The sequence below is a fragment of the Alternaria conjuncta genome (assembly GCF_024043145.1).
Source record: "Alternaria conjuncta strain BMP 0040 chromosome Unknown scaffold_8, whole genome shotgun sequence".
NCBI lineage: Eukaryota > Fungi > Ascomycota > Dothideomycetes > Pleosporales > Pleosporaceae > Alternaria > Alternaria conjuncta.
Genome location: NW_026250097.1, coordinates 1,772,024 through 1,896,824, shown reverse-complemented (window position 1 = coordinate 1,896,824; position 124,801 = coordinate 1,772,024). Strand labels below are relative to the sequence as shown.

Here is a 124,801-nt window from a genome sequence, read left to right as displayed (position 1 = left end):
TCATACCTCCACCCCTCTCTAAACAACACCACCCCCTCCCCCTCATTCCCCCTCCCACTCGGCCACCCCTCCCTCTCCCACCTCTCACTCGGCACCTCACACCCGTCCCTCAACCCCTGTACCACCCTCTCCCACCTCGCAACCGTAGCCGCATAAACCGCCGTACCCCTACTCTGCATATCGCCAACAATCTCCCTATACTTCGCTTTATCAGCTACCAACCGCCTCGCCCACCCCTTATCCGCTTCCACGGCCCCGTAAAACGCACAACTGGAAGTATAGGGACGGAGAAGGGGACATGTGTGGCCACAGCGACCGCGCGTGGAAAGGGGGCTGCAGGTGAGGCAGTAGGCGCCGAGGGTAAGGTAGAGGTTGTGCATGTGTGTGCGGGTTATGAGGGATGCTTTTATGATGGAGAGGGAGTGGTGGAGAGCGGAGATGCGGAGGAGCATTTGGGGGGTTGCGCGGGGTTGGCGCTTAGGCTTTGGTGGGGAGGAAGAGGGGAGGAGGAGAGAGAGCCATGATGCGTGGGTTCCGGTTGGTAGGGCGACTGGGGCGCGTGGCATGGCTGTGGCTATGGGTGGTGAGCTATTTCCGCTCTTTTCTTGAAGCAAGCGTTTATGAGTTGATCGTGATGTATTAATATGAAGTCTAGATAGTGGTATGTGTTACAACTGGGAGTATGATGATGCAGAGTGAAGGTATGGGTCAGAGACACAATACATTGTGTTTACACTACAATGGCTTACTTCGAGAAGAGAACAGTCTTACCCAGCTGTTGCAATAGTAATGTGGAAATGTGAGGTGAAGATGTACATTGTAGCAAGCGATTGCGTTGTGAAGTTGCGTTTGAATTCAGGCACGTGTCGATGTACAGCGTAGTGCTAACCTTGAAGTCATCAGTTCGGCTGTGGGCGAGATGGTGTTTGCAATAGCCAGATGATTGAGCTTTGGGTTTCGATCTTCTTCCACACAACTACAACAGAGCGGTGGGAACCCTCTTCTCTCCCAGTATCTGATCAAAGGTCGTCGGAACGTGGCGTTGCCCTCTTTCCAATACCTGATTTCGCGCTCTTCCCTCTCGCTCTTCTCTGGCCGCTTCATAACTTCGCTGTGCCTGAGCAGGTACCTGCGGTTGAGACGAATCGTTCGGCTCCCATACGTGCTGATCTGTCTTCAGGAACGGTGATGTGTGACGTCCCAGCTCTGGACCAGCAACAGGGCTGAGCGGAACATCTTCGAAATCAGGTGAGTTAGAGAGCTTGCTGAGGTTGAACGAGAGCTCATTGGATGTTTCATCGAAGCTAAAGCGGCGTAAGATGGGTGGCGTGCTCCCAATGATTCGGATAGCTGGAACCTTGGGAAAAGTCTTCGCGCGGACATGGGTGCTCTGCATCGTGCTGTCGTGTCTCTCAGTCTCGGTCCTTCTCTCTTTCGTGCTGTTGCGCTTCACAGCAGCTTTGCGACTCAGCCTCACGGGGTTACTGCGAGGGCCGAGTACAGAGTCATGCTCCTCAACGCTGTCGAGTGGCGCGTCGTTCATGCTGGTGTCTGTAGTTCTTTCGATGCTGAAACCCTCATGTGTTCTCTCCAGCCGTGCAGGGGCACTTCGGTGCTTTTCAGCTTCCGTATGTGAAGACCCTTTTTGTTGGCTGCTCGAACTTGACGGCAGACAAATGATGCGCTGCTCATACCTATTATCGTTCACGAACCGATCATACCGCACTTCAATATCGCGGTCACTATTCCACCTTAGAAAATCTTCAAACGGCATCACGCTCTTCTGAAGTGGTATTTCTCTCCATGCCATGTCGATTTGATGTGGGTATTAGTCGACGGTAGTAGCGGGAATATATCGGATTGCTCATTACGGTGGCCCTGCTCTTCAAATCCTCACGTTGTTTGCGTACGAGAGGCATCGTGAAGATATGGTGTTTTCCAGAAGTTTGCGCAACATTGCGAACAGTGTGTGATTTACGAGATTCGTCACGCATCTTCGAGAGTCGTGTAGAGGAGTTATGCGAGGTCCTCAGTGTCCGTGATGGATATTCCGTAAAGTTCGAGGTGAGAGCAAAGGTATCGCGTCTTTCAAGCGTCTTTCTCCTCTCGCAACCTCCTAACCTCCGCTTCCACCCCCTCCACACTCATCGGCACCTTCCCTCCCTCCCACCTCTCCCTCTCACTCCTCACCCACCCCTCTAAACTCAACAACCCCACGCACAAAAACCCCAAAACCTCTCTATCCGTATCAAACACCTCCCACCACTCACACTCCGGCATCTTAATCCCCGTCTCGCGCGCCGCAAGATAAATCCCCGCCGTCGCCAACTCATGCGGCTGGTGCGTTAGGTAAAGGCACTGCGGACTCAAGAGCGCGGTATTGAGATGCGCGATTGCGCGTTTTGCGAGTTCGGAGGCGCGCGGGTGGCTGAAGATGTCGAGGGCTTGCATGTATGTAATGCATAGTGTGTAGGGCAGTTGGACGTGCGTGTTGAAGCCGAGGGTACGCAGGATGCGTTGTTCGGTTGTAAACAGCGTTGCGCGACGGCGCTCGTATGTCCCCTCGCTCACATAATATCTTGTCGCATCTTCCCCCGTTTTCTGAAGCTGTTCAAGATCGAAGTACGTCGCCGGCAGCGAATCAAGATACGCGTACACGTTTACAAGACTGCGCGCTGACTTGGGATATGCGGAGAGCTTCGTGGTAAGATACAGCGACGCGGCCGAAACTTGTTCAGCGCCGAATTCAGCGAGACTGCCGCCTTCGGGGCCGAGCCAGAAGCGCATGAAGACCACGATGGCTTGCGCGATTACTTCTTGTGGGAGGCGAAGGAGTATGCCGGCGGCTTGGGTGAGGCGCGCGCCCGCGAAGCGGATGGAGTCTTCGAGCGTGGGTGGGATGCCATCGAGTTGGGAGCCGGAGGTTTCGAGCTGGGCAACGGTTGCCAATGGATTCGCGAGGGGTGAGGGCTGCATGTTGGAAGAGTTGGAGCGGTGTGGGAGCGAGCGCGACGGCGTTGGGGTGGTGTGGGAGCTCTTGCGCGGAAAGAAGTTGGGGATGATGCTGTGGAGCTGGTGGATTGAAGATGGGTGAGCCTCGGTACACTAACCGTCATCTTTCTTAGTCAACGACATCAAATCCACACACGGCAGAGACATGTTACGAAGTTCCATTTTGCAATCTTGATCGATCGAAGCTCCCGGAGAAGCACAGCTTCCCGCGATATATTCATCGTAGTCTAGCAAACTTCCATCAAGAAATCGTCTCCTTAGCTCAATTGGGAGAGCGCCAGACTGAAGTCATCAGTCACTAAATCTGGAGGTATCGTGTTCGATCCACGAAGGGGACAATCACCGTGCTTGAGCCTGCTCAAGAACATTCGAACCATTGTTTTTGCCAATCTTTTGCACTTCCAACGGGCTTCACCGCTCAGCAGACGATCAGGGTACAGGGTTGAAGGGAGGCTGGGAAAGTAGGTCCGTTACCCCTCTCTGCCCACTGCCTCATTTTTTTTGTACATATCAAGCGAGAGGACAAGCGAATGTGACAGCCATTGCGCTGGTGCCACGTACGACGCATACGCCTCACGATGACGAGGTGGATCTGAGGATCTCCTTTGGCTTACTTGCTCGGGGAGGTGGTTACGGTTAGGATGGGGAGTTGAGGGGCGATGGCGTAGGCACTCCAATCCAGGAAGAAGATGGATACTCGCTATATTTTCTAACCTGCACGTTTGACCCTAGTGTAGGCGGCAGAACTGCTCAGTCACTTCTTAGTGTGAGACGTAGATTTAGGTAGTCTCATGGTTGTCTTGGCTTCGCACACATAGTTGGGCTGATATTCAAACACGATGTCTAAATTATCAAACATGTTTGGGAAGTATTTGATAGAAGTGTTTCAAATCACTGCGTTGCAGTGGGCCTGTTAACGCTCAACCATACAGCATTTGGAATTAGACTGGTGTAAACACTGTCAAACAATCTATAGCAATAGGATGACGTGAATATCAACATCATTACTGTACTCTACGATAAACACTTTTTGACCTTTCCCAAACTCCCGCCAAACTACATCACATTACATCACCAATAGCAAGACAATCTCAAAACACTTTTGAAATTGAACAGAAAGAATACAATAGCATTAACACAATAAAATAACTGATTAAACGAGGGCGTAAAGGGTGGGTATCTTGCCGGCTAAATGCTATCCAAAAACCGCTAATCAACACGACTAATACACACAAAAGAAAAAGAACCTTCCGCGGTTTTTCGCCCGCGAAAGATAAGAAGGAGGGAGAAGGGTAACTCTAAACATTCCCAAAGCTCAAAATGACCAACCCAACAACCGAGAGAGAAAGAAGAAACAATCCGATGTATAAATCCCAAGAACGCAAAGCCCAGAAATGATGCTGAGTGAAGAAGAGGAAGCGTGACGACTAGAAGGAGATGTAAAACCCAGATAATAGCAAAAACGCCGGTCGTTATGTGTGCAATAGAATGCGATATGATCTAGTCGATACCAATCATGGTACCATCGCACCTCCAGTCATCCACTTCGACATCCCGGGCAGCTGTGTTGGTAGCTTCGGGGTCGATTTGGACGTGAGTGAGCCAGGTGCCCACACGGTTCTGGCCGACCTTGCGGCCGTCGCGAGAGAGGCCGGCCATGGTGGAGGAGGTGACGACAGGTGTGGATGCGGGTCGGACGCGAGGGGCGGCAACGGGGGCAGGGGCGGGCGCAGCACGGCGTGTGCTGCTGCTGCTGGTGAAGAAGGCGCCACGTGGGGTTGACGTGCGTGGAGTGGATGTGCGGGCTGCGGTGCGCGCAACAGATGCGGGCATGGAGCGGATGGCGTACGAGTCGTTCATGTGGTGGCCACCTGCGTTGCCGACGCCGTACATTTGCACCTCGGGCTCGGTGCGGCGGATGGAAGAGACGGTGGGCGTGGGGTTGAGGTGCAGTGAGTCGCGGAGGTGAGCAGACAGGCGGCGGGATTCGGGTCGGGGGAGGTCACGTTCGCTGCGGTTACGTGGGGTGCGGACGCTGGGGCGGCGGGCGAGGGGTGGCGAGGGCTCGTCGGGGATTTCGATGACTTCAACATCGGCGTAGCGGGCTTGTTGCGGGTAGGGGACGCGCATGTCGTTGAGCTGGTCGCCGTCGGGGATGTGTTGGTAGTTGAACCAGGGGCAGCTGCAAGTCTTCCATGGGGCGGCGCAGACCATGCAGAATTGTGCTGTGCAGCGGCTGGAAGTTTGTTAGATATTGTTGTATGTGAGTGATATTATGAACGTACCAGGTCATGTGATTGCAACCTTCCTTCAGCTCGACTACAGCCTTGCAGCTGTAGCATCGTTGCCAGCCCTTCTCCTTGGCCATCTCTACTAGGCGGTTGGTCTCCTCATCCTTGGGGCATTCGCGCTTCGTGTGGAACTTGCTGTTGCAGAGTACGCAGACCTTGGTGTTGCACGTGCTGCAGCGTGCGTACTTGCGTCCGTATGTCGGGTCCATCTTGATCTTGGAAGGCTTGATCCACTGGCCACACCCTTTCGTGGGGCAGTATAGGCGGTTGGCAGTCGTGTACTCTTGGAACTTCCGGTTCCATTGGACCTTGAACTTGTCATCGAAGAGGCGGTCGGCATACTTCAATGGGATGTGCTCTGAGGTGCAGCATCGTGGTGGCATGTGAGCAGGGTCCTTTACGGAAAGGGTGAATTGGCGCTTGAGGCACGAGTAGCACATGCGATGGCCACATGCGAGCTTGACGGTCTTGGTGATGGGTAGGTCATCGTTCATGCACACGAGACAATCGACCCTAATCGAGGTTAGCTTTGTAGGGGTAACGTGACGGGGATACTAACGTTTTCTCTTCAGCCTTGCGCGAAGGCGTTCGCGAAACTGGAGGCGCCGCCTTGGAGAAGAAGCTTGACAAGATGCCCCCGGTGCTCCGACGGGCAGCATCCTTGACCGACTGCGTCCTGGTGAGTGGCGTCGGGGGAGGCGACTTGACAGTGTTGCTGCGTCGTACTGTCGGCCTGGGCTCTCGTTCTCTGGCAGAAGTATGTGCTTTTGGCTCGCGTGTAGATGAATTCCTGGCCCTCATTAGCTGAGCTACGTGTACAAGTGGAGACGGGACTAACCTGGTCAATGGCGGAACTTCGACCCTGCGGACTGACGCAGATCCAGAACCTGAATGCGGAGTGTAGGCAGTCCTGCTAGAAGAGCCGCCTTCCTCGCTTCGCTTGCGCCCAGATGCTCGTCGCACAGGGACTTCCTCAACGTGACCCATGGACTTGGGGCGGCCAAAGACGAAGTCGTCGTGGTCATCAGGTATCACTGCTCTCTTGGGCTTCCGCGTGCTGTCCCGTCGCACTTCCTTCTCACGGCTGCTCCGTGGCTTTTCCTTGGCCGGTGTGCGTTTGCTGTCTGATACCACGCGATCGCGGTCGCGCCTCTTCTCAGCCTCGTTGCGTGAGTAGTAGGACTCTCTGCGCGCCCGAATATCCTCAATGTCAACCTCGGCCTGCCTTCTTGCCTCCTCTGCCCGTCGGCGCTCTCTCCTTTCGCGTGTGGAAGCTGTGGGTTCGTCGTCGTGGTCGCGAGATTTGTGGCGGCGCCGGTGCCTCCGCTCTCGTTCGTCGAGATATTCGCCGTCGTCACGGTGTCGTGTGGCCCGGTCATCGCGTCCTCTCGCCATGCCCAGCCAGGGCATGCGGGCGGTATTTTATCTGCCTTCTGCCAGCCGCGCAGGTCACAGGCTCATTCACGCTCTCGCAAAACTTCAGGACGCTGTGCAGGCGACGCACAAAAGCGAACGGGTGTGTGGAGAGTTGCGGTGGGCGTGACGAGCGAACAGCAAGCACCTGCAGGCAGCCCAAGCCGGATCAGACCAAAGTCGGCCAGTCGCACGGGGCAAGCCGCCAGCGGTGTGCGCGCACTGGGTGCCTGTTGATCGAAAGCGTCGGCAGGGCTTTCGCTAAGGCTCTTAGTCGGCCCAGGGGCCGTCGTCAGGCGTCGATGCCAGCTGTCTCACACGCGCAGATGATGTCGTTTTTCCGCAGCAAACCTGCCATCGGAACCAGCGGGTGCACTGCTATCATGCAGCGTTGCGCTGCCGCAAAAGTATGTTCGTAGTGGACCAACTTCTGGCGTCGCACTGCTTTTTGGGGCAACGTTCGGGCTGCGGTTGAGTCTTAGTGAGATGATCCCGCCACAGGGGTTCGAAGATTTATTGCAGAATCTAATCGCGGATATGCAACGGCGCCCAGCGTCCTCAGTCCTTCTCGAGTGTAATTTGGGTCGAAATTTCCCATCTGTGCCCGCCGCTCCCGTATCCGCCGCCCAAGCGGTTCCGCACCATGCTGCCAATGCGATCGCGCAGGCGCCCAATTTCTTCCAAATTCCGCACTCGTAGTTTGAGGTTCGCCTGGCAGAGGCCGTAGTGTACCTGCCAGAACTTTGCCTCTTCGACCGCCCTGATGGCTGGGTCCGTCTCGAGGTCGTACATAATGTCCGAAACGCCGGGCCCCGAGTAGGACATGAGCAGCATCTTCCCCAGCGTCCATCCCTGAATCCACCCCAGCGCTACCATGGAGAACGCTACTGAAAATGAAAGGGTCCGATCAAGCCACACATACATCTGAATGCTCAGCAGCGGCAGCAGAAGGAGCAGTGTCGAGCACGATAAAGTCAGAAAATGCGAAGGGTTGCTCAGCACGGAGGGTAGGTTAGCGATGGCGCTCAGCCTCATGACCTTGCCGATGCGCGCATGGTTCTTCAGCAGGATTGCCGAGACGAGTGTCGAGACAATGCCACACAAGGCAGCAAGATCAATGCTGCCAGGCGATACTCGTTCATGCGTGTCTGCATGATGCGCCTCGTGTCCTCCACTGTTCTCGAGCGCGTGCGTCAAGCCATGCGATATGAGGTCCAGTCCCATGAACAGTAGCCCAACAGACATGCCCAGTCCTGCAATAACCTCCAGACGCTCAAAGCCAAACGGGTGTCGTATGCTTGATCGCTTCCATACCTCGAAGTTGGATCCAACGTCGACGGCCACACAGAGAAACGCGCCGAGCGCATCGTAGAAGATCAGTCGCGACAACACTGTGAGAGCCAGGGATTCGTGTGCGCCCCACTGTACGAGACCAGCGACTACCAAATGGCAGAAACACCATGCCAGCCTCAGCTTCTGATCCTTGGACATGGACGAGCGATACTCTTTGAAGGTCGGGATCGGGAGCGAGGCGGGGAGCTGGAGCGGGGCGCGCGGTGCGGGTTCTAGGAAGATCTGATGCGATACACTACTGTGCTTGTACTTGTGTCCTCGTCGTCGGCCGATATCCTGCGAAAGTTAGTACAAGCGCGTCGGGCTATATAGAACAACACACATTGGCCTTTGTTTGAGGTCGACCAGGCTGGTAGGCGATAGACTGAAAGTTGAAGGGATTGGGGTTCTCGGACCCGCTCATAGAGGGCGCGTCGAGATCCATGGTTCCACTGGCAGCACTCGCGGGTGTCTGTGGAAAGGTCGCGCTCGCGGGTGTATACAGAGTCGCCGGGGACGCCCTCTGCGAAACTGAGTCACTGGGTCCGAGAGTCGCATACTGCTTCGAGGGAAACGTAGCCGACATGGGCGACAGCAGCGCATTGTTGTTAGGCCCCATATCGCCCATAGCCAGATCGCTTCGGAATCCTAGTCCTACGGGCTGGGGCGCGTTCTCGTCAGGAGGCGGCGTTGGGGTCCGTGGTGGAGCTGGCAGCGGCATTTTCGAGGCCATGACGGTGGTAAATGAGTGACGGTAATGAGTGACGGTTAGCGACAGCGCAATCCAGGCTTAACGAGATAACCAGCGCAGTTGAACCCCGGGCGGGAGGTGGAGGGGAAATTGAGGGAGGCCTTCTGTATGCGGCGGCCCATACTCGGTGAATCGACCAATCCGGCCCCGACTAGCCCGCATGCAAGGGAACGCTGCGCTTGGTACCCTAGAGCGCAACATGACGCTGACGTTGACGGTCTGGCTCCGAAACATGACACTTGATTCACCACCTCGGTCCTCCATGGCTGTTGACGCACGTGGGAACCATGCCAGACGGAAACGGTGCGCGCAATGAGGGGCGTGCTGAGGGAGCGGATGTGAAGCACGAGGCGGACGGCGCGTCTAGCCATAGACGCAGCAAGTCGGGAGGCATACTGGGCGCCTTCCTCAGGTCGTCCATGGATGCCATGGGAAAGGCACCATCGACACAACTAGGCAACGACGAGGAGCACGATCAGGATGCGGAAGGTGCGAAGAGGGCGTCCTCCATCGCGACTGCCCTGCGCCAGAGCCAAGGGAGGCAGCGAAAGGGATCCCTTAGGAAAGCCGCCATGGCCAAGATGCGTGAACGGAGCAGCTCTCTGCGCAAGGCCAAAACACCCACAATCACCACCACCACGAGCTTAGACCCCTCGGACGAAGGCTCGGCTCCAGGCCGCTTCAGCTACGAGAACGCGCCCCTCAACTCTTCGTCCGACAGTGGATGGCTACCCGCTGCCCGTCTGTCCCCGTCGTCACCCGCGCTTATTTACACCCCACCCGATGGCCCTGAACGGCCTGCTCCTTCACTACTTGCATCACCCATGACGAGCCCGGTCGCGCCTTACGCCTCGACTACCGACGAAGACGACACCATGTCCTTCTACCGCCCCTCTCCCGCCGGCAATGACTTCTCCTTCAGTGGTGCCAACCAGGGCTCTGCGACATCTCTTGCACACCGCCGTTCAACTCGGAGCAACCGACGCACTTCCATCTCGGCAGTCCTGACACCTGCCGAGGCTGACCCCGATGACGAGTGGGATTACAGCGAGACGGAGTGGTGGGGCTGGGTCGTGCTCATAGCAACGTGGATTGTTTTCGTCGTCGGCATGGGCTCTTGCCTCGGAATCTGGAGCTGGGCTTGGGACGTGGGCGAGACACCGTATGCTCCACCCGATTTGGAAGACGACGCAACCCTGCCCATTACGGGCTACTATCCCGCATTGATCGTTTGCACGGCAGTCACGAGCTGGGTGTGGGTTGTCGTGGCCTGGGTTGGCATGAAGTATTTCCGCCACGCCAAAGTAGGCGTAGACGGCTAGCAGCCTCCAGAAGCAACGCACCAAAATAATCACCCACCACCGATCGCATGAACGTACCAAGGTCCTGGGAACGCCTTCTCTATTCTAGTGCTTTCGCTTAAGCGTTCCGCCATGCGCAATATCTTCTTGGGCTGAAACACTAAGCTATAATACCTCTGTTAAGACACATCATAGCCTCGCTATACCGCACTCTACGGTAATACAATTACTTCTTCTGCTATTGTTTCTTCGATACTCGCCCTAATAACTGCAGCTACCATCTCAAATATTGGAACGGCTGACAGAACAGCTGACAGTTTTGGCAGAATAAAAGCTGACGATGCCGCTTCTTTCCCGCATTGCTTGTCGTGATTCAGCGGCTTGGACCACAATCTCCGCGCCCGGCTCCTCCTCTCCACCACAATCCTGCGACCCCGTCACTCGGTAACCAGGGCCGTACTGAACATGGTGCGAACACCTCGACGACACGGTATCACCCTGCAACCTCCGATCCTGCAGGACCTGCAGCGCGGGAGCCAGGGTCCCACATGTTGGTGCAATTTTGACAGTAGTGTAAGATGAAGGCAATTTCCCTGTCCAGGCGACTTCATAAACAAAATGGTCGCCAACATGTGGCTGATAGGAGCAGATTGTATTATGCAATTGGTCTGTGATGGCCGCACCACAACGTCGTCGGGGAGGTTCCATGCTGGAGGAGCTACTACCAAGTTTACTCATCCTCAAGGGCCTGGAGTCTGGGGATATCTCGAAGAAAGACGCCGAGCTCAGTCGCGCGCTTCACGGGGTACAGCATGAACGGCGGCCGAGAACGATACCGCCCCGGAGGCCTCGTCGCGTTTCCAACGCAGTGGTGACGCAACGCATCACCAACGGCAGGCCCTTTCGCTTCTTCGAACTACCGCAGGAGATCAGGGATGAAGTCTACTCACACCTCGTGGTGCGCAGGACATCGCGCTCTCTACCCATCCTCGACGCAACGACCATACTCAATGACCGGAAGAAACGTCTGGCCGCACTCAAATCACGAGAACGACTGAACCAACGACGACTTTCAACAGGAAAACGCCCAGTATGTCCCAGAACAGCCGAAACAGAGCCACTCCTCCACCTGGAACTCCTCCGCGCATCTCAAAGACTGGCCGGCGAAGCAACAGACTGCATGTACACCAACAATTGGTTTGCCATCTCCCTCAACAAACTCCCCGTTCCCACCTACGACATCCCACACGGCTGGGACCTGTCACGCGTCAAACGCCTACAAGTCGAACTTCAGCTGAAAGACGCAATACGAATGAACCGCTACGTCGACTGGGCCTCTTTCTTCTCCGCATTACCATCTCTACAGTTCCTCCGCATCGTTCCAACCCTCCATCCACGGTACTACGAATGGTCGCATCCTGAATTCCACGAGTGGTGCACCACGCCCTTCGTCCACAAGGCTTTCTTCAGGGAACTATTAGCTGCGATACCGGCTTATGTAGATCTTAAGATCGGCCTCACGATGGATGACACGAGCGATGACGTGCAGATGCAAGGCGAGGTCTTTCTGCATCGCAAGTATCTTTGGGACATGTACGCGGAGTTGGGTAACAGAGTTGATGGTGCGGGGAGGCGGATCGAAGTGGAGAGGATTGTATCATAGCATGATGATGACGGAGTGTGTTGCATTTACGAAAAGCGATTGTATATTATGGGTCTTTATCTATTGTTGTTTGGGAGCCTTGATTTTGCTTTTTTTGGTGTACTTCAAGCGCATGCATTGGTCAAACTTGTCTTTTGGGTACGTCATTGCATAGTCGTTGAATGGTGTGGTTTTAGTGCCAGCGAAAAGCTGGACACATAAGTCGTGGTGTTCCAATTTTCATTATACATCAAAGGCAGAAGAGCTCTTCCACATAAGCAGGATATAAAGCAGTTTCGAAAGCGAACTCCAACCATGGAGGAAGTGAGGATGAGTTTGAAGAGGAAGAGAAGAATACACCGAAAGGACGCACCGTAGCAGAGTGCGCAACGAAGATTTTATATGTGCACGACGACCGATGCGCTAGCATTCTACATGGAAAGTTCACTCCTAGGATTTGGGATTGTGCCGTGGAAAAAGCTCGAGTCTTCCACTCCATGCATACATCATTCGATCCTTTTTGATGTCTCTCATTACGGAATAGCTCATCGCTTTTGAAGTATTCGTACCGAGATGTGGGTCTCGAAAAGAGACGCGGAACAAATATTCCAATAATCTTGGTAGTTTTGGAGACCCAGGAGCCGCAGTCATTAATTAATGGCATAGCGATTTTGATAAAAAGAAGGAAAATGGTGTGGTGTTAAGAAGACAGAATGCGAGAAGACGAGGGGTATCTATATGCCTAGCAACTGAAAACCGAGCTCGCTGTCCCATGATTTGGATGATGCTGTACGGCGGACACATCGAAGGTGCACAGTCGAATTTTGGACGTCTTCCCATAGTCTTCCTTCATCAAGATTTCGTTTATCCTTCTCCAGTGTGGTCAACCTTAATGTACGTAAAGTGCAAGCTCTTTTGCTCCGCGCGATCATATCCATGACCATCGTGATTTTTGTTTTGGAGGGAGTCGAGGCATGCTAGCAATGCGCTTGTTGACATGTAGCTTTTGGACAGCGGACTCAACATACGTCCTCCCATAGGACCTTTTTGGAGAATACGAAGGAAGTATGATGATGAAGAAGAAGCGGAGGGAAGGCATGTGTTGGAGACTTTATAGCCCTTAAGTCTGTCATGCGCATGATGGCGTGGACCCCGGAAGTTGACAATGGTTCGCTGATCTGGCCAAGTATCAGCCCGAAATGACTCCTTATAATACACATTCATCTCTTTCCCTCCTCCTAACCTCAAACTTCATCATCGGATCTACAACCTTGTAAACCCCCATCTCCAATGGCTTCGAGACATACCCCTCCTTCACTCTGATATCATACTTGTCCAGCACATGCGCCATCGCCATCTTCAGCTCATTGCCTGCAAAAAACCTCCCCGGACAAATATGTCTTCCACCGCCAAAGACACTATAGTCAGGACCTGATTGCACGAATTGGCTCAACTTGTCGCCCGCTTCGCGCTTTCGAAGGAAGCGATCTGCAACGAATGAGTCAGGGTCGGGGTAGTGCGCAGGAGAAAAGAGGGAGGTGGAGTCGACCATTATGTGTGTGCCTCGCGGGAGTGTATGCCCGGTTGGGAGTTTGACGTCCTTCAAAGCGACGCGCTCCAGGGCGACTATTCGATATATTAGCTCTTCTTTCCTATCCACATAATGCTGAGAGTCTTATGAAAGTAAGAATGAAAGGACGAGAATACATACCCGCGGCCGCACTCCTCCTCTGACTCTCCTTCAAGACACTGTCCATCAACACCATTCCATTCGTCGCAGCGACCGAGATGCCGTGTTTAGCAATCTGCTGCTGTGATTCTACGCGCAACGGCGCAATAACATCTGGATGCGATGCCACATCGATCAGAACCTGCCTGAACAGCTCACTCGTAGTGAACATGGCCGCCATAGCAAGCGACAGTTGCAAATCGCCCGCCTCTGCTTCCTTGCCTCCTGGAGCAGCCTGCGTCCACGCAAGTGCGTCGTTCCAAACAGGTACATCTCTGCCCTCTGCCTTCGCTTCTTCAACCCGGCGTTGCCTATCCGCGAGGACATCTCTCATGATTTGCCTCGCGCGGGAGATGTGTCTCCGACATGCCGATGCATTGGGCGAGAAGAATCGCTGAACAATGCGTCGCGACCATGCTGGATACGCATGCAATTCGCCCACCGCAGAGAAATACGCTGAGACGTATTCCTGCACAAGCTTCAACCACTCCTCGTCCTCACACGTCTCCGGTCCAACAAACACCGACGAAGCAGCGCGCGCGATTATGACTGTTGTATCAGCATGCCAGTTCATCATGCGCCACTCCCTCTCTTCACCCCAGTGCACACGCAATGCACTATCCAAACTTTCGCTCAGAACAGGCATAATACTGTCATTCTGCCCTAGTTTCGCCTTGATGATGTCCAGCAACATATCCCCAGACGCGTGCAACACATCCTGGGCTTCGAAACCGGGATACCCTGCGTAGAAGTCTTGACACACCAACTCCCTGTGATCCAAGTCTCGATTCGATTTGACGAAGTTGGATAGGGAAGCTGGGAGGATAACTTTGTAGGCGTTGGGGAGGGCGAGGGCGAAGGGGTTAGCAGGGTGGGCGGTGAGGCCGGTGGTTATTAGGGCGGAGGCATTGGTGGCGTAGTCTTGGTTGGCTTTTCGACCGAGGAGATCATTTGCGTGGGTGTTTATTACGGGGAAGGATGGGCGGCGCCGGTGGTTCTGGATGTAGATGTAGACGCCGCTGAGGAGGGCAAATAGGGTCCAGATGCGGATGTCGTGGAGGATGTCTGCTATCATCTTTGGAAGCCGCAAGTGTTGGACTAGTCGATTTTGGAATTGACTACATGCCTGTTGGATCCTTTCGATCTTGAACGTTTGCTTTTATATTTGGTCACGACCGGATCTTGGCCGATTAGCGCGTAATGACTCATTGTGTATCATCCTGAGTGTGTAAACAATCACGCATATACAGGGGCGACTGGAGTCTGGTATCTATTACGACCAGTCATTGACGTAGTTCTGCGTGGCTTGCCGCTCCTGCGAAGTATCAGCCAAGAATGATTTTCACGGGCTCCGTGCAATTTGCCTCCCAGACGACTTTTGGTACACGCCCAGCTGCTTTCCGATACGCGATCTCGCCCTTACGTTCAATCCAAAGAACATTGTAGAAATGATATTCCCAGCCAGATGTGCTTTGCACCCCGTATTTCTTCACTTCGCTTATCAGTTCTAGGGATCGTTTAGCACTGGACTCCTTAAGTTTTGCTTGTGGAGGCTGCATCAATATCCTCAGACTATATCCCACTTACCCAGATATTCAGAAGAGCATTTTTTATCAATCTTTGATGTCATCTCCTGTTTGAACAAAGGCCCGCTATCACCTCCAATGTTCCGGAGGTATTCCGACCGTATAGTCCCGGTCGACAAAGCGATCAGCTCAAGCGCGTCGCCGGGCTCAGCCCTATCACGGTTCATATGGCGCAGTACGCCTGCTTGGTTCCCTCTTTTGTCTTCAAGGCATATGAGATGACACATGTCAGAGTCTGCTGGCTCACCAGCAAATTGACGAAGTTCGAATACCGATGGACCCATCCAGCAAGGACCAATACCAGCAGGGCTCCTTTTTTTGAGGACAGCTTTGAGACGGAGTGAAGCCGTACTTGTTTTGCATGAGAGGAATGGCCAGTCTCTTCGAAGTTGCAACGCAGAACGTGAAGCTTGGTAAGAAGATACGGACAAATGGTGCGAGCTTGGGGCCGTGTTTGTATCTACAGGTCCAGAACTTTTGCCTTCTCTCCATGATTCGTATTTGCTTTGATGAAACGATCGTTGTGTGCCAGTGAACATAGCACTTTTATCGAGAGCAGATTCTGGGCGCATGATGAGAGAATCAAATTCGTCAACGCGCCACGTGTGCTGCATATCTTCGGACAAAGCATACCACTGCACAAGTCTGTGTGTTTGCCAAGTTGATGGAGTAGGATTGGTCGTATGTTTCCCGGAAGAGTCTTCCTTCAAGTAGTCAAACCTCGAACGGAGGTTGTGGGGATCTACTGGGCATTGCCAACCGCACCATGACCATGATGGTAGACCTCTTCTTGGTGCGATACTACCTCCATCCCTGGCCACTCTACGACTCGCTATACTGTAGGGCTGCCATAATAGTGCGAGATCTAGGAATGTACAGGGAAGGCCATTGATGAAACCAGAAGTGAAGGTACGCTTCAGTGTACTTAACACTCCAGATATCGCCGGTAGCGCGTCTTGCGGGTAAGTCAGGTCGCGACTGTTATACAAGCTAATCATCTCGATGTACATGTTGAGATCTGGCTGAGACATGGTAGACATTCGCCGAGCGGTCTCATAGTACGGTCTGGTCAATGTAGTATCCGGAGCAGATTTTGGGGTGAGGTAGTCCCTATTCCAGACGCATCTCTGGCAATCCCAGAATACTTCTCCGTCAAGGAAGATAATTACTCTCTTGGAGAGCATTTGTTCTTGGAAGGTCCATCCACGAGAGGCCCACTTGGTCTTGAAAAGCTTCTCATAAAGTTGGGAAGTAGAGTCCAGGCTACGACATCTTGTGGATTTGCGGGTATTTAGGCGTCCCGCAGTGGTAGCAGCAATTATAGTTAGGTATGCGCCAGCGTATACCTCACCCATATTGTCGACCTGATCGCGTGTTTTGTCACCGTCCTGCACAATACATAGGCAATCAACCCAAAGGTATCTTTCCCCGTACTTCTGCACAAGAACAATCGCGTCTTTCACTGCATAGGGAAGACGTGCGAGTGCATCCCCTTGTAGATAGCCCCGCTCTTGAAACTGGGTCAGACTTTTCTGTGTTAGCATTAGTCTCTCCGCTGTGGATACATCGGTACTCGTATCTGGGGCGACCCACACATAGCTCAGAGCTATGTATCTTGATGCGGTACGACCGGGTACTAGACAGCCTTCCGCTGTGTCAATGACCCAATCCGGAATCTGGTGAGGCAGTCGGTGCTCGATCGGTGATGATGCGCAGTCCTTGCCATGGTCTTGGTTGCATGAGTTTTGCCAGTACGCGAGATATCGAGCATCGACCTCGAGACCGCTGTGATCCGTAGAGCGCTCCAGAAGCCTTCCATCACCGAGTAGTATGTCCACAATATGGAGATTCTCGCGCTCGACTGCCCACATGAGCGGCGTGATACCGCAATCATCTTTCGAATTCACGTTCACATCATTGGTGCCTAGTAACGCCTTCACGCTTGATTCGCTTCCGACTCGTACTGCATGGGACAGTGGAGATCGACCGGTCGACTTTTCCTTTGCCTCTACATCCACTTGCCCTGTTTCAAGTAGCAAGGTGACGAGTTCCTTGCATCCACCTCCAATAGCCCACCAAAGGGCTGTGTAGCCTTGCTCATCCCGAGAGGCAGGATTTACCTTCCCAGTTTGCAACAAACCCAGCGGTATTGTAAGATCTCGAGTCTCTGCTCGTGCAGCCCATAATAGCGGGGTACGGCCACTTGTATCTCTCGACTCTGGGTCAACCCTTTCGTTGTCAAGCAACGTTCTCACGATCGTATTGTATCCCTTGCCTGCAGCGTACGACAGAGGCGTTCGACCGTTGTCATCTCGAGAGTCGGGATCTACCCTGTTGCTTGAGAGAAGCTTTTCAACGATCGTGTTGGCTCCCATTTCCGCAGCGTACGACAGAGGCGTTCGACCTTTGTTATCTCGAGAATCTGGATCTACTCTGTCGGTCTCGAGAATCATCTTTACAATTGCTTCGGCCCGATAGTCCACTCCATGCACAGCATACGACAAAGGCGTGCGTCCTTTCGCATCACGCGAATCTGGATCCACCTTGCGGCTATCCAGGAAAGTCTTTACAACCGTTGCGGATGCATTGCTTGTGGCGAATGATAGCAAGGTTCGGCCTGGTTCCTTTTCATCTCGTTCGTCCGGTCTCAGATGGTTGCTTTCAAGCAGTTCCCGCAACACAGTGTTGTCGTCACACCGACCATGTGCTATACTCTTCAATTGTTGCTGGGCATCTCTTTTGCTGTTCACAATCCCCATCTTCACTATTGATCGCTCTTCTCTTGCATGTCTTTCGCACGGCAGTCGCGCGACCGTCCAGTGATCTCAATCCAGTCTTCTCCGTGTCGTACGGCTTATCGTGGATGTGGTGGTGGTAATCTTCAACTCCGGTCACGGGCGTCGGCGGTGAATAGGGAACAAGGCTGGTGATAGCACCAGACAAGCTTGGCAGAATCGGAGCGGACCCGCTTAACTCTTGTGTTCCTGTTGCAAGCTGTCAGCGGAAAGTGCTTACATGCGTTGACACAGCCGGCATATTGTTATTGGCTTACTCATAAAAGTGCCAAGCTATGCGCATCGCACGCGCCTCGGGCCTTGCGCCTGCCGTCAGTATGGGTTACCTAGTCTTTGACTTCGCGCGACCGTTCGCGCCTGGCACCAGCATCCTACGACTTCCACTGAGTGCCACTTGCCCTTGCTCCAGCTGGAAAAGACCGTGCCTGGAAGCGAAGGATCATTTGACTTGCAGACGCTGTTAGGTAGAGTAGAAGAATTGTCGCGATCCTGAGCTCGGGGGCTGAGTATCAGCCCCGGCGCTAGATGGTAGCGGCAGCCCTGGAGCTAACCTCGGGATACTTCCCGACGCGTCCGATAGGTGAACGCCGATCAGGTGGACCTGAACGTCGAGGGAAGCAGGAGTACTGCTGAACAACCAGACAAGATATATCATGGCAATTCTGTGATAGAACGCTGATAGAACCCACTGACCACGCAGTGAAGTAAGCTGACGCTAAGCTCCCAGTAGTAATGTCTCAACGGTCAGATCTGTGTCCTGCCCCACGTGTCTGAACAACTACAACACACCTTCGGACTCGTCACCATGCGCATACACGTGTTTGATGCCGCGAGCAAGCACGCGAGCTTCTTTGCACCGCGTAGGCGCCTGTCGACATTGCCCAACATCCCGTCGTATCTGCATCCCTCAGCTGTACGCATATCGTCGCGCCGGCCCTCGATACATGCAATCGCGTTGCGAACTGAGCGACCGGCAACTACCACAACCAGCATTCCTTCTCGCCAATACCACCCCAATTTTCCTCCAAGCGTCACCTCTAGTCCATCGCCACCAACATCTTCGTTCGCCGACCTAAGAGTAACATTTCAAGTATTTCACTGATAGCATTGCAGGTACACCACGGCTTTCGCGCTCTTCGAGGCTTTGTGGGAGGTGAGTCCACATTGCTGCCATATGCGCATACGCGACTTTGAAAACATCATAACCACTAACAGTTGCTCTAGGCCGGCATCACCGTCTGTTTCGTCAATGTGGGCTCAGACCATCCGTCCATCATCGAAGCCATCGTCAAGGGCAAGAGAGAGCGGCCAGACAAATGGCCCCGGTTCATAACCTGTCCATCGGAGATAACAGCTATATCCATGGCAGATGGCTACGCGAGAGTCTCCGGCCGGGCGCAAGCTGTCGTAGTCCATGTCGACGTGGGCACGCAAGCGCTTGGACAGGGCCTACACAATGCAAGCGTCGGGCGGGCGCCTGTGTTCATCTTCGCCGGATTGTGTCCCTATACTGAGGCTGGGGAGATGACGGGGTCGCGGACAGAGTATATGCACTGGCTGCAGGAAGCGCCTGACCAGAAAGCTATCGTTCGCCAATATTGCAGATATACTGGCGAGATCCGGACAGGGCTCAACGTCAAGCAGACCGTTGCACGTGCGCTGCAGTTTGCAAACAGCGGACCCAAAGGACCAGTCTATGTTGCAAGCGCACGAGAAACACTTGCGGAGGTAATCGAGGAGCCTTACCGGTTGGATCAGGAACAGTGGAAAGCCGTCGGTCCCAGTGCTCTGCCAGCTGATGCGGTTGAAGAGGCAAGTTCTACATCTATGCGCTTATAAGACATCTTACTTACGTGATATGTTTACTCTTTAGGTAGCACAGGCCTTGGTGGGGAGCAAGCGCCCACTGATAATCACAGGATACTCAGGAAGAGATAGGCGTTGCCCCGAACAACTGGTCGCTCTCGCAGATCTCATCCCTGGCTTGCGAGTGCATGACACTGGAGGCAGCGACCTCTGCTTCCCTTTCTCACACCCGGCTTCGCAAGGCTTCCGTCTTAGCACCGATGAATGCACACGCGATACTGACATGATCTTACTCCTCGACTGCGACGTCCCTTGGATTCCATCAGTAAATCCGCCACCGAGAGGCACGCGCATATACCAGATCGACATCGATCCTCTGAACGAGCGCATTCCAGTCTCTTTCTTCCCAGCGCATGGACGGTGGAGAGCTGAATGTCATACTGCATTGAAGCAAATTGTTTCTCACATCACGACATCTTCCTTAAGTGAGACGCTTCAACAGCCTTCACTCCTGGAACGCAAAAGGGTTCTTGCAGATAGCCATGAGAAGAAACTCGTTGAAATCGCGGCACGATGTCACTTGGGCGACGAGCAATCTCTTGACGCGAGCAACATCGGCCATCTTCTTAAGCAAACTCTTCCGGATACTACGGTATTCGTGGTTGAGGCTGTGACATGCGGGCAGCTTCTTTCTGATCAGATTCAGGCCGATACACCTGGCAGTTGGATCAATTGCGGTGCAACTGGTATTGGCTGGAGTAATGGCGCAGCACTGGGTGTCAAGATGGCCACAGACGACGCGGACGTCACTACGAATAGTGCGCACAAGCCGACGCTCATTTGCCAGATTGTTGGAGACGGTAGCTTCATGTGTGCGGCACCTTCGAGCGCGTTGTGGGTCGGTGCCAAATACAAAATACCCATCCTCACGATCGTACTCAACAATGGTGGTGGGTCTGCTATTAAACACTTGCTATACGTGCGCTGACATTCTCCACAGGCTTCAAGGCTCCGAAAAACTCAACCGCCTTGGTGTATCCTGACGGATTGAACCAAAGAGCGACTGATGAAGAGATGAATATCTCCTTCAGGCCATCTCCAAACTATGCAGCACTCGCAGAAGCAGCTGCTGGAAGCCAGAGTTCGAAAGCATCGACGCAGGATCTGGATCATTGGATGGAAGGCGTACAAGTGGATTCAGTAGCATCTTTGAGGAAAGAGCTTGGTAAAGTCTCACAGCGAGTGCTAGAGGCAAAAAAAGGCATGTTGATAGAGGCTTTGATAGCCTAGTAGGTCGGACTGGATGTTATGGGTGGATGGGTGGAACGGGCTATGACTTGTCGAAGTCCCACGCCTAGCCTTGGTTTTACTTCTGCGTGTCGGGTGGCCTTAAGTTGGTTTCCACATGCGAATGGTATGTATCGACCGGCTACCAATAAGCCTGAGCGCTTTTCGCCGCCCCTACTCGTTGACATGCTGTTTTCGAGTGCCTGATTCACGCACATTGTCCCACTGCGTCCTGGCGTACACGAGCAAGCACACAGGGATTTCAGTCAAACAGAAAGTAGTCAATGATAGCTACAATTAGGTATCGGAGGCGTAGTTGACACTGATCGCCATAGAAAGCACCTCGATACAGAACAACGTCATGGCTCTCACATTCGGCGGTGCTCTTACGGCTGCCGAAGTGGTCCTGGTATTACAACGGCGCTAGAGAGCTTCCGTTACCTGTTCGAAAAGCGAGCGCTTTTGCTAAATGAGGCCCGCATAGATTGAGCAAATGCCATTAAAAGTTCATCGCAGGTAACGATTGTACGGCATGCTTGCGCGAGAGCAGCACATGAAGACCTCCGCATATGGGTTTGGAAGACGAGAGCTAAGCTCCGGTACTGAATAGTGGATACTGAAGCTCTCATTGCTGCAGCGTCTCAAAATGACAGTATTCCGAGATGTCGCGGCTTTCGAGATCATTAAACGTGTTCGAGTATCTTTGAGTCGATTTCGACGACTATCTCCAGGGCACACAAATGTTTATGTCTCATTGTCTTTTTGGTCAAGTACCAGGTTTTCGACGTTTTGAAGAAATCACATGTCCATGTCCTCAGGTTCTTTCAGCAGCGGAAGTCCGCAACATGCGGTTCTCATTCTCACTTTTGGAAGACTGGACTCAGTCATGACGATTGAATTCAAAGGTTTTGGTGTTTTAGAAACAAGTAAAGAATGTATGAGGAAAGAAGCTGAGGGTCAGAAGGGAGGTATTTATACATGTTGCCAAGTAGCGAACCGCTCTCACATGTCCAACCCGTCGCTTCATTTCAAACTCTTGGGCAACTCAACCGACAAGTCGTTTTCGTGACATCAACTGTATCTGTAATGTTTTGGAAGGTTGCGCCAATGCACACAAATGTTTTTTACCGCAGCGCGGAAACCGAACATTTCACGGTGCCACGATCAGTTCAATCCCAGCATGCGACGCGAACGTTGGTGTTTGGAATGCGGAGTGGAGTCTGCACATATGTACCAGCCGATTGCCTGTTTTTGGAAGGAGGCACCCTTGATAGAGAGACATAGCTGTTTACAGTGAACAGAGGTCCTTCACCCATGGCATATTTGCGTATAGTCTTTGGAAAAGGTACTCTCATCGATGAGAATGAATGTCATTTTGAAGAAGAAAGCTGGGATGTAAGAACAATAGAAAGGAAGAAAGGGGAGCAGACGGATGTAGACTTTATATCACAAACCAGGCTTCTTTCAGGGGTTGGATGATGTACGCTCCGAGCTTCCCACCTAAGTTCTTGTCTTTGGTACTTTTCGCAGTGGATGACTATGGGCAAGTTGCTCCGATGTTTTTAGAGGCCAGACAATCTCTTTTCATACTAACGATGGTTGTCAACTTTGGAGACAGACGCTCATGGCGTGCTGATTAGGTCGTTTTGAAGAAATGAGGAAAGGGCTTGGTATTGAAGGAAGGAAGAGAAAGGCCGGCGAAGTAGTCTTTATATCTCAGCCTGAGCATCGTTCATTTCGACATATCCTTCGAAACCTCCATTATAAGAAGATGCACCCGAGTTCTCCGCACATGACTGCGGTCGCACTTATTTCTAAAGAAAACTCCCATCAAAACTCCGGTGATATCGTGGCGACCAGAGGATCTCCACACATAGTAGGCTCGCTTGAACTTTTGGGGAAGAGGCTTCCATGCCTTGAAGCCGATGTCATTTTGGAGAGATGGGCGAAAATTTGTGCGAGAGAAAGAGAGGAAGCAGAGGCAGACTTTATATCTCAACCTCTTCCCCAGATCCTTGCATGGAGTGACGTGTGATGGTGTTTCGGAAGATCAGCAGACGTCTCCACACATGGGTGGCTAGTGCGGGATTTTTTTGAACGCAAAAGGCTCATGAGGAAGCGGACGGGTATTTTTGGAAGCATGGGATCTCTCCACATGCCAAAGTAGTCGCAGTGTTTTGAGAAACAGAGTCTCACACGATGACGACATCATGTTTTTGGAAAATACCAGGTAGGTAATAGTGAGAGAGAGAAAGGGTAGAGGCGAAGAACGTGTTTTTATACCCTGATTGTGGACTAGACACACAGTCTTCGCTCATTACAAGATTACCAAGTGCTTTCGCGACATGCGTTGATGGATACCGACATTCAGTTCTTCCTCTCATGGCTTTGGGAGACGCCTTTTTAGAACAATACCAGCACAGTTCATTGTGAACTAGGGAAGCGATTTTCGAAGTAGCAAAAGGACAATGATGATGGCATGTCTAGGCGACGACTCCTCGTTCCCGAACATCGGAAGTGCAGATATGCGTTTTCGGGAAAGCCGATCTCTCACATGGAGCGGTCCATAGTTCTTTTTGGAAGCAGCACCAGCCGCAGACATACGAAAGTGTCGATGCGATTTTGGGCGACATAGCAACTGTGATAGTTGTAAGAAGGAAGCAGGAGAGCCGGCGGGAAGTAAGAGGCTTTTATATGCTGCAAGAATCATCTTGACCTAACTCCTAGTTTTGAACAAAGAGAAGAAGGATTCTGCAACATGTGCAGAGTTGATGCAGTATTTTGACCGAAGCATAATTCCTGCTAGATCGCTTAGGGCAAATTGTTTTTTTTAGACTCGCAGCCAATCCATAAGGTTGTTTTGTGTAGCATTTTGTAGAGGGCAGCGGAAAGGGCAGAGACAGCCATGCACATGCTTCCTGCTTGTTTTCGACATGAGCACACGCTCTGTTTCTTTCAGACCAACTCGCGACAGTGCTGCGGTATATAATTTTTGAGAAAAGCACCTCGATCACGGAGATAGCGTTTAGCCATTTTGAGAAAATAGAGGAAGGGTTGGAATGAAGGAGAGGGGAGCTCAGAAGCTTAGATAAGGCGTCTTTATACGCTGCGAAAGTCATTTCCATAGCATGACCATAACTTTTAGACCGAGGCGGAGGAAGCGCGCAGCATGATGTCCCAGCTTAGCGTTTTAAGAGGAGAGACCAGCTCAGCACATGATGACTTTCCGTCGGACTTTTCAGAGCCGCAGACTCTCCATGCCTCATTGCAATTCATGATTTGGTAAAGAGCAACCAGAGAGCCAGGGACAGACATAGTCCTTGTCGAATTTCGTTTTTGGAGTCCATAAATCTACGTGTTCCTTTAGACAGCAGATCATGGCTTGGACTTGCTAACAGTTTTTTTTAAAAAAAGAGAAGGCCTCTTCTCCATGGGCTCTATGCCTCTTGATTTTGGTAGAATAAACAGGAAGTTGTGGAATGAAGGAGACAACTCCCACAAGGAGAATAGAAGGCTTTATACATCTTCGAGAACCATGCGAGATACGTGTGTGACTTTCAGAAAGGAGCAGGAGAGCGCCGCAACATTTCGGGAATGACCGAAGGTTTTGTTTTCGTGCCTTGGTGTTGAACCAGAACGCAGCACCTCGCTCTCCATTGTCCAGTTGTAGTTCGTTTTTGGTCTTCTCGACCCTTCTCATGCCATGATATCCACATGCTTTTCGGTATAAGCGCTGTCGCAGCGCGGAACTGGACATCGCAACTAGGACGAGAAATTTGGTTTTGGTATCTTGCGAGAAGGACAGACTTTCAGTCCATCAATGGTGATATTGAAGTTTTCTGGGTCGCGCAGCCTCTCATGGCAGATCTACAATCTTGTTTTGGATAAAGGCGCAGTCGCAGAGGAGAAGTCCACATGGGTTGGTGGCAATGATAACTTGAAGATTCTTTTCGAAAGATTGTTGATTTTGAGTGGGCGGCCTCGCACATATACAAACGTGAGGGTCTTTTTGGGAGGGAGGTCTTCCCCATGAATTGGTTTGCCAGTTTCTTTTGGAATAAAGAGGAAGAAGTGTGGAATAAAGAAGTCAAATCCAGAAGACAGAGGAGGGGTTTATATACCCGTAGAGCCAGTGCCAACTCACGTGCGCAACTCTAGAGCTCCGCAGGCTCGCCCGGCGATAGTTACTCATATGACAAACGAACTGTTGCGAGACGTCAGATAAGATGAAGTAGTAAAATGTAGTAAAATGTAGTGATTGATATACAGCCCATCTCATGAGCCCAAACACTACCAAGCAATATAAAACGCCACAGTGAGGTTCGCGTCTTCAAGACACCACCACCATCACCAATGCCATGCTAAGATTTCCATCTAAATAGATATAAAGAAAAAGACATTACACGAATTTTCAAACTTCATGCTCGACACCCTAGCTTATACGAGAGTTCTACTCCCTCTTAAACTGCTGCTGAAACCCGCCCTGCTGCGGCGACCCCGGACTCCTATACGGGTTATTATTCGACGGGGCGCGTTGTGGCGCATTTGCATTCATATCCCATCGCCTCTCGCCCTCGTCTTCTTCTACTTGCGGTGCGCGCGGTCGGCTGCGTGAGCGGGGCGGCGGTACCATAGTCTGGTATGAGTACTCTTCTACCTGGCCCGTGGAGATAGAGCTAGGCGATCCGGGCGCAGTGCTGCGGGGCATGGATGGTGGTGGCAGGGGACCGCCAGGCGGAGGCGCATATGTGCTTTGCCCGCCGGAGGGTACTACGTGGAGTGGGAGAGGTGGAGGCGGGTTTTGGCGGGGTGTATCGACGGATACGCGCGAGCCGAATGGCGAGAGTGTGGTTCCGCCCTTTCGCTTTCCGGCGGAACTGGCCTTGCGGAGGAGACCGCGGACTTCGTCTAGGTCAGGCCTTTGGTCTGTGCTGGGACGGCCAATAGTGCTGGAGTCGTCGCCGCGAGCCTCCCAGGTATCGTCGCGGATGGTGTCTAGGCCAGGCTTCCTGTTGTTGAGCGCGGTGATCGCGTTGCCTTCGGTTCCGACGCCCAAGTAATCAGTGCCAGAAGTCCTACCGGTGTCTTCCTCCTTAGGGTTGAGTGGGCGCAGACGGCCGGCATCGGCGCTGGCCTTGTATTTCTCGTAGGCTGCGACAGCCTCGGCGGGTGGTACTGCGACGGACCATGTGGGCTTGTCTTGCGAACCCAAAGCAGCGTCACCTCCAGCCGGACCGTTGATCGGAACCTTGCGCAAAGCGACGACGAGCGCGCACATGAACTTGGATCGTCGAGACGCGCGGAGAGACTCGTTGGACCAGTTGCTCTTGTGGCGAATCTCCACACGGAGCTCTAGCTTGTTCATCTCAGCGATGCTGACAACCTCGATGTCGATATCAGAGTGGAACTCGCGGGCGTTAGCCGGATCGCGAACGAAGCTCATCATTTCCATCTTGAGCAGATTGATGTCCTCGAATGAGGTGCCGAAGTCGCAGAACACCGAAACTTGTTCTCGCATGGCCTTGCTTCGTGTGATGTTCTCCACCCACAGCGAGTTCAGGACAATGTTGGGTATCTGGACAGTCTTTCCGTTGGTGACGCGCTTGAAAACTGTGTAGAGCAGGGCAATGTGTTCTACAGTGAGCTGTTCGGTGGTGATGTCGACACGGTCGCCGATATCGTACGGGTGCTTGACGAAGAGGAAGATGCAGGAACCGAGGACTTCCTGGGCGGTCGTCGCGAATACGAAAGAAAGCGATAGGAGAGCGGTCGCGGATGTAGCGAGAGTGGTGCGGAAAGCCGGGGCGAGAAAAGCGACGAAGACGAAGATGCAGACAATGACAGCGATGGTCATGATAAGACCGTCGAGGGCGTTGATAGCTTGGTCGACATCGTGCATACTGGAGTTGATAGACTTGCGCTGTCTGGCGTAGTCAGTCACAGTCAAGATCATCTCTTCCAAACTGATGTCGCCATTTCCGTCGCGGTCGATTGCAGCGAAGCACTCTTCCGCCTCTTCCTGGCGACCAGGGCCCATGACCTCGACAAGATCCTCCAGGTACAGCTCGTTCTTCCCTTCGACGACCATAGACATCCAGATACGCCTAGCCAGAGCTTCGGCACTCTTGTTCCTCTCCAAAGCAGTCAAGACAACGGAGTGAGCAGAGTTGGGGTCGAAGACCTTCTTGCCGGTAATCTCAGAAGCGATGGTACCAAAGACGGATGTGATCTTATCACCAATGCGACCAGCATCGCGGCCAACTTCTTGGATGAGACGCATGGGAGTGCGACTGCCTGAGCGACCATGCTTAGCAGTACCCTTGCCCTTGCTGCCAAAACCGAGATCCAGAATTGTGTCCTGGATGATGTAATCCTCCTCTGCGAACTCGTTGCAGTAGGCGGGGAAAAGCGCTCGCGAAGTGTCGTAGAGGATACCGAGGAGGTAGATGTTGCGCTTCGACTCCTTGATCTTGTCATCAAACTGCTTGCGGTGGTAGCTGATACTGATGAGCTGGATCAGGACGCGTTCGGCGAGGATTATGATGGTGCAGACGAGGAGCGCAAGCAAGACGGACTGCATCGTGCCGATCCATCCTGGGTAGTTCTCGCCAGTTCTGCCGGCAACAGGTCTAATAAGCTACTCAATATTAGTGACTAGTCGTCTTAGGAGCTTGTTCTGACTTACTGCAGGGAATGTAGCCTGGTTAACAATCATCCAGAAAACGAAAGACAGAGGCTTCTCGAGAGCTCTCAAAAGCAGCGCATATTTCTTGACACCAGGGCTGACCACACCGATGAGAAATTCGAAGATGTTGGGGAGGAAGTGGGCCACAATCTTCATAACCCAGAAACTAAGCCAGATGATCTCGATCCAGATCCAGAACTTCTTCTGGCCTGTGCCGCCGATTGATCCTGTGATTGTGCCGGTTTGCGAGAGAATGATGGGAATGGCGAGTAGCAGCGCGACTGGGGCAACGTAGATCATGTAGCGCGTGACAATGCTCCAGTTCAGGATCTTGGTGTAGATCCTGCCCATGCGGTTGAGGGCCGTCTTCTCTTCATGAGGGCGGGGAGGCAACGGCGCTCCTGTCCTGGAGTCCACTGGCGCCAGAGCGACCTTCCTGCGTCCCCGCGAGAACATGTGTGACTTCTCCGACTTCTCATTGCCGGACGTAGGCGACGATTGCGTGGGGGTGTGGCTGACGACAGTCTGGAGGGGGATATCGCCGCGGTTCTCCATGTTTCCGTTGTCCAGAGGCTGGAAACCGTGGTTGGAGAGTCGAAAGGACCTCTGAGAGGAGGCTCGTTTGCTTGTCATGTAAAGGAAATCTAGTAGTTGTTCGTGGGTGCCGATTCGTCACTGCGAACGCGCAGGCGGGGTATTGTGGGTATTGTGAAAGGGAATGCAGATCCCGGAGTGTTTTGCCAAAACGAAGCTGGCGGAAGAGTGTGCGTCGAGCACTTCCTTTTTGAGAGCCGTTTGAACGAGTAGTACAATAGAGACGTGTAACGACAGCGATTGAACGAAGGCCTGCCGTCGGTTCTCTGTGCAAGGTAAGGAAACAATGAGATAGAGGAACGAGCGAAGAGGCTCTCGAGACACAATAGCAGAAAGGGCAGGGTGGGAGAGCGAGTGAAGAAAAGTAGCAGCGCAAGGAGTTACTTTGACGAACAACGCCGCGCGCCGGTCCCCAGACCATGCTAGCTGTATGCAGGGAGGGGGTAGCGGGAAAAGCCACATGCCACTGAAACCGCTAGCTACTCGCCACAACGAATCACCGAGGGGAAATATCGTCACCGCTGGCTGCACATAAAACTGCCTGGCCATGCTCTAATTACCGTCCTTCTGCACACATCGGACAGGCCGTTGAGCAGCGACTTGTGTATCGTCGTTGGTGAGGATGTGGTTTTGGTTGAGCCTCATGCAGCGATGAGCATGATTCACCCGATCGGCCATCCCTGCCGTTGATCGGTTCTCGTTGGTTCTGGCCAAAATACCCGGTGCAGATGCAGGTACACGCGTATCGATACGCCCAACAGAGAGGAAAATTGTGTCCAGCTCGTACAATCGCGATCGAGTTCACCATCGCCGGCCGAACATTCGGATTACACCGTCCAGAGTTCAGCCGACGAAAAAGCAACTAATCCCTTTGTTGCAGGGCGGCCAGGCCGCGGAAACCCCAAAGACGATGTCGCATGTCTACCATAGGTCCACAGCTCGCCTATTTCCGAGAATCCTGGTGGAGATACCCCAAATCGAGAAACTGTCCACGTAATCCATTCCCCCCTGTTGAGGCTTGCATCGTGCCTGCCCAGCAATGTTTCAGCCACACGTATCACACAAGTCAGGTACAATTGGCCGTTGAATGGCTGCGAACCCTGTGGCGGTGAAATGAGCCTTTCTTCTCAGGAGTCGACGATGATGATGGCATTTGTACCAGCGTGTCTGCTGCGATACTGACAGCTGTCCGGCAAACGCGAGACGGAATGGGGCTATTCTTAGCTGTTGCGGATCCGAGGCGAAGCTTCTTATGATCAACCACTAGATGTCCCCACAGCCAGGGTCCAAACAGAACCGTCGCTGATGCTAAGATGTTAGGGCTCCAGAGTTTGTGTTTACACTCACGATCGATACGACGAAGGGCACCTTCACGATGACGTCGATGTTGCGGGTGCGACATCGACGAGTTTCAGCCATCGATCAACATGGCCATGACGTTGTGCTGATCACCATAACAGCACTGAACACAACATTGCACAAACATCCCGGGTGCTCTTCAAAGATCTCCAAACTATACACGGACCCATTTATGAGTCGCATCAATGATTCAAGTGGTCCCACAACGAGAGTCTATCTAACTATTCCCACATAGTGCAATACCAGCCACAACACAAAGGCCCCAATTCCACATCGTCGCACTGACCAAATCATCGACATTCAGCACCCCAACCCCCAGCCCCATCAACGTCTCCCAAATCTCATCCCTCTTCCCAATCGGCCAGTTCGGAGTGCCCCAGTACCGACTCTTCAATCCTTTTGCTGTCGCTGCATCGACTTGCTGTTTGACCGTGTCAACCTGTTTTGACGACATGCTTGCGAACCAGAGCTTGCCTACTGCGTCGCTGAGGGCGGCGGATGCGTAATAAGAGTTTGTAGTGTTGTACTTCGCATCTGAGATAGAGAGCAGTGGTGCGTCGAAAAAGATGTACCGGTTTGTCATGGACTGAATGAGGTCGTAGGGGGCGTTTCCCGTGCCGACAATGGTAAGGGGGCCTGTGTGGAGCGTCGAGCCGTCGTGGTATGTTAACCAATCTTTGGATCGGAGAGCAGCGAGTTGCGAGAGAAGAACCGGCCATGTTGCTGCCGGGTCGGATTTGAAGTCGATGAGTAGGACGGTTGTTGCGCTTGGGTCCATGTCGAAGACGCCGGTCTTTTTGTCTGGCACTGAGGCTCTTGTTGCGTTTCGCCGTTCGAGGATGTTCAGAAGTGGGTCGATGTATAAGCTTTTCAGCGTTCGGTCGCTGGTCGTAGACTCCCAGGAATGACTGACTCGCAGTTCGCCATCTTCTGTCAACCAGATGTCTGCTTCAATACTAGTACATCCCGCCGCGAGGGCAGCATAGAGGGGAACAGAGCGCCAGTAATCATTGTGGGAGTGGCAGCTCTTGGGTACGATGTCACGGCTGAAGTCATCTCTCCAGTCGAAATGGAATGCCTTAGCTGCTTGCGGCTCTTGCCAGGTATCGACGATGTGCTGAAGGCCACTGTTCTTGGGGGAAGGGGCGAGTCGCTTCACCAGTATGGAGACAAAGGTGATATAAACACTGATGTATGTTAGTCTCACTTCGCACCTTGATCGGATCTCCTTACCCTCCAGCGATAGCACCGAAGATGGTCAAGATAACAGCAATAATCCCGAACCAAAGAACACAACGTCTTCTCCGTTGCTTTCGGTGGGCTTCGGTTTCACCAGGTCGACGCGATAACAACCCGCACCAGTTCAATCTCTTCCACCAGTGCTGCGATGCAGTACGTCGATGTACTTGCCGCTGAAGCTCTAGCTCCTCCAGACTCATCGGACTAGACATTTGACTGGCCGCATCATTTTCATCATCGCGATATGTTCGTGTAGTAGTATCTCCGCGAGCCATGTCTGTACGGAAAGGCTGTAGTTCAATTGCAATGTCTGCTGTCGACATAAGATGACTGCGCGATGGTCAGACACAACACGGAAGAAGGAGATACTTGTGAGACCGTATAACCAAGTTGATGTATAGGCTTGGCTTGGGGGTAGCACCCGTGCGATGCGCAAACAAGTACAGTGTAGAGTTGTACCAGCCAAACCAGCGCTAATCAAACAAGGTAAACCACGATAGGGTCTCACCTCATCTGGAAGTCACTAGTTTGATGATGAGAAGAATTGAGAACCTTGTTTTTTCACTCACCTCTGCTATCTGTTACTCCTTCACTTCAAACTCGTTGTCGTCCGCTCTGGCATTGCATCTTCACCCCGAACACTCACTCTCTCATATACATCTCGCCCTTCACTCCGCCCCGACTCAACACCATCCAAATACATCTGCCTGGTCGTGCGTAGACGGAAGAGCATCGCACAGCATGACACTTACGTCCAAGGCTCTCCGCAAGGCACTTACTTTCGCATCCATCTCCTCCACCAAACCACATCATCGCGACCTAGATTAGCACTTCCCTATTGCCGCTTTGGGACAACGGACCGTCAGTTTGGGACCGGGCGCTATCACCATCACTTACGCCCCGTGAGATCATTCGTAAGCCTTCACGTCTACACATCTACTCATACGATGAGATACCGCCTTGACGAAGGGCAGGAGGGTTCAAGACGCGCGGCACTCTCTACTGCAGACGCATCGGGCTCTCTATTGCAGGTGCCTCGAACTGAGGTCCGATCGGTTACACAACCGCGAATATGCTTCGTCCGGAAGCAGATGCCAGGACTACAATGAATGAAGGAAGGGGTATAGACTGCGTCGTCGTCGTCGTCGTCGTCATGGCATGAACTCAGGTTCACTCTGCTAGGTATCCTCGGCGACCAAGCGCGCGGATACGACAGACGCGGATAGTGGGAATGATGGTGTCGCTTGTGTCATTCATCTAAGCCTCCAGCACGGTTCCTTGCAGAAAGCTTCGCATGTAATATCCGTATCGTTTGCCTGTACTGTAAATAGCTGCCGCGGGGCATGTGTGATGTGATGGGTTGTTTACCGAACTCGGTGCTGGTATGCGATTCGCTATTGTCGTTGATTCTTGTTGTTCCTTCAGTATGCCTTGTTAAGGCTTGACCTCCTCTTTGTCCGTAGATTGTGTGTTACGACGGCGACGGTTCGGTAGAATGTTACCTGGCTACATCACCTCGCATGCCGATGTTGATGGCACGATGGTGCAGGTAGGACCGCACTACTTACGCGGCCGGACAACCACGCCGCCAAGGCAACAACGAAGGTGTTCCAACAGCAAAGATGACGTCCAGAAAAAGAATCGAAAGGCGGGAGAGGCGCATTTCTCCAAGTGCGATGCACGACTACCTAACGCCCTGCACGATCTTCGCATGTGAAAGTCCGCAAGTTCCGCAAATCAATCCGAGGACCCCAGCAAAGAAAAAAGATACTGCACACACGCGCGCCTACAAACGCCCGCTCCGCCCACAAACCCTCAACACCTACCACCTACACACCAACCACCAACCCACACCCAACCATCCCTCGCGACCCGGATAAACACCCGCAGCCCGCGCACAACCTTGCGCAAAGGGTCTTAGAGCCCCACGCGTATTGTTGCCAGCGAGGCTGCGGACGGCTCACATGCACCTGTCTCCTCTCAGTCTAATCCACGCGAGGACTAGTTTCTGTGGGGTTCTTGCATGTTGACAGGAGGCCCGATGGGAAGGAAGTGAGCTATCTTCAACCGAGCAGATCACGCACGGCAACACACCGACATTCACGGACGATTTTCACGACACGGTCTCCTGCTGTTGCTGCCATTGACTTGGAAGTTTGGACAGGGAGAGTGGTGGCGTGAACGCGCGACGCGTGACGATGTGGGAAGACGTGATGGACAGACCACTTTTGTCGCTTCTTCTTCCTCTTTGTTGACATTATCGTCGAGGTCTTTCCACAATTTCATTTTGTCCTAGACTAAGATTGGGGTATCTTAACCTAGTGGGTTTGGCATGTATGCACGCGGTATGCCAACTCACCACACCGACTCTTTTTCCGCCCGCCGTCAACAGATCAACAATAAACAGCAGCAGGGACCCAGCCTCGTTTATTTTTTCCTCCATCGTTCGCTACACTTAAGACAGGCTTCAATATCGCATTGTCAGAAATCACACATTTAGCTTTTCTTCGCATTTGATTCCCTTCATTTTCTTCGCTTTGTTATTTTGGCGGGAAGATTGAGCATCCGAGCTTCACGATAATAAACGATCACGAAACGAACGGCCGTCACGAATATACACAACAAAGAAATTGGGAACCCCGCATTCCACCACTTACTCCATCCCGCCACTACGGAAATCACCAACACTCCACTACGACACCTCACAAAACCACAAAACAACCCACACACACACAATGGGCAAGGATTCCTCCTTCCGCCTCTGCATAGCGTCCCTACTCATCATCCAAATCGCCTGCTGGGCCCTCACCCTCCTCGACCTCTACCACCCTGGCAAGCCCACAGCTATGCTACGCACCACCATGGATCTAGCCTCGCTCTATTTCACGAGGTTAGGAGGCCAGAGTAGTGCCGCGTTGCAGCATCTGAGCGTGAGGGATATCACAGCGTTGGTCTACTAAGATGACGGCCATGGAGGGCACACCTCTGCCCATCGCAATACCAACGACGCGAACGATGCCATTTGCGCAGAATTTCTTTCACGAATGATTCGAGAGAGACCAGGGATGCAAGAGGGCATTCACGACATAACGACTTTCACGACACGAAGATGATACTATGGCATGGCATGATACCAACGGCGTTTATTGGATTATGGGAGTACGGCGCATGGCTTCATCTTCTCCCATTCAACCCGGTTATCGCGCCCTCACGCCACCAACACAACAATACCGCAACACAACCACACAACTAAACACAGCTCTCACATTCACAGCCGGCCACCCACCGCTGCCCCATTCCAGACCCAGCCTCACAACCACATATCGCAACGACACACACAACTGCCCCAAGGACCCATCCATTAAAGTCTTGTTACCCTAGTATGTACGAATCCGTCACAGCAAAAACGACACGATGTCTGAATTTAACAAATCCACAATTCCTAGGGCTTTGGAAGGCTCTAGAAATTGTGGATTTGTTAAGCTCAGACAACGTTTCGTGCTTCACGGCTTGCATACTAGGGTAATAACTACTTTAAAGGCTAGGTTCTGACAGGCCGTTAGTTAGCCGAGGTGTGAATGAAGGAAGCATGGCGATGGGACAGCAGGAAAGATGTTGTGGGCTGGGAGGGAACGAGGGGAAACCGCACGCGCAGGTCGTGGTGCAAGGAGTTAGGTTGAGCTTTGCTTTGTTCTTTATATTTGATATAAATACCCCAATTCCATCAAACTACATGTTTCACCCCACACAGTACATGCTCAACATACTCCACTCAAGATGATCTTGTGATAAAATGCATTCTCTTTCCATGACATCTAGCTCAACAGACAGGCTTTCGCTTGCCTATCCGCATGATCCCCAGCAATTTCATCCCAGAAAAAAGTAACAGACCTTCCCACGCGCCCGATGAACCCACGGAACCAGAGATGACCGAAACACAGAATAGACACTAAGATCCTGTAGCGATTGTTCAACTCCCTTGTCCCCCGTTTGCGCCGTTTGTTTGATTGATTTGATAAACACCGATTCGAATGCATGTTGATGTGAAGATCGAGACAAAGGAAATTGGTCATGTTGCTGTGATAGAAGGGTTTCACTGCGTGGCTTGGTGGTTCAGCTCGTGCATCATGCTCACTTCGCCGAGGTGCTTCTGGTCGAAGTGTGAGGGGGAGTGGTCGTCTGAGACGAGTTGAATGGGCGGCGCGGGGCTGATTTCGTCATCGTCATTTGAGTGGGTGTCCTGCGTCTTTGGTGTCTCTTCACTCGGCCTGAGCGTCGTTGTGCTCTCAGCTAGCGGGTCAGCGGTCTGGCTCTCTGCGGCTGTTGGAGTTTCAGGCGCTTTGCCGTTCGCAGTCGTGGCTTTCTCTTCGGTATGCGTCTCGCCCACGTCCTCGATATATTGAGGCTTGTTCTCATTCTTATTGTCGTCTTCGGGGTTGATCGCCTTTGTAAGACTTTGGAAGTTGAACATTGGCTCCGTGCTATTCGAATCCTGTGGAGGAGTATCGGTGTCGCCTTGGGCTAAGCTGATGCCTGATGCGTTCGAACTAGGCACGAAAGAAGAGCCAGGTGCGAGGTTTTGGTTCTCTTGCTGTTGTAGTGAGTTTTGGAATGAGTCGGCGAACGACGACGAGGATGAGGAGGCGTTGGATTTATTGCGCTCGAGATGAGAAGGAGCCGGATTGCTGGTGTCAGATTTCTCCCGCTGAATCTGTGCGCGACTGGCTTCAAGATGCTTCTGCGGGTCGTCCTTGGTAGCCGGCGTGTTCAAAGTCGACGTCGGTTCTGACATGGGATTGAAGCCACCGGCGCCACCAGACCGATCAACTCCCTTTCCTTTCCCAGCCGCCGAAGAGCTGCCCGCTTCCGTTTCGTCGATGCCATCAATCTCGATGGGGTGGAAGCCACTGCCGATATTCCGTTGGGCTTTGGCAACTTTCTTGATTTCCTTGGCCTTCTTCTTACCTTCCTTCTTGGCTTCTTTGGCGGCGTCCTTCTCTTCCCTCTTCTTGCGATCTTCCTCGGCTGCCAGACTCAGGCGTATTGCTTCCATCATCATAAGCTCCTCGAGGTCGTCAATCCTGTTCCCTCTCCTAGAGCTTATTCGGCTGGGGTATAGGTCGCCGGAGTTTCCTGGTTGACCGGACGAGCTTTCACCTTCACGCCTGGGTGTTCCGTGTCCACTGCTACCAGCGCTGTCGGTAGTGAAGATTCGCCTTCGTCTTCCAAGGCCAAATCGGCTCTCTCCCTGTGGAAGGTTTCCCATCATGTATGCGGCATTGTGTAGCGCAGTAGCCGCGGCAGCCCTTCGCAAAGCGTGTGATTTCGCGTCTGCCAGTTTCTTGGCCCAATCGGGTCGCACCATGTCGGTTGTTATCACAGTCTTGTCCGTGACTGCCAGTGACGTCGCCCTTCTTCTACCAGGGCCGGCCGCAGTAGGCGAATTCAAGGACGAGGTGGATGACATCGCCGACGTCGCGCTACCCATGCCGTTATGACCTTGACCATTGTAGACGAGCCCTCTCCTAAAAGGCGGCGGCTCGTAGGTCACTCCGAACTCGGTTTGTGTGCAGTACGGGCAAGCAGCTGCTTCCGAGACCAGCTGGACCTCTTCCTCCGGCTCAGCAGATTGCGCACCCTCAGCGCCTGGTTCTCCGTGGTGCTCTGGTGGATGCGGATCGGGTCTCTTGATCTGGACGAAGCACTCTGAACAGATGGGCTGGTCGCAGCATCGCGTCTTGTTCAGGTGTGGCGGGTAGTACATGAAGCAGATGGGGCACTCGGAGGCATTCTTGTAGAGAAAAGCCTCGACCCGTTGGCCATTAACGTACGGGTCTTTGGGGAGGTGTAGTTCTTGCGGGGCCATGTCAGACTGTGAAGCATTGCGGGAACCGGTCGCGAGAGAGGCAAGTGTCTTGGCGCGGCCACGGAAGAATGGCGAGGACGAGGAGTTGTTCGCGATCGGAGAGCCAGGCGAAGGGAGGGAGAATGTAGGATTCGACGGGGAGAGACCACCTCCGCGCTCTGGCTCTTGGGACATGGAGCGAGCGCCCATGGGCACCGTAAGCTTGTTGAGACTGGGCTCCGAGCTGCGCGGGTTCCATGCCGTGCTGAGGTGGTTGTTCGTGGTGACTCGGGGCGGCTCTTCGGGAGGGATGTCATCTGCTGCGGGCAGCGGGCGGCCGTTGACGACCTCGACGAGCTGGTGCTCAGTCCAAGTATCTTCGTGGTCATCGAGACCCCGCCAGAAGGGAGCGAGTCGTCGCTCAATCTATCACGTGTGAGTTCAGTTCTCGTATTGGCCCTCGTATCGCTATAGAGGCATACCTGTAGCTGCCGCACCGTGGGCTTGCTAAAGTCCTCTGGTCCCGTGTATACCCCGAGCGTGACCAGGTATCCTCCGTCGACGCCTTCCTCCTTCAAACTCCTCTCGCGCTCCTGGGCCCTCAGGATGCGGTCCTTCTCCAGCTTGCGGGCCTCGCGCTCCGCCTTTGTCTCCCGGCGCGGTTCGAGGGCGGGGTCGCGTTCGGCATTGTCGCCGGTGCGTATGCCGAGGAAAGACAGGTCCGGTCTGCTGCCTCTGTCTCTCCGCGAGTTGCCATAGGGACTGTTCCCCGGCCTGTCGTGTGTGGATGCGGCGGGCCCGGCAGTCGAGGGCGAGGTGGGCTGGTGGGCACTGGAGCGGCGGGCGTGGCCTCTCCGCTCCGGCGTGGCCTCTTTGCCCTGCGAGTTGCCCATGGTGCGGGTGGAAGGATGGATGGAGGAATTGGATTATCGATGGTGAAAGCGGATCGCGCCGGGCTCGCAGCAGGGCGGGCCGTGGATGCCCAAGTGCCAGTGACGCAGTCTGTGCGGGCAGGGATCAGGTCGTTATCGCGACGGCTAGCGAGGGAGAGGTGGTGGGCGTGTCCGGTGCAAGATAGCCGGTGTCACAAGGACATCGATGCTGGGGACTGGCCGTGGGTGGCCCTTTCCGACGCGCCTCACGAGATGCGATTAGAGAGACAGAGTAGTCGCGATCGACAAAAGGGGCGCATGGGCGAGGCAGGCAAGGCAAGTGCAGTGGGGAGTGGGTGTCGACGAGCAACCCTGGAGTGATGGCGCCCTGGAGTCGACGATTCCTGGATGATGTCGTTGCTTGGCAGCTACGCAGCGGACTGTCGATCGCAAATGAATGTTGCGTATGTAGGAAGCTTAGGGCCGAATGGGCGGGGCGATGGAAAAGGCAATCAGGCGTCAGGAGCAGCCGTCGATCATGTCAGCTCAGCATGCCTTCACCATCATTCACAGAGTCGAGTAGTGACGAGGGTGCACGATGGGAGAGCAAACAGGCTGCGTGCTGGCGACATCTGGGCCTATATGCAGCCATGGCATGCAGCAGCTAGGTCCTGGAGCTTGTGCCGCTTAGCCCGCGCCGCCACGATACCAATACCAGGAACCAACCTTGGGCCTTGTCCCAGTCTGCTATTCCCGCCCGCAGTCGGCGACCACCAACATCACCACTTCGTTGTCAACAAACACTCGAAATTCGCCCTCAAACACTGTGCTGTTCGCTACCAAGCAGACGTTGGGCGACACGCGAGCACTGCACCCCGCCCAAATGCGGGGCTCCAGACATTGACACTTGGTCAATGGGGTTGCATAACATGTTGCTTACTACCTCCCGTCCTACGCCGTGTCCACTGCTAGCCTCACCACCCTCGCGCCCCTTCAAAGGCCGCTACCGCCTCATGTCAGATCGTTCCAAATTCCCACGACGACTCCCAGTGGTATTTATCTCCAGGGCCCGAGATCTGCTTGTCCAGCCGACCCCACTCCGGACTGTTCAACAATATTAGCTTGTGCCTGAAACGACGTCATCATCGACTTACTGGTTGATGCCATCAACGTAGTCTTGGGCCTCAATAGCGATGCACCCGTCGCGCGGGATGAATTTGTCTTGGCCAACAACACCCTGCGTGCTCTTGAACTCGCTCTTCCCGTCGTTCCAGTTGCACGTGTAGAGGACAACGGCATCTTGGTTCGTCGTCAACTTGGCCTCGATGCCACTGTATGCGCTCGATAGCGTGAGCACAGCTGCGCTCTTGTTCCTGGCCTCGTTGAACGCCCAGGCGCCGTTGTAGCCGTGACATCCGTTTCCGCAGTGGTTCTCGAATTCCTCGTTGCCTGACGCGAACCCAAGTTCGTGCGGTGCAGACCAGACTAATCAATATCAATATCAACTCATATTAGGTTCACAGAGAGATTACTCACAATCATCAATGGCTCCGGCGGGGATTTGCGCAATCTCTCCGGTGGGAAGAGCGTTCGCATCGGCGACGAGCGCACGCTTGGCCTCTGGCATGTACACAGTGTGGTTCCAGACCGTGCGGTTGTCGGGGCGTTTGAAGGCATCGAGCTGGAAGTAAGTATGCTGCGTCAGCATGAGCGGCGTCTTGGCCTCGGGGGATGTGGCATCCATGGAGATGTGCCACTTGTTCTTCGAGACCGAGTACGTGACGCTCGCATCCACACGGCCAATCATACCCAGCGAGGAGTTGGAAGCATCGCTGATGGAGAAGGTGATGGACGAATTGGTCACGGCGCTGACGTTCCACGTCCTGAAGGACCAGTTATTTGTACCGCTGTGGAGGGTGTTTGGGCCATCGTTCTTCTCAGTGTGGTACGTTACGTTGTCAATGGAGTATTCGCCGTTGCCAATGCGGTTGACATATCGGCCTGGGATGGCATTGTAAACGGGATGTCCCGGGTCGACGGCTGGAGATTGTTAGGTTGTATTGCGATGCATGCGTGACAGCAGCTTACGGTAGTAAGACGTGTTGTCGTAACCTAAGACGATGTCTAGCTCCTGGCCTGCCGGGTCTGTATTCTATTAGTAGATATCATCTAGCATGATAAGTGCGTTCTACCTTTGACGAAAAGGTTGGTGAGAGTAGCAGCATAGGGAATGAATTGCGCCCTGATTCCCTCGGCCTCAATCGTGTACCTCCCCTGCGCATCTGGATGTGGAGAGCCTGGGTGTGCGAGCGCACCTTGTGCTGCTGCAGCGGCAAGAGCGACTGGGAGATACCTCATGGTGAAGTAGGCTAGGAAGTACTGTAGTGGGAAAGAGCGACCGCGCCAACAAACATTCAACCTACAGCACCCACATCTTTATACATTGCAATCCAAAAGCGCCCCTCCAAACCGCATGCACCTTCATTTCTAGAAGTTCGCCCTGATATTAATCATCACTGGCGTCATGGGTGTATCCGGGGTTAAACGGGGGCTTGGCCATATAAAGCAATCTGTCTGAAGTATTACTCCGGCACCTCCTGCAGGTACTAGGTGCCTTAGCCGGGCGTCTCTATGCTCTAAGTAGACAATTGAGTGCATTGTATCTTGTTTACTAGATCAAATCTGGGGTTGGTCTTTGATGGGGTGTGGAGGGCAAGACGCGCAGGCGGTTCTGCGGCACGTTACTTGCCATGCGGGGCGACGAGCCGGATGTGATGAGGCTTGCTCCGGGGATGCCCTTCTTCCTGCTGCAGCGAGCCTTCGACGTCACCAGATTCCATCGCAGCTGGATCTCTGGCATCTTCAGGATACACTCGACTCGCTTTTCGACATTCGTTTTCTCTGAGAATTGGTGTTGTCACCTCATCCTTTCGCATGACGAAGCTTCAGTCCTGTGCCCGAGCGATTGAATTCCTCACCTACCCTCTTCAACAATCAAAAGATTATAGGCTATGTCTCAACATGTTACACCAAATCGCGGCACCTCTGGCGGGGATTGCGATGACAGGACATACGCAAAAGTAGGGTTCGTCCCTTGACATCCAATAGCGCCTGCAGCCTCCTGCCGCGTGTCTGGTTGCCTGACATACCCATGCTTGGCAGCTGATGGGCTGGAGGTAGCTGGAAGGATCGAACGTACTCACCTCAACAATCCTACCAACAAACTCTTCTTATCCCCTCATCATGGGCGCGCTTGAATTCATCTGCGATCGAAGGTTCCACCGCAGTTTCGTGCTTCCCGCCGACCCTGATGCTGACCGACCCGAACCCTATCATGTATCCTACTCCGACTTTGGCGACGCCGACAGCAACGCGGTCGTCTTATTTTGTGGAGCGATGTTTGGCCAGCGCCTGTCTTACTCCCCTTTGGATCAATTAGCAAAGAAGCATCATGTCCGAATCATCCATCCGGATCGTCCCGGTGTTGGTGGGAGTGATGCTGTGACGCCTGAAAAGCGGATTCAGACCTGGCTCGGTTGGTAAACACGTTCTTCCATTAAGGCGGCTAACTCATCCACGTAGAAATGGTTCCCCAACTCCTGACGCACTTGAATATCGAGCATGTTTCGGTTGCTAGTCACAGTGGAGGCGACATCTACCTCATGAACCTTATCCTCGCCTATCCACATTTGCTGAATCCCAACCATCCGTACATCTGTTTCTTCGCTCCATGGGTACACTACTCGCACACAAAGATGACGCATCTACAGGCTACTGGGCTTCTTCCCGCGTCTCTAATAGGGAAAATGGGCCCCGTCGCCAGATTCATTAATCAGAATGTCGTTCCGCTGGTTGGCTTGAGCGGCACCCTCGTTCAAGGGATATCTACTTCATTGTCTCGCTCAAGCCCTACTGCAGGCCCAGTCGCACTTGCAGCGTCCGAAACAAATGAGCCTAGAGAGCCAAATGATGGCCCTCGCGACACTCTCTACGATGTTGCACTTGACGATCCAAAAGTCGTGGATGATCTGCGAAACCACATTACCAAGTTCATTTTCGCAGAGTCCGTGGACGGCGTCTCAATGGACACACAGATGTTCTTGAGACGCTCTGTTCCATGGAGTAGTCCCATAGTCGAATGGGAAGATCTTGACGACGCAGTACAACTCCTGTCCAAGACCATTGGCGAAGATGATCGACTGGCAGGAAACAGACGGGTCTGGGACATCGACTGCATGCACGCGGAACAAGACCAACTGGTCGGCGATAAAGGTAGGGATTGGTTCAACGCGATATGGGTACCGAGCCAAAGCTATGATTACAAAAATGAAGTGCTCCCAGGTACCGATCACGACTTGTTGGTGGACCCTGCCTTTGGTGGGAGCGAGAAATGGTTGCAGCGGGTCAGCGAGTCCTGGCAGACTTCGCAGCCTGTCGTATCATCTCCTTAGCATCAATTATACCTTTGCATCGTTATATAGAAGTACATCAATCGATAGTCAAGCCTTTGGTTTACCAATACCTGCATGCAAAAGTGATGACTCGTGCATGCAACGGAGATAGCACCGCGCTTTGCAGTAACGCCGATCTGACGTCTTCATCCAAGCGAGTCGCAGGGCTGAACACGCGAACACCATCATAGCCCTGCATCGACCATGGCCGAAGACATGCACATAAACCCCCAACGCGCGAAGCAGCTCACCGAGAACATCGCGAGTATAACCTCGCGCATCAACGCCGCCCGCCAAGGCAGCAAAGAAGTAAACACCCTCCCTACCTCTCCAATCCCCCCAAAAGCCCGCCTGCTAACACGCGACACTCCAGGTCCGCCTCATCGCCGTCTCCAAACTCAAACCCGCAAACGACATCCTCGCGCTGCACAAACCCGCGTCCCCTTCGCAACCACCCCTCCAAACGCACTTCGGCGAAAACTACGTCCAAGAACTCCTCGAGAAGCACAAAATCCTGCCCCGCTCCATAAAATGGCACATGATCGGCGGATTGCAATCGAACAAATGCAAGCAGCTGGCTGAACAAGTGCCGAATCTGTGGTGTGTGAGTAGTGTGGACAGTGAGAAGAAGGCGAATGAGCTGGAAAAGGGGCGGACGGCGTTGGTCGAGAAGGGCGGGGAGGGAGAAGATGAAGTAGAGGACAAGTTGAGAGTAAAAGTACAGGTCAACACCTCGGGCGAAGAAACCAAATCCGGCGTCGAGCCCTCCGACACACTCGCGCTATGCCGGCACATCATAGACAAATGTCCGCATCTCCTCCTCCACGGCCTCATGACCATCGGCGCCATTGCGCGCAGTCAAGCCACGACGCCCGAAACCGAAAACGAGGATTTTGTTAAGTTGAGGGAGGTTAGGGATCAGGTGGTCAAGGAGTTGGAGTGGGAAGAGGGGCAGTTGGAGTTGAGTATGGGGATGAGTGCGGATTTTGAGGGGGCGATTAAGATGGGGAGTGATGAGGTTAGGGTGGGGAGTCAGATTTTTGGGGAGAGGCCGCAGAAGAAGGATGCTGTTGTTGTGGAGAAGGAGACGAGGGGGGAGAGCTGAGGGAGGGTGATGCGCAAGAGCAGTATGGGAAGGGAATGTGTAAAGCGCGGAAGATATCTCAATCGAGCAGTCGATTCGTGCTCTGGTGACGACGCGCAAGATGGAGGTGCATACTATGAGCTTCCGCCTTAGAAGAATCTCGAAGGAGATGTTCCATCCGACCTCTCACATGCACGTCTTCAAATTTCAAAACTCAGAACTTGCGTTATCAGGCTGCAAGACCGCTAGTACGCGTACTTTAGACAGACATCTAGTCGGGAGTCGGTGTGTGAAGCTCCAAAGACTATGCTCGTACATAGTGTTGGGGGAAGATGTGAGGGGCTGGATCTCTTGTCACGCACATGCCAGTAAGTTATTTGGATATCTATCAAGACGGGTACATGAGCAAGTGTGGGTATCATCAAACCGATGTCCAGGTCTGTTGAAGTCCTCTACCGGTAAAACATGAGGTCCTGAAAGAACAGTGGTGATCCTTGCGAGTCTGCCGCCACGCGTTCAGATTATTTTCACCTCCATCTCGATCTCCACGCTTGAGTATCGCCCAGAGAAGAAACTATCTGTGATAAGCAAGCCAATCCGCTTATATTGATGTTCGCTACTTTCCACGGCCTCCAGGATGAGCCAAAATTGGTATACATGGGATGAGCTCCCAGATTCGAAAAGCCGGAGCGCGAAGACTCCCTTGCCGACCTCGCGACGACAGATCCTGTCCCAATAGACTGTGTAGTGCTCGATTTTGTCAAAAGGTTTCCCTTCTAGCATGAGACCGTAGTCTGAAGTACGGGTTGGTGATTGTATCTCCCCGGCTACGAGTTTTCCCCGTAAGACAATGAACCCATGGGATATTTGACCCATAGGATCATCTCCTATAGGCACTGTGAGGGCGCTGAGAAGAGTAGCAGATGCCTCCAATGGATAATCAATTTTAATGGGCCAGTACACCTCCCCGTGGGTGGCAGCCCATGACCAGGACGGAGCGCGCCATTCCATAGTCCTATTTTGGGCTGGCGCGCGAGCGAGCCAGCCGAGGCTCGAGATCATAGTGCTTTCCCAATGCCCCGCTAGATATCTACCCATATCTGGGGGAACGAGCTTAGCCAGTGCTTGTATCGCGGGGAAGATGTCGTCTTGGTATGTGAGTGACTTTGACGAGTATGTGGTCACCAACTCCTCCCATCTCTGTTCGATCGCCTGGATCTGATCATTGCGACGTGCCTTTTCGATGGAACACCTTACCGCGTGTGATGATGATGTATCGTAGGAGTCGTGAATGGCTCGTCGCTCTTCGTCATCGCAGTATAAGTCTTCGATACTCTTGGGCAATGAGAACATTTGTATGTCGAACGCGCGACCTTGGTTCATATGGGAATGGCTGTGTTGAGAACTACCACATTCGCAATCGAAACACTCCCGACATTCCCACCATAGCTCCGCCGCCATGAAGTGAACAATTCTTCTAGACAAGATCCGCTCTTGAAAGACCCAACCTCGGTCTAAGAGCGGAGCCTCCCCTTTGGGCAGCGCGTTGTGACAGTAAAGTTCATATGTATTACGGTCGCTGTTCTTGAACGTCTTTGTACGCGATGTATATCGCTCATCGAGAGTCGCAAAACAACCTTGACGAGGGTTGGCTGACCACGTAGCTGCCAACGTCAAAGATGCGTTTGCATAAATGCGCGACATTCGACTTCCTTCGTGGCGCCAATCATCAATGGAGTCTTGAATTATACCTGAGTCACAATTAGTGAGTTGCGATAGACTTCCCAGCATAAAACAACAGAAAAAACTTACACAACGAGTCAATCCACAGATATCTGAACCCAATACCATGTGCGAATTGGATAGCATCTTGAAACGTCTTTGGCAATTCTTCCCAGGGAATCTTGTTAGTATATTGCTTGAGAGTTGCTGTAGTAGTCTGTATCAAAGGCTGTCGTCCCCAGCAATGGCTCAAACAGGCGTACTCTGCATCAGCAAAACCCTCAGTATATAGCCTGACTTTGGTAGGTCCTTGGATTTGTATTAACCTCGTTGGCAGTCGCGAGCGTGAGTTCAGGTTACATCGTTTGTGATTTAACAGGCATTTGAGATACCACTTCTGCACTTTTCTGAGAGCAGCTGAGGAACCCGTATGGCCAGTGACCATAGAGATTGGCTCGATGAAACGCCATGGACATGGAATATCTGATTGCTTCAGCACAACTGTAGCGTCGGTTCTGAAACGGTTTCAGCATCATACTTACTGGTTGAATGATGGGGGGCGCTCTCGATGCCTGCGAAAGGCGTACTCTTGAGGTCAATCAACACGGTGTATTTCCTTTTAGATGGCACACAGCTGTAGTAGTGCAGATAGCCCGAAACAGACAATGCAGCACTGTCAAAATGGACATGAATGTGAAGTTCATCGTCTTGATGTCGGTCCAAGTAGGGTTCGAGTGCCCAAGCGATAATCTCGCAGCCCGGGCAGCCTTTCTTTGCGACAATAGCAGCTTCTCCTGCCGGCATGTAGTGTTCTTCATATTCTCCAAGACTGTGCCTTTTGCGATATCCAGAAACCCAGACCTCATTTCCGAGGTTGAGGCACACTGAACATATTGAATCGGGAGAAACTTCCAATCCAGTTGCAAGGGACCGTGGTGAGTCGTGCGAAGGTCGACTTCTTTCCGCGTTGCCATGTGCGGTCGTAGATCGCTCTTCCGTTGCTGGTGATAACTCCTCATTTGTAACGGCGGATAGCTCTGGTGAAAGCTGTCTTCTCTTCGAAGCGTTCAGAGATGCGACAAGGCTGACAACTCTGGACCTTTCTCCAGCAGCTTCGACCATCTTCGCGGGTGGACAAGTGTAGCTGTTAAATGCCGCATACAGACATGTAGAGGAGGATAAGCAGGTGATGTGATGGGTAAAGAGAGCGAAATAGCGTAGAGAGGATAAGACAAAGAGACTTCAGTGCTGAGGAGTTGGGGTGCAGCTCAGGACCTCGGGAAGGCACAACACAGCCTCGTTACACTACATGCATGTGGGTCTACCTCGTCAGGCAGCCAGCTCGGCGCGATTCCACCAGAACGACTTAGTCATTCTACGTTCCCTTCCAATAAACCTAAAGAAAATGGTATGAGTATTGTACTAAGTTCTAATTTGTAGATTGCGACTCGCAGTGTAAAGGGCGGAGCAAAAGGGCGCAACTGTCATCGAGCCATGGTACAACATCTCGCTTAGCACCCAACGTATCAATGGTACCTAGGAAGACCATACTATGCTTGAGTTACATCCCCAAAGGGAACGATATCTAGAAACACTACATCCGTTTACTTTATACAATGCGCCTGCCGCAAGACCTGCGGTTTCTCAACTCATCAACACACAACGTCTTACCCGATCCACCTCAGTTCGCCCAACAGTTCCACGATTCACCGTAGCATCGCTCCTCACCCCTTACCCCAAGATCATCGCCACACATCAAAGATGCCAGTAACAACGATTCCGCACCCCTCCGCATCATCCTCTACCGCTCTCACATCCGCCGCCAAACCAGTCTTCTTCTGGAAGCCGCGCGACGGCCACGGCTACCTCTGCCAATGGTACTGGTCCAAATTCACCATCAACGACGAAACCTATGCAACGGCCGAGATGTGGATGATGGTGCACAAAGCACGTTGTTTTGGCGATGAAAAGATCGCGAAACAAATGCTGGAGACTACGAGCCCGAAAGAGCATAAAGATCTGGGACGAGAGGTCAAGGGGTTTGATGAGAAGGTTTGGGACGAGCGTATGTACTCCACGTTCTTCGCGGTATTTCTGGAAGAGGATGCTGACTGGGTGACAGAAAAGCTGGAGATTGTGAAGCAGGGCTCTTATCACAAGTTTACGATTAGCGAGGATGCAGAGAATTTGAGGAAGACGCTTTTGGCCACTGGCGATCGCGAGTTGGTCGAGGCCAGCCCGCATGATAGGATTTGGGGCGTGGGGTTTGCGGAGAAGGATGCGGAGAAGAATCGGTATCGGTGGGGACAGAATCTTCTGGGGAGGGCGTTGATGGATGTTAGGAAGAGGCTGAGGGAGGAGGATTGGAAATGAGATGGAGGAAGACGTTCTCACAAATACATATGATGCAGATCGACCGGTGTATTGTTCAAGTACGATGGCTCGTTAGATATTCCCTGGAACAACAATGATACCGGGGAAATCCAACACCAACTTTCCTTTATATTTCGTCGTCGCAACCATGCTCCTGGTACATGCAGTGACCATTTTTCTGAATCGTAGCTCCATCTCTTTCTTGACGTCTCTCGTCCATGATGGTCCAAACGTCACACCAGCCCTCTGATATCCGTCCTGCACGAAGTCACTCCAGTCTAGTTCCAGTCGAACCTGGCGCAGTTTACCTAGGCTTCTGGCCCTACCCAAGACATTGATCAAACGATGCAAGCACCCCAGTTTGCCTTGCCTGACTTGATCGATGATAACAGTAAGATCGGATGTTGGCACCGATGGCTCGCTCCGGTAGATAACTCTATCGGTCTGGAGAATACTTTCGGTTAGAAACTCAAGGACATCGACACCGAGTGTGAGGCACTCCAAACTCGGCATTTGGTTCAATACTATGAGTGCACAACCGAGTTCTTCGAGTAACTTGGCTTGTGTTTTCCGAAGGCCTCTATCATCGCTTGGAGCCAAGGTTTTGAGTACGTAGGGGTGGAGATGGGCATTATCGATGATGCTAAGACGGTGTTCCTGGGAATGTTGAAGCACAGACGAATCAGTGAAATGGGCCGGGTCGAAAAGGCCACGGATGGTAAAGAAAGGAATGGCAATCCTTCGTACACGGACTCTGTTCTTAGGCGCCAGGGCTCGATAGAAAGCTGCAACAATGGGGCGACAAGTGCGTTGGCTATCCGTTAATACGAATGTAAAGCTTTGGTACAAGTAGGAGAGTACTTCGTTTTCGAAGGTCCAATGCGTGCAGATAAGATTTAGGATAGTATCCCAACTCTCGATATGAAGCTCGTCTTTCTGGGGCTTGTCTTTCTGAAGCTTGTCTTCCGAATCCAGTGTCGACTTGACCAGTGTCACTCTGATAGTCCGATCTGGGGTGTCGCTGACGATGTAGTCGTAAATCATCTGACGAGTCTCGCGTGCAAGGCGCATGATGCCGGCTTCTGGCTCGACCATACTAGATATTAATCGGGTGGATTAGTAGCTTCTACATGCATGTACTTATAGCTGGGAATCCGATGAGTTTGTGATCATTACCGCCACGTTGGGTGACAGAGCAATCTTTCTGACCGACAAATGACTTGACATACACATGACACCAAATTGAGTTGACCATCTGATGAAAGCATCGTCAGACGGATACATGCTGGTTACGCCGAACATATAGATACGTTCGGGTGTGTTGAAGGCATCCAGGCCCCAAAATTGCGAGTTCGACAAGCCATGAAACGTTGGTAAGTGCCTCCCGGATGTCCTGTGTTTGGATTGGTTTGTTGGTGTATCTGTCCATTCCGCACGACATGGAACGCGCATCGGTCATGGGAGGCCTGCCACGTCATCCGATTGACATCGATGAAGCGTGCGGTAAGGGTTGTCAGATGCTATTACCATGATTTCTCCAGGTACGTGGTCCGCGCATGGCATATTAAGGCCCGAGAAGGGTACGTAAGATTAGAACGGGTGCGAGACGCCCTCCAGGGCTGCCTCGGTTGCCATCTACAGATACTGCGATGGCGCATTGTGACGAGCTATCCATGGCTTTTGCGAGTGATGTTGAAAGGAGCCCTCGGGCGTAATTGTGGAACGAGCTGAGAGACGGAAGTACTCGTGTCTCTTGGTGCGGGGATACGTCAAGTCGACTAGAGGCGAGTGTGATTAGCAGCACTATCGGTGATAGGAGGCGCAACCGTATCGGTGATAGAGCGAGGCGGGACGGACGGAAGGCGAGCGAGGCAGTACGAGACCGTATCGAGATGAGCTCCGCGAAAGGTCGCTTTTGCCGTGTTGTGATATTTACGACAGAAACACGGCCTGACGCATACATCGGCTTCTGCCTGTTAGTATCTTAACAATAAACCACACCGTATGCTTCAGGGTATAGGTTGATGTAAGCAACATTGACGAGCCGGGCTGCTTCGCAATATGCGAACGGTAGGGCAGGTTTCGTGATGCCTGCGGTTTCACGGTTTTGGCGGCCAATCCATCGCCTCGGCTCCACAAGCGCCAACAAATGCGGAGGCGGCAGGCGCGCGACCGTATCACGTGTAGGAAACACCACCTTGGCAACGTCAACGGTCAACCTCGTGTTGTCTTACGGAGAACAAGCGTCTCTTACCTGCGATACACGACCTGCGCGAACGAAGCGCGCTCAGAGGCCACCGACATGTCGACAATGATCACATTTGCTGCGAACAACGAATTTTTCCGAAAGCGCAAAAGTGCGTATAGACCGTGCGCAGCGCGCGCAACACAACAAGCAGCAGCTAACGGCGCCGACAGGAGTCCATCGCGCCTGCGAATCATGCAAGAAGAGAAGAGTAGGTCCTAGCAGTAAACCTCTGAAGGCCATCATTTGACGCTATACTAGAAAAGGTGCTCGCATACCTTTGATGATGACGAGGGAGCCACGGGCGGTGGCGGCAGCGTTCCCCAAAGTGGTGGCGGAAGCAATCCGACACCCTCAGACAGCCCTTCAGCTGCGAACGGTTATCATGATCCCAGGGGGGCGCGTGGAGACTACGGCCATGCTCAATCCACAATGCCGCCGCCGCAAAGCCCGGCCTCGGACCACACAGTCCAAACACCACCCAACTTCTTGGGCTATCTCAATCCTGAAGCCGTCCTGCGAGAGCAAGTTCACTCCGAGCGTGGAAAGACTGCCCAGTCGCCCAGTCACCCTCCCATTGGACAATGGATCGAAGAAAGAGATCAGAGACAGATATCGTCGCAAGTGGGTTCAGGCGCTTCGCGGATAGTAGAAACAGGTCCGCATTCCAACCAGGAGGCTCAGGTATCTAGGGCTCTCCTAACCTACCTAGACGCGGTCGGAGTTGATATACTCCCTTCTCGTATGAACCAAACTGCGCTTCTCGAGATCTACTTCAGCTACGTCCATCCGCTGCTCCCGCTTGTGGACAAGGAGCTGTTCTACGAGCAGTACAACTATGGCCGGGAACCTCGAATTCTGATGCAAGCAATTTGTATTGTCGCTTCGAAACACGCAACAGCCGCCAAGCACCTTTACTTAGGTAACGAGACCCAGCCACTCAATCCACGCGAGTTCTCTCAAAGGCTCTACAATGCCGTTATTGTTGGGATCGAAGCAAAGCTAGAGAAGAATCGCGTCGTGCTCATCCAAGTGCTTGCTCTCATATCGCTTCATTGCGAAGGTCCAGATGGCGCTGAGCAAGCCTCCATGCATCTTGCGCAAGCCATCCATCACGCGCATACATTCGGCCTTCAATTTGGACATCAATGGAAAAACCAAAGTTCGGAATCCCAAGGCAATCTGGAGGACGTCTTTTGGTGTCTTTGGAGTCTGGATAAGATCAACGCTTGTATGAACGGAAGACCTTTGCTGATGCACGATCGCGACAACAGTTTGAGACAGCTTCCTCAAGATCCAGAAAAGAGATCAAGCCCATTTGGAATTTGGCTTCAAATCTCCGAGATGTTGGACAAGGTCATCGACTACTATAGGCCTGGCAGAGCTGCTGAAGAGACAGGCTGGGAAGGTGATGACTTCTTAGGGTTTGAAGAAATGGTTGGAGACGGCGAAGACAAACTCGATGGCCCTATTATGAGTAAACTGCTCGAAATCCCGAATTTCTATTTTTGCTAATATCTTCAGGTCTTCTATCGCTTTTCCATCACACCATGTGCATGGCCTCCCACAAATCCCTCTCCATCAACGCGCCGGTCAAGTCAACACCCTCTTACGTCCGACAGAGTCTCTCCGCGACACGAGTGATTCATCTTCTCAATGCTGAATCCCCCGAGCTCCTCCCACCGCTTCCGATCGTACCCTACGCACTCGGTGTAGCCCTCAGCGTGGTGTATCGTCACTTCCGCTCTCGCCGCCTAAAGGTCCACGTCAACCGCGCTACCGAAGAATTGAAGCAATGCGTCCGCCTCCTCGATCGTTTACGAAACTCGTGGTGGTCTGCAGGCACGACAGCTGATCTCGGACGAGCTGTACTTAGCAATGCAGCAGGGCGCAACACCAACGCTGTCAACACACCGGTACCGGTTCCAGCCGAACCCCGACCGACCGAGCCGAAGACGGAGCCGACAGCACCGCAAAACGCCCATAACAACCAAATGCCACCACAAAACCAGTCGCAGCCCTGGTCGCAGAACATGGGTGAGACGCCTATTGACCCTCGACTCCAGCAACACCAGAATCATCATCACGCCAACTCGCCCATGAACAGTCTTCTCAACCCGATAAGCGCTCCTACACCCGGTCAACACCCCACAAGCAGCGAACGTGCAGATCGCGCGGCGCCTATGACGGGCCCACCCGCGGGTTTCGGTTTCGCTGAACAGTCACCAGACTGGTTGAATTTCGACGCAGCGTTCGAGAACTTTGAAGGCTTGCTGGGCAGTAGCGGCGCGGATTTGAGCAACGAGTTGTTCAAGCCGTTGAACTACGAGACGTTGGAGGGATTCTTAGATCCGGCTGCTTAAGTATTGTTTGTATTATACAGGTTGTATTCGAGTTACCGGGGGCTACGTAATGATGAAATGTAGCCATATTGATGAGCTTTTGCGGTGTTGTGGATGGCGCGCCTGTGTATTGTCTCCGCCGCGCTTCGATATGTGAGCATCAAAGCTTCCTTATCCCGATGATGTATCCGCCACGCTGCCTTCTGCTACAACTTTGCCTACGCCGTTTCCCCATACTGAGCCCCCAACTCAGACATTCTCCTCTTCCAAAACTCCAATCTAGCACTGTCACAAACATCCCCGCCCCCTTGACTGGCCCAAAGATCACCTGGGGGCAGCGTCTCCGTCCCAGCTTTACAAAGCTTTTCAATCTCATCCCCCGCAATCCGGAACCATGTCTCAGCAGCGGGTATGTGCAGCTCAGTCTTCTTGCCCCTGCGTGTGTTTGGCGAGTGCTCAAGGGCTGTCACCAAGGCCATGCGAGCCATGCGAATCCCATTTGCAAGAACAGGAATTGTCTGGGCCCTAGCGCTTGTGGCTAGGAGGGCGAGGAAAGTGTTGAAGTTCTTCCATGACGTCTTTGCAGTTTCAAGGTCCGCTGGTGATGGTGTATCTGAAAGGTACTGCTCAGGTCCTATGTTGACGAGTAAGCTAACGAACAAAGCAACTACCGCACACAGTGGGCATCTCTTACCTTGAAAGCGCTCTGTTATTTCCATACTCAAGTCTGGCAAGTCCTTCCACAGTCTCTTGCCTCCACACCCCATCACGAGAGGTTCTCCTGGCTCAATGGGCACCGATGCCCCGGCGTAGCCTATGTGATCGATGACGACCGCTTCATGACTCTCGTTGATAGCGTCGGGAAGACTTGCCAGTTCCACAATGTACTCCGCCAGTGCTTTCAGAGCATCTTCGTCCGCGATCTTTTCTGCGGAGGTGACATATATCCCAATGATGTCATACCAGGCTTTCGGTTCAGAGGAGACGAGAGAAGCTGTTTTGGACGCGGAGTCCTTGGCCGAGGCTTTGCGAGTCATCGCATTCTCAAATATGCGGTAGAGTTGCCATAATGTGGATTCCTTTGCAATACTCCTAGCATCCCCCTCAAGGAGGCGGCTTAACCAACACTCTTCTTGATTCTGTACACAATCGCTGGCCATGTTTGCTTCTGGCTACGATTCGATAATGTTTCGAATAGAGACAGTAAGTCGTATATTATGGGAAGGTTCTTCGACGGGACTAGGTAAAATCAGGAGAACATTGGAGGGGAGTATCGATGGTCGGGTGACGATGGCTTAACGGCAGTTGCGCCCTTTTTCGAGCTCTGCTGCGCAAGGGCTGAAGGTCACAAACGAGCAAATGATGCATGAGCAATTCCGACACCGACATCTTCATATCCCCTCCCTGGATGAAACGACACATTCAACTCAGCGCCGTTCACCACACGACATCACATATTATCATCGTCACTCCCCATCAGAATTCGATTACCACGAAACAAAAAACGCTCCAATATATATGTAATCATGCTACATGAGCCAGAAACAAGGGTATGCGCCATATCTCAATGTTTTCCTCCTTCTCCTCAAGAATGAACGCTACATATGCAGCCCAAGCCCAGCCATCAAACATACTTCTTTCGCTCTCTCTCTCTCAACAGCCCAAAGTTTCCCAGACAAAAACATTAGTATATGAACAAAAGGTTCCAGGTGTGTACACATCATGAGGAGGGTGGTGTAAGAATAGTGGTGGTGGCGTTCGTTGGAAAGGTGGGAAGGCAAAAGTCTAGTAGTTTAAGCCATTCCCTCGATACCTTGCGAGAGGCGATCTTGCATAGCCTTGACCAAGACAGGCGGAACCGACTCATCAGTCGCACGAATCGTAATCCGGTACATCTATCCTTTGTTAGCTTCCTCTTCTCTCCTATCATTCCATACCAACATACCTGCGTCTCAAAGTTCGGTTCCAGCCTCAACAAGCATCCAAACTTGCCCTCACTCGAATGCAACACCGTCGCACCCACAATGTTCTTGCCATTAGGATCCACGCCCGTCACAATACCCCACTTGAAGCCCTTGACCACCTTTTGCACGAAATCAGAGTCCATCGTTCTGTTCTTGTTGATCAGGCCGAAGATACTTTGGTGTTCGCGGGGGGCGCCGCCGATTTGCTTCCAGCGCTTGAAGAAGTCTTCTGCGCTGAGTTCGGCGCCTTCCATGTACTTGTGTAGAAGGACTGGGAGTTGGAGTGTTAGACCTTGTAAGGCTCCAGCGAGGTAGGATATACGAATAGTGGGAGGGTCGATGAAGACGTTCTTGCATTCGAACATGATGGTCTGTTGTGTTTGGCCTTCGGGCGCGATGGAGGTGTCGGGTAGACCCTTGATGTCCGTCTTCAGTGTTTCCGAAGACCGATTGTCGAGTGTCGTGGTGAAAGAACCCATGGAGAACTGTGACTTGTTCGTGAAGTAGAAAATGAGAGCGCCCAACTGCCCGCGGTATTCTGTTCGCAAACCAATCTGTATTTGCTGGTCTTCGTAGAGGACGCCTTCTGACCGAAGTAGAAGACGGGTGTAACCAACCTCCCAGTCAGGACTGAGATGAGCTGCGCTTGCGAGATTTGGTGCCTTGGAAGCCTTGCTCAGATCCATGTTGAGATCCAGACCCTCCAGGTCGCTTGATATCGCTGCGACACCGTTGGCGCCATTTGCCGCGCCTGTCTTGGCGTCCTTTGGTACAGGTTCAGTGAAACTTCTCTTGACACCGGCAGACGTGTTTTGCCTTGCAAGACCAAATTCTTTGAGGTCCGCATTTGCATCCTTGCCACCAACCACCCACGTTCGCTTGTCGCTAGTAGTGGCGTGCTTCTGGTGTAACCGCGAGAGCAGCGCTGACGTCCGTTCTGGGTAAGGAGGCATCTCGTCGCATACGGTGCGCAGTAGGTCGTCCGTTGGCATAGTGGCGAGTGTGAGGTATTCGCATGCTCTTTGCTGGAGTTCGGAGTCGAGCGAGTGGCTGTAGGCGCGGAAAGCTTGAAGAAGCTGAGGCTTGATCTCGGGGAACAAGTTCACGTACTTGACGTAACATGACAGGAGTATCGCCCGTGTCGTTGATGAGCAACCTCGCATCTTTGCGCTCAACGCCATGAACTGCTCGATTGGGCTGCATCCTTTACTGTCCGCGATCAAGTGGCCGAACTCTCCGAGCAGGTATCCTCCAATTTTTACAAGCGTCTCATGGCAGTCCGACTTGATGTACTGCAGAATCGTTTGCGCAGCATACACTTGTAGCTCTTCGTTGTTCGTCGTGATCTGGATAACTCGTTGCCAGACTTCGTCGCTAACGTGGTCTCCGGCCATCGCGATGAGCCGTAGCGATATATCCACGTACCACTGAACATCAGTGGCGTACTTCTCGGTAAGAATCGCAATCTTGAGTACCATCTCTTCCCGTATCGCGTAGTCGGCAGATTGTAGGTATCGGAGGAGTTCGTTCACGATCGCTTGCGCATTCGTCGGATCACACATGCTGTATAGTAGGTCCAGACCCTGTCTTCGTACACTGATATCCCTGTCTCTTAACGATCCAATGATGATTGCTTGGTGCTTCTTGATGGGGTCGAGGTTCTCAGATCGAGCAGCCAGATGCGTCATGGCCTCCAGTCCTAGATACCGTACGTTGGTTTCCCGAGATGCGATGAATTTGCCTAGACGTTGTGATATTTGGACCATCAAGTCTTGCTCTGTATCGAGGTGTATTACGAGGTTGATCGCTTCGAAGAGGACGGCGTTCTGCGCGTTGTTCTGCTGTACGTTCTTGGGCATTTCGAGGGCTGAGTCCATGATCTTTTGGAGGGCTTCGCGAATCAGTTTTCGGATATGTGAGTCCTCTGCTTCTGTTAGCACGAGTCGATGATAGCTGGAGTAGACACAAACCGGGAGGTGGGTAGTACTGCAGCAACTTGAGCAGCTTGACTAGTATCCACGGACATGGCACCTTGTAGTAGAAGTAGCCTTCGGCACACTCGTTGTCCACGACTATTCGCTTCAGCCTGTTCGCGGCCTTGATGTAGCTTCCCTTGTACTGCTCGGTGTTGTCCTGGACGAGTGCGGTGACCAACGAGGTCACGGAAAGCGCCACGCCCATGTCGGGGTCGTCCATGAGGGATATTATCCGTTCCGCCCATTCGTGCTGTACGATCGCAGGATGTTTCCGGTATAATCGCAGGAGTGTAAGGGCGGCCTTCTTCTTCACGAATGCCTTGGAGGCCCTGTCCGACGTCAGCTTGGCCACGAAACCCATCTCATGCCACTCACGGTGATATCAGAAGCCTGTGAACCTCGGCGCTTAGTGCCTCTCCCAGCTCCTTTCCTCCAACATTTGCAATCGCATGCAGCGCCAGACAGTTGTTGAGCTCATTGTGGTCCAGCAGGTCCTTCCTGATGCTGTTAACGACCAGGTGTAGCAGTTCGTGCTCCTCGTGTAGGAATAGGGTAACGGCGAGGTATCCGATCTGCTTTTCCGAGTACTTGGTCGCGGAGATGAGGTTGACCGCTTCGAGGTGTCCGAAATCGACGTTCCATCCGAGGATGTATATGTAGAGGAGCTGCGAGAGTCAGTAATAGGGCAGGAGTGTCGGTGAGTGGCGTGTGTACCTTGCAGACGTATTTCTTCTTCTGGTAGCCATTCAGGCCAGCATCTGGGGGGAGTTCTGTCAGAGCAGGTCATGTGGGAGGTGTGTTCAAGGAGAAGTACCTCTGAACTTTTGCCTGCGGTACTGTTAGCCTTCCGGACATGCTTAGAACTCGGCAGCGTGTACCCACCGTATGTTGGCCAATTCCTTGTTGATGCGCTTCTCTTCCAGTTCTCTCGCGCGAGCATTCCTGAGGTCTGCGATAAATGAAACCAATCCTGTCCGCGTGTGAGCTTCGGTCCGTTGTTCGTGGGCATGCCGTCATGTACCTCGCATCGTGGGCACGTTGCCCGACTGCTCCCGGCTGAAGAGGCCTCCACCAGCCCTCGCTGCCATCTTGGAAGTGACCGAGGCCGCCATGCTGGTGGTAGTAGACGACGTGGTGGGTGGGCGGTTCCCACCTGGTAAGTAGCCCGACAATGCGGCGGCGGTAGTGGTGGTGCGCTATGGAATGGTGCGGTACGGGCCTCGAGGCAGGGTTTATGCCGGCGTGCGCGCTGCGGAGCGGAGGTCGATAGTTCGCGAAAGGGGCGCCTGTCAGCGCTTTCTAGACGCTGGCTGCAGGCTTATGGCGCAATCGAGAGCAGGTCATGGAATTGGAACGAGCAAGGAAGACGCACAACACCCCGGCAAGCTATCTAGCTGTTTCTCTGCATGCACGACTGACGGGGGGAATAAGTGGATGTTCTACACATGGATGCCAAGCAAACAGGGTCTAGCGTGTAGCTCCTGCCCGTGCGAGTCAAAGTAGGAGCAAGACATCGCGATCTTGACCCTTATGGCAAGCGCAGGTCAATGCATTCAATTTTGGACAGTACTGAACAGGGCACCTTTCAGTAAAGCCGCGATAGCCTCGAAGCTTACTGTGTACACACGTCCGACCGTGCCGCCGCTCTCCCCCGAGCTCCGCAAGCTATCGATGAGATACCATCGCAACACGATTAGGAACATAGAGACCGAGAAGGCGGCGGCGGCGTCCACTGTACAACACCTGTTTCCTATGAACGCGAAAGTCTCCAGTATGACCCCGAAGACATTGTACGATGGACAGTGAGGACAAGGACAAGGACATGCGTCGAGAGAATACGCGCATCTACAGCAAGACGCGTCAACGCGCCGATCACAAACACAAGACACCACAGAATAAGTCTGAACATTCAAATCATCATTCACTAATATCAGGTATACCCTCGATCCTTCGACCGTCCCATGTAAACGCCAAAAACACCCTCTCATGCTACACACCACGAAACCCCATACGGCTCACACCCTCATACCACATCCATCTCTCTACTTGCTAGTAGTAAAGTCGGTCTCGAGGCTGCTCGATCCGTTGTTGTCAGCGCGACCGCAGTTGCACGCATCCTCTGTCCGCTTTCCGCAAGCGCATGCTGAAGAGTCGGTGGGGAGTTTGTTCTCCGTGGCGGCTTTGTCGCAGGCTGTTGATACGTCAGTATACATGAAAGAGGTACAAGGTGGTGGGCGGTAGGTGGTAGGTGGTGGATATTGGGTATACGGACTGGGGAGAGAGGGCATGAGGTGAAGGAAAGAAGGGAGCGACATACTGCATTGAAGAGCAGGCTGCTTTCCACACGAGCACTTTGCCTCTTGAGCGCACACACAGGTGCCGTTGTTACGTCCGCAGCAGACCATCTTGGATGTTGTGGTGGTTGGTTGGTAGAGTTGAGGATGCAGTTGTTGTTGTTGGTTTGCGGGATCGAAGGTAAGGTCGAGAAGTAGTGTAGGTAGTATTGGTAGATTTGAACTGTAGATACCCTCAATATGTCGACAGACAGCCCTTCTTTATACCCAACTACTCTTCCATGTACTATGTCATGGACCCTGGATTACTAGCGCGTGAATCCACGTGAGTGGCTCGTCCGGCCAATCAGGGCCCTCTTGATTACGCTGATGGTGCGGAGTGAGGCTCAGGACTCGCAGGCGCCACCGTGCTGATTATTCACTGCTTTTCGCTTCTCTTCCATTTGTTGGAGATCGTTTGAGGGTTATCTGATTGATATGTACGGTGGTTCGTAAGTGGCGTGAGGTGGTGTTAGGTGGGAGTCTCCTCGGAACATGTAGCTTAGATGTAGTGGCGACCACAACATTCGATCACATCACATCACATCAACAGCAGTACCAGTTATAGCTGTCATAAGTGGAGAGTGCATTATTAAGAAGAAGTAGAGTAGATACTAAAAACATAAGACATAACCATCATCGAAATCATTGTGGCGCCGTATTGGTCCGCTTCATGCCTTTACCCTTTAACCGTTCCCTCGCCGGCGACTCCTTGATCATCGTCTTCGGAGAAACCTCTTCAATTTCGCCAATGACCTCCCGAACTCTCACAGGAGTCCGAGGTCGCTCATCTGAATTGGTTTCACTGGCAAGCGTAGACCCCCTAGCCCTCCCCGGCGACATGCCAGGCGCATCCGTAGTAGCCCTGCGAGCCAACTCTCTGACTCTCCCAGGCGAGGCGCCTCCAGGGCTTCCCAGTGTGCTAACGTCGCCAGAAGAGCGACGCCCTTGGTGCTTAGACAGAGATTGTCTAATGCGAGAGTATTGCGTCCATTTGGTCAGTCTGGAAGTCCTTAGTACTTCCCCGACAGCTTCTTGGAGTTCTCTTACCGCATTGTTCTGCAGCGCCTGGAGCAGCACAATCGCGTTTTGGTGGTCTCGGCTAGCTGTTGAAGGGGATTGCTGCGCGAGACCTGCTTCTGTTGCGTTGGCGTGCTCTTTAATTGTTTCGAGGAGGCCGCTGTCCTCTTTGATCTCCTCAGCAATTGCTGCGGCGCCTTCGAGTGTTTGGGCTAGTAGGCCTAGGCCGAGTAGTCCTTCGGATCGGGCTTCCGGGTAGAAGCGCTGCCGTACAAGTTGGGCGATCGGTTTGGCTATCTGGGGTACTTGTAAGATCTGTATTTGCACTGCTTCAACGTCCTTTTCGGCGTTTGGTCGCCCGAGATATCGCAGCATGGCGACGATGGTGCGGCCAAGCTCGATCATTGGATTCTTCATGGTAGTGCTTGGTAATGGTGCGGACGGAGCGAGGGCTTGCTCGACAATATGGGAGAAGATTACGGTGTCGGCTGAGACGTCTGGATCGATGGCTTCTGTGTCAGGGCCGACAGTCTCGTACATGACCTTTTCGATGTTGTAGAAGTTGCCGGTGACGAGCTTGCATAGCATAGCCGCTGCCTCGCCACGGACTGAAGGATCGTCCAGTACGAGCATGCGACAACACGCTTCCATGAGTCCGGCATCTGCAAGCAAAGCCCTGTTAGCCTCTGGAAACGTAAGATGCCGCATGAAACCAGCTGCAGCATAAAGAAGGGCAGGTTTAGTGCTCTTCTTGAGGATCACAATCAATCGAACGTGAAGTTCCATGATCTTGACCATGTCTATGCAAACCTCATCAGACATGGCCAGATTTCCGACCATGACGCAAGCGCATATCGTAGATGGGTATGCGCTCTCCCAAGGTGCGCGCAACTTTGCTTCCAGCCTCTCGATAACAGGACTTCTGACATTGAAGCTTCGTGCAAACACATCTGTTGCTGAAGCGGCAGATAGCAGCCCGATGAGTTGAGCCATTAGAATAACCTGCGCCTCGTCTGATGTGGTTGTGTCCGCGTTTTTGCTTGTTGCGAGTTCCTGGAAGACGGCTTCGATGTCCTCTGGCTCCAATCGGGCCTCAAACTCCAGCATCAGGGTGACAAGGTCGTCGAGAAGTTTCGGTGTTGCTATCCTTTGCTGGAACTCTGGGTCTTGGAGGTAATGTACCAGGATGGCCACGTACTCCAGATGATGGTCTTCATCATATTGCAGTGCCACGTTCAGCAGACTCTTGAATGTCTCCAGCGAAACCTCGTCTTTGAACTGGGCGTCGCTCAGGTTGCTTGTGGTCCAGCTCAGCAGGTCCGTGGCGTAATCCAGCGCTGCTTCCGGGATTCTGTCCAGTACTAGGAAGGTGCATATTGTGGCATCCAGTCTAAGAGCAGCCGCTGCAGCTTTGCCGGGTTCTATCTGCATGAGCTGCATGTCTCGAGGATCCTGTGGCATTGCTCACCAAAATCATTACAAAGATTGAAAAGTACGGCCAAAGTGGTCAAGCGTAGTTCTGGCGAGGGAAGGCAGCCAGCGATGGCACCGAGCTCTCTCACGGCGAGCTCTCTGTTGGTATCTTGACTCCAGTCAGACTGTTTGCGTCATATGAGGGTCTCTTCAGGTTACAGTACCATTATCAGCAACCGAGTTGCCGATGACTCTCAGGTATTGCTTTGCTACGGGATCTTCATGGCGAACGGTAGACAAGCCACGAAGAGCGTAAGCAAGGATGCCGCTGTCGCGGAACGGGGCCTGCCATCTTTCTATACATTGTCAGCAGGGTTGGCTTTGAACAGAGGCATAACATACTACGACCGCCAACAGCCGTCCCAAACAGCTGCAAGGTCTTCTCTATGGCCTCATTGTCCCCACTTGCTGCAAACGCATCGAGCTTATGCACGTAACCTGTGAGGACAGCGGTCTGGCCTGCAGGGTTGGCTTGGAGTAGGCGCTCTAAAGACGCTATATAGTCGCCAAGCTCCTCATTGGATAATGGCATATCGCAAAAGTGTGAAGATGAAGAAACGCAGTCGCTCAAAGTCGTGGCAAAGCTCAAGAGTGCATAGTGGCGGTAGAGATTGCGCAAGGATGAAACGGCTACGCAGTCGTCCGGAGCCGCCGTACAGGTGATGGCTACTAGTCGGATTGGTTTCAGGAGAACTCCAGAAAAAGTGCAATCAATAGTTCAGCCACTTGTTTTTTGCAGATGCGGAAAGAAACGGGGTGAGTTCCTGCGGCAGCGTCGACCCACCGCGCGGTTGGCCTTGCCTTTGGCCGGTTCCGTTGGACCCCTGGACACAGATCCCTTGGCGGCAATTGAGCGATCTGGCACCGAACATTCACCACCACAGACGTCGAGCACCACGCCCTCACCCGCACTTCTTCCGACCACCGACCCTCGTTTAACCCGTTTACAACAACCAATTCGCCAACATGACGCGCGCCACGCAGACCATCAGCATTGGCATGCTCCTCACCTCCGTATGCAGCCCCTTACCTCTACATATACAAGATTGGATGCTAACATGTGACAGATCTACCTCTCTCTATTCCTCCAAGTCGTCCCGCTGCCTCAGAAGATCCAAGAGGAGATTGTCCCTTTCGTAAGTCTCACCTTTACTTAGAAGCCTTGGCCCACCACCTTTACCATCTCCATTGTTATTGTACTGGGCTGCCGCTAACCAAACCATAGCTCCCCTTCTGGGCTCTCATCACCTTCGGCGCATACCTTCTCTTCAAGCTCGGCTGGGGAGTCTTCACCTTCAACGACGTACCCGACGCGCACAAGGAGCTCATGCAGCAAATAGCAGAGGCGCGGAAAGATCTTCAGGCAAAGGGCGTAGATGTCGGCGAAGATTAGACGAGATGGAAGATTGGGGTGCAGCATAATTGGTGTTATTTTGGGGCATAGGATGGAATATCGCAAGATATGTAATGGATGGGTATTTGAATGGCAAGATGACTGTATGGGTATTGCCGAGTTCGAGGCTCACGCTGCCGCAGCGGCTTCCGCCTTCTTCTGCGCCTGCTTCAACTTCTTCTCCGTTCTCATAAACTCCCGAATGCCCACGGGTATATCATCGAACAACTTGTCTTTCTCCGCATCATCGAAACCAGTGTCCCAATTCGTCTCACTGCCACCGCCATCGTCGTCCATACTCGTAGCAACATGACTCGGTGATGTGTCTCCTGCCACCATGCTGCCTGTTCCCTTTCCTTCCTGCCGTTGTGCCTGCATTGCCGCTCTTGCTTGGGCGCTCTTCTCCGCCCACTCTTCCATCTCATCTCGATACATGTCCCATACACAGTTCACGCATCCAGACATGCAGCAGTTGTCTGGTTCTTCGGGTCGCGGAGGGACTAGTACGCCGGCAACATTCTGGGACGATTTCATGATCTCCTGTTTACGTTCTTCCAAGGCCGTCGTAGACCCAAAGATTATACGGGCTTTTGCAAATGTCTCTTCCTTCTGCGTCTTCGGTGGCTCTTTTGGCGGGTCGGGCGTTGTGTGGGATAGGGGTTGTACTTCTGACAGCGGTTTCTTCAGCATGTCTAGATCTTGTTAGTTCGAGTACCGCTGGCGATGTGGGTGAGGGTCCAACCTGCATAGAAGCCGGTGATAGGCCTGGCTTGTTCGCCTTCTGGTGCAACATAGCCTTTGTAGCGACGCTGTATCCGATTGCTATTTTGAAGCCCTATTCGCCCTGCCTCTGTCGAAGCACGCGACCTGCGCCATGTCTTCAAGCACGAAGCGCAGAGCTCCTGGCGCAATGCCAGTTGCCCGGAGTATGCGATGCGTTCCATTGGCCCCGAAAAATCGTGAAGAGATGAAGTAATCACACGAGCCGCTTCGTTATGACATGTCGAAGTTAGCCACTGTTGTCGGTTGCCAATTCGCAGCTGATTGAAAGTAACGATTGACGCTTCGACGTCATTTTGCGCCACCTTTCCGAACGTCGGCAAAAGCTGCAGCGAACGCCGACAGGGCAACAACACGCGCCGACGCGTCGCATTCACTGTTATCGTCGCATACCCCACCAGCCCATCTATCCCCAATCCCCGACATATTATCACCACAAAAGCGCCCCAAATACGCGCCGAAATTGAGGATCTTGCGAAAGCCTCATATGCGAACATCATGAACGAGCCACCGGCGAAACGGAGGAGGACCAGCTCGCCCACGGAACAAGCGTCCAGTCCTCTAAGGAAACCTCCGCGACGACCATCTTTCGCGTCGCCTACCAAAGCCAGCCTTGCGCGCAACTACCCGAATCTTCTCTCCGCATCTCCGAAGCGCAACCCAAACCGACCTGTAGCAGCCAGAAATGGCTCCACAGGAAGGGAAGAGACCGAAGTGGAACTACCTAGCGAGAGCGACCTGCCAGAACTCCCAGGGACACCACCACAGAACATCCGCACAACGTCAAAGCAGCCGCGCCGAACGATGATCTTCTCCTCGCCAAGCAAGCGACCTTCGCGCGTCAGAGATCCCATCAAGCAACCCCCACCGAGTTCGAGAGCGCCAGCGGTACAATCAGACGATTTCACAGGGACGGTAGAAGATGGCCCAGTGGAAGACATAACCGAAGAGATGACTCAAGAAGTGGTGCAGAAGAGGCAGCGTCCAGATCCAGAAATTGAGAGAAGGAAACAGGAAAAGGCGCGTCTACAGCGTGAAGTGGAAGAGTTGGAGTCACAGGTGTCAAGATGCATCGAAGAAGTCGTTAAGGAGCAGCGCCGCGGGCCTGAGGATCCTCTGCGGTCTCCAGAGCGCGACAGTCTCAAGTGAGTCCAAAACGCTCCAATGATAGCCAAACTGTGACTGACACAATACCAGGAAGTTCATATCAGATATCAGCAGCACCGATACAGAGCCAGAGAAGCCAGCAACCGTATCGAGTCTGCTCTGTTCATTCCTACCGTTCGCCGCCCTCTCCGTTCCTCGACCACGGCCAAAACAAGAGGAGAAGCCCGTCCCATCACATCGCCCAGTCGAACTCGCAGATCCCTTGCCATACCTCCAAATGTTCACATCCCTCAACTTCTCCACACAACTCAGCCTTCCGCGCGGCAAGATATCCCCAACATCACGGCGGGTCCATCAAAAGCATACCATCGACATAGCAGGTCCACAAAAGCTGCTCACAGCCCAGGTTTCGATTACTATCGACGCCTTAGCAAGTGAGATTATCGAAATGCAACTTCTACGAATCTCGACGTGGGCTGAACGTGAGCTGGGTACATTCATGCGGTCGAAAGCGCAGGAAAGAGATCTCGGCAATGCGTCTTGGGCTATGGACTCGTACTGGGAGATTGCGAAGAAGCGGGCGCAACACTGGCACAAGTGCGAGACTGCGTTTGCGCATTTACTCGTAGGCCAGACCGCAGAAGACACCGAGAACGCACAGCGACTGCAACCAGGCAAGCCCGCAACGACTGTCACACGCAAAGACCTGAGCAGGAACTTGGGTCGTGATACCCTGGTCTTGCAAGACAAACACGTCCTACTAAAACTCAACTGGCAAATAAGTTTCGACTGGACAGGCGAAGCGGAGTCGGACGTCAGCGTCGAGGCTGCCTTTCCGCAAGTATGGTCTGAGACAGAACATGGTGGTGTGGCGTTTAAGAAGATACCCCAAACTTTTGCTTCTCTTGTTCGTACTAGGGGCGCTTTTCAGGCTACGAAGATTATGGTAGCTCTATTGTTTTCTCAATAGATTGGGTTGTTACGGTGTAGCGTGGAGGTATTCGCTGCGTTTTACGTCGACGTACTGATTATGTGAGTGTGATGTATCCGCCAGGGCGTGTTATGGTTGACATAACTCGAAGAACAACGTCCTTTGTCTTCATCAACTGCAATCGAAATGTGGGCAGTGCGTGAGCGTTACTCTGCTGTCGCTGGCAGCAAGTCGAGTTGATGTAACTCGGTTCTTCTCATTGGGTAGAAACTCGTCACTCGCCCATGGTACCATCAGCGCCCACGTACTCGTCGCCCTTCATATGCAGACCCAGTCCCTTCTCATCCCCTTATCCTTCCCAACCTTTTTCAGCACAACACACCGCGAATACCTCCCAGCTCCACCTTCACAAAACTTCCACCACCACAAACACCCACGTATTCCTCAACCCCCCATCCCCCTCTCCACTCCACCAAAATGGCCGAGCGCAAGACCCTCCAAAAGTACTATCCTGCCGACTTTGACCCAGCAAAGCTAGTGCGCTCAAAGAAATCCTCAACTCCCACGCGCACCGTCGTAAACTTCGCCTGCCCCTTCCGCAGCATGCGCTGCCTGACCTGCGGCCACTACACCACCAAAGGCAAAGTCTTCCGCAACAGCCCCAAACACATCGCGCCTGAAACCTACCTCGGCGTAAAGATTATCACATTACACTGCAAATGTCCTGGCTGCACCGCACAAATCATCATCGAAACCGACCCCAAGAACATGGATTATAGGATTGTGAGTGGGGCCGAGAGAGGGTATGAGGCTTGGAGAGACAATGCGCGCGCTAAAGATACCGAAGAGCAGCGCTTAAATCGTCTTGAAGTTGAGGAACTTGAAGGAGGCGATGAGAAAGCGACTATGGAGATGCTGGAACGAAAGACTGAGGATGCGAGGGTTGAGGGCGCTGTTGCTGATGCGTTGGATGAGATTAGAGCGGCGAATGCACGGAGAGGGGGCGTTGATAAGGGGTGTAGCGCGGCTATCCTTGCACCGTCGAGGGAAGTTGAGGATGCGGAAGATGCGGAGATTGCGAGGGCTGTTTTTAGGGGGACGAAGAGATGTTCGCTGGATTCTGAATCACGTGGAGGGTCGCTGAACGTGGAGTTCTCAGTGTCTAGGCCGGCGAAGAAGGCCAAGAAGGATTTTGCGAAGACGTTAGGTATTAAGAGGAAGGTAGATGTTTAAGCTTGTGTGTAGTTCATGAATACCAGCGTACTACCCTACGCGCGTCTTCCATGCACATGCTTCATTCTGACATGGATTCCAAAGGACAAATGATCGCATATTAGGCAATGCCAAAAATAATGACCTGTGGAATTTACGCCGCTAATCGCTATCTGCCTCCGAAAATAGGACAGGAAGGTCAAAAACACGGGGTATTTCGGTGGGAATATCACAATGCTCTCGTATCCGACTCTCAATCGAACGCTCAATGCCTCCCCTCACAAATCGCCACCGTATGCTGCGCATGTTTGGTATCATCAACCACAAATCAATATTGAGCTGCCACGTTTTTCCAATTCTGCAGCCGAAAATTGGTGGATCGGGATGTAAAGTCTTGAGCAAATGGTGGCGAACAGATCTTGGATTGATTCTGCTTTTAACGTCATCGTCATCGAGTATTATGAACCACTGTTGCGCCATGAATATACACATGTGTGTGCGGTTATAAGCTGCAGAAGAGTTGTCCAGGCGACTCGCAAAGCCATTGCCGATATTAGCATGGGACGATTTGACTTGTGTAGTAACAATCTTGAGTAAAAGTTCTTGCGGAAGCATGGAGTAGTCCGGGAATATTCGAAGTGATGGATCTAGCATACCCATCATACCAAATACTCGATCTTGCCATTTCGAGCATACTGTTCCCCGAATCAAATCCTTGACAGACCTCCAGTCTATTTGTGCCATGGCTCGACTTCGGTCAATAGTGTATATTCGATTACACCCCTTGTGTTCCTCGTCTGTCAGATCTTCGTCTTGCTCTGTTTTACGCAGACAGTTCCAGGCTGATACCAACGTCCTCCAGCCCTCGTAGAATGTGTCCCATGAAAGGATCTTCGAGCTAACCCGTACATGAACGACCCTACCGAGTACGATTTCTTGAGTGACCCATAGTCTCGACCAATATGCTAGACGTGCGAATTGGCGCAATAAAGGTATTGATTTACGCATCTCCTGCCTGCTCACGAAGAGCTTCGATGGGATATGCCGGCGCGAGGAATAGCTTTCTTGGATGATCATGTCCATGAGATCGTCGCTTCCTTCGAATCCAGAACATAGCCAAGCCTCAACGACGAAGGCTGCGCTATATATCTCTGCCATTTGATTGACCTGGTGAACCTTTTCTTCGTTTTTTTCTTGATCAATACAGATCTGATCGATCCAGATTGGAGCCAACCCGCGATCTCGTTTTAACATGTGTGATCTCCTGAGCGCATAGTGGGAGATAGGTACCTCCAGGAACTTACGCATACGGATGCGTTGCCGAACCAAAAGCCAGTCTCGTTTCATCTTTAGGTAGTTGTACAAATTTTGGCGTATCGAAAGCCAACCTCGACATTCGGAGCTTGTAACAAAAATGTCCTGCACTGGCAATTCGGGGCCCCAAGTGTACGATAACGCGATGAAATCGAAAGTTTCTTGGAAGCACGCCTCATATATAGCCTCTCTTTCCTCTGTACCAACCCATTCGCTAGAATTACGTGCAGCTACCACCTCACGGTAACGAGTGACAGCTTCAATATGTTCACTGAAATCGATGTTCCTCATGGTGATTTGAATAGGCCTCGATGGGTCGACAGTTGGTTCGATCGTTATGAGGCGTATCTCCTTGTCTTTGAAATTCAGTGGAGTATGCGTAAAGCGCACATGCTTCGGTGGCAGCTCCATAGCTGCGGTAAGGCTGTGTGCGGATGTTCGCTAGGCTGTTGAGACGACATGAGCTTTCGTAAAAGGGCGTCTTGTAGAGTTGTGGACGGAAGCTAGGGTGCGACCCGACTTGCAATGTCTGCGACTCCCGTGCTGTAGCAAAGATTAAGCACCTGTGGTGTTTTGACAGCATCAAGGCGGAGTAAGCGCAGGAGGCTGAGCGCTTTTGGGTAGCCTGAGGCGCGAAAGTGGCTGGCCTGAACACGCTCCAGGCTACGGGCTATGCGAGCCTGCGGACCATCATAACTGGCGGGTTGATCTAACGCAGTCATGGGTAAACTGCGTTTGTGGGTAAAATGATCATTAGAGCGAATGGAATACTTGTGTTTCCTATATGACACCGATGTACCCGTGCGCAAACCATCTACTGTCATGGAGAAAGATGACGCTTGCGAAAAGAATCTCAGTGTTTACCGCGTACAGAAACTAGGCCGAATGGGGCTTAGGGGCTAACGATTGGGAAAGAACGAGCGTGTTCGCACACATCCAGCTCAGAAGAACAGCACTATCAAGGTCAGAAAACGCACGTATATAGCAAAGCATAGTTTCGTCTATTCAATGCAAATCGCATCGAGTTCCAACTGTCATTGCCATTTACCAGAACTTGGTGCAGATCTTCATATGCAGACTGTGAGCTCACCATCCTCACAAACATTCGAGGTCTGCTGGAAAAAACCCTTCTCTTTCCACATCTTTCTTATCGTCTCATTGCATACATACGCGAAACCCCTTCATTCATATACTATACCTACCGTGCGCTGTATGCGATTAATAACCCAAGTGAACCATCTCCACTATCCCCCACACACACCGGTAACACAACACCAACCCTCACCTCTCAAGCTCCCTAACACAACATAAATTCTCCGACGCAAGCACTGCGAGCAACCCCCATCGCATCCTTCGCGTCGTGCAACCAGAGACTCGACAGCAAAAGCCTGGGTTGAGCCGGGTACGTACACCGTGAGCTGCATGGGCGCTGTATGCCTGGTGCTTGTGGGGCGAAGAGAACGCATGGATGTAAGATGCAAAGTGCAAGGTGCTGATTCAGGAAGGGAACTGAGCTTCGAAGAGCTTCGAAGAGCTTGGGCTTTGGGCTTTGCGTTGATGATGTGCTTTTGTAAGGGATGGCCGTGCTGAGAGGCGTGGGTGTGGGCACGATGACGGAATGTTGAAGTAGGCCTTGTCGACGTGTTCAGACTCACGATGCGATGACGAGGCTGAGCTCGTTCTCCCGGGTCCTGGCCCGTACAGCAAGATGATAAGGGTCATACTTCGCCAACAAACCTTCAATCTATTGCTGCCCAAGACGCGATCTCTGCCCAAACCTTTCTTCTTCCTCTCCTTCCTCCGCTACAAACGCAGGAAGCCGACCGTAGAATATACTCGGATACATACCTGCGAGCTTCCACAGCCATGAGTCCGCCTCACTAGCCCACCGCAGATCCAAGTTTCCTCGCTGCATCCTCGTTTTCCTTCGTACGAGCTCGCGGGTTCGGTAGCTAGCTCCCTATGCCATGCCATGCGGCCATCCCAGCGTCGGGCATCGCCTACGTGCGTTCTATATGCGTTCTGCCTAGGAGGCGAAGTCGACGATAATAGTGTCCCGAAGTCTGGATATCGCGCTACCTGGTTCATGCATGTTCGCAGCAAGGTTTGAAGAGTCAAAGACATCGTAGCGTATGACGCGTGAAGAGAACCGTGGAAGGAAAAGAAGACAAGTCGTCGTCTAAAGCGCTGGGCACCTACCACCCAGTGGGCTATCCCGGACGCTCTTGTCGTATGCCCAATGACCTGTGCTCATGGGCTGATCATGCAGCTTCGCGTGGGATGCCGGCGATATGGCACACTAAAGGCAAACCTTGCTAATTGGGGGTGTGCAAAAGGAAACCATGGTCGATCGTGAACGTTCGCCTTTGTTAGTACAACGCCAAAATGGGAAAAGCATAGACAGAGGCTCAGCTGTCACGCCGTTGGAACTGGTACAGCGCACGGAGAGGCTGAGCAGCGAAACGCTCTGGGCGACTGTCGGAGACCGCTTAGTTGCATATGCGCCCTTCGGAACGCCTACCCGCTGTCAGTCTTACGCCTGTCCTTCTTGTGTACACGGCCGGGTGTGAGTGTGCTGTTGTAGCTTGCCGTGAGGAATGTGTGACTGTGAACAGCTTTTCTCGGGCCGGTCGTACGTGTACGGGAAGCCGCTTGTGTCTTGGGCGGAAACGCGGGAGTAGAGGCATGTCCAATTGTTCGTATGGCGGATGCAGCAAACTCAAACGCAGTGATACGCTCGTAGATGGGGATGTCTGCAGGTGGCTAGATGAGGACCATCGCTGTGTTACTTGCGTTGTCCAAGGGGGCTCGTTACAGTAAGGGGCGTTCCGAAGCATTGGACTGGGCGAACACATGTCGAGAAGCGGCGCAATGCTGTACCACTTGTGGGGATATCGTGCTAGCATTGAGCAACGATCTGATCATGTTGTGGAAGGTTTCTCGCAAGTGGCTGATGAGGCAGACTTGGGTGGCTATCGTGCAACCATGCAGCGCCATTGCATGTTCTTTGTGCGACTGACAAAGTTTGGCATCGCCCTAGGAGGAGAAGGAAATATGCGGAGATGCTCGCCGGTACGGAGACACTGGGTATCAGTGACTTGAAGATACATTTCCGGTGTCCACGAACGAACGCGCACTGGCGATGGAAGATTTTGGGTTCATGAGTTGGAGCGACGCCTTTGCTGGTCTGGCCCGATGAACACCCAAAGTACTGTCGATGTGCAGCGCCACGGACAACCGCATCGGCATGGAGGCATGCTTTTGAGATGTCTGCCTGGAAGAAGGGTCGATCACGTCGAGATGGACGTGCTCAGCTAAAGGAACGAAGAGATTCCAGGCATCAGGTTCCAACAGCACAGCACAGACTGGTACCCGCGAGGTGGATGTCAATCGACAGACCCGACAGTTTGTTGTGAGACGGAACGGTGACACCGACAAACAACAAGCCACGAAGCTTACTGCGCGCAAGGTCCGCTCCTTACTTTGAGGCCTCAGATCGGCAATCCCTACGCAGAAGTAAGTATCCGGTGTGCAGTTTACCGAACCCGTTCGTCTATCTGTCACGCCGCACCTGGCATGTCACATGCTCACAAAGCGAAAGCGAGATCGCGCCTAAGCAAAAGCCAATTCGAGGTACTTTCGGGGCGCACGAAAAAGCATGCTTCTGGGGTGCGTACGGGTGTCGGAAGAAAGAAAGAATTAGATGCAAGTACGGTATACGGTAGCAAGGAATGCCTCAGGCAAGTATTGGCGAACAGCCACGATATCCAAGAGCCGAGGGACGATGTCATCCCGTACTGAAGCGAGATTCAACGTCTGCCAGGCTGGGTTTCGTCGATATAGCCCCCATATGAGCTGATAGCAGATCTTTGATGCCGTTGAGTGACCAGGGCACTTCTCCCTATCGCCTGAGACGGTACTCAAGACCGTTTTTTGCTGCTCAATGTCGACTAGCTCTGAACCAAGTCATGGTGGCTATGGAAGCATGCAATTCACCCGACGAATGGGGAATGACACTTTCATCGCATCAATAAGTCTGGACCAGGTTTTTCGGTAAGACGTTGAGTGCCCAGGTCCTTCATCGCCACACTTGCGCATGCTGGATCAATAACGAACGGGAAGCTTGTCGCATGCACAAATCTGACAAGAGGGCCGCGGGGTGGGATGCGTATGATGCAGAAGGATGGGGTTGAGGGATTTCTTCCTGGAGTGTGGCTAGCGGCAGAAGGAAAAGACGCCCGCGGGCTGGGTGATGATTGTTGCCACACACCAGCCGCTGGCCTTGGCAGGATGTCATCCTTACACCAGACATGCTCCGTCAGCCATTCTGCACGTCACTCGACGCCATTACCCGCGCGGTGCTTATGCGAAATGAGTGCGTATTTGCTGATTGCTGGAATGGCTTCGGTAGCGACGACATTTTCCTTTTTCGATCGCCTCGTCACGCTCGTCAGATGACGAAGGATTGGCGGCCGCAAAAACAAAATCTCTGCAACGGTGCCCTTCCATGCTTGCTTGGGTGTCGCGATTGGTTCCGACAAGAGATTCCGGTGACGCCTCACTGCAAGTGTAAGCGGATGTACACTGTACGCGACGTGCTAATGTGTCTTGGGAGCATCGGTAGCCGATACGACACAAGGGCAACGGAAGCTGGAGGACGTTTGGTGGTTGACTGGAGAGAATCAGCCCTCCTTGGAGGCCAGCTGACCGGCCACGAAGCGAGACAGGGACCTCGAAATGGCGTTCGTATGGCCGAGACATGTTTACTGCTGCCTGCGTGTCATTTCGTGGTATGCCTCTTGTGGCAGTAGGATCCGATCCAGGAGGACAGATGCCGTGCAGGTCCAACAGCATGTCAATAACAACACTACACCATCTCAGCCACGAGTAGCTTAGCATAGCCTTCGCCTCGCCTACCTCCATCTAGAGTACATCGCGTGGCCTGAGGAATCCGTTTAGGCGGCCGCCTGTCTCCCAACAAAGATCTGCGCTAAGGGAATGACAGAAAGCGCAGAGATGAGTCTCGATCCTGCATTCAGGTCATCAACCGGCCACGACCTGCATCCGGTATCCGCTCTTCTACATCCATAATTCCCCTTGGAAGTGCGCCTAGCAATCTTACACATTGGCTTAGCCTTTTAGCAGTTAGGTTGTGGAGGCAGGGCGCAATCCCGGCGTGATAGTCCCCGTCGAGTCAAGACAAGCTACTGCACACTTGCACGCTCAGCACGCAGATGGCCATGCACACATCGGTCTTGGTGGAACCTGTGATTTGCTGGTGGCGGTGGGCTTACAGCGACCATCGCGATGGAGACTTTGCGGGTGCATATGGATGATGCCCAGGCCGTGGGGCCTAGGTGGAGTGGCTAAGCAGGTGGTTGGTTGCGAGATGGATTGCTCGCGCAAGTGTATGCATGTTTTGGGCTGGGTGCAGAACTGCGGCAGGGTGGCTGCAGATTGATGCGTTGTGTGAGTGGGTCAACAACGTTGGTGTGGTCGATGCGCACATTCGGTGGGAGCATCGTGGACAGAGGCATGGACTAAGGGCAGTGTCAATAGAGCGTATTCAGTCAAGTGATGAGGTGCGAAGATGTGGCTTGTTTAGTCTGCTGTACGACTCTCGTCGCAGCGACCGTATGATATGTTTTTGCATTTGTTTGAGTTTGCTCATGGCAAAAATTTGTGTCCTTCTTTTTGGGACCTGCTACCGTACATTGTTGAGCTAGTGCTCTGGTATCTCTTGATGATGGGAAATTCGAACGAACGTGATGGCAATGAATCTCTACCGATCCAATGCCCAACAAGAACAACTCCGGGAAAATGCCTATTGACCCCACTCCTACTATACGTGGCAGAAAACCGTTGAGATAGCCACGCCAGAATCAAACGCCGTGCCATCAAGGCGCCGAGTTAAACGTAGTAACCAGATAGTTCTAAAGTCCAAGACCGGAGTATCGTCCGGACTGGTCTAGTTTTGAAACGCCAAAGAAAACAAACCGCACCAACACCGAACGAGAAATCAATCGCTGTTCGTGTCATCGTGACTTTTTCGAAAATTGTATAAACACATCGTGAAGAAGCATATCGTAATAGAAAGGGTCCAAAGGTCCAGAAAAAGGGTGGCTTAGTAGACATGGACCGGAGCCATCATGGATGGCTGGAAGGACACATGCTTGACCAGGTTGGCCGCCTGGATGAATGGCTGGAACCACGTATTGGCAGGTGGCTGGGAAACGTATTGTTGTTGAGGCTGCGGTACTCGGGAAGAAAACTTGGGGACCTGAGAAGAGGAAACGTGTTGGTACGAAGATGTTGAGGATGCGGATGAGGCTGATGAACAAGCGGAGAAGACCGAGTCGTTGTCCGAGTTTGAGCTTCCAGATGAGGTGGAGTGCTGGAAGGGTGATGGTGCGTAGGCTGAGCCAGGAAGAGCAGCAAACTGGGGGACTGCGGGAGCCTGGTAGTAGGCGTTGTAGGCAGCATCCCGGCTGTAGTCTACGGGGCTGAAGGGAGGAGAAGACAGAGGCGTCGACACAGCTGACTTGGTTTGGGTGAAGGCTGAGCATCGGAGGATCATCTCACGAATCTCAGGAATTGTCGCCCTGTTGGCGGGGTTGAACTCGAACATGCGCCTGAGGATGGCGTCGAGCTCTGTGGAAACGGGAAGAATGGTCCTCAGGAACTTGGGGTCCTTCATGAACGCACGGAAGGTGCTGTCCTCGAAGGATGCTCGCTTCCATGGGTTGCGTCCACAAGTGAGGTTGACAAGCATGACTCCCAGACTCCAGACATCGTTGGGCGCTGAGGCGTAGCATGAGTAGGCCTTGGGTGCTGATGTCTGACATTCTGCAAAAAGTTAGCACGTGACTTTAGATGAGTAAGATCATTTCGAACGTACCTGGAGACATGTAGAAAGTCGAGCCGCATCCAAAGTCGGAGGTGACAGCGTCGGTAGTGGCAAGTCCAAAGTCGGCCAGTTTGCAGGTCATTCCTTGGTCAGTGACGAGAACGTTTTCTGGCTTCAAGTCCCGGTGGTAGATTCCAATAGAGTGGCAGTATTCCACGGCATCCAAAACCTGGAGGAAAGCGCGCTTGGCCATGGCATCGTTACCAACGTACTTGCCCTGCTCGGTGATGTTGGAGAACAGGTCACCTTCTGGGCAGTATTCAATGACAACGTATGTGCAGTCAGGGGCGTCCATGATCTTGACTAGAGACACAACGTTGGGATGAGCGCTGGCCTGGTGGTGGAGCTGGATTTCTCTTTGTTGGAACTTCCTCTGGCGAGGCTCGAGACCAACCTTGTTGAGTGCCTTTACGGCATATGGGACGTTGGTCTGGATGTCCACGGCTGTGTACACCACGCCGTAAGCTCCTACACCAAGAATGCCGGTCAATTGAAGTCGTCCAGCAAGAAGTTGACCTAGGCGGTCTTCCGGCGCGCAGAATCCATTTTGGGTTGGGGAAGCAGGGGGCGTCGGGTACATATTGTGAGTGGGAAGGGTAAGAAGTCCTCGTAGGTCCAATGAAGGCCTCAAGGACGATGTTAGATGATCCGGAAGATGGAGGTTGACCTGGTCCGTGTGGAAACAGCAAACAGTCCCGGATGGAAGAGTCAGAAAGAGAAGGTATTAGAGAGTAACCGGATCCGGCAAGTCAGGTGACTTGGAGGTTGCGACGGGAGAGTGAGTGCAAGCAGTCGGGTGAGGAGTGCTTGTCAAAGACTGAAGAGGCTGTTGTAGTTGACGAAGGAATGTGTTGGGAGGAGGGTAGAGCAGTGTGAGGAGGTAGTGGTGGTTGTTGTGGTGGTGGTAGAGGGTGAGGCGGGATATGATGTATGTGTATGAGGACGGCTGGGCAGCAGTGATAAAGAGAGGCTTCCTGGGAGGGCCCAGGTGGCTATTGGCTGGCCTGGAGGCCCCGGTTTTTCGTAAATATAGGGAAGGAGCGGCGCTATGACGAAGAAGGATGGGGCTACAGAGCGAGTGCAGGCCATCAGCGATGTGTGCCATGGCCTCCGGCACGCACATTCAGACGCTAACGTGTGGTTCCACTCGCGCAACCCACCCTGGCTCCATGGCTCGTCTCAACGCGCGCAGGGAGGCGAGAGTGAAAGCGGCCGGGGGCTGCAGTGGTGTGAGCCGTCTTTACCCAGTTGGACGCTAGGCCGTGTCCAACAAAGACAGTCATGCAGCTACCGAGCGGCCGGGGCGTGTCCTTGATTCACCTGAATCATGCCGCCTGCGACTCCGCTGCTCACCGGGCGGCTGTGACTTGGGGCGAATCAGACGCCTGTCAGCGCAGCGAGGGTGACACACAGGCCTGCTCTCGCCGCGACAAGTGCAGCAGCCTCGAGGCACCAGAGGGAGCCATGCAGCGCGCGATGTGCACCATGGTGCAAGCGGACCCGCGCGCTGTGTGTGTGGCGCGAAGCCTGCCCGGCCACTCGTGTCCATTCACTGCTGCCCTCGCTGCTCGCTCCACACGCGCTCGTCAGCTCGCAGAGAGGACACTTGTCCAGGGCGCAATACGGGCGCCCTGTCTGATTCGCTGCCTCCCCCAGCCTCTGCTCTCGCGCGGCCCCCTGATCGCAGCATCTTGTCACCGGCCGATTAGACGGCCCACCAAGGCTCCAAAACGCCCGCGCCTCGCCCCAAGCAGATGCAGCTATGCAGTTCCTTGCCTAGTGCTGCTTAGCCTCCTCTGCAAAGCCTGTCCAGGCTTACGACGTCTCGAAAAGCCGCGAGCGCACGGGCGGCGTTCGATAGTCTTCGACTCTTCGCTGGCTCCGAGGCCCATGACGAATGCAGCCCGCCCAAACGACGATCTCGCAACCCTGCGGCACTGCTCTGCATCTCTGACTGTCATGCCGCCAGTCGACCTTTCGTCCCGTCTGCCTGAACCCGGTGCTGTGTCTAGAGGACGGCACAGTGCCTGTCAGCAACCCGCGGTCACGTTTCGGGTTTCGTGTTGGTGGACCTGTTTTTCTTTTCCGGCGCTTCTGATCATCGTTCTTTGTCCTTCAATCTGAAGCCCGTGGCCGTGGCCGTTGCTGCGATGCGCAAGGGCGAGCTGCTTCCAGCTTTGGGGACCGCCAAAGAGCGTTGGCGATGACACATGGCACTTGATGCCCGATCGGGCCCAGTCGATCCCACGACCGCCAACCTTGTTGCGCCGGACTTCGCCCTGTTTGCGTAGCCACCTGCCATTGGCCTGCCCAATATATTGCTTCTTGACGATGACTAACCGAACCGTTCGCCATGAGCAGCGAGCTGGCCTCCCTGTCGCTCGGCTCCGTGGGCAATTTTGTCTGGACGAGCTGGGCCCGCCAGTGGCACGCTATCGTCCACCAGAATTTTCGAGACTGCTCCGCCTGGCCAATTAATGCGGAGATTATTTTGTGATTTTGTGCCAATCATCATTCGCGCCCTGCTAGACCTACGTGTTGTTGCAATCCAGTCATGGCCTTGTGACCTGGCAGTCACCGCCTAACGATGTCTCGCTGTTCCACCCGCACCGGCCATTCGCTCAGCTGTTGCTGTCGTGGCTTATTGCGCAATATGTTGGGGCGAACTTTTGTTCATCTATGGTTTGCCGGTCGTAGCAGCTCCCAACGAGTAGAAACGGTAGAACGTCTTCCAAGGCTTCCAGATCGAGGAAGCAGAGCATTCTACCGGTTCGTATCTCATCCCGTATCCATGCCCGTTGAAGGGATAACCGACTCGACTTGTCCGCATATGAGTCGTAGGAGCTGGGATGTGTGCCAGATTGCGATGCTGACCCCAGCGCAAGCGAGATAGCCGTGCAAGCACCTGCAGCTTCCAATTCTTTTTCTGCTCTCCGGCGTCATCCGTGCAGGAGCACAGAGTCAAGCCAAGTCCGCTTCCCGTAGGCTAAACTTACGAGCGGGAGTCTGTGAGTGTAAGGGACCGAAGATCATGTCCTGAGCGAAATTGTTCCTTTGCGGGTCAATATCATGGCTGAAAACTTTGTTAGTATTCGAGATGAAGGAGCCGTTCCCAAGAGCATGGCCGCGGGTGAGAGCTGAGCCGTTCGATGCGCATGGTAATTTGTCAAGACGCTAGCAATCTCTTTCATAGAGCGCATATTTTGTGTTTTGGTGAGTTGTGAGCGCGCTGCATAGTAACATGCAGTTTGCAATAGTGCAACCCGCAACAGCCTCCATCCGTCAACATGCCGTCGTTTCCAAGCATCGTGTTGTCTGCTTTGATCCGTCCGACCCGCCGTAGGCTGCTCTATGCGCGTTTTCGATCCTGCTGATTCAGAATCGTGCATGCTTTCCTTGCCGGACAGGCGTTCTCCACAAAGCTCGAGCGTTTCAGTGGAGGTGGTCGAGAGTCGCAGCCTCCAGTGCTTTCACCGCCAAATGCTGACCAGCGCGAATTTCAGGATAAGCCCGTTATCGATAGTCATCGATAAGACACCCGCCAAAACTAAAATGCCCCGCCATCTCAACCTCCTGCGCCTTTAACCCCTAGTGTCTAGTATTATTTTAGAGGTATTAGGTATTAGAATATACTAATTAATTTATTTAGTCTTTATAGTATAATCTACTAAATTCTCTATATATTTTATACTTTTATTTATTTTTTACTAGTTAGCTTTTTTTTTAAGCTTATAATTTAAGTACTTAGTAATTCTAAAAGTTATAAACTTTATTTTTTAAGCTTATAAGTAACTATAACTAAGTATTAAGTATAAAAGATATAGCTTTAGTTCTAAGTATAATAATAGTTTTTTTATAAAAAGCTTTAAGTATAGTAATTTTCTTAAGTATAAAAAATTTAATATTACTTAAGTATATTAACTATAATTTACTTAAAATATAGGTAACTTTAAGCTTAATACTAATTATAATAATTAGTTCTTTATATTAGATATATACTTATATATTTACTAAGCTAATAATTTTAGTATATATATATTAAAAGTATTACCTAAAGTATAAGCTAAAGTCTAATTCTTATATAGTAATATTTTTATACTTATTAGTACTAAAGTTATTAGAGTTAGTAAAAGTAGTAAAAAATACTATAGTAAATATAATAATAATAGTAAAAATTTTATAGTAATAGAAAAAAGTTAAGTATAGCGCGCGTAAAATTTCTACTTCTAGAAATAGGTAACTATAGTATTATAAGATTTATACTTATAGTTTAGCTACCTTTACTCTCCTATAGAATATACACTAAACATTACTACTTAAAACTCTAACAGACACCTAGTGCGCCTTCAAACTCTAACGGCGGCAGTGTGATCAAGGGAACATCCAATCGACATGTGGTGCCCACCACAAGTGTCTCGATGGCTTACAGATCCTGCGACGTGGCGTCTGCGGCTGGGGGCAACATCAGGCGACGCCAGTGACGATACTACCAGATCAACCACCCACTATTGCAGGCCCAGTCAGATCCAGACTTTGTGGCCACCTGAAAACTTTCGTGTGGCCAACGAATGACAGCACATCAGCCTTGTTTTCCTCGTGCCTACTCAGATCTTGTTTGGTCCCGCCGAAATTGCTAGGCTGTGGCAATTAAGAATGCTGGCAAAGACATGCTTTGCGGCTGTGTACATTTCGATTGGCCGAGCAAAACGCATGGCAAAATATAGTATACACCGCTCTGAGTCGGTCCGAAGCTTTCCTCGTCGATCTCCAGGCCGGCGCAGGCAGCAAACGTTTCGTGGTTACTAAGGCAGGACCAGACTCCGCAAGTCTTGCAGCGCCATGTCGTTATATCATTATGCATTGCGGGAACTTCACCCTGGCGGCGTTCTGTTCTGACATAACAAGTTTGGCTACGAAGTGGATATCTGTCTATCCTACGTTGTTCTGTAAGGTTTACGGAGGCCGTCTCTGTTAGCTGATGATCTTCTCGGGTTAGCTTGCGCGGCTTCATTCCAAGGTCGCTGATGCCTGCCCAGACGTCATCATCGGCGGTCGGTGATGCAAGACCCTGTTCATCACTTTATTCTGATACAGCACGCTGAGGTCAGATCTCTCATCGTGCTTCCGAAGAAACCGCTTTCCCAGGGTCCGATCAGCGAGTACATGCATACGCAGGTAGCAACGACGTAGGAGCCCACTTCAACGAAGATTTCGGGGTCAGGCTCGTCATTCTGGAAACGTTCTTCACATATCGACCAACATCATCACAGCTCATCAAAACATTGTTCCCGGGTGGTGCCTCAGCAACCGGAGTATATTCCACATGTCTCGCGTCTTTAGATCACCCGCCCATACACCCCCTTCACATGTCAGTCCCAACAGTATATGCAGAAATAACGACGTACTGGAAACTTCGTCAAGCGGCTTCATCCAAAGCTTTGCTTTCAAGCCACCCGCGCGCTCCACCATGGTTCATTGAAAGGAAACTGGAGTCTCCGTCTGGGGCCCGGCTCGTTGGCGAAGCGTGAACTCTAACGCGTCGCTTACACGACCCTATACTGGTCGCACGCGTGCGTTGCGAGTAATCGAGATGGATGATGAAACACTCAGCTCTAGCAGCCCTCTAGTCGGCGGTAACTATCCACCGAACCAAACTCTACACTCTGGCAACCCAGAGGAGATTGGATCGGCAGGGACGTCGGACCTTCTGCGGTTCTGTTGTGTTGTTCCATGGCTTTTCTGGACGAGTACAGCCGCTCGCGTTGAGCTTAGTCGTGGTTATGGGGTGATTCGATCTGAGCCTCTGAGGGTCCCGCAGATCACAGCGGCCGCGAGTAATCTGCGAAGTTTCTTCTGCAGTAAGGTCCGACTACAGGGCAGAACTCCGGCGTCGAGACGCCGTACAGCGTATGCATGGTGAAGTGGTCAAAGGCGTTGAGTATGTTCGACGCAAAGCCCGAGAATCCGCGCGCAGTCGGGTTTTGCACTTGGCGTACGCAGCACTTTGTCTGAGTGAGACATCTCCGGTCACGTGTATGTGAACATCGCCATCACGAACGTGATGCAGGCGCATGAGAACAATGCGGTCTCTCAGTGACATTGTTTCTGAATGCGATAAGTCATGTGAGCTACTCACACCATTTGCCACATCACGAAGCAACGACAGCCTCGTCAGCACAAATCTTACAACCTTCAATGTTTCGCCTTCCGTATCTCAGTAATCACCTGATGGGCATCTTCACACAGTACCACGGGCGTCTACTCTTGGCTCTTAGCCCTACCAGCTCCATCAAGCCCAATACCCGCGCCTGCCCGCCATTACTCACATGTTTCGCCATCCACTATGCATTGACAGCCTCATACCCAGCTCACACACAAGGACAACCCTCGCGCTTCAGGAAGCTGGGCGACTATACCATGTCATGTATACATAGCCACGGGATCCTCGTCTGCCGCCTCGCACAGATGGGTCTGCCAAATGCCGTGTCTCCACCGCCTCACCAACTCACTCGCCTGCTTCCTCGTCGCTGCTCCACCTACCCGTGGGCCAACAGCGCAAAACATAAGATGAAACAAGCCTCACCTTTTTACAAAATGTTCTCGCAGTGTCGGCAGTGCAGAAACAAGCTGCTACATCTTACAGCCGCAACGCATCTCCGTCTGCAAGCTATCAGCTGACGACATGGAGTCGGTCCTTGCATCGCGAGACCTGATAGACTGCCTTGCCTTTCGCTGCGTTGCGTGTCCAGCGGAGAAACAAACGAAGACGCACCGCGTTGTTGCTGACGAAGTAGATTGCGCCGCCAACACTCGCGTCGCATGCGCGTTACGCCCAGCAGGTGATCAACACATTGACTCATCACCACTAACTTGCATCTTTCCAATCCACCATCAATCCAGCCTTGAACCTTTATTTTTGTTCGCAGTTCCGTTCGTTCGACAGATCCAGGGAGCAAGCGGCACGGGTAGCAAACTACTGCAGGTCATCGATGCGGTTGCGTGGCGCTCGCGGGCGGGGGTTAGGCCTAAGAAAAGGTCCCAGTCGCTCTCGCCTCATCCTTTGGGTGCGACACCAGCGCTTGCGTAATGCGCTTTCGGATGACTTGGGCCACTCGATTGCGAAGACGCCATGAATAGAGGCGCGCGTATGTGGGTTGGGGTAAGTAAAGTACACCTAGGTGGGTGAGCGGGTTTCGTGGTCTGGCCGCCGCCGCCTTGCTGATGCGGATGTGTGGAGGTGGTTTGGGCATGTGGGTGGTCTGGAAGTAGGCGCTGGTGGCAGATGCGTGGGTGCGGCGAGGTGCCTGGCGACCAGTTTAGCAACCACTATCTTTCTTGTGGTTCTGAGACGGTGGTCTTAGGGGATGTTGATGGTGGGTTGACTCAACCTTGACGGAGGGGTGGTTCAAGTCGGAGTGATGTCCGTAAACGCTCGTGGCAGATGTGTGTTTACGGCGTGGCTTTTACTATTTACCGCTGCTGGATGCATGTGTTAGGTGTTGATCACATTGAACAAGCCGAAGGATTCAACCCTAGGATCTCAGAACGCCCGATCGTAAGGGGAGCCAGGCATCTACAAGGCAAACTGACGCCTTGACGCTGGTGACAGCCTCGCGGGCGCTGATGTTTCATCGCTGGAAGGTCATGATGCAGATCCACGGTATTACTACCTGATTGCGTTAATATCTTGTAAAGACAGAGTCCTCTCCTTGATGAGCCCGGGAAGCAAGGGAAACGCAAGTAGATTTGGGTGATCCACATGCCATAACAGTAAGTCGTTGTCAATCACGACAAAAGCAAATCGAACACCCATCTACATAACATTGTGAATGCTATTAGCCAAAGAGCATACATGAAGTCAATACTTTGCTAACCTCTATTCGAATACAAATGTACACTGCAGAGTGATTATTTTATTTTCCCATCTATACCATGCACACACGAAAGAGCTGGCAACATCGAAGCTACAACATGATACCATTCACGCTACTTGATATCCAGGAAAGCCCTTCGCACAAGCACACCTAAAAGACATCGCCAGAACGATCGTGCATGCTGAAACTAAACGAGTACGTGGGCAGCTCATACATCAAAGAGTGCGTCCAAGATCCCGAGCACAACATTGTTCACCACCCCCATCACGAACGTTCTAACGACCCACTAAAGCCGGTTAGAAACCCCTCCTCGAACCCGTTGTCCAGACCCCCTATAGTCACATCGGTTTGGGATGCTTCGTCGTTGGCCGCGTCCGTGTCCTCCGCTGTCTCCTCGGTTCGGGATGCTTCGTCATTGGCCGCGTCCATGCCCTCTGTAGTCTCATCGGATTGGGTTGATTCATCTCTGGCCGCGTCCACTCCCTCCGCAGTCTCCTGGGACGGGTTTTCTTCAGCACCGTCGTCAATGGAGTCCTCTTCATCTGCGCTCTCCCCAGACCTAAGACGGTCTTGGTGCTCTTCCCTGACATTCCTCAAACCCTCCCCTTCGAACACCCTGCTGCTGGTCCGCCTCAGAAGACCCCTCAGTTTGAGCGTGAGTTTTGGCCGTTGCGTCTCTTCTTCCACGAGGTCATCAATATCCTCTGTCTGGACCGCCGTGGCACTGCTGCGACTGCTGTTACCCTCACTTTTGTCTTCTTCTTGGGGGTCGGGCTTAACTGGAAGGCCGAGGTATGTGTTGACATCGCTCAGTATGCTGCCCCGGTAACGACTTTGCATGTCTCCGGTATTTTCCATATGGGTTTTGAAGTCAGGGTACGTCTCACATAGCTCTCCCCACGTGGTGCTATCTCCCGGAACGTCGTTTCTGTTGAAACCGCCGCCACGGGGTGAATCCTGTGCGCCGATATAGTGGACATCTCGCTGAGACCAATGAGAGGCTAGGGCGTCGAAAAAGAGTCTTTGGAGTAGTTCCATCCCGGCGGAAGCCTGACTGTGGCGGTCTTGTCTTGGAGGAGGCGGGGAGCCAACAGACGGTCTTCTTGCAACAGGACCGATGATCGCGATACGACGAAGGCTCTCGGCGGTGGTGTTAGCGCAGATGTACGCAATGTCACTCGCTCGAAGTAAAGATTGTTTCGCGTCGGATCTTGTCGACCGGGCGAGTGGCTCGACAAGCCCGTGCAATTCCCGCATGGCGGCTTCCCAGTATACATCCGCTTCGAGCTTAACCCCGAGTAGGCAGGCATCAGTATGTGCACGTAGGCTACGATAACCGGTAACAACTGTGTTCGGACTGTATACGCTCGACTCCATGTATGGAACGAAATCGGCAAAGGCTTTGGGTGTGATGGTTGGGAGATGGACTTCGGAAATCTTCCTGTCTGCGGCGATTATCCCGTCGAACATGCTTGAGTGTCGTATTAGACGTGCTTTGGGTATATGCCAGGTTTGTTGATTTGAATCTGGTCCGACGATGATCTTCATTGTGCCTGGAACTTCGGGAGCACTTTGGACGGATGGATCGCCGGATTGGTATGCACGGGTGGTTTCGGGCTTTAAGTTGAGTGTCTTGTGATCCGATCTGGCGGTGTTTATGTAGCGTCTATTGTACATGTTCGTACTTCTAGCGGGAAGTGCCATATTCGCTGGCTCGGCGTGTGCGCTTCTTCGTTGGCCGATCATTGGCGAGGTGGGAGGTGGGGAGCGGTGTAGTATCTGTGATGTGCCGGGTGATGAACGTTTCTATGATATGTAGGCTTTTCGAGCGCAAGTGACGGTGCGCAAACGGACGCAATATCGCGTGCGCACTCTTGGTGACTGTCGATAGTGAAAGTGACCCCAATATAAGCGTTGCGTTGCTGATAAAAGTGAACGGGTACGGATGTGTGCCAGTAAACATGTGATGGTAACGGAATGTGATTAGACGAACTTGTTATGATGATGGATGTGTGAGGGAATGATACATCGAGAAGTTGACTTATGGGGACAGCACTGGTCCTGGCGATATGGGCAACAACGACCAGGTTCCATAGTACTGCGACCGAGCGAGGGTCACTCGCGATTGCCGCAATAAGTACAATAGCCATTCGAGCGGAGCATGGAGTATGCATCGGGAAATGAAGGAACGAGAGAAATCGCAAGGTTAATATGCTCGCAAGACACGGACAACGACGGCTTAGAGTGAAGTGTTGGAAGTGAGAGCATCGCAAGGTAAGGCATCGTTGTGGCTAAGCCGTATCAGGCAACCACGACCTTGCACATCCATGACTGATCACGCAAGCGCCTTCCCATCTACCTCCACCATCACGACCCTTGATCCCACCTGTCCTCGCTCCAACCCACCCGTATCGCCCCTCCCTCCATAACGCTCACCAGCACGCCACTTCTCACCGAAAGTATAAAATACCCACGGTACCGGCGCGAAAGCAAGAGCGACGAACGCAAGCAACGAAAAGGACCACCCCACATCGAGCTTTTGATACATCTTGTGCGAGAAGAGGGGCGCGAGACCGCCGACGAGCGAGCGCATGACTGAGCAGGCGGCCATGCCAGATGCGGAGTGGAGTGGGTAGGCGTCTAGGATGTATGTGCCTGTGAAGAACTAGATGAGAGTTAGCGGTCGTATGGCAAGTGTTGAGAACCGACTCAAGACGATACATGAGTTGAGGAGGATGAACTTACGATAGCGCTCATGGACCCAGCACCAAACACCGCCGTTCCGATCAATGGCGCAATCCAGTGCACACCATACTGAGCCGTCCAAGCATAGATGAACAACCCGATACCCACAAGCGGCCACCAGAAAATCATGGGTAGCAATCTGTTCTCCGGTCTCGTGTCGCCCTTGAGTGCCTTCCGCTTGACGAGGCTGTCGCTAATTGCAGCGCCTCCAAGCATACCAATGAGGTTGCCGACAGCCGTACCGAGATAAGCAAGGCCCAGATTTTTGGGCGCCCATCCATAAGTCTCGACGAATGTTGTCGGGATGGTCGTGTACAAGATATATAGGGATCCGTATCCGATGGCCGTGAGCAGCGAGGTAAAGAAGATCGGTCGAGACAGGAAAAGCATGCGTAGCGGCATGACCATCGCCGTGCGAAAAGCTACCAACTTGCTCGTCCCAGCGTCCAAATCAGACTTGGCCCTTAAATCCTTATTTCCCGTGTGTTTCCGCAACTGTGCAGCTTTTCGACGGAGTAGAACCGGTTCATACGTCTCCGACAAACATACCATGCTGAGCGCCGTACTCACCCCGCCCAAAATAGCAGTAAGATAGAATATCCACCGCCACCCTCTCGCAGCGTTGAGGAAGCTACCCGCTGTAGGACTAATCGCTGGACCGAGATTATACGCCAATCCTATCAAGGCCATGACACCCCCGCGTTTCTCTTTCACCCAGAGATCACCGATGCTGGATGGCGCGAGGGCGAATACGCTACTACCGCCCACGCCGGCGAGGAAGCGGAAGACAGCCAAGGTGCCGAGAGAGTTGGATCGTCCGCATGCGAAGGTGCTTACCGTGAAGAGCACGTTACATCCGTGGTACAAAGGCAGTCGGCCGTATTGCTCCGAAAGGGGACTTATCAGAAGGGGACCGAACGCGTAGCCTAGGACGTAGATACTCAGGACGAAGGCAGAGAGGTAGGCATCGGTTGATGCGAAGTCTCTTATGATGTCTGGCATTGCTGGCGCGACGACGGAGGACGTGAAAGGTCTACTGAAAGTTAGCGGGTTGTGATCACAGTATGAATGAAGCAAGATACTCACGACACAAAACACATGATGAATATACAACCGATATTGATGTCCTTCTTCCACGAGAGGAAATTTCTGGGGTTTGCCGCATCGTCGTTGCCGTGCCAGTCGACGACACTCAACTGTCTTTCCTTGCTACGTCTGAGGGTGCTGGGTGTGTCTAGCATGTTGGAGCCCGGGCTTGTGTTGTGGCTGTTGTAAATGCTCGGTAGCTCTTCACTCCTATAAAGCTCCAAAGCTTCTTTTCGTGTGGAACTGTAACTCATGACGTTCGCCAAAGGGCAGGAGTGGATTGGAGTAACGTAGTGGGAGCCAGGAGGGGACGGGAAAGCCGAATTGGTCTGCGTTTGAGTAACGTCGTTCACGTGAGGCGTCTTGACCAGCCCTGTGATGGGGTTACGAGATGTGATGAGAACGTCATTCAGTCAAGATGAGTTCACGTTTGAAGAGTTGCCGCTGCCGCGAAGAGGACGCTAACGCCCCAGGGCTTTCCGTTCCCGATCTTCGCAGAAGGAGCCATTCGGAGTGTTCCCAATTCACATTGGCAAGTGGAAGGGAAGAGGTGCAAACGGCTGGTATTACGAATCAGGAGGACGCAAAAATTGGTACGATCTCAGCTTTTTTTTCTTGCTTCCGATGGCCGGCTTTTTACATTAGCATGGGAACGAAAACGTCTGAAGTCGGCCAACAAGTGCTACCTGTCACTCTCAAATTGCACAGGATATTTCTCCAAACTCTCATACCACTGAAGCGTACTTCCAATCATGAAAGCCCAACTACCCCAGAAGGTACTGAGTGACGCCTGATATTGCGCCCAGCTTCGAGTATCGTATCCGAAAGCCGGACACAGCGTGAAGCCTATACCGCCTATGAGGTTCCAGGCCCCGACCCACCATCCCAGCGTTCGAGGAGCAGGTTTCCACCATTTGGACTGAGTCTCGATCATGAACAAGGCTCCGGAAATGATGAAGCCTATACCGCCAACGACTTGAGTTGTCCAGTAGAGAATTATAGTAAGGGTTTGTGACATCTGATCGTATATGCCGGGCAGTGCGGTCAGGCCCGCGATCCAGAAGATTGTTGCGCCGAGCAGCTGGGACATGGACGCTATGAACCCGAGGTTGTGAATGTAGTGGGTCCGTAGTTCTTCGTTTGACGGCCACCAGACCCAGGAGCGCTCTTGCGGCTCCAAAGCGGGTTTTGCTTCGGCGATTTGTCGAGTCCTGACAGCATGCCGTTTGTTGTGGTGGTGCGTGCAATGCGACTTTGACGGCCGCAGCTCTACGCGTACATCCCCCTCCTCTTCATGCGATAGAATCTGCTCCACGGCCCATCCGAAGCAGCCCGATCGGCCCTCATTCACAGCTTCTGCTACGAGGAGGAATGACCCCACCTCGAAGATGCAGACCCCGACAAACGCTGTTATGCCCCCACCATACAATTCCTCGTTTGTAAATTCCGAATCGGGTCGTACCAACGGCAGAAATACGAAAAAGGCATTGAACAACCATACTACGCTGCCCGATGTGAAGACAAACGCGACGTCGAAGGAAATGTCCCATACGGGGAAGTATGTGAACATCCGCCAGATGTTGCGTGCGACGCTGCGGTACGAGGAAGTCGGGCGGGGGGTATCGTGCTTCGTCGAGACAGCAGTCTGGCTATGTTGGATGTCTACGGCATGTCGTCCTTTGCGGTCATTGCGCGAAGTCCACTTGTAGCGGACATCGGGACGGTCGTCGTGGCGGTAATGAGCGCGCGTGGGGTTGAGAAAAGGTATAGGGCCGGTGACACGATCGCCTTCGAGGCGTAGGCCGGTGCCGTGTCTCACGGGTTCGCGTGCTGGGTGGAAGGTTTTGTTGCGTTGCGTTCTGCGCGTGGCGCCATCGCGACTTGTCATGGCAGCTAGCTGTCGTCAATTCGGGTGAGTGTTGCCGTGTCGTTAGCATTGATAAAAGCTATTGGCATCTTCGCGAGACAACTAGCGAGAGAGTAACGTGAACCCATGTTTGGACGCGAAGATGCTGCCGGCCTGCGTCATAGCCCCAGATCGTTGGAGTTGTTAGCGTTCCCCAGCCCTGCTGAGTCAGCACTCTGCCTAATCCTCCGCACCTGCACGCATTACCCTCGAACCACGCAGCTCCTCCCTAGATACGCGTCACGGACAACTGCATTACTTTTCAAAGTGCTCCTGAACACAGGACACCCACATACTCGTCAACAACATCTTAGAAAGTTTCTGGTAGGTACTTACCTAGGTGGGTAGCCTGTGACAGGGCAAGCCCGCGATTCGGTGCTGAAAGAGAATCGGTATGTCGCTTCTTCACCCAGAAGCTAGTGGTCGTCTCGCCTGTGACTTTTGTCTTACTCTAGTCTTCTTTGCTATGGTGGATTCCTACTGAAAACTCCGTGGCCTACAGAACTGGACTGATCGGGACTCTCGCTAACTCGAAAGACTAAAGCACTGTAATAGTCGGCCAGCGCGAAGCGACTTCAAGACAAGATGTTTGCAGGTAGGTCACTCGTACTGATCATGATCATGTAGTTTACTAAAGCCAGATTAGAACGATGTCATCTCATCACGATGGATACGCGCATTCCATCCAAAGCAGACGCGCCCGAGTACACCTTTGCTCTTGCCTACCGAAAGCCCGTACGTACACACCTGGACTGAATTCAGTGTCGATGAGATCTAACAAGAAGCAGGAACCCATACCCAAAACCTGGGAGGCCATGGCAGGTGACAACGGCGTCAGTTTTCTCGATCTACCGCGAGAGCTAAGAGACATGATCTACAACTACATCTGCACCGACCTGCCACAAATCGGAGACGGATGGCGTGATAAGCACGACGAAGGAAAATACGGCATCCCCGCCGCCACCGAGGCTCAGGCCGATATATTGCACGACTGCAATATCATGAGGACGTGCCGCCAGGTGCATTGGGAATTCGCCGAAATGCTCTACGCGCAACCCCTCCAAATCTGCAGCCCCATATACGAGTTTCAGACTCAGTTCATCCTGCCCGGCTCGCATATCCTGCCCTTGTCGCCAACATACGCAGATCTCGTTAAGAAGGTGGCTGTCCTTCACGACACAGAAATCGGGCACACCCGAGACCAGTACCACAAATTTGGGAAAAATACTTTAGTCGAGAATCATTGGCGGAATCTTGTCACGATCGCGACGCAGTTAGGAAAGCTCTTTCCCAAGATACAGACTGTACGCGTGCTTTATCGCATTTGCCCACGGGATTACAGTCGTGATAAGACATTCCAGACTCTGTGCGGACTACATGGCGACACCAGAGAGAAGCAAGTCGAGAAGTCTGAAAAGTTTATCAAGGGTGTGTGTTGGAGTGATGGGAGACCCGTGAAGCTGCCACCGCAACTAGAGCTGGTGAACTTGGACTTCGACACCATCGTCGAAACCCCTTTGGTTGAAGCTATAAAGAACGTGCGAGCTGCAGAGCTGCAGAAGAAAGAGCTCAAGGGAAAGCAGTGTGCGTAAACTAGCTTCGCTAGAGACCGGTCTGTCGTATGTTTCCAGATCAATACAACAGAAGCTGGGCAAGAAACAAGTTGAAGACTCCAATTTGAACTAGTGGTATCAAAGCCGAAGGCCTTCTGCACACTTCCGGCGCTACAAGGCCATCACTAAACGCCACCGCTGTGCTAATAATACAGAAACCGTGGTAATAATACAAACAAATCCAACACCAGGCGCAGCCCGACCATCATTCCAACAACACATCATACACATCATACATCACAAACCCCACCCTCACCTCGCCTTATTATCCCCCTTCCTCCCCTTCTCCCTCTCATCAATCTTCAACCCCCTAACCAACTGTCGTCCCATCATCCTCGAAATCTCCTTCGCATAATCCGTCATGCGCATATTATTCCTCTCGTCGTCGCTCTTGCCCTCATACGCCTTCTCGCTGTACGGCGGCGGCGCATCCGTATACCGCGCGTACTCCGCTTCGATGCGCTGGAGGTTCGAGTTGGACGACGAGCTCGAGTCGCTGCGGTGGGTTGAGGAGTGGTTTGACGAGTGCGAGTGTGTTGATGGACTGGGGAAGGACGTGTATGAGGAGTTGCGCGCTGCGGAATCGTCTGTAGTGGAGGCTCCAGAGGGTCTTTGACCGGCGGCGGCGGCTTTGGCGATGGACGAGGCGGAGTCGTGGCGGGAAGAAAGCATCGAGGAGGGGGTTTCGCGTTCGTTGACGCTGACTTCGGGGTAGTGGTCCATTTTCGCGTTTGGGAATGACTTGATCTCGTAGTAGCGGTAGCAGTGGCAGTAGCAGCAGCAGTAGTAGTATAGAGACTAGAAAACAAGATCTGAGATCTTTTGTATAACTTGAAATGTGGTGTGACTACTAGCGTTCTCTGATGATGGAAGTGTTATTGGTTGCGCGTGTCCTGCTGCTGCGGTCGATGGCTGGGATATTTAAACAGCTGCCTACTCATACCACGCACATGATGTACATGACACAGACCCATACCAATCCTGTAAGTAATACTACGACGTCATTGCAGCGCCATCGTGCCCAGCCACGCTTTGGCTATCGCAGTCCGGAAGAGGAAATGATGTGTGGCTCATCAGAAGACCACGCCTCAAAGGCACCTGGGCAGGCAGGAGTGCGTATAGTGCTTGGTTTCTATGACAAACTGGCGAAGACATTCCACAGCTGGCAAACTCAGTCTTGGACTGTTTAATGACACGCGATGATCTGGGAAGATGATGATGTTGGCGATGAACGTTATCGGGGAGGCGGACGCGGAGCAAAGCGAGGCGCAAGCGAAGCGAAGGATGTGTGGCGCTGCGAAATGGATGGGTCCAATGATGTCATTCATCACCATCAGCCGTGCCGTGTCGCACAGCAAAGACCGGAAAGCTGAGCATGCAGATCACAGGACATGATGAAACAATAATTGGCATATACGAAATGATGGGGTATCTTGGGTCCACACAGTGGACAATGCGTGTAACGTGACAGAGTAGGAGATGGGCGGTAGGACGAAAAGCAGGTACTGAGCCCCAACCAACAAACCTCATGCCCTGACTAGACCCCTGACGGCGTTCTTGAGCTTCCCCAACCCCCGCGAACTCCTCTTGTGGGATTTGTGTCGCTCTAGCTCCATGGCCGTTGGCGCGTTGAAGTTGCCGCTTATTCTTCCAATCTCGCTCTGCGGGTGGTGTTGGTGTGCTGGTGACGGCGAATAGTAGGGCTCAGCTGATGAGAATCTCCTCGGACGCCCCGTGTCGTCGTCAGAATACGACGATCTCAGATATGCTGAAATGACGGCTTGTTGAGACAATTGCTCCCCGTCCGATGACCGTGGTGTATGGTGCAGGGTTGTCCGCGGTTGATGCGAGTCTGCACGCTTCCGGGACGAAGGCATGAACGATGCAGTGCGCTGGTTTGGGTCTTCAGGTATATCGCTCATAGAGTATCTCGCTAACATGAAGTTAAGGATGGTGTTGGTGGGGAAGGTGCTCATCGCTTACGCTGTTGCTGTTGCTGTTGTGACCTCTCCTGCCGCTCTTGTTTCTTTTGCTTCTCCATGTTCGCTTTCTCGTGCCAAAGAGTGTAATGTATGATAATGCGCCGTTTGTAAGTCTTGCGCAAACTCTTTCCGTGGATGATAAAGACAAAATGCGCAACGCTTGAACGCAATGAAACACAACAAGAACCTCGAAATAAAGGGAACACCCACCTTTTCATACTTATCAACATAGCCATCAAGTAACTTCGCCCAATGCACGTGGTACCATGGTAAAATACCATAATCCCACGTCATCGACTGTACCTCCCAATCAAGTCCATCCCACGAGAAGCTACAGAAGTCAAACCGCGGATCGGAAACAAGACGGGTAACCGGTCAACCTAAGCCTCGAGCGCCCCGCATGCTGCCAACTTGGCGGGCGATGATGTCCAGTTAAGGCTGCCTCGCATGGCATAGTACTTGTAGTGTTGGTGTCATCCGGGAGCCCGTATCCGCGGCTGAAGTGAGCGCTGGGTGATGTGAATGGCGGGGTTGGATGCAGGGCAGCCTTAGCCATGTCGCAAGTGATACACGGTGTAGATACGAGGAGATCGGCACAAGGCTGTGAGAGATCGTGAGATGGATATTCTGGCGAGTGAAGTGTTGCGATGGCGGAGCGATGGATTATCATGACGATATTGGGGCAAGAATGCGACTGGTCAACGGGCCTTCATACTCGGGGTATGTAAGGGAGGTGGCGCACGCAGCAGCCAAGACGCAGTTCAAGTGCCATCATGATGCACCCCGCAAAGAGTGTACGAGCTGTACAGTACTGTAAGACGCACCTCATGTAGTGCGAAAGTTCTCAAAGGAAAACCGTTCGTGAGGGTGGAACAGGATTGACATTGCAGGTGGGCATCTCGACATTAGACTGTGGGGGTAGGACCGAATAGCATCTGCCGAATCCCCATCGAACAATTCACCCTCATCTCTCCAAAGTACAATCTTCGAAATTCGCCTTCATCTCGCGAGTAAGAAAGAACACCTCAAACAAGTTCCGTTGTCCTGATGTACAGGGGGCTCATCTCCCTTGACTCTGCCCTCGCTTCGCACCCTCGCACAGCCCAAAGTGGCAATAATTCCTTCCAAACACCCCCGTCGCTTCTCCTAACGGTGCACAGCCAACGTCGTCCGCCCTGCCCTTACTCTCCCACACAGCAAAGATGAACACACCATCGCGCGCCTGACCTTTCCTTCTCGAACAATGGAACAACTCACAGCCTAAACATAGTAACACACGTGCAGCCACCTCACGTTTTTCTTCAAGGCACGCTATGGCGATCTGTTAGGGCCGAGGCGCAGCACAGCAGGCCGGCGGCCGGCCTCGGATGCCTGACCGCAACGCGTCCCACAAGTGGGCCTCCGAGATGATGATGGATGGGCGCTGACGCGGTGTTTTTCGAGCGCTCGACCGTCGGACTCAGCCCATGTGGGTTCTTTTCGATAAATAGGAGGAGGGTTTCACCATGGAATGTGGGTGAGCTGTTGATTTTTTGGTGGGCTTTTGTTATTACTATTATCAAGCTCTATATATCGATTCAGATATTCTTGTCACTATACAATATATTTGCGCAACTATCAACGGGACGTTGCTTCTTCTTCTCGTTCACACATATCACGGATTAATAGGGAAAGAGAAGTCGTCCGTAGCACTTGCAGGTTTTCTCGTACGTACCACCTCCACATCCTGTCATCCCGCAGCGGGACGCCGGCCGAGCAACAAAAAGCCCTCAACAAGCATCATCCCTAACGCGCTTCCAGGGGTCTACGCAACATCTTCCCTGATCCACCTTCAAAAGCCATCTAGAACCTGCCCACATAGCAGTACTCCGGCCAGCCACCCCGACAACCAACCTGTTCTTGGCCCTCTCCAAACCCGTAAACAAAGCGTTACGGAACGAAAGGCATCTACCACCTGCCACCCGCATCCGAGCACACACGAATATATTCTTAGCCAGGACACGAGCATCAATATTGTTATTGGTGTAGCTTTCCCTTCTCGTATTCAGCACAGAGTCGGTACACTACTGCTGCTTGTCTATTCTTAAACTTTCGGCCCTACCGCATCGTACCGTACCCGCAACCACTACCACCAAAAGCACGATACGATCGACATTACCAGACCCTCGAAACAAAACCTAAAAATGGATTCGCACGCGCAAACTACGACGATCGATACGCAAACATCGTCTGCATCGTCGTCACGAGACTCGTCGCCTAATACACCCATCACACCTTTGTCGCCCGCGTCATCGGCAGGTAGCGGATACTTCTCCCGTTCGTCGTCCGGGCTGGCATCGCCGCAGGTGCCGTACCACATTATTGTTACGTTCGATGGCAAGGTGCGCGAGATGCTGCGGATAGAGAGGCAGAGTGAGGATATGGGTGAGGAGCGGAGGTCGAGGCGGACGACGCCCCGACCAAGGTACTATGCGAGGAATACAGAGGAATAAACACACGGACATAAATTGTTGATTGGATGCGTTGGCGAAAATGGCGTTTACGATTTTAATGACTTAGGCACACTGGAAAAGACGGTTCGCGATACTGCGACCGTCATTGGCGACAAGGGAATGGCATACAGAATCTGCGCAACTAGCTGGAATATTGTCAGTAATTGTAAATATAATCGAGAAGAAGGGTCTTTATTGTACCTACTACTGTCTACAGAATCCAACAAGAAGGAACTTCGCCACCTACGACCCCTTCCGCATCATTCCACCTTCACTTTCTTAGGCGCAATATCGCAGTACACCCTTGGCGACGACGATACCTCCCTCTTCCCCAGACTCGAAAGCGTCCGCGACGCATTCTCAGAACGCTTCTCAATGCGAATGATGCAGCTCTGTTGGCCCTGGTCTTCATTCACCACCCACATCCTGATCTTATCCTCGACATCTCCACGACAGATGATATGTATCTTATCATCCAGCCCGTGTGGCTCTACTGCGAGAAGTCGTCCTGACGTAGGACCAAAAGGCGGATCAACTCCGCGTCTACTCCGCGACAAACGGATTCGGAGGTCGCACACCTCATGGGCTAACAGAGCGAAGCCTTCTTGCTCGAGACGCTCCATCGCGAGTCCCATCAGGTAGAAGAGCAGCGTCTCGTCGTGCTCGCAGCCTGCCTCGCCGTCCACGGTGATGAAATCTTGCAGGGTGGAGGTTTCTGCGAGGTCTGAAGGTGGGACTGCGGATTCGCTTCGTGGCCAGGTGATGAGGTGGAAGGGGATTGCGGAGTAAGGGAGGAGCTGGTAGCGCATGCGACATGGGTTGGTCTTGAAGAAGTTCTGCTCCATCAATCTCCTTCGGGAGGGCTTTTTCGTCACTTCCTTGGGTCCATTCTTGATAGCGAGTACGCGGGCGTGAGGCCGAACTTGGCTGTTCGTGATGACGAGTGCGTGGGCGGGAGGCTGAACTTGGTTGTTCCAAGCATGCTGGTATTGCTTGGTGATAGAGGGCAAGCCCGGATGAGCATGGGCTGTCGACTGTGGTGGAGGTTCCACTGTCTGCTGGAGAGCATCTTGGAGGCGAAGTTGCTCCTTCAGCGCGAAGACGAATTCGCTGTCTACCACCGCGTCGAAGAGCTTGTATAGCTGTGAGGGGTCGCGGAGGTCAAACTCTTCTCGGCCATGTTGCCCGATCAATGTCACTGTTGAGACAGGTTTCTTGGCCTGGTTCACCCTGATGAATGCACGTTGGGTGATGTTCTGCTTGGGGCATCCATTTGGTGTCTGGTATCTCTGATCAGCTTTCTCTCCGTCGGATGTCACAGACTCGACCATGCAAACTTACATGGAGATACATCCGATTGGGGGCAAGAGGAGTCCATGAGCCCGGAGGCCAAGCAGTGTTCACGATAGCTGCCAAAGCAGTCGCGCGATTGTCGACGGAGAAAGCGTCCTGTGCTAAAAGGCCGTACGCTTTTTGGAGTAGCTGGGTAACGGGCTGGTTGTTCCGAAGCTCCTGGAAGTAGCACGCGTATGCAATCCGGCGGAGATTCAAGAGCTTTTCTTCAAGAGTGATGTGGTAGGGACCATTGCAAAATGATGCATCTGAATTATTCCACCCGAGAAAAGAAAGGAGCTCATCAGGCAACACCATGATTGTTTGGTGCGCAGGTGATGTGATGAAGCTTTGTCGGCGACGAGTGCGTAAGTGAAGACTCAGACTGGAGTTGTCTCCAGTGATGGCCGCCTACACAATTCCTGAAGACAATGTCGTTAGCAAGCCTGGATAAAGCGGTTATGAGTTCAAAGAGCTACTCACCTGTGTCGAGTAGCCACGACGCAAGCGGTGTCAGTGACTGTCAATGTTTTCCGCAACTGTGATCGAGGCGAACCTCAGATCTAGTCGTGTCTTCAAAGCGGGCCAGTATCATTGGTGTGGTTTGCCAGCAAAATCGATGAGTTGAGAAGATGAACTTGTGATGGGATTAGATGGAAAGTGTGTGGTTGCAGCTGTTATTACTCAGGAAGAGAGAAGGTATACCCCGTCACTCCGCACCTGCTGAGGTCAGCAGCGAGGAAACGGCGATGCCAGATGCACTTTGAATACTGATGTAAGAATCGATATCGATCTTCCTCTGCTTCGGTAAATGAGTGCACATTGTGGCTCATAACGCTCCACTTACGGGCCGGGCAGACGACCCCCGAGGGGACGGCCCAGCTATATGGCATGCCATTACGGTATAGCTAGTAGATTATTAGCTTATTCCTTATCGTGTACCAGAGTATCTTGATCTTGGAAGGCCGGTCCGGTGTTGAGTGCGAAGTTCTCGTGAACTTGAGCGTTTCACGACACTGGCATCGCTCGAGTTTGTCCATTGCCGCTGCTCATGATACTTTTCGCACTGCTATACTGTATGTACCGCTCATTATCCATGCAGTATATTCACAGGCTTTCTCCGACTGCAAGATCTCTCGCAACGATCATGCGACAGCCCCAAGGCAGTCAAAGTGATGCAACAACCACGAAGGACGGACGCGCGGCGGCAGATCATCCTGATCCCTGGGCTTTTCAAGCCACGAAGCTTAATCAACTTATGGCGGTAATAGAAGCGAGAACCAAGCTTTTGTTTGGTCTTGTGGAGTGCGCGTTCGTTATAAGGGTCGCTGAGTTAAACTTCAAGATGGCTTGGATTGCCACCTGCATTTCTGACAGCCCCAATAGTTGTCATGTCAAGTAGCACGCTGGCCTACTGTGTGATTCTCGTGCCAATGTAATCTGTCTCGGTGTGTGGGCGACTCTTGCTGGTAGCGATCGTGGGGAGGAACTTGGACCCAATCATCGTTGTGGAGGTGTAATCATTTGCAAAGGTGGATCAAGAACGTACCAGAGACATAAATGGTCCAGAGTGTGGTTAAAGTGGGGTCTTAATTCTGGTTTAGCGCGGCGTGATGGTCAAGAGCCAGGGAAGTTGTTAAGTTGTAGATACTGATCTCGAGGATTTTAGTCGCTATGTGAACTCAAACGTGTTCCTTACGCAACATCCCTAATCTACAAGCACCCCGCTCTCACATTTCCAACGTCCCAATCCTGCTCCCAACGTTCCCGCTATCACCCCAAACCCCATCACCAACCCTCCTCCTCACCATAGCCAGCACATCCTGCCTCCCACCATCCTGCTCCAACTTCCTACCCAGTGTTTTCAGCACCTCGAACTTCGCCGTTGCAACGATATACGCCGCGTTCTCCGCATCGCCACGTCCACCAACGAGGTTGCTAAAAGTCGTTGCTGGCTTGAGCAGTGAAGGGAGAACACCGCCGCTAATAGTAGGGTCCAAGATGAGGTCAACACCGGATTTGGGGAAGGCGTTGAGACGGGCGTAAGTTGGGTCGTTTGCGGGGATGTTGGGAATTGGTTCGGTCGACCAAGTCGAGGTAATGAGGGCGCCGACGAGGGTCAAGGCTGCGAGGGCATTCTCTTTCATGGCGATGGTTTCCATGTGTGTGGTTATGTCGGCGAACATGTTTGGCTTTTTCATATAGAAGAGGGCAGTGAGGAGGCGGGCGTATGCTGCTTCGGTCTGTGTGCGTTTGCTGTCTGAACCTATAGTTTCGGTTTGTGGGAACGTGATCTCTTCTTTTGGTGGACCGTGGAAGATGGTTGCAAGTGTCTTGAGCGCGTCTTGGTTCGTTCGCGTGATTGGCATGTCGGTAATGACACAGTCATCCCAGGATGGCCCTGAAGCCTTTTGCGGTATGAGCGTTGATCGAGGCATTGAAGCAATAATGTTCAGGTCGCTTGCTTCACACTTGCGAATGTTGCGGTGTACGTAATTCCGGATAGTGGGCATCTCGTTGCTTTTCTCGAAGTTCTCTGGGTAGTGCGATGCGTAATCGCTGATGTACTGGGCTGTTCGACTGCTCAAGAAAGAGTGGTCAAGGCTGGGATTGTTTGAGGTGTGGAAGTCGACGATGCCTTTGTGCACACCTTCTTCTATGAGGAAATCCAGAGCAAGACTTGAGTCATAATGTGAGAGGTGGGGCTTTGCTTTGACCGTGGTGATCAATGTGCTGTAGAATTGGAGCAGGGTCATATGCATGAGCATATCATCTTCTGTATCCACCATCTTCAGTGTAGCGTAATGCAGCAAGCCTTGACCTTCCTTCAGTCCGACTTCTTTTTCGACCTCCAGATTGTATGGGGATGTGACGGCATTCCAGTCCATGGCGGCGACACGCGGTAGCCAGGATAATAGTCTAGCCTGTGAAATGGTCTTGTCACGTTTGTTCAGAAGTGGCTGAGGGGGCGATGTGAGGTCCTTGATAGATGTGTAATGGTAGTACAGCGAACTAATGTCCCTGTCGCTGAATAGGCGCCTCCACATAGGACCAGTACCATATGTATGTAGCGAAGACTTGCCGTCTATCGATACAGGCTCATTCTTCGACACTTCCAACAACGAAGTAAGAAGCTCTTCGGCTTGAGTAGCGACTCCAGCATCTTGGGTGCATAGCCACAGACGGACGATGGCCAATATGACCGCTGGCCGATTCGCAAGTGCTTGAGCATCGGTGCTACTTGTGGTGGCCTTCTCTAACAGTGTCAGGATGAGACTGTGAAATGGAGTAGCCTTTAGATCAAGTCCGATCTCAAAATCAATGTCTTTGATATCGTCAAATCGATATGGTTCTGCCAACTTGATGATAAAGTGGGTGAGTGGCGTGGGATCCTGTTGAAGCGTTGGTAGTAACGCCGCCATCTGCAGAAAGAGCGGTCTCGTCTCTTTCCATATCTGGCTACGGTATTCTGGCGTGTCGGTGGAGAGCTCGCATCGCTCAAGTAGATCTGTGTCGAGCGGAGTGGTAGGATCTTGGTCGACCTTTTGCAGATGCTCTGACAGCTCGCTGAGTGTAGCAGTCGATGCGGCCATTTTGTATGTCTGGATGTAGTGTTTCTTGAGGAAGTTGGACTGTCGACGTTGTCGATGGTAGTCCTGGCTCCAGCGTGGCGGTTATAGTGTAAGAGAAGGTTCTAGGCCGCTCATGTGATTGCGCGTATGGGCACGCGTTCCCGGTAGCCTGATGCGCGGTGATGGCGGGGAGTGCTGACTGCTTGGACTGCGACTGTTCCTCAAGCTGGGTCGCTATAACTCGATATGCATCCGGTTAAAGACTGTAGATGACTTGGTATCGCTTCGAACGTCCCTATTGTCGTGCACTTGAATACCGGGGTTTAGTGTAGAGGTGGCGGGGCTGCGGGTGCAAGTTCGCTATTGGGACCCCACCCTCGAGCTCAGCCTAGCAAGCCGGTCGCAACTGCACCGAAATAATTTCTGACTCCACAACTCTCCTCAAAGTCTCCCTCGACGACGCCTATTCGACCTGCCGTCAAAAGAAAATCATAGTAGACACCGCGACTCGTATAATACAAGAAACTTGACATGCCGCCAGCAAGAGGAGGACGAGGTGGTGGGCGCGGAGGTTCGCGCGGAGGTGCCTTCAATCCCGCGCGAGGAACCGTGACGATTGCGGGAACGGAGCTCAACTGGGATCTTACTGGCCTCGACATTCAGAAGGGCCCTGCCGAGCGCTTTCCAGTGAGCATCTCCCTTTCTCCGTCGCATATCCATCTGCCGTACCGCGACTGCTCTGCGCATGTTTTCTATGGCATCGCGCATGTCTTGTAGCACTGCGCATGTCTATATAATGTTGTCGCAACCACCATGCTTCGCCAATCCCAGTCGCAGTCGCAGTCGCAGTCGCAGCAGCCCACCAGCACGATACTGAAGAGTGCATCTTTGATCAACCCACTAAGCCATACGCAGGAAGCACCACCTCCCCAAGCGCCTCCACCAACCGACGATGAGCTAGCTATGGTAAAGCACCACCTCGCAGTCCGGGACCGCATCCACGAAGGCCCCTTCTACACGATCCTCAATGACGGCATGAAAAACGGCCTGAAGCGCAAGGCCAACGAGCCCGCCCCCACCGAAGCCTCGCTCTTCGACCCCTTCACCGGCAACCAGACCTACTCCGCGAAATACCTAAAAGTGCGCCGGCGCCTCCCAAAACTAGACGCGCGACCATATGGTAAGTCTCCATGAGCCTTCATAAAACAGTCAATATAACTAACACCCCCACAGTCATCGACCTTTTCCCCACCGAACTCCGCACAACCCTCACCGGCACCACCACCTCCACCTCCAACACCAAAAAGCCCGCCCGCCGCACCCTCGCCGTAACAAAAGTAAGCAGCGTCTCCCAAATCGAGCGCTTGATAAAATCCGAACAAGAGCGCACCAACGAAGCCGAAGCGCGCGCCGAAGAAGACGACGACGAAGCCGAAGCCGAAGACGACGAGATCGACGAGGAGAAGCCTGATGCGGTTGATGAGGAGGATAATTGGAGCGCCGCCAGTACGGATTCGGAGGAGAGCGACGATGATTATAATGCCGAGCAGTACTTTGATAATGGCGAGGATGAGGATATTGATGATGCGGATCCGTATGAGAATACTTATGAGTAGAAGAAAACTACTGAGCAGGGAGAAATATTTGGGAATCTGGGCGTTCAATCTGGAGGGCATGAGATACGGCATTTCGGTGGATGGCATATTGCAGCGAGCAAACGAGCGAAAAAGAGCATGACAGGCGTTCAACTGAGTAGATACCCAAACTCCCATTTTTACACAGCAAAGCATCCAAACTTCAGTTTTATACGGCCAGCTATCATCTTGAGATAATTCCGACAAAGGGAAGCATGAACTACATCATTTCACAGCCACGTACTGAGCATCAGGTCAAAGGCTTCAGATCGCGACGATCGAGGTCATCTTGTTGCAGACAGATGTGGATGATACATACGACCATAGGATCATGAAAATTAGGCTTCCCGTCCGCTCAGCCATATACAAGCATGATACCGGCGGATTAGTAGTTAGGTGGGTGACCACTAGCGAATCCCCGCTGTTGTATGTATTCTGCTTCTTTTTTGCTCTTTTTGGTGACTTGGCTGGGACTTCCGAAGGCGTGAGTGTGTAGACGGGAAGGGACGCTTGCCGTAGCTCATACTTTTTCTTGAAGCAAATGGAAGTGTGTGTCAAGAGTGGCATGTACAAGTTTCCATTTTGTTCGTTGTACGGTCGAGTGCTATGTACGTTTGGCTATCTAAGCCTATACCATTCCGTTCCATCTCATCCCATCTCATTTCCGTCCATATCATCGCACGTCCCCTTTGTTCGATCGTTCAAAACAAACAAAGCGAACGCCAAACGATAGAACGAGGGTATGTGCAAGCAAAATCGCTAGATCAAAACCAAAACAGACGTTGGTCGAAACCATCAAGAGCATTCCTCCCATCCTTCTCAAACCTCGTCAATCCAGAAAGTCGCATGACTTAGCAAGGCTGCAAGTAGTTCGACGGCACAAGACCAGGTCGACCCGTATTGCCCACAGGCTCAGCCTCCCACCACCCATCATCCTGCAACCTAAGCACAGCCAAGATATCGCCCTTCTGGAAGCCCAGTTCCTCTGGAATCTGCGCTGCATACGAGTACATTGCACGTGCTGTCGTGATCGTTAGCCGACGTCCTTCATCATCAAAATCAAAGGTAAAACTTACAGTAGTTCAAAATGACCCTACCCTGGCTATTATAATTCTTCGGTTCAGCCAAACTCTTACTTCTAGCTCTGGACTCCGCTCTCACGGAACCAGCGCCAGACCCGCCGCTGAAGCCAAATTCGCTTCCTGCGCTGCCGCCGCCCATGTAGGAGCTTTGCGGGCGGGCGGTACTAGCGGTGCCTGGGCGAGCTGAACTGGCTGTCGTGGGCCGGGCGGAAGAAGCAGTACCGGGCCTACCACGTACGCTGCCTCCGTACTGGCTTCCGCCGTAGACGCTGCCGTCGCCACGCTCGCTGCCTGCGGTGGAGAGTGCGAGAGCCATGCCGCTGTGGGAACTGCTGGGTCGTTCTTGGGATTGGCGGAATTGTGGGTTGGGGCTTGCGGCTCGCGACACGGGTGCTGCTCGAGATGCTGGGCGCGATTGCGATTGCGCGTAGGCTGGTTGAGGGGGCTGTTGTGGGGGAAGAGGGGAGGCAGTTCGTGGGGTGGGGTTGACACTGGGAGATGGGCCACGGTTCGAGGAGTACGAGTTACGTCCTACAGGTGTACCGTATGCTTGTGCAGCGGCAGTAGCTGTCTGTGCTCTAGGCCTGCCCCCAGCATTTGATGCCGCATATGGGTTGGGCGATGCGGTCCGGCTGAATGAATTTGCGGGAGGGGCTTGTTGTTGAGGCCTTTGCTGCTGCTGCTGCTGCTGCTGCTGCTGTTGTTGTTGTTGTTGCTGTTGCTGTAGCCTCGATGCCGGTCGTGGCGTTGGTTGTTGCGCAGGTTGCGGCCGTTGCGCAGGCTGAGCTACAGGTTGTTGACGTGGAGCGGGTTGCGCTCTTGGTGCAGGCTGCGATGCTGGTGGTTGCTGTCGTTGCGCAGGTTGGTATGTCGAAGGCGATGATGGCTGTGATTGCCCTCCAGATGAGCGGTATGAGTTCTGAGACGTATTGAGGGTTGGTCGAGGACTGATAGCTCGAGGTGGTTGCGCTGGAGATGCAACACGTGGGGGCTCTTGCTTTGTAGGGCTGCGACTGGAGGATCGAGACGCCTGACTTCCGTTGAACATGCTCACCTTCTGATTGACATACATCTGAGTCGTCTTCTGCATAGCGCGCGAAGTATGCGCTGGCTTAGGAGCACCCAGGTGAGACATGGGTGGTTGTTCGCGCGGCTGCTCACGAGGCTGGGGAGGCGGTTGTTCGCGTTTTGGCTGCTCGTATGTTGGTGGAGGTGTGCCTCGCTTTGCAGCGCTCAGGTCGACGTTAGAAAGGGGAGTAGGTGCACCACCTGCCAACTTCGACCCGACAGCAGGTGTACCCGGAGCAGGCGTTGCGAGACCATGGTAACGATCGGCAGTCTGGCGAGAAGAAGCCTGCTTGCGATCATCTGGCTGCTGACGAACAGACGTTTGCTTAGTGACACCTCTCAGCTCCTCAAGGGCCTGCGCAATTGGATCAAGATCCTCTTGCGACTCTTCCTGCTCTTGTTGCTTCTTCTTGTCCGGCGAGGCCACGTCGAAAACGTTGTTGCCAACGTTGAGCTGGAAGTTGGCACGAGGATCCGCTGGTTCAGGGCTGGGCGAGGGAGCGCGGCTCTGTATAGCATTGCGAGGAGCGGCTCTAGTAGCAAAGCTCTTGGTTGGGCTGGTGTTCTCCTCCGTGTTCCTGCGAGCGGGAGGTGCCCATGTGTTCCGGTTGCGATTGGCAGGAGTAAGAGCTGCTGGGGTCTCGACTTCGTGCTTGCTCTTTCTCCGTGCGAAGGGGCTGTTAAAGAAGCCTCTCTTCTTTGCCACAGAGCCCTCTTCGATCGGACTGGGTTCAGGTAACGGTGATTGTGGCATCGGCTTGCCAGGAGAAGCTGAACCACTTGGAGGCTCAATGCTGGAGAAAGACGTGGGGTTGGAGTAATCGCTCTGTGAATCCCTACTGGCAGGTCGAGCGGGACTTGGGATCGAGCTGCGGTCAGACGGTGCATCGATGCGGCAGAACTGTGTCATTCCATCCGAAGGATAGTCATTGTGTGGTACCTGACTTTGCTGGTATTGTTGACGAGCTTGTTGCTGTGCCTGAACCAATCGAGGATCTGGCTGTACTGCGCGTGCAACTTGTGGGGATGGAGGGGCTTGCTGTGGCTCTGGTTGCCTTGGTGGTTCCACATGTTGTCGCAGAGGTTCAATGTGGTGTTGTTGTCTCAGAGGCTCGATGTGCTGCTGCTGCTGTCTTGGTGGGTCTGTATGTTGTCTCAAAGGCTGCACGTGCGGTTGGGGCTGTTCTGCGCGCTGCCTCAGCGGCTCGACCTGCTGATGCTGGTAATCCCCATTTGATCGGGATTGGGCACGCGACCGGGTCGATTGTGCGTACTGTCGGGGAGATTCTGCCTGTTGGTGGGGAGACTCTCCACGCCTGCGGGGTTCATCCATGAGCGGAGGCGGTGGTTCTACTGGCTGTCTGAATGATTCTACAGATTGTCGAGGCATATCTATAGACTGACGCTGTGGTGGACGGTCCAAGGACTGTCGTGGTAGTAGATCGTCAGGAGCAATCGGGCGTGTTTCCTGTGGGAGACCTAGCTCTCGTACTAGTGGGTTGTTTGGATCGTGATGCGAGGAGAATGTAGATGGCGCTGGTGATGAAGCGCGGTAGGATGGGTTCAAGGTCCTAGCAAACTGGGCGACTGAGTAGTTCTCGTCCTCGTCAACCTGCGATGAGGTCTCGGCGTCTCCTCTGCAGAAGTTGATGAACTTGGGAGGGTCGGGGATCTCCTGGCCCGTGCCGGACTCCTTGATGAAGCCGCTGATGTCCTTCTCTACGTCGCAATCCTCGAGGGACAGGCGCATCTTCTCGCATCCGGCATCGTCGCTGACGCATACTGTGGAGGCGATGTTGGCGAAGTTCCAGAGACTGCTCTTTGTGTAATCGATGCGCTCCTCTTCGAGATCCTGGAACTTGTCGCAGGCGGCTTTCCAGTCCCTGTTCCATCTGCCGGTGGTCTCCTCGAGCACCTTGACCGCAGCTTCGTATTCGCTGCTGGTTGTCGCCAGATTGATCTGTGTCTTCTCCAGCTTTGCCTTGTTCTTTCGCTCCTCGTGTCCCATGACCATGTGCGCCTGCGCTAGGAAACCCTTGATCTTGAGACAGTCCTGCTCGTACCGATCGCGTGCCTTGTTGACAGTCGATGTCTGCTGCATCTTCAGCTTGAGCAGCTTCTCAATGCCGTTCTGTACAATCTTCCTGCGCTCCTTCATTCCACCAGCGAAAGCGGCTAGTGGCTCTTCTAGCTCCGTCTTCATCTGCTGTGCTATGCTCTGGTGCGCCTTGCCCATGGATTCGACCTCGGCTCGGATGACATCGCACGACAGTCGTAGGGTGCCGGTTTCGCAGGATCCCAGGGGCTTGCGCGAAAGATTTAGGAGTTTCCGCGAGTATTCCTCTTCAATTGCCGAGCGGGCTGCGTAGAAGTTCTTGAGTTCGTCGTTGGTGACCTTGGCCGCATGCATGCGGTCGAGCATGGGACCGACGCCGGCGTCATCTTTGCCCCAGAAATTGTTGGCGACTGCAATCGTCAGTATGGGTGGAGTAGAGGCAGTAGGCAATTCACGTACACGATAGGGAGACCGAAGGCGGCTCCGTCGCTGCACCACCCATGGCGCGTGTGTTTACTGCTTCAGCGAGGGGAAATTGAGGGGGCGGGCAGAGTGAGCGAGAAAGCGAATGCTCGCATGTGGGTGGGGGAAGAATATGGGGATATTGGATATGCAGTCGAGCGACTGAGCCAGGTGTTGACGGTAAACCAGGATGTGCTGGCGGTGTACAGCTGTGTTGACGGCCAGCAACATCACCTAGGCGACGCGAGCGCCGAGGGGTACCTAGGAGCGCTAACCCCAGCACTATGACGAACCACCGCGTGCAGGTCAGCCTATCACCCCTATTGATAGTTTGGCTTGTTATTGGGAATATTCTTTTCTTGTGCTGCGTTTCTTGATGTGTTCGCGCGGACCAATGCATCGCGTGGCCGTGTTAGAATCATCGTCATACTGCAAACAAGCAAGCCGGCGCAAGGGGCTGCGTCGGGCATGAGCTCAATGTCTCCGAGAAACATACTTTAGCAGAGTGCATGCTCAGTTGTGTTAAGCTGTTGTGTGCTGCATGCAGAGTATGCATCGTGCCTGTCGTCTACACTGTTGTGGGCTGGAAGTCGTGCAGCTGCAGTTCGCTGAGGATGCCCAGACTGCATCAATGACAACCTTGGAGGAACCATTGACAATCTCCAAGTCATGTGATAAAATACGTCCAAGTCAGGGTACCCTCGCCGATGAGGGAGGAATGTGGCATGGGAATTGGACAGGATGGATACAGTCATGTCGTTAGGCGGAGTGTGGGGTATCAGCAGCAGGTAGCCCTGGAGCCTCACGAACAGCTTCATCGTCAGAATGAGCGCAATAGTGGTATTATGGAAAATGAGTGCCAGTCACGAATAGAGAACGGAATCTTAGTCAATGCATACACATGCCCTTCCAAGACTTCGTGGTGTTGTTGCTCTGTCAAACGTGTCAGGTCTACTAAACTCTGCCAAGAACATCGCTTTCCTACACGGGCGAGCGTGAACATCATCCAGTCTATCACCACGCCCACGCCATCACCACCACCCCTCCCCCGCCTGCCACGCGCTACTCATGGAAAGACGCTTTCGATGAGCCAGCAACACCCCTGGGGCCCGAGACCAAACCAAAGCACACGTCCCTCGCCCATCTCGACCGCAATTGCCCACGATCAGCGCAACTCCAGCACGCCCTCGCCCAGCAGCTCGCGGCCCAGCCAGTCGCCCGCCGCCTCCAACTTCCCCTCGCTGCCGCCATCGTCCGTCTCGCAGCGCCTGGTCCGCAGCCGCAAGTCGTCGGCCGCCTCGATAACTTCGTCGCCCTTCCCGCCCGCCGCAGGACAGCAGCTCCCCGCCAGCCAGCTGCTGTCCTCGAGAGGACCCAGGACCATAGCGCCCCACGCTGCACAGCACCTGGCTTCCTCCGCCGCAGCCGCTACCAACGGCGCCGGTGCACAGTCAAGTAGCGGCGGAGGAGCCTCCAAGCTTGTCCGCGCCTCGCCCTCGCTCTCCACCTCGAGCACCACGGGCTCCCCCAGCACCGCCAGCAACCCGTCCGGCGCGTCCTCGCAGAACCTCTCCCGCATTGTCATCGCCCAGATATTCCTGCTGCTCAGTCAGTTTGGCCCCGTAAAGGACGACAAAGACCGCGCCAAGTGGGACACGCAAACCGAGCAGATCAGGAAGGTTCGTTGTCCCATCGCCCCTCCCCCATTGGTACTTTACTGACGCGCCGCCAGCTGGTCGACTCTAACGGCATGGAGGTCTTCTCGAAATACTTCCGCCGCGTGCTGCAGAACAATGCAGCCACCATCTTCGGCACCGGCGCCCGCAACGCCGACCCCAACGGCAGCTACCAGATCCTCCTCACCGAGGTGCACAAGATACGGAAGGAGCCCGAGCAGGCAGACAAGATTGCAGAGTCAATAAGCTCCAGCGAGGGCGACCTGTTCCGCGACTTCGACCTGTCCGCCTTCATAGCCCACTTCAAGCTCGACTCGGTCGCAAAGACGATGCTAGCTCTCGCTTGCAGGAAGACAGATCTCCGGAGCAAAGGTGGGCTCTCTCACCTCCCAATTGACTCTCACGCTAACTCTCATTAGCCGATGCCGTCCTCTCCACCGTCGGCGACGACCTGCTAATGGCCATTGCGCAGCCCACCCAGCCAGAGGACATGAGCCACGAATACCTCGCCGCCCTCGTTGAACGCCTACTGCAAGACCCGCCACAAGGGTGGGACGAAGAGAAGAAGATGAGCCTCGCGTACGCCGTCCAGATGCGATACCAGCAGACACACCAACAGATCCCCGGCATCGTCGAATCGAAACTGATACTCGTCGAGCTTACGGATGGCTCGCGAAACCCGCTGGTCAAGCTTGTACGACAGGCAGGTCCGCAAGGCACAGCTACGGTGGAAGCATGCAAAGAGGTGCTCGCGTCGGCCGAGACGCGCGACATTAGCTACCAGCAAGTCGCGGCAGTGCTCCTTTACCTCGCCCTCTCCACCGGATACAATGCCAAAAACTTCGTAGCCGCACTGCGCGAACACAGGACCGGACAGAGAATAGACTGGCAGGACGTTGTTTTGGCATTCGACCGCGATCACCTACGCATCGAGCGCCACCAGTTTTTGGCCATCTACAACGCGCTGCTCCCCGTCGCCCAGGACAACGAGAAGTTCGACATACAGGCACTATGGGGAGGACAATGGCAACACGACTTGACGCAGCTGTACTTTGTAGTCGCTTTCCTGTCTTCTACACGGCAAGAGCTGGACGTGACCCAGATTCCCAGGTTGCGCACTTCGTACTCGATGAAGACATTCGAGAACGCCTCCGACGACGCCAAGTCATTCGCAGAAGAAGCCGTCAAGCATCCCTTCGTTTCGCTTGACGCGACCGCCGCGTTATTCAACATGATCTTCCAGACGTCCGAGACATATCACACCGCACAGCTCATGGGCATACCCGACTTGGTGATTAATCCACACACAGCGGAGTTCCTGGTAGCGGCAGCGGCAGTACCGAAACCCTGGGGTGCCTTGCAGGAACAAGCACTGAAACAGCTGTTTGATCCTTACTTCCAGAAGAAGCTGCCTATATACAATTTCGTCCTCTATGGTCTTTGGAAGCAGGATTTCCAATGGCTTACAGATCGCTTTGTTGACGCATACAACGCCGATTCGATGACCCTTACCCTGGTGCTGGAGCACGCCGAAACGAACAACTGGTTAGAGCAACTGATTCGCAGTAATACTGACATCAGCTTGGACCTGGCTGCACAAGCTCATGCGCGCGGCAAGTTTGACCTCCAGCCCTGGCTGGAGCAGACTTTCGACCAGGCAGGACCATTGTTCCGTCGCATCCTGACTAACTTTCTGAGTGCGCGGGCTGCGGAAGAGATGCAACGAGCACGAGACGACCATCTACCTCTCAATCTGCCACTCGCAGTGAAGACAGTATACCCTTTGCTTGGATTCCTCTCAGACTGTGGTCTACCCGAGCCCGAGCTGCTGCCCCTCCAAAGGAACTGCATCCAGGCGTACCCGCGATTAATCAACTATGGCGAAGGCGTGGATGACATCATCGATGCCAACGGGCAGAATGGAAACTCGCTTCCAGACGATGCCGACAAGAAGATGCAGGAGCATTTCAAGAACATGTACAGCGGCGATAGCGACGTCAGAGACATCATCTCAGCACTCAAGAAGTACAAAGAATCGCGCGACCCCGCAGACCAGGAACTGTTCGCGTGCATGATTCATGGCCTTTTCGACGAGTACAACTGCTTCGGGGAATATCCTCTAGAGGCCTTAGCCACGACTGCTGTGCTTTTCGGGGGTATCATCAACTTCAACCTCTTGTCCCGAATTGCACTTCAGGTTGGATTGGCTATGGTTCTAGAAGCTGTTCAGGAATACAGACCCGAAGACAGTATGTACAAGTTTGGTCTCCAAGCTCTGATCCATTTCTCGAATCGACTTTCTGAGTGGCCCAATTACTGCGATCAGCTTCTCATTGTCCCTGGGCTTCAAGGAACTGAGATTTTTATTAAAGCTGAAGAAGTCGTAGGTCAGCAGCTCGGTGAAGTGAACGGTGACGGTCACAACGGCGTAGGCATGACGAACGGTAACGGTATCGATGAAGCTCTGCACCAGGAGCCGGCTGTACCCAAGTTCTCCTGCCTCTACGTCGACCCCCCTCTCCGCCCTGAGCTCTACGAGGACCCAGATGAGGACGTGCAGGACAAGGTTTTGTTCGTATTGAACAACGTTTCCGAGCGTAATCTGCGCGATAAGATCAACGACCTCACTGAAGCCGTCGAAGAAAGGCATCACCAATGGTTCGCAAACTATCTCGTCGAGGAGCGTGCCAAGATGCAACCCAACTTCCAGCAGCTGTACCTCGATATGCTAGATCTCTTCAACGACAAGACCCTCTGGGCCGAGGTACTCCGTGAGACGTACTCAAGCGTCATTCGCATGCTCAATACCGACTCCACGCTGGGCTCCACAGAGCGTGGCCATCTCAAGAATTTAGGCTCTTGGCTTGGCTCATTGACAATCGCCCGCGACCAGCCGATCAAGTTCCGTAACATTTCGTTCAAGGATCTGTTGCATGAGGGCTACGACACCGATCGTCTTCTGCTTGTGATTCCCTTTACCTGCAAGGTACTTGTACAGGCCCAAAAGTCTACAATCTTCAAGCCCCCCAATCCTTGGCTTATGGAAATGCTGGGAGTTCTCATGGAACTCTACCACTTCGCCGATCTGAAACTTAACCAGAAATTCGAAATCGAAGTTCTCTGCAAAGGCTTGGAACTTGATCACAAGAACATTGATCCTACAAACAGTATCCGAGGTCGACCACCCGCGGATGAGGAATTCCTGGGATCCATGGTTACTGACGGAATGGAAGCGTTTGGCGATCTTTCCATTATGAGCCTGAACCGTGGCACCCGAGGTCCCAACGAGCGCTTCTCGTCAGCGGCCATCACCGCGGCTCTGCCCGACTTCACGAACCAGCTCCAATACCCACCTTCTGGAAACAGTGCGGTCCCTCCAGCGGCACTGAAGAAGATCTTCCTCACTGCTGTCAATCAAGCTATCCAGGAGATCATTGCACCTGTAGTAGAGCGCTCCGTTACTATTGCCGCCATCTCCACATCGCAGTTGATCAACAAAGACTTTGCCATGGAACCAGATGAGGAGAAGCTCCGCAACGCGGCACACACTGTTGTAAAGGCTCTCTCCGGTGCTTTGGCTCTTGTTACCTGCAAAGAGCCATTACGCATGAGCATCCAGAACAACATCCGCGTCACCGCTCGAGACCTCCCCGATCAAGCTCTTCCAGAGGGACACATCCTCATGTTTGTCAACGACAACCTTGATCTAGTCTGCAACACGGTCGAGCAGGCTGCTGAGATGTCGTCTCTCGCAGAGATTGACATGCAGATTGAGGATGCCGTCCGCGTCCGTCGCATGTTCCGCAGCTCTCGTCCAAATGAGCCTTTCAAGGATGCGAACATCAGCCCATGGGCATTCTACATCCCCGAACCGTACAAACAGATGCCTGGTGGTCTAAACCGCGAACAATTGGCCATCTACGAGGAGTTCGGTAGACAGTCACGTGGTGCTAGTCACGTCAACAACGCCTCGCAAGACGGTGGGCGTCAGCTCCCAGACGTTCTCCAAGATCAATTCGCGGCGGTACCGAACCTCCCAACTCCGGGTGCTGCGCCGGCAGAGCCACGTCAACCAACACAGCAACCCCGCCTACAGAGTCTTCAGACACCCCATGCACCCTTGGCGCAACAACAACCCAATGGCTATATGGAAGCTCCGGGTCTAGAGCGCGGCCAGCGAGGTGTTGAGGATCTACTCCTTGAGCTCACTCGCGTCATCAAGGAGGCACCAGAGGAACGCATCAGCGAACTTCAGCCTGGTAACAGCACTGTTCACCAAGTCTTCGATCAGCTCATCACAAGCGTTGAGTATGCGGGGCCCAACAAAGAGACGTGGGCTTTCCGCATTGCAGGCCAGGTCACGAACCACCTCTTCTCCGACTCTTTGAGTCGTTTGGAGGTCGAAGTTATGGCGCATCTACTGAGCCATCTCTGCCAATTGTCTGTCCAGACCTCGCGGCAAGTACTCATGTGGTTGGCGACACTGCACGATGATGACAGGATTTTCAAGTCCACGGTCATGATCGCTCTCATGGAGGTCAGTCTGATGGACATGCACCGTCTTAACACGACTATCGCCAAAGCCATTCAAGAACGACGTGTCGCCGCAGTAGAGATGTTGTCCAGTTTGATGGAGGAACTCCTACTCAACGACCACCCGAGTGCGTTCCGTGCCGACTTCGCCATGTCAATCGACGCTCTTACTACTTGGCTAGCAGAAGACCCATCCTTTGAGCTTGGAAAACGCGTCATCGCCAATCTGCAGGCATCCTCCAACGAGTCAATGCTTACACCGCCGCCCTCTGGGCACAAGGATCAGCTTGAGTATGTGTTCGATGAGTGGGTACATCTCCAGATGGAACCCATGCCGAAGAAGACAGTCGGCGCTTTCATCTACCAGCTCCATCAACAGAAAGTGATGGAGACTCAGGAGTCCTCAGTTGCTTTCATCCGCACCTGCATTGACTCTTCAGTGACTGCATACGAGCAGGAACACTCAGTGCCGTACGGTAACGGTAACGAAGACATTGCGACAGTCAAGATCGATGCGCTTGGCCGGCTAGTCGTCGATCTCGTCGTCTACCAGGGCGAGCAAGACGGAGCTGTCAAAGAAAGCAAGGCTAGGTACCTGGATCAGATACTCGTCGTGGTAGTGCTCGTTCTCTGCAACCACCACAGCACACGAGGCGATGCCTTCAACCAGAAGGTTTTCTTCCGCCTGTTCTCTGCCATCCTTTTCCATCTGAACGATGCGGTAAAGGAAGAGGCCTTAGCAGACCAGAAGGCCGATGTCTTCCTTGCAGTCGCTAGGGCTCTATTGGTCATCCAACCCTCGCACATCCAACGATTCACGTTTTCTTGGCTGGCACTAGTTGCTCATCGCATCTTCGTGCCTGCCATGCTGGAAGAGGGCCAAGGAGACAAGCGATGGGACGTCTACGCTCAGCTTGTGGAAACACTCTTGATCTTCACCGGAAAGCTCATTAAGCCAACTGGAGAGACTGTCATGGCTGAACAGTTCTACCGCGGTGTTTTGCGGGTTCTACTGGTAATCCACCATGATTTCCCCGAGTTCCTAGTCGAGAATCACTTCCGATTCTGCAACAGCATCCCTATGCACTGCACGCAACTGCGCAATCTCATCGTCAGCGCCTATCCTTCCACGATCCTTGAGATGCCAGACCCATTTACGGCTGGGCTCAAGGCCGACCGACTTGAGCACGACCTTCAAGCACCAGTCATCCGTGCCGACATCGCGCAGGTACTCTCCGATGCGGGGATCAAGGGTGCTATAGACAACCTCCTCAAGGGCTCGGACCTAAAGAACCAGGACGTCGATAAAGTGTGTCAAGCTGTTTACTACGCAGAGGCTCAGTCGCCAGCTTTTGAGCTCGTTTCAACGACCGCAAACCCAACGTTGATACATGCGATCACTCTATACATCGGAATCTCGTCTCTAGGTACCGGCCCAGCCAGCGTACCGATCTTTGACGCGGAGAGCCCAGCCACCAAGGTCATCGAGAGGCTCGTCAAGGACTTCCACCCCGAAGCCAGGTTCCACTTCATTAGCGCCATCGCGAACCAGCTCCGCTTCCCGAACACGCATACTCACTTCTACAGCTATACGCTGCTACACCTTTTCGGACCCCCGAACGACGATTCGTTGGCATTGGAGATCCAAGAGACGATCACCCGAGTGTTGTTGGAGCGCCTGCTGGTCCATCGTCCTCACCCATGGGGACTCATCATCACGTTGTTGGAAATCCTTAAGAATCCAACATACACATTCTGGGACTTGCCGTTTGTCAAAGCGGCTCCTGAAGTACGTAATCTTCTTATTACTCTTCTGTCCAATCATACTGACTCGTCTTCTTTTGAAGGTTGAGCGACTTCTCAATGCACTCTTCACGCATGCACAGTCGAGCCCACGACCGCTAGCTTAGGCAGCTGGTGGCAAGATCTCGACGTTTTCAGCACGAGTGTACCTCCAAGGCACCAACAACCTTCCGCCGTTCTTCATACGCCCAGCGTAGTCCGACGGTTAGTGTATCTTCCTTGAGATCAACCACACGGCCGTCATCTCTTTTCCTTCTCAGTGTAATACCTTTTCTATACGCATCACTCGGTGATTTCTCAACCGCTTGCGGGATCACGACTCATTGGGCTGGCTGGCAAAACAACGGGTCAACGATAAACCGTACGTGGGACGGGGAAAACCGAGATGAGCATGGTGGGCTAGGAAGGGTGACGAACGCTCAGGGTTTTCTTGGTATCGTTTTCTCAGTCTTTTTGGTTCATGATGATACAGAAAAAAGCAAGGGAGTTCTTCGGAAATCGTCTTTGGGTATCTCTAATATCCGTTCGTGTATGTCTTTGCTGCGCATTTCATGTAGAATAAGCATTGCTCGGCGAAAACTTGTACTGGGGACGGGATGGATGTAACTGGGTGTGGTTTCGAGGCGCGAATGCTCTTTACTTTCTCCGTCATCGTCGAAGTGCATACATTGTAGGATATCATGAATGGTGTTTTCTGTCTTTATTGTTCTTCATTTCGGAAATGTGTTGTCATGGTGATGTGAGCACAAGGCATTGAAAGGATGTTCAGTGAAGGTGAGATGAGATGGCTATCGCATACCGCAATCGTTCTCTTCTTATCTCGGTCTATTGGATTTGGAGGTGCGTTATCAACCTCTCCGCCGATACACGGGGCGACAAACGCACGTCTTGACAACAAACAGATATTCTCTATATGTTGGCTGAGATTTAAAGATGTTTAGGGAAGGTGAAATAGGATAGCTCCCACGCGCGCTATCGGCCTCTTCGCGTCCCCCAGTCGACAGAGAGCGGCGCGACAAACGCACGTCTTGACAACAACAAACGGATATCTTCACTCTCACTACTCACTACTCCTCGTCGCACAAAGGGCCCGAGCTCCCCACGCGCTCTCTCACCTCCAGCTTTTCTTCACCTCATTTCCCTTTTCTCACCCACACACCTTTTACCTTTACTTCAAAATCACTCGAGACTCACGCGATCGCAACCGCAATCGCAATGGATCAACCAGCCTCAGGCAACCACCACGACCCTCACGCGATGGCATCACAAGCTGACGCCAAACCGACCGCTACGACCGGCTACCCGGTCGCGTATTTCCTTTGCGATGGTGTCACTGAGAAGACGCTGAAAGCGAGTTCCAACCATACTCACCACATACAAGCCCCACGCTAACTCCACCCTCCCGTTCTAACAGACCTCTCTCATGCTGTCCCGCGTGCCCAAGCTACGCAAAGCGCGCATAGCAGGGTACCGACGCTCCGTGCGCTCTGGCGACGGACCCAACACGCTCGCATTCGATGCGGTAAACTTTGGTGAGTGGAGCGGCGAAGAAGTCGTTAAAGGCGTTGTTTTTCAAGCGTTCAATTTGGAGGAGGAGCGTCGTGTGATTGAGTATGCGGGAGGTTCCGGCGAGGTGAAGCAGGTGCTCATGAAGGTTGCTTGTCCAAGTGTGCTGGGCCTGGCGGGGAAGATGGAGACGGTGTTGGGGAGGATCTTTGTTCCTGAGGTACGTCAAGTCCTTTTCTTTACTTTGAGGAAGGGGCGGAAGTTGGCTGGTGAGTTTGCTGATTTGCATAGGGCGATGGCGATACTCTTGTCGGGAGTGAGGACAGTAACCGCAGCACGATGGCTGTGGATGGCGATCGCAACGAAGAGTACATCGACGAGTTCAGCGACGAGGACTTCTCCGAGACCAGCTCGCAGGCCACCGTGGAGGGTCACCCGACTCCGCGTATCTCCCCTTCGATTTCTACTCTCAACGACGCGGACGTTCCGCACAGGTCTCTCGATGACCTTCCGCTTTCTGCCATCAACGAGCACCCAGCGGATTCCATGATCGAAACTACCGACTGGGCGGCTACAAGACACGTTGAGACCACGGACGTCAGCCTGATCGAGGAGCCTGAGGTGATTCAAGAGGTCGAGGAAACCGAGATCGAAGAGTCCGACGAGTCCGAGGAAGATGACGAGGAGATTGAAGGCGCTCAAGAGACGGAGGAAACCGAGGCCACCGAAGACAAGACCGATACCGAGTCCATGAACAGCACCAGGTCTCTGAGACCATCCGACTTCCAGAGGTTCCTTGGAGCAACTTCCGCACGGGAAGTGCCCTCACCTTGGCAACCAACCGCTCCCTGGCGCAAAGAGTCCGCCCTCGAACCTATTCGTAACCATATCGTACGCACCCCTAGCCAGTTCAGCGGCACTGAGACCAGGAGACGCAAGACCAGTGACAGCATCAAGTCTCTTGTCGACCACTTCGAGAACTTGTCGCCGGCAAGTACGCCTACCAAGGACAAATTCGGCAAGGAGGGTTCTATCCGGGACGGTTCCATCAAGGACGGCTACATGAAGGACGGCTTCATCAAGGGCGGTTCTATCAAGGACAGTTTCATCCAAGACAATACTGTCAAGGACGCCTCTATCAAGGACAGCTCATTCAAAGACGACTTGATCAAGGATACCTGAGCAACGCGATACATTCGCCCACTATACGACAGCACCGATTAGCACTGTTACGTTCGTTGAAACAAAAGTTTCTTTGGATGGAGGAGGTATATACGGGTCTGGATGTGGGAAGGATTGGTATACGAGAGACTTTGTGTGTCTACTCAGTGAGGAGGGTTTCGGGTTTTTACTTGTATCTCTCTGGCAGTACCACGTGTACTTTTGCTTGCTTGCTTAGTTGCTTGTTTGCTGGCCTTGGGCTCAGAAGATGGTAGTGGATGATGGTTGACACACGATGCACGATGCATGATGGAGGATAATGTACTTGCTTGCTTGCTTCGGAAAGACACTGTCACCGTACCCTACTCTACTTACTCTGAACGCTCATGTGAAGTCTATGTATCATTCCGAATACTTCGACTACTTTGTGCAAAGATGGGCTTCCACATAAGATAAGACTGATTGCTTGCTTAGGGTGATGATACCACAAAAGATATCGAGAAAAGTTTGATTGTAAAGATCTACAGAAGAAGAGAATACGACTACCCAAAGTATCACCCATCAGAAACGATGAGATATACCCTGCATCAAGGCTCAGGCCTACCGCTCTAAGCGCGGCTGAAGCACTTTGTAACCAACTCGCGGTCAGTGGAGCCGTTAGGCGTCAATCCAAGCACGTAGCTCTGATCGAACGCACCAGCCGACCAACCAATGTAACCAAGGTATACATCGCTGTTCTTGTTCAAGCTATCCAACGCAGCGCAAACATCCTTCTCGCACGACGCAGTGTTACCGCCACCAACCTCAGACAAGATAGCTTGACGCTTGTTGTCACGGAGCCAGGTAGCGAGGGGCACGAACGAGTCCTCGACGTGGTCGCTCGTGCACTCGGCGTGGGTGCCGGAGTTGTCGCTGTCGAGGTAGCGGTGGACGTCGAAGATGAGCTTGTCAGTCGTGCCGTCGGCGTCCTTGACCTTGAGGAGGGAAGGACCGCTGGCGGTGGGGAAGGTACCGGCTGATGTGTAGTCGGTTCCTGGGAGGAGAATCATTTGCGACTTGGCGCCGGCCTTGCGGATGGCGGTGACGGCGGCCTGGCACGAGTCGGCCCAGGTGGACATTGTGAGGTCGTGGGGCTCGTTCATCAGGCCAAAGGCAACGTTCTTCTCGGATGCGTACTTGGTCGCGATCTTGGTCCAAACATCCGCGAACTGTGCGTTGGTGGGTCCGCCTTGACCGACGATCTGGCCGTTCCAGCGGGCGTAGTTGTGGAGGTCGAGAAGGCAGACTGCGCCGGTGGCCAAGCAGCCTTGGACCAGCTTGTCGTAGGCAGCGCTGACGGTGGCATCAAGGTTACCGCCGAGGGTGTTGCCGGTCAGATGCTGCCAGCCGATGGGGAGACGGTAGATGTTGAGCTTGTCGTCCTTGGTGAAATGCTGCATCTGGGCAATGCCGTTCGCACCGGGGTCGACGTAGGCTCCGCTGCATGATCCGGATGTGTCGCATCCGAAGTCGAAACCAGCAATGTTCATACCGGCGTACTGGGTCTTTCCAGAGCTGGCTGCGGCGTTGGCTGCGACGGCAGCCTTGCTGGGAGCGGCAACAGCTACTGCTGCTGGAGATGAGGTCTTAGCAGCGGGTGCCTTGGTGGCAGTCATCATGGTTGTAGGAACAGGGCTTGCTACAGGGCTTGCTGCACCGGCACCGGCACCAGGAACACACTGAGAGTACCAGTCGTTCTGGACCTCGCAGTGGTATCCGGAGACACATGCCGTGGCACCGGTGAAGCCCTTTCCACCACACTGTGTGTATGCGGCGCTCTGCGCAGCGTAGGCACCGCTTGCTGCTAGAGCAGCGAATGCGAAGGAGTAACGAGCCATTGAAGCGAAGTTTGGATGAAGGAAGTAAGGATTTGAATAGATGAAAGAGTGACAATGCGGTCTAGCACAAGAAGAAGTAAAGGATTGAAACTTCACAAATGTGATGGAGAACGATAGAGAGGGTGGGTAGGTAGCGCTTTTATCATCTCATGGTAAGAGTAGGTACTCCAAGGGTCACGTCCTGGCGCTTCCAACCCGTTCGAGACCTACATTCCAGAAGACGGCGTGGCGGCACGTAGTCTCCGCATTGTTCCCACCGTTTCACGATCATTACCGAGAAGCTCGGTGGTATTGAGTGGCTGTGAGCAAGAAACACGGGAGATGGGTTGCATGTGCGACGTTCTCGGCATCTGGAGCTGTCAGTGCTGTCACCGGAGCCTTCGGAGGGCGGCGGCTAGTCCAAGCGAGATGGTCGACCCGCTTTTTGGCTTGCTTTCGAACCCGGTGAGCGGTTTCGAGCCCGTTCGTGGTGTTGGAGTGAAACGACTAGGCTGGGTTTTGTGGGGAACGGCGTAATGTTTCTTCATTTCGCCAAGATGAGAGGGGTGTGACAAGCTTCAGGATTCACGGAGAATAGAAGCTTGGTATGCTTGTTCAAAGGCGCATCAACGTGTTGGAAGGCTTGTTCTGAGAGGCGCAAGGGAGAAATATTCAGTCCTCGTACTTCAGTGATTAAGCTGTCGTACGTATTTGCGGCGTGGAGTTGGATCGTCAAAGTCGTGGGGTGAGCCGCGGTCCAGGTACCGCCGGGTTACAACCGGTGGAAGAAGTCGACATCGTGGAGTGCTTAGTTTGTTTTACAAACGTGCACATTCGTAACGGGTAGACAGCGATGATCTCATGTCATCATGCCGTACGGAAAAATTACGCGTGCTTCGTGGCTGCCATTCTTTTCATCTTTCTGGTGTCGCCTTGGAAATCTGAGACATCAGCTATCGATCTTTTCTTCGGCTTCAGAGTGTCTCGATGCGCACAGAAGTATTCGGACAGATTCGCATGCCTTTGTGAAGTCAGTACCCCCCAGGTGCGCCTTCTTTCGTCTGCTGACCTTGCCGCCCTCCTTCAAACCCATCTATGCCGTCGGAAATAACATCACCACCCGTGCGCCATTATCTTCTTTTTCTTCATCGTTGACGTCGTCTATTCCCTCATCTCCTTGCGTGGGTAGAAACCCAGCCGCAGAGGCATCAGGTTTCGCCTCCTCATCGACCACGTGCTGTTTCCTCTGGTTATCGCCTTATCTTTCTACCCGTTCACATCCAGCCATGGGAATGAATGGCTGATTGTCCATCGGCGATCGCGTTCGTTTCGTGCCTCGTTCGTCGGTGCCGGCATTGGTGCATTTGCCAAGGGCTGACAGGGGCTAACGAGGTAGATTGAGTGCGATTGGCATCTCTTTCGGATATCTCATACTTGTGATCGTTCAACATTCGAAGCTTGCTTTCCAGAAAGAACGCTGTTCTTTATGTGAGTATCGAGGTTGCGAGGAGTTCAACGGCAATCGTGTCGAAGACGATGCGGTCGATCATTCGAGGCGACAGCCTACTCCGTAAAGTCATCGTTCGTCGTCTTCAATTGATAGACAGCTCGGGAAAGACTCGAAACGTCTGTTGTAATTCTGATCAGCATTTTGTATGTGCGATAGGTCTTTTCGTCGGGTTTGTTCTGGTATGGACATTGCGAAGCCTTCACAGCTTGGATGTCATTGAAAGCCGGTCTCCAGAGGGCAAGCCGCAAGGCTGTGTAGTGCTAAGGCTACAATCATCGACTAGAGCCCTTGAATGGAGTAATCTCAAGCCTGAAGGCGTATGTCGCTGGTGTTCGTTCGGTCCAGCAGCCAGCATGACGACCCCGCCTTTCCAAAAACAGTTAGCTTGTGTAACTTGGCAGCCATCCACATGCGTTATAGTGAATATATGCGCTTCCTAGCCTTGTGACTCTTATCTCCTTCTCCATTTTCGCTCTCAAATCAGTGTGGGTTGCGGAATCGACGAGCAGGACCCAAGGCACATTCAGGATATCCCAAAAACAAGCCAATGTCACAGGCCTCGCCTGCTGCAACCATCAATCGACCTTACTTGACGCCATGCCTACGGTCGCTATCAAACCTGGTGCGACAATATTCGTGACAGGCGTCAACGGGCTCGTCGGAAGCCACATCGTCGATCAGCTCCTGAAGCGAGGATACAATGTTCGCGGTGCGGTGAGAGATGCCGAGAAACACAAATACATGACGGGGTACTTCAACGATAAGTACAAGGAAGCGAGATTTGAGTTGGTTGAGGTGCCCGATATGACAGTCCAGGGGTGCTATGATGATATCGTTGATGGTATGTCTAAACAAGGCTCATTAGTGATATCTTGAACCCCAATACTAAAGAACATTGATTTGTAGGCATTGAAGGCTTCGTCCACGTCGCATCGCCAATCGGAGGCATTTCCGACGTCAATGAAGCGATTTCGATTACCGTGAAAGCGGGTCTAAATGGTCTCAAGGCTTGTGCTAAGGTACCCTCATGCAAAGGCTTCGTCTTCACCTCGTCATCCCTTGCCGCAACGTTTCCTCGTCCAGATGTGGAATTCTCAATCGATGAGAACACATATAATGATGAAGCATTGAAAATTCTGGAGAAAGAGCCTGGTAAACCAGGGCTGTTCGTCTACGCCGCCATGAAGACTGAGACCGAGAAGGCGATGATGAAATGGATGGAAGATAACCAGCCCGGCTTCGTGTTCAACCGCGTTGTGAGCAGAAAGTTCAATGCTTTAGAAAGGTCATCGTTAACCCCAAATAGTTGCCAAACGCCAATTTTGGCCCTGTCGTGATCCCCGAGCATCAAGGCTTCCCTTCAACCATCGGTTGGGCTCGTGCTGCATGGGAAGGCAAACAGCTCGACTTTTGGACAACTTCCGTTGGTCCGCAATGGTACGTCCATCCCGTTGACTGCGCGCTCGTACACATCTCCGCGCTGATTCACAGCGATGTTAACAATGAACGTCTCTTTGGGTTCGCGGAACCGTGGAGCTACAATCAGATGCTGGATATATGGCGTACACTGTATCCCGAAAGGAAGTTTCTGGACAACATTGAGGGCATGGGCGTTGACAAAATGAGTTTGCCAAATGCCAGGGCCGAGGAAATCATGGGCTGGCTGAAGGGACCGGACTCGAGATGGGATAGTCTTGAGAAAGGCTTGCGAGAGATGACTGAAAACTGGATTTGACAGCTCCTTATTCTTTGAGTCGCTGGGTATGCGACTGTCATCAGCTGTGTAGTTGTTTAGCAGGTTTACCATGTTGGCAATGAAGTCATGTCAATCCACGTTCCTCGAACACGTCCTGATCGTATCTGCTTCCGTCTTCCACTGAGTATAATCCTTCTCGTTTTCGAGTCAAACTCGCCCATACCATGAGATTCTGTGCGCAACAGAGGATGGAAGATTTTGGAGCGCGGCCGCGGTGACCAAATCCTGCACATCAAGCCACTACAAGCCACGACCGCTCAGGGCGCAGGAAAATTAGACCCTTGTCCCCCGCAGAAGTAACCTGCAATACGCGGGGAGGAAAGTTGGGGTTGGCGACAGCAGGTTGCCAAGTCGTGGGGTTATTCGTGGGAAAATGTCACCAAGACGAGGCGTTCACTTGGCGACGCATCTCATAGTCTGGGGATACATCGGTTAAATCTGCGCCAAGTTTGCTACACCACCGTTCTCGCATCGTCATTCACGGAAACAACCTGGATGCCAGTTCTTCCGCTGGCTTGAGAGCGGTGATGCCGGGGTAGCTTTATGGAAGCTATGACCTTGTGCAGCTACACGAGCATATGGAAAACGGTCGCGCCAGGATTGTAAGTGGGATCGCGTGGGAACAATGCGCGTGATGAGGCTTCTGGACGGAAGGAGAGCTGGGCGGGGAGGTGTTGTGGGTGATATAAAAGCTAGGGCAGCTGCAAGCAATGCAAAGTACCTCTCCTGCATCTCGACAGTCTTCGATTGACCTAGAATTTCAGTCAGAAGAGCTCAAATACCCTCATACTTCACAGCCAGTCATCGCGATGAAGCTCTCTACCTCTGTTATCCTCCCTCTTCTTCCTGCGCTCTCATCGGCAGCAGTGATCCGTCGTCAGAATGGCGATGGACCACAAGGAGGCGCAGACTCCACTCAGGGCGATCTCGGTGCACGACCTCTTCCACGATTCCCTTTCCCGGTTACCAAGTTCCCGGTACCGACTGAGACGGTTGTCCTCAACGAGACCATGTACATCCAGCCAGGCCAGGTCTTCGATGGGCAGATGAAGCGTTATGAGCGCGTGGAGGGCTCGTGCAACGAGCAGGCGGAAGGAACAGATGCCGATGCTGTTTTCAATCTTCTTCCTGGTGCCACGATCAGGAACGTGGTCATTGGAAAGCACCAAAGCGAAGGCATCCACGCGCTAGGTGATGCGTGGGTCGAGAATGGTAAGCTCTGAGGCCAAAGTTGATCTGATCAGCATACTAATTCTCTTGTGACAGTCTGGTGGGAGGACGTGTGTGAAGATGCTCTTACATCCAAGGGCCTCAACACACAGCTTCGCGTTATTGGAGGCGGTGCGCGCTCGGCAACCGACAAGATCTTCCAAGACAACTCGTTAGGCGGAAAGTTCAACATCACTGGATTCTATGCTGAGACTTTCGGCACCTTCTACCAGTCGTGCGGCAACTGCTTGAACCAGGCGAAGCGCAATGTCACCATCCAGAACGTCATTGCCGTCAATGGCACCAGAATGGGAATAGTAAGCTCCCCAGGGTCCTTCTTTTATTTCCATCTTGCTAACACATTGGTAGATTTCACCCAACTACGGCGACGAGTACCGCATCAAGAACGCGCAGGTTGTAGACGTCGAGCGCTGGGTCGACAAGGAGATCGGAAACAACGTTCAGACCGTCCCATACACTGTTGGAACAGGTCCAGATGAGAAGTACGCGCTGTACAACTTGACACGCGACCACCTTACCGACTTTGAGGGTGAGATCTTGAACCAGTACGTCCCTGAGAACCCGTATGAGTGGCTGGAAGAGTTCTGGCCAGAGGGTACCGGCGCTGCGAGGAAGTAGAGCGTTGTGGTAATGATCTAGTCGACATAATCAATAATGAGAACGTTTATCGTGAATATCTGTGTCAATGAAGACTTCCGTGTGGGCGTATCGGCTGCTGTGCGTCCCAGCCTTGTGGCATACCGGTACACGATGGGCAGGTGACGTTTTCGGCGGTGCTACCATCATTGCAGATGGTTTGCCCCAATAGGCGCAGTGGAAAGATAGTGTGGCTGACGATAGATAGGACATGAGTGGAGACGCGTGCGTGCGCGCGAGCAGCTGTTTCTTGCCCGCGAATATCAGGCTCGAAGCGGACAAGGGCTGCGAAAGCACAGACAGTCCGATATCCGTGCCGCTCAGCCTGCGTCCTCCTCTCTACTTCCACGCCACGTAAATGGAGGCATACAGTCAGGCTGATCCTCCTCTGACAATGCTTTTTGGCCGGGCTATGCAATGTGTACATGCGCGACGAGCGCTGCGACTTTATCGTGGCTGATCACTGCCACAACCCTGTCGCTTAGCAGTTTAGCCGAAGGCATGGTACGCCTCCAGATTTCCACGCTTGGGTATAAATCAACCTTTTCCTACGGTTCCCTAGCATTACGATCTGTATTTCAGACAGAACTATCTCATACACATAACCAAGTCTCAATTACCTATATTCCTAAAACCTTCTCACATCTTTAACATCCTTCAACCTTAACTACCAGCGCGAAAGAAAGCCGGGAAACAACATCAGCTGAGAACACCCTTCGGTTCGTTGAGGCCCTTAAGGCCCTATCACCACGCCATCCGGCGTCGTGTGCTGGGGGTCTTTTCAACGTCGATCGACCATCATCCGGCTCTATCACACTTTAAGCAACTGCAGTCACCAAAAGCTTAGCCGGATGATGATCTCGGATTTACACCCCACTGTTTAAACGCCAATTCACTCTTTGATTCCAGGCCTGATGTCCTGCTGCTGACTGTTTGGCAAGGGTCTCATAACCTTCGCCGTTCGTCTTCTTCATCACAACAAATTCGATTGAGCAAACGCGAGCGCCACGGTCAGGGCCCTACACCTCGTCTTTTGTCTGTCCCCATGAAGTTGAGTACGAGATCAATCCCGTCATTCATGCTCCATTTTTGCCACCAAGCGTAGCTCCGAGCGAGCGGACCGCAAGCACGGAATCAGCCGACAATCCAGAAGTCGTCCTCTACCAGACTTCTTCTGTTCTTTACCTTCTGGCAGAATCGGGAGAACAAGTATTCAGAACGCAACTAGAACAACTATCAGAAGCTCATTCCGGCCTTCGATCCAGAATCAGTTCCGAGGACCGAACCCTAACTTTTCTTTCAAACCCACTCCTGAGCGAAAGACCCTTCCACAAAAGTTCCACAAATGGAATAAACACCCCTACTACAGATATTTGGGAATCATCCTCAACTGGCAGTACTGCCGACACCGACCCGAGCGACTACACGTTACCTACACGAAACGTCGACCTCGTCGCGTCTTCGCAAGACCAAGACCGGTTCTCACACCCTGTGACCCCTTCTCTAGATGATCTAAATGGGTCCCGAAAGAGAAGTGAAGCTCAAGATAAATCTGTTCAGCATAGCTGCTGCGATCTGATCTTCAACCGTACATGCGACCTCAAGTAAGGATACAACTCTGGGATTAATGTGGCTAGAAAGCTAATCATCTCTTTTGCAGCAATCACATACGCCGTAAACACGAAAAGCGACACGGCTGTAATCATCCAGGATGCTCTAGCGCCTTCGGTTTGCGCGCAGATCTGGAGCGACACCGTCAAAGTCATGAGTTAGCTGGGTCCCGATTTCGCTTTCGATGCGCCGAGGCTGGCTGCAAGAAATCTTATCCAAGGAAGGATAACATGCTCAAGCACTTCAACAAGAAGCACACATGACCAGTCACGCTTTGTCGAAGCCGTTACTTTCTTTGGAACTAATCGAGTTCACGACTTGTAGCCTGTTTTCGAAGGCGGGTGTTTCTCTTGCGGACATGCTGCGATTGCTACCTTCTGTTACAATCCTGTATTCGCGTGTCGCATTGTCTTCAGCGAGATCGTTCTCATTTTTCGACACCTGTCCGCTCTA

The 124,801-nt window shown here is 52.9% G+C and overlaps 36 protein-coding genes and 1 non-coding gene across 37 annotated transcripts; 17 read left to right on the top strand and 20 right to left on the bottom strand.

Moving 5' to 3' along the window:
- Positions 1–2,088: 2,088 nt before the first annotated feature.
- J4E85_006436 (uncharacterized protein) lies at positions 2,089–2,976 on the bottom strand (the record flags this gene model as incomplete). Its single annotated transcript, XM_051470674.1, has 1 exon — positions 2,089–2,976. One exon carries the CDS (start codon positions 2,974–2,976, stop codon positions 2,089–2,091), a length of 888 nt encoding a protein of 295 aa, XP_051326162.1.
- Positions 2,977–3,263: 287 nt separating this feature from the next.
- Positions 3,264–3,350, top strand: J4E85_006435. The gene has a single exon. It is a non-coding gene; the product is annotated as a tRNA-Phe (tRNA).
- A 1,162-nt stretch (positions 3,351–4,512) lies between these two features.
- Positions 4,513–6,713, bottom strand: J4E85_006434 (uncharacterized protein; the record flags this gene model as incomplete). The annotated part of the gene is made up of 4 exons (XM_051470673.1): positions 4,513–5,194; positions 5,298–5,816; positions 5,863–6,051; positions 6,142–6,713. The coding sequence occupies 4 exons, from the start codon at positions 6,711–6,713 to the stop codon at positions 4,513–4,515; spliced, it is 1,962 nt and encodes a 653-aa protein (XP_051326161.1).
- A 561-nt stretch (positions 6,714–7,274) lies between these two features.
- Positions 7,275–8,781, bottom strand: J4E85_006433 (uncharacterized protein; the record flags this gene model as incomplete). Its single annotated transcript, XM_051470672.1, has 2 exons — positions 7,275–8,345; positions 8,392–8,781. 2 exons carry the CDS (start codon positions 8,779–8,781, stop codon positions 7,275–7,277), a joined length of 1,461 nt encoding a protein of 486 aa, XP_051326160.1.
- A 305-nt stretch (positions 8,782–9,086) lies between these two features.
- J4E85_006432 (uncharacterized protein) lies at positions 9,087–10,121 on the top strand (the record flags this gene model as incomplete). The annotated part of the gene is made up of 1 exon (XM_051470671.1): positions 9,087–10,121. One exon carries the CDS (start codon positions 9,087–9,089, stop codon positions 10,119–10,121), a length of 1,035 nt encoding a protein of 344 aa, XP_051326159.1.
- Positions 10,122–10,773: 652 nt separating this feature from the next.
- Positions 10,774–11,763, top strand: J4E85_006431 (uncharacterized protein; the record flags this gene model as incomplete). The annotated part of the gene is made up of 1 exon (XM_051470670.1): positions 10,774–11,763. The coding sequence occupies one exon, from the start codon at positions 10,774–10,776 to the stop codon at positions 11,761–11,763; it is 990 nt and encodes a 329-aa protein (XP_051326158.1).
- A 1,223-nt stretch (positions 11,764–12,986) lies between these two features.
- J4E85_006430 (uncharacterized protein) lies at positions 12,987–14,546 on the bottom strand (the record flags this gene model as incomplete). The annotated part of the gene is made up of 3 exons (XM_051470669.1): positions 12,987–13,005; positions 13,050–13,368; positions 13,454–14,546. 3 exons carry the CDS (start codon positions 14,544–14,546, stop codon positions 12,987–12,989), a joined length of 1,431 nt encoding a protein of 476 aa, XP_051326157.1.
- A 4,111-nt stretch (positions 14,547–18,657) lies between these two features.
- J4E85_006429 (uncharacterized protein) lies at positions 18,658–19,691 on the top strand (the record flags this gene model as incomplete). Its single annotated transcript, XM_051470668.1, has 2 exons — positions 18,658–18,765; positions 19,077–19,691. The coding sequence occupies 2 exons, from the start codon at positions 18,658–18,660 to the stop codon at positions 19,689–19,691; spliced, it is 723 nt and encodes a 240-aa protein (XP_051326156.1).
- A 5,704-nt stretch (positions 19,692–25,395) lies between these two features.
- On the bottom strand, positions 25,396–28,185 carry J4E85_006428 (uncharacterized protein; the record flags this gene model as incomplete). The annotated part of the gene is made up of 2 exons (XM_051470667.1): positions 25,396–27,582; positions 27,631–28,185. 2 exons carry the CDS (start codon positions 28,183–28,185, stop codon positions 25,396–25,398), a joined length of 2,742 nt encoding a protein of 913 aa, XP_051326155.1.
- Positions 28,186–29,973: 1,788 nt separating this feature from the next.
- On the bottom strand, positions 29,974–30,361 carry J4E85_006427 (uncharacterized protein; the record flags this gene model as incomplete). Its single annotated transcript, XM_051470666.1, has 2 exons — positions 29,974–29,991; positions 30,062–30,361. The coding sequence occupies 2 exons, from the start codon at positions 30,359–30,361 to the stop codon at positions 29,974–29,976; spliced, it is 318 nt and encodes a 105-aa protein (XP_051326154.1).
- A 4,554-nt stretch (positions 30,362–34,915) lies between these two features.
- SIP5 (SNF1-interacting protein) lies at positions 34,916–37,560 on the bottom strand (the record flags this gene model as incomplete). The annotated part of the gene is made up of 2 exons (XM_051470665.1): positions 34,916–37,093; positions 37,150–37,560. 2 exons carry the CDS (start codon positions 37,558–37,560, stop codon positions 34,916–34,918), a joined length of 2,589 nt encoding a protein of 862 aa, XP_051326153.1.
- A 1,129-nt stretch (positions 37,561–38,689) lies between these two features.
- J4E85_006425 (uncharacterized protein) lies at positions 38,690–39,897 on the bottom strand (the record flags this gene model as incomplete). Its single annotated transcript, XM_051470664.1, has 4 exons — positions 38,690–39,024; positions 39,076–39,579; positions 39,628–39,684; positions 39,732–39,897. 4 exons carry the CDS (start codon positions 39,895–39,897, stop codon positions 38,690–38,692), a joined length of 1,062 nt encoding a protein of 353 aa, XP_051326152.1.
- Positions 39,898–41,123: 1,226 nt separating this feature from the next.
- J4E85_006424 (uncharacterized protein) lies at positions 41,124–41,990 on the top strand (the record flags this gene model as incomplete). The annotated part of the gene is made up of 1 exon (XM_051470663.1): positions 41,124–41,990. One exon carries the CDS (start codon positions 41,124–41,126, stop codon positions 41,988–41,990), a length of 867 nt encoding a protein of 288 aa, XP_051326151.1.
- A 204-nt stretch (positions 41,991–42,194) lies between these two features.
- On the top strand, positions 42,195–43,095 carry J4E85_006423 (uncharacterized protein; the record flags this gene model as incomplete). The annotated part of the gene is made up of 2 exons (XM_051470662.1): positions 42,195–42,299; positions 42,364–43,095. 2 exons carry the CDS (start codon positions 42,195–42,197, stop codon positions 43,093–43,095), a joined length of 837 nt encoding a protein of 278 aa, XP_051326150.1.
- A 3,462-nt stretch (positions 43,096–46,557) lies between these two features.
- Positions 46,558–47,169, top strand: J4E85_006422 (uncharacterized protein; the record flags this gene model as incomplete). The annotated part of the gene is made up of 1 exon (XM_051470661.1): positions 46,558–47,169. One exon carries the CDS (start codon positions 46,558–46,560, stop codon positions 47,167–47,169), a length of 612 nt encoding a protein of 203 aa, XP_051326149.1.
- A 2,677-nt stretch (positions 47,170–49,846) lies between these two features.
- Positions 49,847–51,777, top strand: J4E85_006421 (uncharacterized protein; the record flags this gene model as incomplete). Its single annotated transcript, XM_051470660.1, has 2 exons — positions 49,847–50,891; positions 50,939–51,777. 2 exons carry the CDS (start codon positions 49,847–49,849, stop codon positions 51,775–51,777), a joined length of 1,884 nt encoding a protein of 627 aa, XP_051326148.1.
- Positions 51,778–51,974: 197 nt separating this feature from the next.
- J4E85_006420 (uncharacterized protein) lies at positions 51,975–52,916 on the bottom strand (the record flags this gene model as incomplete). The annotated part of the gene is made up of 2 exons (XM_051470659.1): positions 51,975–52,390; positions 52,451–52,916. The coding sequence occupies 2 exons, from the start codon at positions 52,914–52,916 to the stop codon at positions 51,975–51,977; spliced, it is 882 nt and encodes a 293-aa protein (XP_051326147.1).
- Positions 52,917–53,549: 633 nt separating this feature from the next.
- Positions 53,550–56,808, bottom strand: J4E85_006419 (uncharacterized protein; the record flags this gene model as incomplete). Its single annotated transcript, XM_051470658.1, has 8 exons — positions 53,550–53,651; positions 53,702–55,644; positions 55,691–56,025; positions 56,072–56,361; positions 56,411–56,454; positions 56,511–56,524; positions 56,579–56,666; positions 56,718–56,808. The coding sequence occupies 8 exons, from the start codon at positions 56,806–56,808 to the stop codon at positions 53,550–53,552; spliced, it is 2,907 nt and encodes a 968-aa protein (XP_051326146.1).
- Positions 56,809–58,674: 1,866 nt separating this feature from the next.
- Positions 58,675–61,054, bottom strand: J4E85_006418 (uncharacterized protein; the record flags this gene model as incomplete). Its single annotated transcript, XM_051470657.1, has 3 exons — positions 58,675–60,501; positions 60,682–60,818; positions 60,865–61,054. The coding sequence occupies 3 exons, from the start codon at positions 61,052–61,054 to the stop codon at positions 58,675–58,677; spliced, it is 2,154 nt and encodes a 717-aa protein (XP_051326145.1).
- A 434-nt stretch (positions 61,055–61,488) lies between these two features.
- J4E85_006417 (uncharacterized protein) lies at positions 61,489–61,915 on the top strand (the record flags this gene model as incomplete). Its single annotated transcript, XM_051470656.1, has 3 exons — positions 61,489–61,536; positions 61,590–61,658; positions 61,748–61,915. The coding sequence occupies 3 exons, from the start codon at positions 61,489–61,491 to the stop codon at positions 61,913–61,915; spliced, it is 285 nt and encodes a 94-aa protein (XP_051326144.1).
- Positions 61,916–62,044: 129 nt separating this feature from the next.
- On the bottom strand, positions 62,045–62,605 carry J4E85_006416 (uncharacterized protein; the record flags this gene model as incomplete). The annotated part of the gene is made up of 1 exon (XM_051470655.1): positions 62,045–62,605. The coding sequence occupies one exon, from the start codon at positions 62,603–62,605 to the stop codon at positions 62,045–62,047; it is 561 nt and encodes a 186-aa protein (XP_051326143.1).
- A 588-nt stretch (positions 62,606–63,193) lies between these two features.
- On the top strand, positions 63,194–64,772 carry J4E85_006415 (uncharacterized protein; the record flags this gene model as incomplete). The annotated part of the gene is made up of 2 exons (XM_051470654.1): positions 63,194–63,840; positions 63,893–64,772. The coding sequence occupies 2 exons, from the start codon at positions 63,194–63,196 to the stop codon at positions 64,770–64,772; spliced, it is 1,527 nt and encodes a 508-aa protein (XP_051326142.1).
- Positions 64,773–65,210: 438 nt separating this feature from the next.
- J4E85_006414 (uncharacterized protein) lies at positions 65,211–65,966 on the top strand (the record flags this gene model as incomplete). Its single annotated transcript, XM_051470653.1, has 2 exons — positions 65,211–65,516; positions 65,586–65,966. 2 exons carry the CDS (start codon positions 65,211–65,213, stop codon positions 65,964–65,966), a joined length of 687 nt encoding a protein of 228 aa, XP_051326141.1.
- Positions 65,967–73,383: 7,417 nt separating this feature from the next.
- On the bottom strand, positions 73,384–74,746 carry J4E85_006413 (uncharacterized protein; the record flags this gene model as incomplete). Its single annotated transcript, XM_051470652.1, has 2 exons — positions 73,384–74,105; positions 74,158–74,746. 2 exons carry the CDS (start codon positions 74,744–74,746, stop codon positions 73,384–73,386), a joined length of 1,311 nt encoding a protein of 436 aa, XP_051326140.1.
- Positions 74,747–82,315: 7,569 nt separating this feature from the next.
- J4E85_006412 (uncharacterized protein) lies at positions 82,316–82,880 on the bottom strand (the record flags this gene model as incomplete). Its single annotated transcript, XM_051470651.1, has 2 exons — positions 82,316–82,326; positions 82,370–82,880. 2 exons carry the CDS (start codon positions 82,878–82,880, stop codon positions 82,316–82,318), a joined length of 522 nt encoding a protein of 173 aa, XP_051326139.1.
- Positions 82,881–84,375: 1,495 nt separating this feature from the next.
- Positions 84,376–86,026, bottom strand: J4E85_006411 (uncharacterized protein; the record flags this gene model as incomplete). Its single annotated transcript, XM_051470650.1, has 3 exons — positions 84,376–84,705; positions 84,786–85,818; positions 85,872–86,026. The coding sequence occupies 3 exons, from the start codon at positions 86,024–86,026 to the stop codon at positions 84,376–84,378; spliced, it is 1,518 nt and encodes a 505-aa protein (XP_051326138.1).
- Positions 86,027–88,443: 2,417 nt separating this feature from the next.
- Positions 88,444–89,369, top strand: J4E85_006410 (uncharacterized protein; the record flags this gene model as incomplete). The annotated part of the gene is made up of 2 exons (XM_051470649.1): positions 88,444–88,512; positions 88,566–89,369. 2 exons carry the CDS (start codon positions 88,444–88,446, stop codon positions 89,367–89,369), a joined length of 873 nt encoding a protein of 290 aa, XP_051326137.1.
- Positions 89,370–89,642: 273 nt separating this feature from the next.
- Positions 89,643–90,113, bottom strand: J4E85_006409 (uncharacterized protein; the record flags this gene model as incomplete). Its single annotated transcript, XM_051470648.1, has 1 exon — positions 89,643–90,113. The coding sequence occupies one exon, from the start codon at positions 90,111–90,113 to the stop codon at positions 89,643–89,645; it is 471 nt and encodes a 156-aa protein (XP_051326136.1).
- A 4,011-nt stretch (positions 90,114–94,124) lies between these two features.
- On the bottom strand, positions 94,125–95,195 carry J4E85_006408 (uncharacterized protein; the record flags this gene model as incomplete). The annotated part of the gene is made up of 1 exon (XM_051470647.1): positions 94,125–95,195. The coding sequence occupies one exon, from the start codon at positions 95,193–95,195 to the stop codon at positions 94,125–94,127; it is 1,071 nt and encodes a 356-aa protein (XP_051326135.1).
- Positions 95,196–96,926: 1,731 nt separating this feature from the next.
- On the bottom strand, positions 96,927–98,789 carry J4E85_006407 (uncharacterized protein; the record flags this gene model as incomplete). Its single annotated transcript, XM_051470646.1, has 1 exon — positions 96,927–98,789. One exon carries the CDS (start codon positions 98,787–98,789, stop codon positions 96,927–96,929), a length of 1,863 nt encoding a protein of 620 aa, XP_051326134.1.
- A 510-nt stretch (positions 98,790–99,299) lies between these two features.
- Positions 99,300–100,384, top strand: J4E85_006406 (uncharacterized protein; the record flags this gene model as incomplete). The annotated part of the gene is made up of 3 exons (XM_051470645.1): positions 99,300–99,455; positions 99,684–99,948; positions 100,002–100,384. 3 exons carry the CDS (start codon positions 99,300–99,302, stop codon positions 100,382–100,384), a joined length of 804 nt encoding a protein of 267 aa, XP_051326133.1.
- Positions 100,385–101,253: 869 nt separating this feature from the next.
- J4E85_006405 (uncharacterized protein) lies at positions 101,254–105,110 on the bottom strand (the record flags this gene model as incomplete). The annotated part of the gene is made up of 6 exons (XM_051470644.1): positions 101,254–101,394; positions 101,564–102,403; positions 102,539–103,695; positions 103,827–103,902; positions 104,045–105,018; positions 105,068–105,110. 6 exons carry the CDS (start codon positions 105,108–105,110, stop codon positions 101,254–101,256), a joined length of 3,231 nt encoding a protein of 1,076 aa, XP_051326132.1.
- A 1,045-nt stretch (positions 105,111–106,155) lies between these two features.
- J4E85_006404 (uncharacterized protein) lies at positions 106,156–113,131 on the top strand (the record flags this gene model as incomplete). Its single annotated transcript, XM_051470643.1, has 3 exons — positions 106,156–106,749; positions 106,803–107,118; positions 107,166–113,131. 3 exons carry the CDS (start codon positions 106,156–106,158, stop codon positions 113,129–113,131), a joined length of 6,876 nt encoding a protein of 2,291 aa, XP_051326131.1.
- Positions 113,132–114,505: 1,374 nt separating this feature from the next.
- Positions 114,506–115,770, top strand: J4E85_006403 (uncharacterized protein; the record flags this gene model as incomplete). Its single annotated transcript, XM_051470642.1, has 2 exons — positions 114,506–114,808; positions 114,880–115,770. 2 exons carry the CDS (start codon positions 114,506–114,508, stop codon positions 115,768–115,770), a joined length of 1,194 nt encoding a protein of 397 aa, XP_051326130.1.
- A 587-nt stretch (positions 115,771–116,357) lies between these two features.
- On the bottom strand, positions 116,358–117,626 carry J4E85_006402 (uncharacterized protein; the record flags this gene model as incomplete). Its single annotated transcript, XM_051470641.1, has 1 exon — positions 116,358–117,626. The coding sequence occupies one exon, from the start codon at positions 117,624–117,626 to the stop codon at positions 116,358–116,360; it is 1,269 nt and encodes a 422-aa protein (XP_051326129.1).
- A 2,086-nt stretch (positions 117,627–119,712) lies between these two features.
- J4E85_006401 (uncharacterized protein) lies at positions 119,713–120,850 on the top strand (the record flags this gene model as incomplete). The annotated part of the gene is made up of 3 exons (XM_051470640.1): positions 119,713–119,956; positions 120,022–120,371; positions 120,422–120,850. The coding sequence occupies 3 exons, from the start codon at positions 119,713–119,715 to the stop codon at positions 120,848–120,850; spliced, it is 1,023 nt and encodes a 340-aa protein (XP_051326128.1).
- Positions 120,851–121,680: 830 nt separating this feature from the next.
- On the top strand, positions 121,681–122,719 carry J4E85_006400 (uncharacterized protein; the record flags this gene model as incomplete). Its single annotated transcript, XM_051470639.1, has 3 exons — positions 121,681–122,083; positions 122,138–122,397; positions 122,450–122,719. The coding sequence occupies 3 exons, from the start codon at positions 121,681–121,683 to the stop codon at positions 122,717–122,719; spliced, it is 933 nt and encodes a 310-aa protein (XP_051326127.1).
- Positions 122,720–124,801: the final 2,082 nt, after the last annotated feature.